Below are 105,015 nucleotides of genomic sequence, written 5' to 3' on the forward strand. Positions count from 1 at the left end.
CAGACACAATCTTTGAAAAACAATGTTGACCGTTATAAAACAATATTTACCATGCCGATATTTACCCTTAGCTTCACAGTGTTTGGAAAAGGGCCTTTTTTTTACATTTCCTTTCAAGTCCTGTGAATCCCACAAAGCGTGCAGAGCCGGATCTGGCAGCAGGGCTCTGGATCGATCGTGGAAGAGCTGCAAGGGGAGGCAGTCCCCCGACAGGAGCTGGATGGCAACAGCCTCTTGGATGCACTCAGTGGTTTGCCAGATCCTTCCAGCACTTGTGAATGCCACGACTGGAAATCTTTAGGCTGAGAAGTTTCCTCGAGGCTCTGCCGAGGGGCAAGGAGGCTCGCAGGCGGTCACCATGGCTGGCAGACACAGGATGCTTCACCTGCAGGATGGCTTTCCTGCCACCAGTGACGACGATGCTGTTTGTGCAGGGAGGTCCCCGGGGTGCCGGAGTTCCCCGGCACGCGGCACGGTTTCTGAGGAAATCAGAAATCCGCTGGGGCCGCCTGACTTTTTGCGGCTGTTTCCTGTGCTGCCCGTTCTGCGGTCATCCACTTTCCTCTCTCCACCTACGCACCGCTAATGATGCCCCACTAAATATGCACCCCCGCTCCGCTTTTCTCCTTACCTTGCAAAAAGTGCCTGCAGTTACCAGGTAGAGTAGAACAGTTCTTTGATACTGGAAATTTAATTAGCCCATTTGGGCCCGTTACATAATTTTCCATCATTCTGTGTTTACTTAGGGCCTTTCCCACATGAGCTCCTCCCCAGCATATGCCGCCGACTGAGAAATTTCTACTGACAGTGCTTTAATGACATTATTAAGATAGGATGGGAAAGCCTTTATTTGAACATCAGTCTTCAAAATGAGACAGTCTGACACTTAGCCCTGATTTACTTTCCACTTCAGAAAAGATCAGCGATGACGAGCTGGAAAGCGTGGGAGAGGCGAGGGGAAAAGGGGCCAGTGTGAGGGAAAGCACAAGGGAAGGCCCTGGGAAGCTGGAGGTTAAATGCACGCAGCCGGAGAGAGCAGGGACACTCGGCACTGGGGAGGCTGCGCACACCGCTCAGCTCAACAGAAGGATGTGTCCGGCCAAGGTCCTTGGAAATTCCTCCATAACTCGGGAACTGGGGCGCTGGCAGAAGTGAGCAGGGTACCCGGTACATAATAAACCTCCTCCGTCCTCCTCAGAGCTCTGCTCTTTGCAGTTTTTCTTGTCTGAAGGAGTAGTCAAAAGCCAGCGTTTTGTAGACCCAAGTAGTGTGGGATTTGGGCTCGAAAGGTCAGCGCTGAACACAGTTGCTGCATTGTGTTGACAGAGCCTTGGTTCTAACATTAGGGAGATTTCTGCTGCCATTTCCAAGAGGTGGAAGCGCTGGCTGTGGGGGCTTTTTTCCAAGAGATTTAGGCACCTGAACACGTACAAAAAAAAAAATAATCCCCCGCAGTCTGTGTGCCACGGTTTTTCTTTGCTGCACCTTCAACAGCTCTAAAAAAAATCCATCTGAGAAGAAATTCCCGGTGCTTAACTTTGCATTGGCGATTTAAACGCTGCACCCTGAGCAGAGCTAAGCCCCGGACGGCGCATGCTCACACGGGCTGAACAGCATGTGGTTGTCGCCCCTGTTTCTTCGAGCAGATCGCTCCCAGCTGGGAGACAGTTGCCTTTGATGAACGTCGCCGGTTTGGCGGTGGCAGATGGGGGAGTCAGCGCTTGGCCTGGCCACGCCGTGACCCAGTTTCCTGTTTTCCAATGCTGAAAGAAAGCCCAGTGTCTGGGCAGAGATGAAGGGTGACTGCTCTTTCATTCGGCCGGCGTGCAGTGCCTGCAGCCCGCTGAACGCGGGCATTCACAGCACGGCCGTGCCCCAGAGGACTGGCGGTGGGGAGGAAGCTTTCACGGCCAGGCAGAGACGCTCCAGCTCAGCTGCCCACACGGAAGGCATTTGTGGCCTCAGGGACAACTATCTCCCCTGTGGAAACTGGCTCTCCACTGTCTTCTCCTCGCCACTGGTTTCCAGGCAGAAAAGCCGCAAGTAGCCACAGCTCTTGGTAGTGCTGCTCAGCCTGGAGAGTCACTTCTGTGCAGCAGCGTTGGTGGGGAAGGCAGTCACAGCACGGACAGGAAATCCGAGGGGTCCAGAAGGGTCTTTGCCTGCTCCTGGGGGTAAACCCAGAGCCCTTTGGCAGTATGAAGTATCTTTCTTTTTTACCGCATCGGGAATAAACGGCAGTGACGGCAGATGGGCCGATGATGCCAAGTTTCAGCCTGATCCACAGCCTGCACCCCGTCCGAGGTGGAAGAGCTCCCCTCCCCCTCTTTCCTAAAACAAGGGGAAAAAAGTGGGTTTTGTTTGTTGTCTAAGGTCAGTGTCTGGAATTCATCCTCCGTTCCCTCCTCGCAGGATGTTTTTGTGTAATGCACTCTGACTCATGAAAGTCAAATGACTTGGACTACAACGCTACAGTGCTTCCAGCCAAAGAGCCTCAGCAGAGGCATTCCGGCTGCCTGCACCTCCAGCACTGGCTCACACTGGACACCGGTTTTCCAGCTCCTCCAGCTGCTGCTGCAGCCGTGGGGCTGCCTCTGCCCCCCATCAGGCACCCCCATCACCAGCAAACCCACAGCGTGGGGGGCCAGCTGCCAGCCGCTGTCTCAGTACAAATGTACGGGGCCCAAGGCAGGTTTGAATGTTGCATTTACATCGAGGTAGGCTGAGGGTACGGCTTCCAGGTGCTAAACATCATCCTTGGCGTAGGTGGGAAGCAGGAGAGAGAGTCTCGCTGCTGCTGGAACGTTTTGCAACGCGTTGCAGGCATGAATCAGAGGGATCACAAGTTAACAGCTGTTTATTTCTTCTTGCTCTCAAAGGAGTTTGGCTTCTCTTCCCTCTTATATCAGCTGGTCTAGTGCGGATATGGTGTCTTCCTCCAGATCTTGCTTCATTTGGACTGTCATGGCTAATGACAACACTATTGCAGCTCCTTCTGGTATGCTGCTAATCCCCCTATTTGACAAAATCACAAGAAAACAATTTTTCTTTGTTCTGTTTTGCCTCAGAAAGTGAGAGAGAAACTTTTGACGAAACTTGTGTGGAATGTATGCAGAGATCCTTCGGCTGCTAGGAAAACAAGCTTAAAAAGTCCTGTTGCCAATACTCTCATTTTTCTTTAATCTGGGGAATGCTGACAATTTAAAAAGTAGCAATGAAAGTCGTTAATGAAATAACATGCCCTTCTTTTTCATCACTGGACAAACGGCTGATGTTGGACTATTCTGCAGCACAGGGGGCAGGGGACAAGTCCCTGACCCCATCAGATCTGGTCTGTGCACTCATGAATCACTTTGTCTCCACAAATATTTTTATTAAAAAGAATTTACGCATCACAGAAATGTAGTTTTTTAAAAGTAAAAAGCAGGATAAAAGCCCTACTGAACCCAACACCGGTGTGAGGGAGCTCAGGGGCCTGTTCCTCCCCACCCCGCTTTCCAGCCCGGGGGGACACACACCGAAACCCCCGCTGTGCCGTGGCCGTTAGAGGCCTCGACGGCTTGTTTGCTTTGGCACAGAAAGGAAGAACGGCAACTCCTGCATCGCACAAGCTGCTGCCAAGACCCAGTTTCTCCCCCTCAGCTCAGCGCCGCCCCGGCCCCGGCCCCGGCCCCGGCCAGGCCACGTCTCCATGGCAACCGCCCTCCCGGCCCCCGTACCCGGTCACGCGACCGGAAGCGGCCGTCCGGGGAGGGGAGCGGAGGCGATGGAGCCGGCCAAGATGGCGTCTCCCAAGAGCGCGCCGAAAGACGCGCAGGTACCGCGGGGCCGGGACGGGCCGGGACGGGGCGGGTGAGGGCGGCGGAACTGAGCGGTGCCTTCTCCGCCTCGCAGGTGATGGCGCAGATCCTGAAGGACATGGGCATCACGGAGTACGAGCCGCGCGTCATCAACCAGATGCTGGAGTTCGCCTACAGTAAGGGGCGGCGGGGCCGGGCCGGGCCGGGGGCTCTGCCGGGGCCTGACAGGGGCAGCGGCGCTGCTCCGGCGGAGGGAAACGCCGAGTGGAGGGGGGCAATGCTGCCTTTAGCCGTGTTTCCTTGGAGGGGTTCCCTTATCAGTCTTCAAAAATATCCTTGGAGGAAGCAGTGTTTTCAGTGACAGTCGGGTGAGATTGGGGGAGAGAAGATTTATTTCTTTTAATCCAGCCTTAATGAGAGGTGCTGTTTTTCAAAGGGTATGTGACAACTATACTGGAAGATGCAAAAATTTACTCGAGCCATGCAAAGAAATCCAGCGTCGATGCAGATGACGTGAGGTTGGCAATTCAGTGTCGAACAGATCAGTCGTTCACATCTCCGCCTCCAAGAGACGTAAGTAAAATTGTGTTGATAACAACACAACATAATAAAAGACCCCAGGTGGGAACGTAACCGTGTCTCTCCAGTTCTTGTTAGATATTGCAAGGCAGAAAAACCAGACGCCGTTGCCATTGATAAAGCCTTATTCTGGACCCAGGCTTCCGCCTGACAGATACTGCTTGACAGCCCCCAACTACAGACTGAAGTCTTTACAGAAGAAGGTAAGGGGTCTGGGTTGGGGACGATTCACCTAATGCCCACGTTGTTTGTCAGGAATGTTGGAATTAAGAGTTTTCCACACCTCTGAAGGATACGTGTGGGCAAATACTGACCTGTGTATGTCAAAAGAGTGTTTGAAACTAGGTCAGTGTTCTTTATCTCCAGGGATTTGCAAGTATTCGTATTGCTAGCTAGTTTCAAATGCAAAGCGTATTAAAAGAATGCATCTGTGAATCTTTTTAGCATTAAAGCAAAATTGTCAAGTTGAGTATCAGATTGTAAAAGGCAAACGTAAGGCATTAGTATCGATATTAAAGGGTATTTTGTACTTATACCACAGTTGTTTTTGCTTTAGAGGAAAGAGAAAATATTTACTTTGCTTGCTGGAAAATACTGAATGTCTCAGTGTGTAGGATTTAGTAATTATTTCCCACATTTTAAAGAAAGAATCTTAGAAGTTGAACGTAAGGTTCCAGGTGTTGACATGGGATGTGCTTTGGTGCTAGGTGTAGAGTTGAATAATAATCGTTGATTAAAATGTCCTGGTTGGCCTTTGCAGTGGAAACTAACTTGATTGAGCAGAGTGCTGTTTGCCAGATGAGCTGCCTGATGATTTTTGGCTTTCTGTCACGTCCAGGAGCTCTCAGCTCACACCAGTGATGTTCACACCATGAAGAGTTTGAGAACTTCTGTGTTGGCATACAGATTGTGTATTGCTGCCGTGAAATAGGCTCTCTGTGGTTTTGTAGGAAGAACTGTTTCTTGTTTTCATGTTAAGAACTGTTAATTTCTAATGGGATGCTAAACTGAGTGTTCTCTCTTGACAGGTCTCCTCCTCTGCAGGGAGAATAACAGTCCCTCGCCTGAGTGTTGGTGCTGTGAGCAGCAGGCCCAGCACTCCTACTTTAGGTAGGAAACAGCTCAGTTGGGGTTTCCCGTGTTGATTTTATGAAGGAAAAAAATAATGAGGAGTAATTTAAAGCGTCCTTCAACCACTGAGGACACATTGAGTGCCACCTGAACTTTGACAGCATCAGAAAAATTAAATTAGTTTTGAAAAGATTATCGTAATCTTTGATACATATATACATTACTGACGTTCTGTATTTTTATTCCTGTATTTGTGATAACTTCTATATGTGAGGAGACTATTCAAGAAACTTACGTAAGCTTGAGGGTTTTTTCCTCAACGTGAGCACTACACTGAACTACAAATGGCACTAACTAAAATCCATTTTTAAAAGGTTCACAAAATTTATGACTGAGCACGTACACTTACGTATTAGCCTAGAATTTTATAGGTCTTGAGTAAATGTGCGATTCTGCCTGAAAATCTGACTCCTGTATAACCAGCATCAGTATGTTCTTGTGTGTTCCCACTACTTTGAAAATAATAGGTTCCACTTTGAAAGTGAACTTATGAGTGCCAGTTTTTTGGTTTTATTTTTATCTTTTGACTGAGATGTTTTAAATATCAGGTACACCTTCAGCACAAACAGTATCCGTCTCAACAAAAGTTGGCACTCCAGTGTCGCTGACTGGTCAGAGGTTCACCGTACAGATCCCGTCTTCTCAGGCAGCAGTCAAGTCAGGTAAAACACAAGCTGTAAAGATCAGCGGCACTTTTTGGTGTTCTTTTGAGCAGAACCAAAATTAATTTCTAGTAATAATGTGGGAAATTACTTCACCTCTTCTGTATTTAAAAATTGCTAGTCTTTTGTGTCTCCTTACGTAAGGCAGGCAGTGTCCCCTCTCTGGTCATTCCAGTGAATTCTAGTTTTGATTCCTGTTTGCAGCACAGTGGTGTCACCCAGAACATACAGTGTTTCAGGCAGATTTCCCTTACACCTTAACTGCCACCTCTGTGCTCGCTTGCTCTTGTGCTCACCCCGCTACCATTGTCCTGTTTTCTCTGCTTCACTTTCAGGATCATTCCAGGGGTTTCAGCCCCAAATGTTCTAGTCCTACGCTGCTTTATTGGGTTGGAAGTTCTGTTTTAGTGCGGGAAAATCAACTGTCGTTTTTTTAAGCGTTTCATTCAACGACATCTTTCTTTTTTTCACAGCCACACCGACTACTCCAACAGTTCAGAATGTTCTAATTAATCCTTCGTTAATTGGACCAAAGAACATTCTTATTACTACAAATATGGTGTCATCACAGAATACATCTAATGAATCGAATCCCTTGAAAAGGAAGCATGAAGATGATGACGACTATGATAACTTGTGAAGAGACTGTCCCGTCCCCTTCCGTTCTTCAGTGATTCATATTGAGTCTGACGGGTTTTGCCAGGAGTTCTTTGTAAGCAACGTGCGAGCGTGTAAATACTCTGTTAAAATGCAGTTGGGTGCGGAGTGAGAGAGAGAGATCATTGCCTGTGGAAAAAGGGAAAAGCAGCTACTCTTTTCCTGTGTCCTGTAATGTCTTTTGAGCTTCAGCAGCAACGGTGAGCACTGTTAGACAGGAGAGCAGGCTTCGCGTCTCTTCTGTCGCCTGATTTCTAACAGACGTGTCCGTGTCTCTGAAGCCTGGTGAGCCAGGTGCTTGTAGTACTGCCCCGTGCCAAGTAAAAATAATTTTTAGAAAACACTGGGTGGCGTCACATAGATATTCATTTCAAATAACATCAAAATCATGAGTCCTGGGTGAGGTGGGATAGAGCTGGGGAATATCAGCTTTTTTTTTTCCCCCCCAAATACATGTTCTGCTTCGAGGTTGTGTTAGTCGTATACGCTGTTCTCCGTGTGCAGTTCCAGTGGGTGCGAAGATTATCTCTTAACAGTAGAAATGCAGACAAAAGGTAGAGGAGGGGATTTCTGGAGAACACTTGCTTAGGGCTGACCGCTGGTATCCATTAATCTGTGGTTTCTGTTGGCCATAACACCTCCACCAGTACCCACATCTCAAAAGTCAGAGAAGAGGTAAAATCCCAGCCAAGATTTGTTCTTTATTTCCAAAGAGCTGCACCTTGTCTTTCCGAGGGCTGCGTGGCTGTTTTTGAGGACTGAACGTGTTCTTTTACCACCTACAGAGAGCATATTGCATTGTCAGATGCATTTACCAGCCCGTCTTCCCCTCTCTGGTTATAGAAACTGATGTTTCTATACAGAGAACCCTCATTAGGGTGAGTTTTAATATTGGGCACCAACCCCCACTTTACCTGGGCTCCCAGGGAGGTCGTTCAGCTCAGAATGAGTCCCGCGCTGCTGCAGCCGATCTGCAAACCATCTTCAAGGCTGCTCGTGTGAGGCTGCTTGCACGACACGACAGCAATAGCCAGGCAATCCTTGCAGCCCCGCTTCTCAGTTTCTGGAATTACTGATTTTCAAAACATCAGTTCTTTAAAAAAACAGTTGCAGGTTTCACCAGAATGAGATCTCAAAGCCCTTGGACACAGAAAAAAACAGTGCACCAAGTATTTTGATGTGTTCAGAGGGCTCTTCCTAAGACTCCAGGAGGGTCTTAGGGCTGTCAGTCGTCACTTGGTTAAGCTCGTGCTTGTATCGAGTAACATATTGCCGTCCCCTTGGCTCGCGGTGGGATCTGGCGATGGGAAAATGGCCTGAGCTCGGCTGCGAGGGTCTGACGTGAAGCCCTGGGTACCTGCAGATGCTTTTGCGGTGCAGCAGGATCCCCGGTATGCTCTACTAAAAGACTGAATAAATTTGATGTGGTTTTATATATCAAACGATAACCAAAGCGGTGTGCTGGTGTAGCCATGTCCTTGGTGCCTTTCCTCGTGCCTCTTCTCGTGCTGAGCTTGACGTGGCTTAGGCTGGGCGAGCTCTTGCTCAAATTCTGGCTCAGCTGCAAATATAAACCCACTATTTCCTACTAAAAGGCCCTTAAAGGGTGACAAGCAATTGAATATACCCTTTTAACGTGGCACAGAAAGAAATGCTCTCTCTTTATGACACTTTTTTCAGGGCTGAAGTTGACTGATGGCCCCCCAGCCCCCTCGCTTTGCCCTGGCTGCCTTCTGCTGCAGGTTCTGAGGCTGCGGTGTCTGGGGGGGGCTTTTTGGAACCCCAGCGTTACTTTCCATTGGTTTTGTTTGAAGAAATGGTGAATAAAACTCGCTTTTCTCGGAGGGAAAAGGAAGAGCGTTCGGGAGACTTCTTAAGGTGAAGGTTGATGTAAAGATTGAAGAAAAACCCCACTTCTCAGCAGTGGATTGGGAAGGAAAAGCGTGTGGTGGGGGCTGCGGGGGTGGCACAGCCCCGGTTGGGGACGGCACAGGCTGGGGGTCCCCGGGGGGAAGAGAGGGGGAGTCCTGGCCCTCCCCTCCCCTGCCAGGCACACCCCCACCCACAGCTGTTCTTAGATATATATATATATAAAGATAAAAAATAGTTTCCAGGGATGGGGCATCTACCACCTCTCTATAGTGCGTGTTTATAGAGAATGTATAGTAATTAATGATGCTGCACATAAATACACTCAGCCACCCTTTATATATAATATAAACACACACTCATGCAGACACTTACTCTTTTCTGTAGCTACATATACGTATTTATATACAGCTTCAGACAGCCTTTTTTCGTATAGCTGCATACCCCATGCATTTGATGATAGTGTGTATAACATCATGTCTTTTTTCTTTTTGTACCGTACACGGCCACACTCTCACAGACACATACACGCTATTCAAATATACTTGTATAAATAAAACTATATGATATCGTCTCACAACCCCCCCTCCCCTTTTTAAAATACTTAATATACATAGTTTTTTCAACATACATATGTATGTAGCTTTAGTTTACACACATGCGCACTCTGTCTCTCCCCTCGCAATTGTAGCTACTCTCCCTATAAATGTGCATGCAGTCTCAGGCACTCTTTCATATATATAAAAAAGTATAAAATAATAATATGTGATAGGAAAAAAACCATAATATATGGCATATTATATATATATGTGATATATATATACTATATATTATATATTATGTATCGTGTAGTCTATTATTCACATTTATAATCGATATTATACATAATTATGCTATTATATATAGAGTCATAGAATGTGTTGGGTTGGAAGGGACCTCTAAAGGACATCTAGTCCAACCCCCCTGCAGGGAGCAGGGACATCTTCAACTAGAGCAGGTTGCTCAGAGCCTCCTCCAGCCTGGCCTTGAATGTCTCCAGGGCTGGGGCCTCCACCCCCTCTCTGGGCAACCTGGGCCAGTGTCTCACCACCCTCAGTGTAAAGAACTTCTTCCTGATGTCTGATCCAAACCTGCCCTGCTCTAGTTTAAGGCCATTGCCCCTCGTCCTGTCGCTACATGCCCTTGCAAACAGGCCCTCCCCAGCTTTCCTGGAGCCCCTTTAGGGACTGGAAGAGGCTCTAAGGTCTCCCCGGAGCCTTCTCTTCTCCAGGCTGAACCCCCCCAGCTCTCTCAGCCTGTCCTCACAGCAGAGGGGCTCCAGCCCTCCCAGCATCTTGGTGGCCCTCCTCTGGCCGTGCTCCAACAGGTCCGTGTCCTTCTTGTGCTGAGGGCTCCAGAGCTGGACACAGCACTGCAGGTGGGGTCTCACAAGAGCAGAGCAGAGGGGGAGAATCCCTTCTCTGGATCTGCTGGCCATGGTTCTTCTGATGCAGCCCAGGATGCGATTGGCCTTCTGGGCTGCAAGCGCACATTGTTGGCTCATGTCCAGCTTTTCATCCACGAATACCCCCAAGGCCTTTTCTGCAGGGCTGCTCTCTATCATGTCATCCCACAGACCGTGTTGATAAGGATTGTCCTGACCCAAGTGCAGGACCTTGCACTTGGCCTTGTTGAACTTCATGAGATTTGCTCGGGCCCACCTCTCCAGCTCGTCCAGGTCCCTCTGGATGGCATCCCGTCACTCAGCTTGGTGTCATCTGCAAATTTGCTGAGGGTGCACTTGATCCCACTGTCTGAATCATTGATGAAGACATTGAACAGCACCAGTCCCAGTACAGCTCCCTGAGGGACATCACTTGTCACCCCTGTCCATGTGGACATTGAGCCATTGACCAACACCGTCTGGATGCAACCATCCAGCCAGTTCCTTATCCACCGAACAGTCCATCCATCAAGAATCTGTATCGCTCCAACTTAGAGAGAAGGCTGTTGTGGGGGACTGTGACAGAGGCCTTGCAGACGTCCAGCTAGATGATAGCCACAGCTCTTCCTTTGGCCACTGATGCAATCACTCCATCGTAGCCAGCCACTAGATTGGTCAGGCAGGACTTGCCCTTGGTGAAGCCACGCTGGCCGTCTTGAATCATAGTTGAGATATATGTGATAGTAATAGCATATAATTAATCTTAGAACATGATATATAATTATATAATATATTGCATATAAATAAAACACACCCTTGCGCAGTCATCTGTTCTTTTATGTACACCTGTGTGTTTGTACTCTACAGTCTCAGATAGATACCCTTCTTTCAGATCTGCAATATCATATATAAAATTTCCTGATAGTACCTACTATATAATGCATCTCGTCTGTATGACTTTGTATACACACCCACCCTCTCTGACAGCCACCTCTTCTTGTACATATTGTAATACTCTAATATATATAGAAAAAAAAAATACTGTCTCTCTGTTTAAACCCCCACGCACACACTCTCCTGCTCTTACACAGACATCTGGTCTTTTATATACACACATATGTTAGTGTTCTCTCCACACACGTCTCAGGGATCCTTTTTATATGTACAATCCATAGCACCTAATACATCATAGTACTATATAATGTATACAATAAAATAATATAGGATACATATTTTCTAACATATATAATACCTATATAGTGTATCTAAAACACATAGACGCCTATGGTTTTATACACATACATATTTTTATACTACATGCATAGCCAGTCTCAGGCACCCTTTTGGGGGTGTGTATGTGTGTGTATATACATATAAAAAAAAATATTCACTATGCAACATATACTATAACATAGAACGTCATAGAGACCATATAACACTATCTTGTGGTGGCCAAGGCGGCCAACAGCATCCTGGCTTGTATCAGGAACAGTGTGGCCAGCAGGACCAGGGCAGTGATGGCCCCCCTGGACTGGGCACTGGTGAGGCCCCACCTCGAGGGCTGTGTCCCGTGTTGGGCCCCTCACGCCAAGAAAGACCTTGAGGTGCTGGAGCGTGTCCAGAGAAGGGCAACGGAGCTGGTGGGGGGTCTGGAGCACAAGCCTTGTGAGGAGCAGCTGAGGGAGCTGGGGGTGTTCAGCCTGGAGAAGAGGAGGCCGAGGGGAGACCTTCTCGCTCTCTGCAGCTGCCTCAAAGGAGCGGGTAGGCAATGGTGTGGGGGGGTTGGGCTCTTCTCCCAAGGAACAAGCGACAAGACAAGAGGAAACGGCAAGATTAGGAAAAATTTTTACACTGCAAGGGTTACCAAGCATTGGAACAGGCTGCCCAGGGAAGCGGTTGAGGCACCGTCCCTGGAGGTGTTTCAAAGCCGGGTAGACACAGAGCTGAGAGATATGGGTTAGTGATGGTTTTGGTCAGAGTTCGGCTGACGGTTGGACTCAATGATCTGAAAGGTTCCTTCCAACCCAGGCGATTCTATGATTCTGTGATCTTATAAAATGCTCATATATCATATGGCTTACATATAAACCACATATTTTTATATAGATATTTGCGTGTGTGCATACTTTAAAAAAACCCCTGGTTGTACTTGATGATCTTAAGGGTCTTTTCCAGCCTCAATGGGTTTAAGATTCAATATTTATACATTCTCTATACACACAGTATCAGACGGACTTTTAGATGTCTAAAACATGTAACTTCTTATATTACATATAACATCATCTATAATATACTGCCTATTGTATATATAAAATATAGACACATAGCCACACCCAATGCTTCAAACACCTATTCTTTTTTATATATAATATTCAAATATATGTATAAATAAATTTATATTCTTACATACATGCACCTACTCTCTTGCTCACACGGGGACACATATCCTTACATACATATGCTCTATAAAGCCACACATGAGACTTCAGGCACATACTAAAAAAAATGTTATATGTTGTTATATATTTAATATGTAACAGGGGGGTGATGTCGGCCATGCCATTGGGGGGGGGGGCGGGTCCCCCCGTGACTCCTGGGGCAGGTCGTCAGCGGCTGTTGGGCTCCTGACACCGCACCAACACAAGCTGAAGATGCTCGTCTTGATGTGAGCCCTGAGCGTGTCCCCGAGCATGTCCTGTGGCACCGGTGTTGGTGTGACTCGTGCCCCAGGGGGGTCCCAGACAGCCACCGCCAGCTCCATGCCTGTTCTGGCTGGCCCAAGCACGGCAGACAGGAGGAGCTGGGCAGTACGAGGGGGATGCAATGCTTCAAAAAAAAAAAAAAAAAACCCAACCTTTTTTTTTCTGATTTTACAGCTAAAGAGGGCAGGGGTCCTGCCCCGTTGCCTCAGAGGTGTGGCTGGGCTTGGGGCACGGGCAGGTGAGCCCCACGCAACTGGGCTTCAGGGCCACAAAACTCATCCTCTTCCAGCAGCGCAGGCTGAACTGAGCCCCGCGGGTCAAAGCAGAGCATCATCCTGAGCAGCTGCTCTTCTCCAATGACTTCCAGAAGCAGCAGCATTTATAGAATCACAGAATGGTTTGGCTTAGAAGGGACCTAAAAGACCACCCAGTGCCACCCCCTGCCCTGGGCAGGGACACCTCCCACCAGCCCAGGTTGCTCCAAGCCCCGTCCAACCTGGCCTTGAACCCCTCCAGGGATGGGGCAGCCACAGCTTCTCTGGGCAACCTGGGCCAGGGGCTCACCCCCCTCACAGCAAAGAATTTCTTCCCAATATCTCATCTAAATCTCCCCTCTTCCAGTTTAAAACCGTCCGCCCTCATCCCATTGCTCCCCTCCCTGATCCAGAGTCCCTCCCCAGCTTTCCTGGAGCCCCTTTAGGGACTGGCAGGGGCTCTAAGGTCTCCCCGGAGCCTTCTCTTCTCCAGGCTGAGCCCCCCCAGCTCTCTCAGCCCGTCCTCACAGCAGAGGGGCTCCAGCCCTCTGAGCATCTTCATAGTCCTCCTCTGGACCGGCTCCAACAGGTCCATGTCATTCCTGTGCTGTGACTCATTTGGGACAGGCAAGGAGAGACAACCACTCCCCAGACACCACCTCAAGCACCCAGCTCCTGACCACACGGGTGGATTATTTCATAGCCCTACCTACAAGTAGGACAAGTTCGCTTAAACCACAGGCATTTGTTCCCCTTTGTTTCACCTGCACAAAGATTTGTTGCCTTTGTGCTGTGCCTTTGTTCTTCAGTTGTGAAATAATCCTGACTCACAGTTTCTGAACTCCCGCATAAAGGCTGGGAAGGTTTGTGGGACGAAACGGACGCCCTTCTGCTGGGTGAAGTCCTCACAGGGTACAAGCTTGTTCAAATGACTTCGAAACAAACATCTTACAACTATCAGGGACTTTTATATGCTTGAAAAGTGAAAAGATGACTGAAGTTGGAAGAGCAGTCACCTAATATTTCCTTATTAAGTGATGCACGTGTGACTACACGGCATTTTCATCTTGGGTAGTTGTCACAGGCAGCACCTGCCTGGTCTCCCAGAGCCCCCAGCGTCATTCCCCCAGCAGAGGCCCTGAGGTACCACGGACCAGCTGAGGCTGCACAGAGCATACCCGAGGAAGAAGTTTGTAATAGAGTGAAGGGAATGGTACCCTGATACCCATTTTATTGAGGAGAAACCATGCAGTTATCCTTTGCCGCTTACTAAAGGCGTGTCTGAACAGCTCCTGCCCAGCTGGCACGTAATCCCTAATATTGCCCCAAGCCCAAGATAAACACAGAGGGTTCTCACAGCTCAGCATCCAGCTGCAAGTCACAGCCTAGCTGCTTTAGAGAGGAGAAAGAGAAGAAAGTACAAGCCTTCCCTTTTCTTCCTCCTGTAGCTCAAAAATTAGGATGTGGTGGCAAGGAGCGGGGAGGGGGGGAAAGGAAAGCAGCGGCAGCTGTTTAGGCTGCCTGGTTTTTGAGTAAGATTTTAGCTAGTCCTAGTGGCAGTCAGCACAGCAACTGCTGGAACAGTTTTGAGACCAATTTTAATTGCAGAGAGGGCAGAAGGCCTGGGTGGTTCATTGCACAAAATGTAAAATTAAGAGTCAGGGGGTTTTGACAATTACTTTATTAAATCTACAAAACCAAGTTAAAATTACTACAGTATTCACATAGGGCTAGCAAGTTTTTAACTTCATTGAACAAGGATAGAGAAACACTGACCATTTCACATCTGCTAGCTAGTTTAAGACTACAGACAGTGCCTCCTCAAGAGCAAGCACCAGTGGATCTCACAGGACAGCTTGGAATGGCTTCTGATGCTCTATTGGACTAGACAGTGCCCAGATTTCCAGTGCAAATACGAGGTTCTTTCAAGATTACAGATTAAATTGTACCCAAGGTATTCACAGCTCAGGATGAGGAAGGCAGCTGGAATGAGGAACCTGGATAAATCACCTCCACTCACTACAGGAATTGCAGAGGAAAGAGTTTCTTACCATCAGGCTCAAGACCCACACACACAAATTTTTACAATAAGGAAGAACTAGTGTTTGACTCCCTTGCTGGTGACGGAAGCTGTCACACATGACAAAGGCTGTCAGGCATGACAGTCATGAGGCTTTTGGTACAGCAAGAGATCCCAACACTTTTTAAAGTCACCAGCAACACGGTCTAAAAGAAGCACGGGGCAGCTCCTGGGCTCATCAGTCAAGGTCCTCTTTGATAGGGGTACAACCTGCAAAGAAGCTGGTGGTGTTATTCAGCAATCTCTTCTTTCTCTTTACTAATGGCACCTGGTTCTCTTGAAGCTCCTCATCTCTCATGAGCAGGGAAGCAGCAGTGCCGGGCTTCTTCAGGAACACATCTTGGCCTGTGATATCTTTCAGGACCTATCAGAAAAGCAAGGAAGACAATTTTGGAGCTGGTCACTGCCCTGAAGCAGCCAGCCAGCTTGCACTGCAGCTTGGAGGTTGTGCATACAGAAGCTGATGGGCCAGTGTCAAGAGTTGCTTAATTTCTTTACTCAACGTCAAAATTCTAAGGACAAAGTCATGGGCTGAGCAGGAAGAGACAGCACTTGGAACAGGGTGCAGAGAGTACACATGAGATAAGTGAATCCATTTAGCCGAGGCAAAGTTACAGCTGCCAAGTCAGAGTACACAATGCCTTAAGAACAGTAAGTTTGGACACAGACAGATACGATTTTGTCCTACGAGCTCCTCAGTTACCAGTCTCTCATTGCTGGAAAGTGCAGCAGGAAAGCGTGACAAACCTGCGTGACAAAGTTTTAGTATGAAAATTAAGAATTCAGCAGACTCAAAATGTAAATACAAGCTGCCTTGACAGCTGTAGTCTGTTCAGAATTTTCCAGCAGCAGTCTATCATCTTGGGTTTGGGTTTTTTCTTCGCCCGCTTCTTTAAGATCTATCACTAGCCATAAACAAGGTACACACACATTCAGAATCGTCGTTCTTTCTTACAACTTTAGACAGTACCTTTGTAGTCTGGGTGACGCACACAGGCTGAAAGAAGGTCCCTCCTGCAGTCAATTCAGTGTAGTCTTTGAGCATGAAGGAACCTTCAGAGTCCTTTGTTTGGTCCTCGCACACCGTGGCATCCTGAGGGGCAGTACTATTTTGAAGCACGTCTACAACATCCATCCCCTTCTTCCCCACCAACAGCTGAAGAAATAGGAGGGGTCCCTAAACAACCTTCTCTCACCTTGCAAAATAATTATTAGTACAGGATGCGAGATGCCTCTGTCAGGCAACAGGTTTCATAAAACAGTCAATGATTAAAGAATTACTATGGCAAGTCTCTGCTCCAAAACTCTTACGATCCAAGAGTAACGCAGACATTTTGAGCAAGAGTTCTAATGAACCTCAGTTGCTGTTGAACCTTTCTGATGCTACAACACCCTCCCCAAGTTATCCCTTCCATTCTTTAAAAAAAAAAAAAAAATCTGAAAATGAGTTAAGTTTTTGTGTCACCTGAAGCCAAAGATACCATTTTTATTTACTAAGTGCACAAGAAAGACTGAAATTGTTTGTTTTCAGATTCACGGCTGACAAGTGGCAGTAGGTAAATCTACGTGACTCGGGACATCATGCAGATTTCTGTATTTAGTGCAAGAGCCTGGTACTGCAGTGGACAACTTTGTACTCAGTTACCACAGATGAACACTGAATTACAGTGACATTTACACGTGTTTCAGAAAGGTGCATATGCTTTGCCTTGACAAACCACGTGTACGCTAACAGCACAACCGCTTATCCCTTCATCCAGCTTTGCTTAAACACACGGTGTAGTCCGGATGTTGGGTGCAGGCCCTTTCACCCCCACAAAGGCAGCGCTACTCACCGGAGAGCCAGGGTCTCTATTTCTGCATTTCGCAGAGTCACAGCTACAGTCTTCAGTGCAGCCCACCCTCTGCTTCCTGCAGCCACACTGCCTGTTTCCACACCGGCCCTTGCAGGAACACTAAGTGAGAGAAAAGCTCTGTGCAGAAAGAGCTTCGGTGTTTTATAGACTTTATCTACATTGCCACAGCTGTCAACACCTGAAGCAATCTAAAGGACAGTAACCATCCCCAAGCTGCCGTGAACCTTTTATTGTTTCACTGTCAGTGCTGCATCCCAGGAAAAGAAACAAGGTCTTTCCACCTACAGAGCCATCTCTTGCTTCAGCATCCCCAAAATAAGTATCTCCAATTCCTCGATCCCTGACTTCAAGCTACCCAAAAAGGATGCCAGTTTCAGTGTCAGTAAAACAAGCTAACGTTTATACACGAGGAGGCAAACCTGAGTCACCACACACTAGGGTCCTCTTGGTGGAGGCAACCCAATTTAGCTACTTCATGGCATGTCAGAGCAATGAATCTCTTTGCTAGTCTGGGTAAGTGAAACGGCAGCAGACTGCACAGAGCAGCTGCTCCACGCTACAGTTCTCAACTGAGCAGTAATTTACACTGGAGCGCCACTGAGCTACACAAATGAGCTCAGAAGAGCCAAGCGTCAAGCACAAACCCTCCTTCCTGAAACATGGCCAAAGAGAACTTCCCAAAAACCAAACCACTAGTAGTACTGCAGTTCAGAATTTATCAGGTTGAAAAGCTGCAGTGAAAGGAACTAAAGTTAGACCTTAAAATTCTTAGTCTTTCTGTGGTAACCGCTGACATTTCCAGCCGCTCCATAGTGAACTATGTAATAATTCAGCCCTTTGTGAAAGGGGAAGAGCACGTCTCACAATGGGGGTCGAGCTTCATAGCTATTCAAGCCCCAAAAGGCACATTGGTTCAGTGACTTGTGTTCAGCACGTTCAAATCATCGCTTCCGTGCCATCAGGAACTAACTGAGCAGCAGACTGACACAAACAGAAGGAGGAAGCTGAGGCTTCTGGCAGGACTAGGAGTCGCAGTACACCACAGCAAGAACAGTACATAGGAATACATGACAGGCCATCCTTTTTTCCCCACTCCCCCCCTAAAATAGGCTCCATGAAGGAATAAAGCTGCTGTTAGGGCTCACTATTTTGCTGCTGTCTGAAACATAGGTCAGTTCAGCCACAGGCAGCAGGACAGAGCATTTATGTCTCTCAGTAGAACATGACTTGTCCAACGAAAAGCTATTTAGGAAGGTATTGCTGACTACAGGCAGCTTTTGCTCTTTCTTTCAGAGCGTGATAAATAACCAAAGCCAGCAGTATTATCATATCAAGGCTGCTGAGAACAGTAGGGGAGACTACAACCTCACTGCTGCTCTGTACACATATTAGATCCTTAGGGATACAGGCAAGTGATTCCCTTCTAGGTAACAAGTCAAAAGTAACTGGATCTTACCCCCATCATGCTTTTCTTTGTTCCTTTAACTGCTTTTACCGGAATCCAGTCTGCATCACTCATCTCCCCTCCAGACTCTCCCGAGTCAGAGAACAGCTCTTCCACATCCATTTGTGGAGTTGGTGCACGGGGTTTTGCTGTCGTTTGCCGGCGAGTCTTTGGCTACACGTAGAAATTACAAAGGTTGAGGCCCCAGAAGCAGTAACAGTGGGTTTACATTTTATTAAGTCCCACCACTGTAGCCCCACTCCTCTCAGACAGCCAAGGCGGCCGTAGGGTTAGGGAGGAGACAAAAGATCAAATTGTCAGGATTAAAAATTTAACCGCTCAATTTAAACTGCTGGAGTTTATAAGAGAAGAAGCTGAAAAATCCTTGGAAAATTAATAGATTTGCGTCACAGCCTTGCCAAAGTAGTTTTGTATCATTTATTCCTCCCAGTGCTAAGATTTTGCTCTTTTGCAAGGCAATAATTAAGTTTTCTATGACAGGTGCCTTGCTCCATGATTCAGAGACTGGAAATGCTACCGAGAAAACAGGTCTGGGGTTTTGTTTGCCTTTTTCTTTCCTCCAAAGATTGAGAACCTCGTGCAAACTAGTTTCAGAAGTATTCTGAAAACAGAAGCCTTAAGGACTGCCTGAGGCAGAGAACAGGCACACTTCAACAAGCCAAACAAAATGCCTTGTAAAAAGCAACTTGGGAGAAAGAAACCAAGATTACTAATAGCCAATGTTAACTTTTGAAGAGAACCCAGGTAGAATACAAGCAAGAAAAATGATATGCAGAATCTTTACTTTTGGTGGAACATAATCAAAAGGAGATTCTGGGGACTCAGATGGCGTTTGCTGAATGTGACGGAGCTTCTGTCCACTGGCAACTTGGAGGAGCAGCATTTTCTGTGAAGAGGGACAAAAGTCAGCTTTGCAAAATACATTAACCCAATTGCCAAGAAGCTCTTATGACGTACATCTGTACAGATCTCTACCTGTTTAAGAATGTCATTTTCCCGGAGAAGTTCTTGGTTCTTCTCACAGATTTCCCTCATTTTCTCCAGCTCTTCCTCCTGTTTGCAAGACAAGATGAAATCTGTAGGCTTATGCAGGGGTAGCACAAATAGTTGTTTGGGACAAGTTTTTCTATTTGGATCTTTCTTGCAAGAGCAGAGGGGTTTCTTTGATCAGCTCTGACTTCCAGATCAGGAAAATCATTAGTACCATTACCTGTTTTATGCATAACATTGCCAATAAAACAGAGAGAATGTGGTCCTTTCAAAGTGACCACTTAAGATCTAAAACTCCCTCTATTTCTAAGGCTTAGCCCCAAATTAAGTGCACCTAGTGCTGATTTTGCTTAGATACAAGCAAAAAGAACACTCTTTCCTTTCCACAAGAGTTTGCTACACCACTCAATTCTCTTAGCAACAAGAAGAGGTGCAGCTTGCTTATATGATCGAGGTAAAGTTCTTCCATTGCTGATAGCATACTGGAGCTGTGATCAATAGAGGATTAGTAGTAGCATGATGAATATCCTAACTAAATATGTTCTGAGCATGGAAGAAGTTGCTTGAGCGGGTTAGGTTGTGGTAGGCCTCATGGCTGCATTTATATTTATTTAATGGAAGAAGATATATAGGAGAAAAAACCACAGGCTTCTTCAAATTTGTGTAGCAACTAACCCCTGCAACTGAGTTGAGTAATCTTAGCTACAAATGGAAGTGCTCTGTGTGTCTGCACCTTCCTCTAAAGCTACTGTTCCAAGTAACAGGTAGCCCTAACGAGCCCCCCCCCAAAGCCACATCCAGACACTCTACCTGGAACTTGAGTCGCTCTTGCAGCTGTTTCTCCTGCTCACCTAGTGAATCTTCCAATTTCTTCTCTGCTGCTTCTTTTTCCTGCAATTGGCTAAGCAGGTACAGAACCTGAAAGCAAGTTAACATTGCGGAGGCAAACAGGTGTGAATTCCTGAAGAGACATCTGGCAGCCCAGTCAAAGGCCTTGACAGTTTCAGAAAGATTCTTTCTGCCACTTCCAACATGTTTCTACTTTAAAAGTTATCTCGTGCTCAGGTGTAGCATCCTCACTTACAGCATTGTGAAAAGTTATTCACTAAAACAGCTTGCATAGGACAGAAGATGAATAGGGAGATTTCTAGGGCTTTTGTCAGCTATACTACAAGAGTCTAGCAAATCTTCATCAGATATACAGCAACGGATTCAGCACAACACTTTGCCTTTATCTCTGAGCAGACCTGGGAATCAGAGTTTTCAGACACAGGAGCTCTCAAGATTTCTATCCACTTACGCTTTACCTTTTCCTGGTGGTGTTGTTCCTGCACCAAAAGCTGATTTTGGAACTCAGCCTCCATCTCCGTTACGTGGTTTCGTTCTTCAATCAGCATCTTTTGAATGTCTGAACAGTTGGCTTTACTCTGCTGAAGGCTGCTCTCCAACTTGCTTTCCTGCACTTTTGAGGAGACCAGCTGAAAGACAAAAGCAAGATGATTGCTGGGTCAATGAGTTCCGCGTTTCGTAATGTCTGTTGGGGCAGACATGCTTCAGTATGAAGGCAAAGCATTTCTGCCTCACTTCCAACCACCCTAAGAATTTGGACTGGCCATCAGCAACAGCTAGATGACACATTCAGAGCTAGAAATCTGACAGCCAGCATGGAAGGGCAAAAGAGATAGCAGGAAGTCTTGTTAACAGTTCTAGATTAATGCCCTTTCCTGCAGCACCTTAAATTCAGGTATTGGGGGGACCTCCAAAATGAATGGGCTCTTATATTATCTCCTTTACTCTTTTCCTTTAATTTCCAAGCACTAGGGACTGATATACAATTCTGCCATTCAGTCGCTTTCCTTGATTCCAAATTAGTCCAATTCCTACTCTCTCCCATCCCCAGTCTTGTTCAAGCTTCTCCCATCCCAACATCCATTCTACTGCTTTTACTCTGACCTCAGAGTGGTCCCCTTGTTTCCCTGCAGATTGACCACTTGTTCTGTAAGTATTTTTAGGTACTCTCTCTTCTTTGGAACTTCTGAAGTTTGCCTCTTCCCTTTTACTGTTCCATGCCAGCCTTCTGTAAGTGCAACTTTAACTGATGTCTCCAGACCTGTGTCTATTCCGTTTCCCTCTTCCCTGTTCTTTTTGGATTTTACTCCCCAAAGTGATCTACAGTACAGACTATTTTAATCAGAAGTCAAGGGAAATAAGCTTCATCTAGCACAGCAGTGCTTCACTTGAGTTCATCTCTGCTATCAGCCTGTTAAGTCACTTCCCTTCATTCCTGGCTAAGCAGACTTAAAGCCTTTGTTTTTAGTGATAAAATAGGAAAATTCAGAATTTACCTCTCCAAGGAGATACTTCAAAGCACATTTAGCCTCTAGAATTGTTGCAATACTGTCCCAACGCTGTTTCACACGATCTCCATTGTCTGCGTCTAAGAGTTTCTGCTGCAGATCCGCTATCTGGGCACTCCTTTGGAAGAATGCATGTATTTGAGGTTACAACACAGGAGAAAGCCTGGACTGTTGTCTGGGATAAAATTACTGTTACCAGAGTATTAGACAAAAATAGTTCAAGTTAGAATTCTGACTGCTCTGTACAGCAGCTGGAGTCTGCAATGCTGTTCCAGGGAGTTTCTCCTCCCCTCCACGCTGCCAAATAAAAGTGCAGTGTTTCCCTCATAGAGGGATGCTCACAAACAGTTAAGAAAAAAAAGCAATCTTAGTGACTGAGTAGTGTCCTCATATCCCCACATCTTGGAAAAAATCAAACCAGGAAAACCACATGGTCTTCTCTCATCATTTTTAGTGTCAGTGTATAAGTTATTTTACTATGAGAGTTCTAGACAGAGATGAGGAAAAAAAAAATGGAGGTAAGGCTGTGCAAAAAAAACTTTGTCATACTGCCTTACCTGAGCCCCATCTCAGTTTCCAGGCTTTCTATCTGCTTCGATATGGAAAGGTCCATCTCTGATGCCTGCAAATCTGCGAGGGAGTAGGTGCGTCTCTAAAAGAATTGCAGTAATGGATAGAAGTGAGCAATAGGTGAAGAAATGCACACAAGACTAGGCTTTCATTTACAAACATTTCAGCAAAGAGAAGCCATACTACTATAAAAGCCTTCAAATCTCTCTCCATTAGTTAAATTCCTTTGTTCCTTCCCAAAAGCATCAAGTCTGTAACAAGAGGTGTAACCCACTCACATTCATTAGGTGCATTGCATTAATTAACAAGTTACTTCAGCAACTCTGTTCCCTGAAATGCCAGAGGACAGTAACAACGTTAACCCTTTCTTCCAGAAAGGGAACCATCTTCATCGCTACCTTCTGAGGGAAAAGGTCAAACAGGAGTCAATAAGTTACGGTACTTGCTGAACAGCCAGAGGTGTGGGACAGGGAAAGTGGCATTTCCCTCTCTCTTACCCGGAGCTTTAGAGGTGGGTTTTCCCCGGCCTCTTTCTTCTCTTTAAGCTGAAGGAGCTCCTGTGCCAAGATCTTTCTGTCCTCCAGGAGGTCTGCAAGGTGCCATCGAGCCTCTTCAGTACTAACAAGTACCTCTACTTCATTTGCAAGCCAGCTCTGGAGGGAAAAAAAACCAACCCAAAAAAACAGTATAGTGGTTCACTGTAGTCTCAACTTCAGGACTGAATCCTTCTCCAAAATGCCTTCACAGACACACTGAATAATCACATTGCCTCCCTTAATATGTAACTCCATGTTCCTCCCCTCTGCTCTCCAGCCACCAACCCCAGCAGCACCTACTGAGTTAACAAAGCTAAGTTTGCCTGTTGTTTGTTGGAATGCCCAACACGTTGTCACCCACCTTTACTCGGGCAGCCACTCCTTCCATTCCCCGATTTTGACTCTCCTTCCGTTTATCTGCAGCCTCCCGTTGTTTCTGCAGAGCATCCTTTAGGCGCTTATTAGCGGCTGCTGCCTGTAAAATATTTTACACAAGAGCTGAACAGTAGTTACTTCACTTTATCTGCAACAGTGGAAAACATGAGGTATTCACGGTGCAAGCCACACCTTGAGACAATGAGAAGAGAGCATAAGCTTAATAAAACTTTAGGATTAATTGAAGACTAGAGTCCCTGACTTAGTTTCCTTTGCTGAGATTCCTGATTTAAAGAGAATCTGCTGCTAGGCCTAAAGGTAGAAGAAAGCATCCAAAATGATAGTCCACCCAAGCTCATTTTACACTTTCTAGCTGGGGTGTCTGTTATAGATTTGCCACAGCAGCCTGATGCTCAAAGGGTAATTTACCCTTTAAGGATCAGGCCTAACTAGAATGCCTTAAAGGCTACAAGACAGATTATTTTTCTACAGAGAGAAAGGCACCTATTTCCAGACATCTAAACTGCTTTCAAGAAGTTTCTGCATATGCTATTATAACCTCCAACCTCCTTTGCAGACCTTTAGGAATTGGTCAGGAGTTTCTAACAGATATTGGCTCCTTACCTCTTCTGTTTTGCGCCGAAGTACATTGGCCTGCTTCTGGAAATCTCGTTCTAGCTTCAGAAGCTCATGTTGTCTCTTGCGATCCTGCAGGGAAACAGTGTTAAGACAGATGGGAAAAAAAAAATTAAAACCAAAATCACATGTCACATTAATACCTATGGCCAGTTTCACACTTCTTGGAACGAAATAATTACATTTTCTGTTCTGCAAGGCAAGTGCTTCATGATAATGATTTCACTGATCATTACAAGATTTAGCCATGTAACGCCTCTGAGAGCAAATGGCTGTTAGGCTTAAAGCGATTAGAAGAGGCTCCGCGCTTTCCATTAAAAAGGTTTAGGAGCCTAAAGGCTATAAGAGATTGCAAACCAAGAGTTTGAGACTCAGCATCCCAAAACACTGAGGAGCATACTTGTTGGAGTAAGAATTCCGGTGAGACCAGAACTCCAGAGGTACAGACGTTTACTGTCCATCACACTTGAATGCTACAAGCAGCAGGATTTCACTACCAATTCTGTTTACCTGCAGATTCAATATTCCTTTGAAAGTTTAAATACCTCCCATTTTGTGGCCAAACCCTACAACTTCAAATACTTAAAAGTATTCAATAATTTTGCCTTCTGCTTTAGAGCTGAATCATGACAACTGTGTTTATAGCTTTAAGATCTCCAGACATAACCAAATGAGTCCATCTACGACAACTGGTGAGAGGTGGCAGCCATATGAACTAATGCTATCTTCAAAGCATTCCCCAGATGCTTTTCAGATGCTTGCTAGTTAAACAAAGCCTTGCAGCAAACACTTTAATGATTTGTTTCACTCTTCAGAGGGAGGTACAGTTTTGGGGGCTTATTGTTTGCTTACCCGTTCTTTCAGCTGGATCACTTCCTTATCCTTCTGTTGTTTCCATTGCCTGAATTTCTCGGCATCTTCTTTTATTTGGCGCATCAGACGTACCCTTTGGGTTTTCATTTCCTGAAAAACAGAAATGGCTGGAAGACTTGTCCAGTACTTGCATTCCAGGTAGTTTCAAACCGCGTTCCCGTAGCGTGTCTGTCAGGGGTAGGGAGTGGCAGATGGGAAATATTACAATGTGCTGCCCACTCAGAGTACACGCCTAAGGACGCTCTCAAAGTGCTAAAACCCAGGAATTTGTCTTTTAAGGCACAAAGGGAAGACAAACACATACATGGTATACACATGGAAATCAAAGAGAAGTCAAGTGATTTGACTGAGGCAATACATTATCAGAATAGCCAGAAGACACTTTGGACTTTTATTCTTTCAAGTTTCAAGAGCCACCCGCCTGTTGTACTACACTGGCAACAGTGGTCATATAGCCAAGGGAGTCTTGCCAAAAACTGGTGTTCTCAGTCTAACAAAACCGAAAGCGAGTGCCTTCTGTCTGGAAGCTGCTTTGTCTACACCAGAACAAGCCTGAGAACTGCATGCTAGGGTTAGTTACCCTGATTTCCTGGTTCAGTTTGGAGACGGTGCGTTCTGTAGATTCCTTCAGCTTTAAGAGCTTTGATTGCTCATTCAGCTTTTTCTTCAGCTCATTAATTTGCCCTTCCAACTCCTGAAGTCTTTTGCGACGCCGTTCACTCAGTCTGTAAAGAAGTCACTCTTTAAAAATAGCCCCCCCAATTATTGTTATTCTCAAACAAGTACTCTCCAACTTTAGAGACACCTTATGAAAAATAAAGCAATTGTGTATTATCGTCTTTCCCACTGATGAAAGCCCACTCTCAGGCTTCTCCACAGTTCATACAACTCACATGGCATGTTAATGGGATGTTCTTGCATCAAAATAAGAGCTTTTACAAATACCAGAAGCAAGCGCAAGACCATGAATTTCCACAGGCACATTAACACAGTTTTCAGTGCTATAAGCCACACAGCTTGCATTGTCACTCTTACTTGGCTTGGTTGACATCCTTCTTTGCCATATGCAGAGCAAGGATGACCTCCTCCTTTTCTTTTTGCAAGTTGCAGACCTCCAATTCCAGATCCTTGATATTTGTCTAGAAAGGACAACAGCAAGCCTCCAAATGAAAACTTTGAAGCTACAAGGAACTTTGAAACTACACTCCAAGACAAAGCTTTAAGACAGTAGGCCTTGAGAAACCACGTTGCTTTCCAACAGGCTCTAAACCTTGTCTAAAAGCAGTATGAGTGTCAAAAGGCCTAGTCCTCCATGCAGTGTGATCTTAGTCGGCCCACAAAAGTCATTGTAAAGCTGAGCAATTTCAGAGATGGGAGATCCCAGCATCGCTAGTGAACAGGGGAAGCCAGGTCAGCTAGCTGTACTGAGAGTTAACAATGAGGTACCTGCATTTTGGCTTGGTGTGGCCAAGCCAACCTCCGAGCAAAAAGCAGAGAAGCTCATTTCATATAGAACAGCTACGGGCTAATAGATTATTTCAGGGAAAAGACCATCTTCTAGTGCTAGAGCTATTTGTAGATAGCTGAGCATGGTCATCCCCCCACCTTCTCTGCTGACACCAGTAGTTGACTGCACCCCTACACGCAAGGGGGCAGGGACCAGCTTAAGGAGAGATAAACCCAATAAGAACATGCTCATGAGAGGACAGATCTCCTCTCTTCCTTCCTCAGCATGCAGTAACCACATTAACTAAGAAAAAGACATTGAAAGTAGTCTTACAGGCACTATTTCAGAAGAGCTTACCTGGTATTGGGACTGGATGGGCTCCAGCTGACTATCATTCTGTGACATTTTTTTGGCAAGTGCCTCTTTCAGAGTCAGGGCTTTATTCAATTCAAGCAGCTCTTTGGACATCTGTGCTTGACGGAGGGCATGTTGAGTGGTGAAGTCATCTGAGGATCTCTTGGTAGCCTGGCCCGTTTCTACTTCCTGAAGGAGACACAGCAACGAGCTGGAGAAGCCAGTCCAAAGCTCTCTAACTATGCGATCACAGTTCTGCAGAACACTTCAAATTCATTTTTGACATAAGAAATTAGATATTCAGAAATGAGAAAAGGTTATTCATCTTGGACACGTTGAGCAAATAGGAGCATAAAAAGGCAGCACATAAAAAAGTGACACATCATTTACCAAATGTTTGGATTAGAAAACTAGCATGAGGATGCAGATAAAAGGAGTGCTGGGATAAAAACATGCCCCTCTTAAGGTCTGCAGTGCTGGACTCCCCTCACTTACAGCTGTAGCATCCTGTTCAGAGTTTGCCATCTCTGCAGCAGCTTCCATTGTAGCAGCATTTTCACTCTATATAGGACAAAGAAAAGAAAATTTTGGTAAAAAGTGAAAGGCAAAGTTAAATGAAGCTGTTGGCCTGTAATGACAAAGCACAATGTTATTCTCCTCTGTCCAGAAAGCTCTCTTTGGAAAGAGGATGCCATTGTCTTCCTCTTTTAGTAAAGTGAGCAAAATCCTCCTCAACTAGCTGGACAAGGCATTCTTTCTAGTCTTCCCTGAACTCCAGCACCGGCAGCCAGCTCCTCACAAGAGTAAGGAGTCTGGGAACCGGGGGAACGTCTAGTGAGGGAAAACAGAGAAGTTCCTCAATTAGACAAAGAGTTGGCAACTTCTATTTAACAATTTCAGGTCTCTGCAATTTGGGTCGCTCATTAAAACTACCAAGTGTATAACTCTCCTTCCAACTTCTGGATTGAAGAAGTAAATGATCCATGCTGTAAATCCATGCTGATCTCCCACTATCACATTCTTTTATGCAGCCACTCAAGCACAAGTGGCCTTTCTGCAGCCTCAAAAGCACAGCAGGACAGCTTGTTTTGAAGTGGATATCAAGAGTCATTTAATACTTGTAGTTTCTGGGCTCCTTAAGCAAGGCTTCTGCAGAGTGGAATCCACTGCTCAGCAGATCGGCAGAAGAACCCTAGGTTTCATTTGTAAACTGGCTTGGCACACACTTTTCTCCCCCTAAATTCAGGCTTACCTGAAACTGAGCCAACACTTGCTGCAGATTGCGAATCACCTCTACATCCTCTTTTAGCTCCTCATCTTCCACAGTCTCTACCAGCTTCTGCAGATCAAGCTTGCATCTGCAATGCAGACATGGGAGTAAGTCCATGAGTATTACATGGCACGTTTGTGTCACACAGGCCAGTAAGGAACAACTCTCCCCACTGAACATATAAATGAGTTCTGGATGAACAAACACAAATTGACTGTATCCAGTTTATCCCAACAAAAACGTTTAATCCTGAAGGACATTTCCTCAGCATGAGTAGGGTGTGGAAATAGACTTACACAGCATGTTGCTGAAGTTGTTCTAGTTTGGCATTCATCTTCTCATTTTCTTGTTCTGTCTAAGAGAAGTCAGAATTATACTGACTTGTAGGAAAAGCCAGATAAGAAGCCAGAAAACAGCTAATTTATTTGTAACAAGAGATATTTGTCAGTCTGCAGCAAATCAATATATTGAAAGATCTTGCACGATCATCCCCATTCATTTATTTAGACTTAACACCCTTTTCTACAGGAATACACAGCACAGTGAATCAAAACAAAGCAGAACCGGGTGGGGAAGAGGGAAGAGAGCGCACATGTGCGCAAATGCTGGTATTTAAAACATAAAAGCCACAGAAAGGCTGAAAGATTCAGGTCTACTTTTCCCACTGAAGTCACCAGATCTATAGGCTCTCACAGGCTCTGGAAGATTTTGTTTCTGATTGAGAGATAAAGATTGGAAATAAACATAAAATTAACATTAAAGAGAGAGATTCCTAACATGCCATTAATCAATAGCAGCTCATGTACTAATCTTCAGCTAAAAGGGGGAAGTCATGCAACTTCAGGAAAAACCCTGGGTTACTGAACCTTACCAGAATGATCCTCTCCAACATCTGCGCTGTCTGACCAGCAGCCTCACTCAGCCCTCGGCTCAGCTTTTGATTCTCCTCCATTAGTGACTGGTTCTTCTCCATCAGGGACTGAAGATTCTCTGAAGGTGCCATACTACTGTAACATTAAGGACCAGTTTGCTTGTGAACATGACTTTGCTAGAGGTTTGCAATAGCACTGAAGCTACCTCCCAGTTCCCTAAGTAACTTACAATAAATATAGGTCGTAGCACATGAAGAGAAATAACTGGAGGAAGTCTAATCTGAATTAAATGTAAGTAATACAGCATGCCAAAAGTAGGCATTTGCAAGAGACAAAAACACCATTTTGAGACAGTAATGCTGCTTAGCCAATGGCAAGTCTGTAAATCGCATGTACTTGGGTTTTGAAACACCGTCAGAAAACAACACTTCCACAATCCAACTCTTCCCTGCATTTTGTGCTTGTAAGAACGACGAAGATGGAGGTGCCCTACATTTCGGGACAGGGAGGTGAGGAATAGAAGAGGGATGGATCGGTCTGAGAAACAGATACTTAGGAGACATTGCCTGGTTCCTCTCATTCCTACAACTGATTTTTGCAATCTTAAGGGGTTTGCTACAAAACTAAACACATACCTACTTGGTATTTCAGTAAACATTACAAAAAGAGCAAAAAGCCAAAAACCTCCTGTCTAGATCCTATTAGAAAGCAATCAGTTTGCTCTACCTTCACTTTAGAGCACTGTGTGGAACACAGGAGATCTAGAAGCTTCACAGGTGTGTGGTGGCCATCAAATACATTGAGCATTAATATTCAAATCTTACTTGATAGACACTGGGAGGGTCCCTCCATGGGCCTGTAGCAATAACACCTGTAGCTGTTGAACCTAGAAAGACAAACAAGTACTGCTTGTAAATCTCTCCCATATAGTAAGTAGATGGCTGAAGGAACACTATTAAGATCCTTATTCCTAATGAATCACCTTTTACCACAACACAATTGTCCTTTTACCACTGCCTGTGGAATCGCATTGCTGTGGTATTTCAAATAATTGACTCCTAAAAAGCTACCTTCTCTTTGTCAGGAATGCATGTTAAGTCACTCACAGCTGACATACTGTTCTTGCTGATCCAAAGGGCAGGTCTCCTAGTTAGCTGAACCAATGCTCTGTTTCTACCTTTCATGTGAGGAAGAGTCAGATCACTTGCCTTCCTAAATATGCAATCTGAATTTACGGTACGTTACTAAACATTCACTAGGCTTGGTGAACACTCCTATTAGATAAGCAAAACTACCTACTTGCTCCATTGTGAAACCAGATTAATGAGTTTTCCTATGGAGAGGTAGCATGAAAGACTATCACATGCATACTGTCAAGTAAGCACAGCAAGCCTGGTTAACTCTCATCAGTAGACAAGCCCTTGGGCACTTCTAGCTTTGAGTTTAACCAATTCTAGTTTAGGCAACTTATTTCCCTCTGAAGCTGACCACATAGGAACACTCTTCACTTCCCACTCTGTGCTGGACATAGACAGATGATGTCAGCAAGGCAACCATCATTCTATTCCTAATTTTGCCTGTAGTCTAATGACACGGCAATGATTTGTTCAGTGGAAGGGAAATGCAAATCACACTAACATTACCATTGTGTTATGGCATTGAATAGTTGCTGTAGAGTTACAAGAAATATTCATGTATTCCCTTTACAGCACTTCCACAGCCATCTCAAGGCACAAAGAAACACATACTAAATATTTTTTCGCATATTTTGTGTAGCTAGGCATCCTGTGTCTTTGCTTGCTGTTTACTGAGGTTAGTACCAAAGGGACAGAGCTACTCCTTTCACATGAAGAAAGCGCCCAGTACCTGCTGCTTTAGATTATGCAACTCAGCCGCCTGGGGATCAATGTTGACAATTGGTTTATTTTTTATTTTTCTTGCTCTGTCAGCATAACGCAGAGTATTTAGAGTTTCTTCTAGATTGGAATCCGCTGGGCTCACACAGGCAATCATGAGAGTGTGGCTGTTACCACCCAGAGAATCTGAGAAGGAAAACAAGGCAAAATCAATGCTTTGAGGGCGAGCAAGAATGACTAGAAAGATATTATCATTAAGATATCTAAGACCACATAAGTGCATCTCCATACTACAGCTAGATATTTTCTAGATGTAGATATAGAAAGTAGAAAATAGCTAGCTGTAGTTGTGTGCCATTGCCATCTACTTTCTCCTCTGCCCCAGTCAGTACTATAGTAAAGAGCTTTTTTACCAAGGCCAAAGTCCCAAAGTTATGTCTCATCTCTAAGCACTGATGATTTCACATCAAAGTGCCCAGTAATCTTGTTGTCCTGTTGAGTAATGTCTGTAATTACTGTAATTTCTGTATGCCATTTCTGGCATAATTCTTTCAGGTTTTCCCCTCCCTTCTTCCACACAGTAATATTCAAGACCTCCATGGGTATCCAGACATCAGAATTCACACTATCTTCCAGTTTAAAGAATTACTGGCTAAGTACATATTTGTTCAGATCATCAAGCTGCATGGCATTTTAGCTTTTGGTTTTATGTTAATACATACTGGCTACATAAAACTTTTGATCAGGAAAAAAACAGGGCCTCGCATCCAGCTCTGCATAATCCAGTTTCTTTTTATTAGGTATCTTCAGACATGAAAAATACTGAAGAGCCTAACTTTATCTACCAAATTATTTAACTATAAAAAAAGTCCCAGTAAATTGCATTACTATAGCTAGGCCCATATTAAAGGCTAATTTAGATAAAATTTATTAGATCATCACAACTACAGAAGAATAAGTACCACAGACTAAATATTCAGACTAAGAAAACAAACCAAACATGACGTGCACAGCGAAGGCACAGACAGCTTGAGATTTGTTCTGGTTGCGATACCCTCCAGTACGTAGCTATAATCAAGGTATAAGAATAGGTCTCTGGTTCCAGACGTAACTTCCCATCCTCCTTGAAGTGCATCTGTGGATTTAGGCTTTATTATCACCTGTCTCTTACCTTGCAGCAGTCTCGTTAACTTTGAGTCTCTGTAGGGGACAAAACCTCCCTTTTTATTTTCGTCACCAAGAGCACTAATTACATTCCCCAGGCAGAGGAGTCCTCTGTTTATGTTGATGCCTGCATACAAACAGATGACAGTGAGTAGAGCTACCTCAACAGCTAGCAATTGGGTCATTTCCTGTCCTTTAAAAAAAAATTAAGATTTAAAAAGCACATTATAAAGGTTAATTAAAGAACTGCTTTGCTTTTCTTGACAAGAACTCAATTTATTAACTCAAAGATGGTAAGAAACCCAAGCTATACCAGTCCTTTCCCTACAGACCTTCTTTTAGTCGGTCTCCCTCAGCCTTGGTCTTCTTTTGTCTCTCAGAGCCAGCAAGATCAACCAGCTGTAGCTTGGAGTGAAAACTGCTGTTCCTATGGCAGAAAGAGACTACTTTACTCTCTCAAGTAAACATGCAGTTCGGGAAGGAGCGGTACAGTGGTTACTACAGTTGAGCTACCAGGCTGAAAAATATAATCCATATCAGAGGCAGCCAAATACAGGAACTGCCTCAAGAGCAGCTCAGCTGAGTTCATCCAAGATCCAGAATGAATGACAAGACTATGAGATTTTGAGTAAGTCTGACTCCTAACAGCTGCTAGGAGTGGCTGCACAATCACACTTACTTGTCATTTTTCTTCTTCTGATCAATGCAAATGGTGAAGATGGCATGCGACCGTGAAGACTGGGAGTTCATCGCTGTGGAGGCCACTGTTCTGGAATTGTTCCCTTGCTCCAGGCAGGATACAGTATCTTGGGCACAGGTGACATTTCTTTCCGTTAGCCCTACAATCTGTATCCAGGAAGAAAGCATTATTTAGCTTCCCCTTCCTCTTCACCCCAGCTTACATTAGAAAAATTATCCTCTGTCTTAGACTACAGTAGATAAAGTGAAGTCTCTGTGTAAATATGCATTCACAAGAATCAGTCTCACTTCAAGCCAGAAGCTTGGTATGGATTCGCCCAGAAAAAGTTTGTTCTGAACTTCATATCAGTAACATTAAGTCACATCAGCTCTCCCTCATCCTACTCCTACATACACACATCGAGTTCCTCTGTGCCTGCTTGAGAACCAGCTGGGTTATGGGATGGAGACAGGACTCGTCAGTACTCTGTGGAGATATCCCTCGGATATCCCTGGTCAAGCTGGAAGCTGAAAGTTGTGCCAGTCACAGGCAGAGGAAGATGAAAACTGACTGATGGGGGTGGGGACTTCTGTGAATAGAGTGGAGGGGAGGCAGGTATTAGGGACATAAAAGACAGAGGGGACTGAGAAGTAGGGGCTGATCATGCTCCTTGGCAAGCTTGCACTTTCCCTGGAGGGCTTCTCTCCCTGGATCACAATGCCACTACTAACACACAGATGAGTCACACCCCAGTACTTCAGAGATGACAGGGAGCAGCACAAGATTACACATATGTTGTGGTTTTGGCCAAATTGGCCAATGGCCGGCAACAGATGCTGCCCCCCAGCCTCTTGTGCACAGAGAGGAGGAGGAGAGGTTTACGAGTTTAGAAGAAACTAAAGTACTTTAATAAAATAAAAAGGAAAATAATGAAATAGATGCAGTATATATAAAACCCTATTAAGGTCCCAGGATGATGTCACTGGCAGGCACCAGGGAAGTCCTAGGCTGGGCTCAGCGACAGGTCGGAACCAGGTTCCAAAGTTGGAGTGAGGAACACACCGATCAGGATCAAAGGCAGACGAACAGACAGGGTCCTCCTCGGATGTCAGCCATTGGAGGAGAAAAGAGCTGACCCTTTGATCCCTCAGCTTTTATACTGAGCATGGGGCAGATGGGATGGAATACCCATGTTGGTCAATTTTTGGTCACCTCTCCTGTCTGCTCCCCCCTGCAGGTGGGACCCCTCTATGCTTTTCCACTTCTGACCCTCTAACAGGGAAATAACGAAATGAGCTGACCTTGGTTGTTAGAGCAATAAGTATAATCAAGAGCCTCTCTGCACGCCATTCCTTGGCACAAACTGTCTTATCACTCTGAACGAACCGTTTCAGACACAACATGCTGTTAGTTTCAGAGAGTTAGAAGAGGCCTAGCTAAGAAGTAAAGTTACTGAACAGAAAGTTGGTTCTGTTTTACCTCAAAGCAGGACAACATAACAAAAAAATTAATGGATCAGAGCTACAGGTGTCTTGCACACCTAAGCTGTGCGTATGAAAAGCTACCCACCACTGCAAACAGAAACCATATGAATGAAGCACAACCAATGGACAGAAGTTTAACTACAAAAGAAGTATAAAGAACAAGCAGTAGCACAAGGTTTTCCTTTTACAGTACACATCTGTATGAAAAAAATAACTTGAGCACTTGAATAGTTTCCCTTCAAGATCCCTTTGTTGCACACTACTTCTGCTAAACTGAAGAGTACAACTGCAACAGAGCTTGAAATTCGGTGAACTGAAATACAACATTCTCAGATATTCACCTAAATCAGCCTTCAGAAAAAAATCAGAATAGGACTTGCAAGTGGCTTTGTCGTGAATGTCTAACCCTATTGGTGTTACCCTCTGAGTAAACTTAAGGATCACCAATAGCTCAATTTTGAGAAGAACGAATAGTTGTGATCATTTCATATGCACTTGCAGTGCTCAAGGAGTCAGACAGCTGTTTCACTGCAACATTCATCCCAAGCCACATCAGCCCCTTATATACCTATACCTAACAGGGCAACAGACCTTTATGCCTTCTTTCGGATCTTCCCGTATGCTGATTTGAGATGACCGTTCTCTTGATGGGCACAGTAGGTCTAGAATATCCTCATTGTAGATCTGAAAGCATGAGAACAGCAGTTCAAATTTAGCGGCCTTGCAAGAGAACAACTCGCATAGAGAAAGAGGTACAGTTATGCTGAAATCATGGCTAAATTTGCACAACATTCTGTTCATTTTACCTTTAGAGAAAGAGACCTAGGACTCAGAACCCAGTTCCTGACAAGACTTTATGTAGTCTTAGGTTTTGATTTAGTAAATACCTATTACTTGAAGGAGGTGGCATCATTAAAGCTCACTTTATCTGCAATTCGTAACTTTACAATAATTTGAAAATCAAAACAACTTTTACCTCTAGATAAGAAACTTTGAGGACGAATTCCCAATCCTGCCTTTGCTCCTTCTCCTTAAATAGCAGTTTGATTACCCGGGGGATGACACCCACATTAGGTTCATGCTCTTGACTGGCAGTGTAGGTACCTCCCATAGAGTACGTTTTTCCAGACCCTGTCTGTCCATAGGCTAAGACGGTAGCATTATACCCTGGAGGAACAAAGGGCACACAGATCAGATGGTCACGTGGGAGCCAGAAGAAACTTTGACGAACAAGGCTGCATTCTAGTAAAGCATCCTTCTAGAAGAGCACTGCCCCTCGCTGTCGGTTTACAGCAGCTCTATGTGTAAAGTCACAGTTTATTTGAGTATGTCTATAAATGTGACTTTATTGTCACAGTTAGCAACATCATGGGAAAAAAAGTCAATTAAAAGCACCCCAAAGCACAGATAAAGTTATTATTCCAGCTCTTCTTTAAGACTACACTGTTGCTCTACTAGAGCTAGTCATAGAAACACAGTGTAGAGTTCTCTGTCATCCCAGCTGTTCTGTAGCATTGGCACAGCTTCTGGCATAGGATGCTTATCAATTCATCCTATTATTCTTTATAAGAGTCTTTTGCCTGACATAAATATCTTCAGGAAGCAAAATGACCCAGTGAACACACAAGTCATTTTGTTAGCCCCGTGCAGTACAACAGGTTGTAAACAAGTAAGATCTGGCATTTCTCACTAGACGATGGAGTCAGCATCTAGACAGCACAGGATTTTATTTTCTGAGAAGGCCAAAGAAGAAACGAGTTAGAATGGAGAACTAAACAGTGCAGCACCTCCTTTCACACAGCAGAGCCCACCAAAACGCCTAGTATTCTAAATGAGAACTTGACCTCGGTTACCACAAACCTTTGAAGATGCCTCGTATGAGAGGGGCGACAGCTGTGTTGAAGACTTCCTCTTGCTCAACAGAAGGGTCGAACACATAATCATATGTGAACGACTTATCATTCCCTACGACCACCTGCGGAGGAGAGGAAAACAGACAGCGCTGACCACGCCGCCCCAGCAGCAAACCCCGGGGCGGAGGGGAGGCGAGGCGAGGCCGACCCCCGGGCGCAGCCCCCCTTACTTGCGGCTCCCCCGGCACGAAGGACAGGCACATCTGACACCCTTCGCTGGTCTCCTTCGGCACCAAGGGACGGCAGCGCAGCGCCACGCGCACCGGGATCACCTTCTCATCTTCCCTCACCATTTTCAGTCACGGCAGGCCGCCCTGCGGAGGAACGAAGCCGGGTAAGGCCTCACCGGAGCTGCGGCCTGCAACCCCCGCCCGGCAGCCGGAAGCCTAGCCCCGTGAGGCGCCCTGCCCCGAAGCGGGGCAGGAGCGGAGGAGGGTGAGGGGAGAGCGGCGGCCACCAGCCCGGCGGCGGCCGCGCCTGAGGGGAGCGGGGAGCGCGGCCCCGGCGGGACTCACCTGGAGCCGCCGCTGCCTGTCGCGATGGCGGCGGCCGCAACCGCCAACATTCAAACCGGGGCCGCGCGCCGCAACAGCCAATGGCGAAGCTGAGCGTCAGGGCGCGCGGCGGGGCGGGGCGGGGCGGTCCCGTCAGGCGGTCCCGTCAGGCGGCGGGGCAGCATGGAGGGCCGGCTGCCCTACGACGACTTCCCGGTGGTTTTCCTGCCGCCCTACGAGAGCCCGCCCGCCTGGGTGCCGCCTCATGAGGTGAGGGGACGGGGACAGGGACGGGGTGGCGGCCGCCCGGGCTGGTGGCAGGCGGGGGGCTACGGCCCGGCCCGGCTCGGCCCGGGGGGGTGCGGCGGGCCCCGCCGCCTGACGGCCGCCGGCGCCTTGCTTTGCAGCGGGTGTATCACCCCGACTACAACAACGAGCTCACCCAGTTCCTGCCACGCACCATCGTCCTGAAGAAGCCGCCCGGGGCGCAGGTGAGACCCCGCTTAACCGCCCCCGCCGCTTTACCCGCGGCCCCGCTCCGGCCCCACAGGCTCCGGACGGAGGGCGGGGGGAGCAGGTCCTGCCCGGTCGTTTCCTCGGCGTGGGGTTAGCCGTGTTTGATTCACGTCCGTCGTTCCCAAGGGCAAAAATCGGTTGATGCAGAGGCCGAGCCGCGGGATTATGATTATCCCCAATGGGCAGCATCCTCGTAGCAAGATAAGGTGGTGGGGTGATGGTGAGGGCAGATTCCTGGTACTTCCCTCATCCAGGGACTTGGTCGGGCAGGTGGGTTAAGGGGAAGCATCACTCCTGCCCTGCTGGGAAGGGCCGTGCTGTAGAGGGAGAGGAAAGCTGTGTGGGTGAAGTCCAACATGTCGTGAAGTGGAGCTGATGAGGGACAGGGAGCAGGGGTCTCCTCAGGTGTTCAGGGCAAGATTGCCACAGAAGTTAGCAGAGAGGGACACTGCAGTGCCAACACCTTTGCTCCGTCTGGAAGAGACATGTTAGCAGTGGGAAGGGTCCTGGGCCAAAGAAGGTGACTGCACTTCACTGCTGGTTTCTCTCACAGCTGGGCTTCAACATCCGGGGAGGAAAAGCCTCGCAGCTGGGAATCTTCATCTCTAAGGTGTGTCTGTCCTTCTGCCATTCCCTCCCTGTGTTCTGTCCCTTTGGGTGTTGCCGAGCCAGCTGGGTGTGCATGGAGACTATCATATGCCTTATATGCATCTCTGAATTCGTAGCTGTAATTTGCTGTGCACCAAGCAGCAATCAGACGGTCCTGCAGCATTTCCTGATCTCTCCCCAGCCCACAGAGTGTTGCTAGTGCCCCACAGTCCCCACTCCCCATCCTCCCCAGTCCCATGTGAGTGGGATGGGCACTGTGGGGAGGCTCTGGGGCTCTGCTGCCTTGGCTGCACGCGAGGGGAGCCGTGGCACTGGCGATGCTGAGAGTCACTGCTGCTATCTCTGCTCTTCCCTTCACAGGTGATCCCTGACTCGGATGCGCACAGAGCTGGGCTGCAGGAAGGGGACCAGGTGCTCTCAGTGAATGATGTGGATTTCCAGGACATTGAGCACAGCAAGGTGAGCACTCCTGCAGCTCAGCTCCTGAAGCAGGGACAGGATGGGGAGTCCGTGCACACACCGTCTCCTTCTGACTCATCCTGCACTAACTCAGCTGGTGGCACCACATAACTATTGCGTTCCTGTTTCCTATTCTCCAGCCCAGTCTAGTCACTGAGCGACTCTTTCTGCTTTCAGGCTGTGGAGATCCTGAAGACAGCCCGTGAAATCACCATGCGTGTGCGTTACTTCCCCTACAGTAAGTGCCTGCGAGCTCCAAGTCCAATCGCCTAGCAGTATTTCTCCTTGGGAAGCAGACTGCCACGTGTCCCTGCCAATTCCACCTGAGCTTAGCAGTTATGAGTCTAAGGTCACAGACAGCCTGCAGATCAGAAAGAACACTGGGCTTTGATTCGGGGATCAGGACAGCTACCAAGTCGAACCAGTAAGGACTGGCTTCAGCTGTCCAGATAGTAAAACCTACAGAGCAGGGCATAGCAACACAGGGATAAAAGGTGGGATGATTCTTGGATGGAAGGGTTAACTTCAGAGCTGTAGAAGATGCTACTTATCCTTGAATAACACAGGAATTGGTTTTGTCACTAGTGGCCCTGTGCCGATGGTAGACACTGCTTGTGGTTTTTATCCTTCCCTAAGGTCGTTTAAATTCTGGGTGAGGGAAAAGATTATATTAACTTGCAGTTTCTTCACCTATAAAGTTTGTAGATATAAGGGGGGAAAAAATAGAGGTCAAGTCAAACAAAGATTCTTCTTAAAATGGAAACTGACTCTTAAGTGAAGAAAGAAGAAAAATATGGAGCAGGGGAAGAGAGGAGTTGAAACAAACTTTTGTTCTAAATGCCCTAAGATAACTTGAAATGAGTGGCTGGGGTGCAAATGTGCAATTTTAAAGCCAGCTGCTACCCAAGAGGGTAGCAAACACTGCCGCTACGTAGTGAGGTATTAACAGAATATATGTTTTCGTATGACATTTTGACTAATTCCCCCTTGCCACCAGCTGCCTCTCCTGCTCTTTCAGCCTTGCCTTCTCTTTCCCTTCCAGATTACCAGAGACAGAAGGAAAGAACCGTTCACTAATAGGTAGCTGTCTGCTGGGTCCCCAGAGTGGCCGTCCTGCAAAAAAACACTACTTTTCCTCAACACGTGAGATGACAAATCAAGTTTCAGCTGTCACTGGAGGTACAACTGTCCTGTTGGCTGCACAGGCATCAGCTCTGCTTCCTGTGTGGAGAGACACCAACAGAGTCTTATTTAGCTGGAAGATGGATGGGGCTTTAGTCTGTACTCTTTGAACTGGGTGTTGAAACAAGCCGATGATGCTGATGTGGAAGTGGATACCGGAGGGCAGCTTCTCCGGCAAGATCTGTGCTTTTCTAGCAGGACTTAAATGAGTGCTCTGCTGGTTCTGGATCCAGCCCTTGTTGCTAGATGTAAAGCCAAGAGGGTCTGAGCGTGCCTGAGCCGAGCATGGCCTTCGTCCTCCAAGAGATCAATCTGCTCCCTTTCTCTTGTGATGTGAAATTCTATTCTTTCCTTCTCCACTGTCCTACCTCTGCTCTACACTGCTGGGTTTGCTTGGGACTCAAGGAACAGGAGTAAAATCCACTCAAACTCAGTGCCCATCTCTAGCGGCACTAGTCTGCCGAGGCATGCTTGTACCTCTTTGCTGCTTAACGACCCCCACCACACAGGACTGAGACACCTGGGGCACGTTTCTGACCTGCTGTGGGCACTTGGCCAGGTTCCCTCAGGCATGGTGCCCGCACGGTTAAGGGTTTCACTCGCTGAACCTGCTTCCATCACTTGGTACAGCCCTGTCCCTGGCATGTGCTTCCATCGTAACTCCCCCGCACTTTGAGGTAAACTTCTCCCTTTCCCTCTTCTCCAGTAAAGGTGCAGAAACCTGCTGTGCCCTGCGCTGGGGAAGCACAGGTGAAAACATGGTAGTTACCAGCAAATCTGGGTGCGGATGCGTGGTAGTATCACATTGTAAATGGTATCAGGACAGCCCTTCTCTGGCCTTCTGTGTGGTGTTTTCTGCTTATCTGTAGTAACGAAAATAATAAAACAAGTACAACAACCAAACTTCATCTTAGTCCCACTCAGGAAGTCTCTGTGGAGGGCTGTTTGTCAGCACCACCCCAAGGAAATGCCGGGCAGAGAGCTGGGACAAGGCTTGGCTCCAGTTGCCCTTGCAGCCTGTAGGAGGAAGGCGTGAGACCCAGGCGAGGTGCAGTGCTGGTTTAAGGGGGTTTTTCCACTGTCCGCGATGAAGTCAGCCCTTGATTAGCCTGGAGCGGTGTGTCAGCGCTGCTGCAGTGGAGGACTTTGTCTGTGGTGGCACAGATACAACTTGCTTGAGACAGCCCCAACGCAACTTCAGCACTGCCCGCCAGGTTGCTCTTAGCTCGAAGGCCGGGCAGAAGGCTGAGGCAGGCTGAAGCAGAGAAAAATACACTAGAAAAGAGACTTTCACTCAGCATTAACAAATTAGCTTTTCTACCAGGGAAATAAGCATCTTGAAAGCCCCACTGTAACGCCCCGAGGTCTTCTATAGAGACAGGCCTCTGTGTCCCATGGGACATTCTCCTCTCCAGTTTCATACCAGTTTCCCAGCATTTATGCTTTCCTTGGGGACTGCTTCAGAGCAGTCCCTCGCAGGAGCGCCAGGAAGATCTCCCCTGCCTTGGGCAGCTTCCTCCCTGCCATTACTCAGAGGTACTCAACTCATGTGCTTTTGCAGCCATTGCGCTGACCCTGTGACTGGCTGTGGGCTAACAGGAAAGGGTGGATTCTTTCCCAAGACACAGTCATCTCTCAGGTATCTTGATTGACAAAGCAGTAACAGGGTTTGTCCTGGCCACCACAGTCCATTTCATCCTCCAGAGCTGAAGGAACAAATGGGTAATTACTGATCCCTGCTGGGAAAACAACAGGTCCAGCAAAATGGGATTTTTTTTTTTTTTTAGCAACTTGCAAAATAAGAGGCCAAGGGTCACGAGCATTGGAGCAGCTTTAGTTTGTCAATGAATAACTCCCTGGCCAGGGAAGCAGGCCGGCAGCGGAATTGCAGGTAACTTGACCTTTTGGAGCACAAGTCCCAGAACGAGCCATGTTGTATTAAGGCACGGCAGGTTACACCTCAGAAATGTACCATCCCGCTCCTCTCCCTGAGTGTAACTCAGCCAGGTCGGCACAGGCCACCTGTGTGCTCCTGGCCCCGCTCCGACCCGGCGCAGGGAGGCTCAGACAGTCACATCGTGAGAGACAAGGCCACGAACCCAGACGTTTGCTTCAAAAGCTGCCCCCACCCTTTATTGTGAACCACTGGATGAGCCTGAGCAGCATCACGTAACGTTCCTCCCTGCAGCAGGGCTAGCAGGGTCAGTTCTCTGAACTGCTGTGGTCACCCCTCTCATCCGTCTCTTCGGACAGGCTGCTTCCATGGACGTTCTCCCGTGAGGCGGCTCACTGGAGAGGGGAAGCTCGTTCTGCTCGGGGTACAGCCAGGGCTACACGTGTGTGTCGTGCTGTGGCTTCCAGGCAGGGCGCTTCACGTGGGCCTTGTGCCGTTTCTTTAACATCTGATCAGGAGCCGGGAAGCCCAGGGGGAAACAACCATGGAAGGTTAGAGAAGGGCTTACCCTTGGGTGGAGGGTGTTCTCTGTGCAGACACAGCAGTCGGATGCTGCCTTCCCTCTTCCTCTCTCAGGTCTGGCATTGAAAATACAGGGCAAGGACCAGGCTAGAGGCACAGAGGAGCTGCCCCAAGCTGAGGAACTCATAAAGGAATTACACAGCTCCATGCCAGGGGCTCTGGGATCCCAGTTTGTCCCAGGCACAGGCAGGATCTTGCTGTCTAGTCAGACTGCTGCACTCCCGTGAGGCTGACACCGATCGGGAGTAGCTCAGCTTTAAGGGAGCCAGTGCTGTACCCTGTTCAAGAGACCATCCTGGACTTTAATTCAGGTGAAGTCGTGCAGCTGGTGACCAGCCCTAGGACAGCATTTTTACCCTTACCAGGACCCTCCAGTCCAGAGGATCACTGTAATGGGAGAGCCTTCTAGCCCAGCCTGCTCTTCACCCACTGGGTGTTTGACAGAGAAGTTGATAATGGTGTGACACCCACCCTCAACCTGCCAGGGTCGCAGTGTCACCGCATCCCTGTTCTCTAAGGGCTTCGGGCACCAAGCTGACCAAGGAGGAAAGAAAGTTGTTTCACCTGCCTAAACAGCACGTGGCGTCCATGTGGACATGCAGCCACTCTAGGGATGCTGCCTGGTCTGAGTGTCCTCCTGCAGGTCACTCGGTGATCTCACCGTCCCCACCAAGCAGCTCCCACCATCCCCTTCAGGCCCCGCTGGTGCGACCTGCCTCTTGTAGTGGAGGTCCCAAGGCGTGTCCTGTCCCCCAGACATCTCTCTCCTGCCAGGCAGCCCGGACAGGCTGGCCCCTCTGTTTTACACAACCCAAGACTTCCGTGGAAATGAGCCAGTCCAGTCCCTGCCCCCCCTCCCCCTTCAGCCCCCTGGCCCCCACTCACAGGAACCGTAGCCCAGGTGATGTCACCCATGTCGATGACATTGGTGTCCCACTTCTGTTGATACTCAATGTCATGCAGCACGTTGTACGCCATCTCTGCCAGTATGTCCAGGATGTCGATGCAGCGCTGTGGGGAGCCCCCATGGCTCAGGACAGACTCTCCCACCCCACACCCTGCATCCCTCCCTGCCGGGTGCCTGTGGCAGGGGGGGCCCTGTGGCCAGCGAGGCTGAGCACTGCCTTTAGGTTCCCGCAATGCCTTGCACCCCAAAGGGAGGAAGGGGCTTGCAAGGGCTCGGGGAGGGGGATCCCATCACGCCTCCTTGAGCAAGAGAGGAGATGGGGCCACCAGTGCTCCAGCAGTGCCTCTGAAACGGTGGCACCCCCCTCGATCCAGCCCCCCCCCCCCCCACCCTCAGGGCCCTCCCGGAGTGGACCCCACCCCCGGGTCTCTTCTCATCCCATTCCCAAAGCCAGGCTTACAGCCGGTAAGCTTGTCCTTCTTCCACCATACCCTACGTGGGACAGAGCTGTTAAACCTAGGAGTAAATAAGCAGAGGCAGCCCAAGGCCCCCCCTCGGGCAGCAGGACAGCGAAGGTGTTGGTGAAATAACTTTATTTAGTGTGATACACGGCTGTGGTCAGACAGTCCATACTCATATTAATAGTCACACTTACTTGGCTAACAGCTAGGAGACAGCAGGGCCAGACACACACTCAATATTATACACATCCATAGAGAAGACAGTGGGAAGTGAACTATTTTATTTCACTAGTTACCCCCCCCCCCGCCCCGTACATAGGGTCTCCCCCCTCCCTCCCCCAGGGCCATGACTCAGAACAACACGACAGCAGAGCAGTGCACACCTGCCCGTGAGAAGGGGACAGCAAAACCTGTTCTACGGCAGACACGGACACACCGACAAACATCAGCAATTCCCACATAACAGGGGTATGTACAGAGGAGGGGGGCCGGCGCTGGGACCCGGCTATGCCAGCTGGGACTGTGGGTAAGGGGGGGACACTCCAGAGTGAAATGGGAAACAACATCCCGGCTTCCTCCTGCAGGCCAGCTCACCCGGAGGGGAAGGGACAGGGCTCTGGGGAACAGAGCGGTCACCGGCAGCGAGGTGACTTGCCGCCAACACGGGGACTACCAGCTCCCTTGCCCTCCCTCGAGGGCCTGCAGGCTTCGAAGTGCACACGCTGTGTCAGTGACTGTCCGGCATCCTGCTAGGGCAGTGTCACTGACCGCCAAACGCCACTGTCCCCACCCGTCACACTGCGGTCAGTCGCTCTCCTGCCTGCTAGTGTCCCCCCTGTCAGCATGACATAGACCGGGCGATGAAAACAGTGAATGGCTTAGAGCCATCCGACTGTTTTGTTCTCCTTGCTGTCAACAAACCTACAGACTTCTGGTTAAGACAGATGGATGAAAAACCCCCAGTAAGAGTCTCTGAAAAGCTCCATTAACGTAATTAAAAACCAGGGCCAGGGGGAAGGGGATGTATTTCCCAACCTCCAAGGCTGAGAGGCGACACCAAAATTCACTTCAGCAGCTTACATCTCTCTACTCCTCTACCCAGGTCTGACAATAAATCCCTGCCCCTGCTCATCTCGGTTTTGGCAATGTTACAGCTTAAGACTATTCTGAAAGTGAAATGGCTACGAGCCCCATCCCCCAGAACTCTACTACAATGGCAGACGCAGCTACATATGATCTCACCAAGCAGCAACCTGGGTATGAGAGCAGAGCAGCTGTCACTGGCCTTCGATCTGCTGGAGCTCTCCTGCTCTGTGCGAAGAAGCTCCCAGTCTATGTGACGATGAACAGGAGAACGGAGATTAGGAAAGGAGCCTGAACACCATCCATGACTCCCAGGGCAGGCATTGCCCTTGCAGTGATGGATTTTGGGTAACTGTTTGCTTTCACTGTTGACAGACAGGACCCAGGTCTCTACAAACCACCCTGAGGATCTTTCCCCATCCAGCCTCATGTTGCAAAGCCTCTGTAACCCTCTTCCTTCCCCACATCTGACAGCCAACACTCACCGAGCGCCAGCATCCTCTGGATGGGAAGATATTCCAACTGAGGAGAGCAGTCTGTGGGATATCTCTGCTACACAAACGGGAGCAACAAGGCCAAAGCTATCAGAGTCTGGGGGTTTCCAGTGCTGTATGTAACACAAGGGGAAAAACTCTGAAGTCGTGAGCAAGAGTTAGCCAAGATCATCCACAGAAAGGAGAAACTGAGGAGCTAATATCGTGTGTGCCCTGCAGGAAGCAAAAGCCTAGAAACAGATAACCTGTATTGTCCAAAAAGGCAAGGCCAAGTCAAACTGACTGGTTTAGAAAGAGCAGCCTTTCAACAGAGGAAGTGGGGATGTGGGACAAAGACAGGGCTGGAGTGGACAGGGAACTAGTTAAGATGCAAGGCAGTAAGGAAGGTGGAAAGCCCACCCCCAAGCTCTATTTTTGTCTTCCCTAACTTGGTGGCTTTTCCATTGCATTCACAAGATACATCTGAGCAGACAGGCTCCAGGTGGGGAAGAAGGGGAGAAGGAGAGGGAGAGAGAGAGAGAGAGAGAGTGTAAAGGGCACCACAGTGCCAAAGTGCAACAACATAAAAAAATAAAATAAAAGACAGGACACTCATTCTGCACTCAGGGCTCATACCATGCAGTAAGAAGGGCGGCCGGGGCTGCTCCCCACCAGTAAAGAGGGAGTTCGCTCGCTTAGTAGATTGGTTTTTCAGCCCACAAAGTAGGGTTGCCTAGCCAATGAGCGGTGATGTTCTTCAGTGAGACTGGCCGGTTGGGGAATGTGCTGCTACAGAACGGGCCTGTTAGCAGGAGCATCCGCTCTCCGTTACTGGCTGCTCAGGGGGTTTCTCTAGTTTGATGTCAATCACTGCAGGAGACAAGTTAAGAAAAATCACCCGGCTGAAGGAAAAACAAGGAGAGAACAGAGAGAGGGATCAGTATCTGAAAGGGTTGTGAGCTGTCTCTTCTTGATAGGGGCAGGTGTTCCAGCAGAGCAGAGCATATCCCGCCTGAACAGCATTAACTGCAAAGCCAGTGGACTTGGTACGTCAAGACCATCTAGAGGATAGAGCCCAATCAGACAGGTCTGTGCACAAGACAGCCCTGTGCAAAAAGAGGAAAGTACTACACGATTTTAAAACTCTGCAAATTTTATCCTAAGCTTAAGTGCAGAAAGCAAAACTTGTGCTTGCTGTTTTAAGTAGTTGTGTACATTTATATACAGACCACAAGCAGGGTCCTCAATTTTTGCCCATAGGTAAGCACCACACTATACCGGCTGTTTCAGCCCTCTCTCTGCAAAACCCCAGTAAGGCCCATCCCCACAACATGCCAAAAAGTCAGTAAGCCCAACCTAACAAAAGATAACTGTCAAATACTGCGAGACCAGGAAAAGTTACTGATGAGAAAGCAAGGATACTGTCTTCTTTGCTCTTCTCTGGTGTGCTGTCCATCCCAGGTAAGGCAGCAGCCACTCGACGGAAAAGCTGAAAAGTAGCAACAGGTAAAGCTGAAGGCTCGTCACAAAGAAAAGCATGTTAAAAAACATTGCTTTCCAGCCGATCTTAAGGTATGAATTGTACAGACTTGTTATGTGGGTACTTTAGCAAGCAAAGCAATGATCAACAAATGCCACAACAATTTTACCTAAGAAATTCAACAGATTTTTATTAAGGAAGTTATTCGATGCCTAAAAAAGTTTTATTTTACCTGTTTCGACTTGAACAGAACATGGTATTAATTAGTAATAGTTCTTCCAGGGACCCGTAGAACAATCCCCTCCTGCACTCAGTAAGCATGTCACCTACCATTTCCAGCCTCAACTGCTTTTGCACCCAGCAATGTTACAGTGCGCAACTCCACCTTCTGATAAGCAACCTCGCAAGAGAGCGAAGGTCTAAGTCGTCTGTGGAATAACTGAGGTTTTACAGCCCATCCTTTCAGTTCAGTCCTGCTGCAAAACAGCCATTTCTGAGCAGAACAGCTGGCTCAAGTGAGCTGCATTTAAGCTACTAAGGATGTGCTAGAGCTGGGAAGGACTACCACATCCCCATAAAAACAAAATGCTTTTGCATAATTTTTCAAGTCATTTCTTAGAGCTCCTCCTGCTGACATTAATGCAGCAGCTAACACAATATAGACACTGCCAGGCAGTCTGGTGAGAAGTGCTGCATAAAGCACTAAAGGAATCATCAGCTAATGAGGACTTTTCTCACAGTGGCTTGGCGAGGGCTTCTCAACCACACCTCCAAATTGTGTTACTCAGAAAATCAAGGCACTGAGGTACTAGCAAGGTGCTGCAGGTAGCATCCTTTAAGTCACAGAAGTTCTCACTGCAAACACCCACTAGACAAATAAAGCAACAGTTAAGTTAGACCCAAAGACTAAAGTGGATTCAATCCAGACTAGCCAAAAGAAAACAAATCCAAAATCTCCTAATCCCGTGGTGAGGTTCTCGTAACCAGCCGGTGTGCAGCAAACTGGTAAGCATGTTTCCCAGCTGACATGAACAGAACGTATGCTCCCTGCAGAGCCCTGGATCTTACGGCTGCCTTACTCCGAGTTCTGTCACGCTTCAGAACGATTCCTGAACTAGGGGAGAGTGGGATCACAAGCTTATTGCAAGAGACAATGGGCACAAACGGAAATGCAAGAAATTCTGTTTAAACATAAGAAAAAAGTTTAAAGGTTTTTTTTACTGTATGGATGGTCAAACACTGCAACAAGTTGCCTGGAGAGATGGGGTCTCTATCCTTTGAGATATTCAAAACTCAACTGGAGTCAGGGCTGGGCAGCCCGCTCTGAGCATGAGGTTTGGACCAGATGATCTCCAGAGATCCTTTCCAACCTCAACTATTCTAAGATTTTCCTCTGCGGCTTGCAAACAGAAGCAGGAACTACTTCTACTCTAGTGCATCAGCATAAGCAATCATCCTGACTGATGTCAACACTGATTTGGGAAAACAGTGCATTAACTGTTAACAAAAGCAAAGGGAATGTACTAAAATTATGTTTGACTGGCTGCACAAAACAGTGCCATTCCTATCCCTCAGCACATTCTGGTTTTAGATTCTCCGTTCGTTCAAGGTAAGTTTGTCTAGCTTTAACAGGGCATCATTGACTTGACAGGAAAGGAGCTTCTGCTAGATAAAGCTGCAGCAGTGATCATTGGGCACGAATCATTTCGGGGGTTGACAGTAAACAATACAAGCAAATATCTGATGAAACATGAACCCCAAGCAGAAGCATACACGTACAGAGCAGTAAAGTAGAGATTTCCTGTCTTTAGAACATAGCATTGATCTACCTGTTTCACATTGTATCCAGTCTTTGCACTGGTCTCAATAAACATCACATTCAGCTCTTTGGCTCTCTGTTCGCCTTCTTCTGTAGTGATTTGCCTGGACAAAGATCCAAACAGAAGCAGAAAGACAGAAAAGAAGAACAGACAGGAAGAGTTAGATGTCTGTGACTGAGACGCTCTTTAGTGGAGGGCCGCTTCACCACCCCGTACGAGGGTGCGTAGCCCACCAATGGAGACCTCAGGACCTCTGAGTCTTTAAGACTCTCCCGTAAGTTACGCAGGAACGCCTGGATTTATGACTGTTAGTAACGGATGATCAGCACGGGATGAAGTTCGTGCAGTACATTTGAGCCTCATTCACAGCATCCTCAAGGGAAGGAAGAATCCCCATACGCTGCACTTGATACAAAAAGCAGTTTCCCAAAAGTCAACAGAAGGGAACTCTGTGAGGTTACAGAAAGATTTCAGAAAGGCTCCAGCAGCAAGGACAGCGCAACGCCAAGTGCCAGGCTGCTGCTTGCAAGCAAGCACCTGCAAACGCATCTCTGATCAATACCCTGTACATACCTGTTTCACATTATATCCTGCTTTAGCACTGGTTTCAATATACATCATATTCAGTTCTCGGGCTTTTCTCTCACCCTCCTCTATAGAAACCTGTCTACAGCAATGAGAACAAATCACAGAAAAGAAAAGCCAAAACAAAGAAAAATAGTCCAAAAATAACAAAAAGAAAACTGCAGAAAAAAACCCCCAGCCACCAACTGAAGCAACATTAGCAGGAAAGAAAAACTTAACAGGCTGCACCAAGTAAGAACGGTGCTATTTTTAGTTCAGCTTTTTGGCCTCAGAACTTAACTTGCATCATCACTTGGTTTTTACCATAGGATTAATGGCTCCCAATATGCTGTATTCTATTTTGAAAAACGTGACAAAGCTCAGACTGACGCTGTGGCTTTGTCCAGCCCTAGAAGGCCCAGTACTTCAACTGAACACAAATCTAGCTTCCCTTTAAAAGGAAGGCAAGGCAGCTTCTTTTACTGATACCTGGAAATATACCATAATTCCAAATTCTAGCCTAGACTGGGACTACTGTCACATTAAACTTCTAAAATAAGAATTTCTAGTGCTACATGAAATTCAAGTGTAGCTGTGTTTCAAACAATTTTCTGGTATTTTTAATTCTTACGACAGCACTGGGCCAGCTGTCCCACACACATGCTCTACTTCACTTATGTACTATCAGGAAATAATCCAGGGCTGAAATTATCCTGTTGGGTTTTCCAGTTCCACATGAAATTGGATTTTGATAGAAACTCAGGTTATTCAGTTAGGGAGCTACAGTTATTTCCAGCTCCCAGGAGGGCATAAGAGATATTAAGCTGTCAACACCCAGAGATGGCTCAAGTAGAATATCTTGGATTATGCTCCGTTGCTTTTGTAAACTGATTTCAGAGACCAGACTGATCCGAGGTCTTGCCACCTGGAATTCTCAATGCAAATCAGCTATACACATTTTTATCATATTTCTGAAGCTCTGAGCACCAAGTTTTACCAACATTTCCAAAGTGCAAGGCACAGGACACTTAGAACGGCCCCCCACTGGAAATGGAAAAAGCCAAATAGTTGTTAAAAGGTGGTCTGTGTGATGGACACAGAACACGTTTCTGTAAGAACCACCCGTACAAAGCCCACACAGCGCCTAGTTAGAGCCTAACTTTATCCTTTTCCCCACTGACCCAAACCACCTGCCAGCATTAGGGCTATCTATGCTTTTCCTGCTAGGAAAAAACTAGCAGCATGACTTGTGCAGGAACAAAGGGCAAAAAGCATCTCCTGACAAGAGTTTGTGCAGCCAGGGATGCTGGCTATTGTCTCACACGAGCATTTGGACAACATCAAAACTACAAGGGGAAAACCACATCACAGTACATTCTGAAGCAATACGTACACTGCAGGAGTAAAGCAAGGTTTAGAATTTAAAACGTGATAGCATCCAACAACGAAACAGGTCCCTATTAGGCCCATCATCCCAAGAAACCGAGCAAACAAACAGGCAGTTCAGATAATAGTGCAAGATTTTTTCTGAGAAAACATTTACGTTCCACCTGTAAGGCCTTTCAAGCTCTTATCTTTCGATCAGAAGCGTCTAGTGAACAGCCAAAGGATAAGGGTTTGATTTTAAGACTTCATTTTGCTGTGAGATCCAGGTGTTTCCCAGTTCTGCCTTTTTGAGATGCCTTCTTTTGCATCAGATAAAAATTCCCTGTCATTTCAATACTTCATATGTCCTCTGACATATGAAGCACACATTTTAGAGTACCCGGTGTACATGAAGATGTTTCGGTTTAAAGTATTGGGACTGTAAGGAACTGCATGGCTTACTCCATCTTCCCTATGCCAACTACTACTGATACCAACTATTAAAATAAAAATCTTTCTTTATCTACACTGTTTCTGATGTCTTCATAAAGAATGAAAATCTCTGAAAACATTAAACAAAAATTTTTGCTAAATCAACAATCAAGAGAAGAATTTGAAATAGAAATGCAAAAGCACAAGCCCTTGGTCTTCTAAGAAGCTACTACATTGGTTATGTTGAAGGGGCATTGTAGGATTAAGAGTTTTAAAATCAAAATGCTTTATGACATGTCCCAAAACATTAAGTTTGTGTGATTTTAAGAGTCTAATTAACTTCTTGTGTCTCTTGGGGAAGTCTGCTTTTGCTAATCTAGTTTCCTCTCCCACATCCACATCATCACAGTTTGTGTTATGTATGACATGAATTCAGGCTCAGAGGGAAACCTTTTAGATTGATACTGTAAAAGCTCACGCTGCATCCTGTAACAATAAGAAATTTTACTATGGACTTACAGGTGCACGTGCAGAAAGAGTCATGTAAATAGGATTATTGAAAAAAGGCAGATTTCCTTGCTTTTGCAAGACATCTTTTTGGCTTTATCTCAGCACGAAAAAGAAAAATGAGACAAAATACACTATTGAGAAACACAGCATTGAGATACTTAAGTAAAAGGAATCTTTTTAGGTGGGCTTGTTTTAACCAAAACTATTTGTAGGATAGCAAAATGTAGTAACTTTGCACATGCTGAAACCATAAATCTGAAATTTCATGACTAGCTATTTACGCTTCATTTAAAATCAACAATTACTTTGAAGACAGACTAGCTGGCCAACTCCTTGCTTTTACTGGTCAGGGCAGCCAGGCTGCCAGCTCCCCTCCATTACCTCTTGTCTGCCAGGTCAGTTTTGTTCCCCACCAACATGATGATGACGTCGCTTCCTCTCTCTGTCCGAACGTCATCAATCCACTTGGAGGTTTGCTGGAAAGAATTCAAGTCTGTAGGGAAGAATCAAACAAGAGTGCTGAGGATAAAACTTCTTTTCAGAAAGGGAGAATGCTATGCTTGTAATCAGGTGCTTCTCCAAATGTCCCCACACCACATATAAGTGACCCATAAATTGTTTTCTGCTCAGACAGAAAAACATGGCAGGGGAAAAAAAGTTTGTAATGTTAATCATCTTTTTGCAGAACTTCTGGTTTTAACTTATCAGTTCTGCTTACATGTAGTATTTCAAATAATGAGACACCAAAGCATCACTCACTTGTAATGTCATAGACTACCACAGCAATAGTGGAGTCGCGGATGTAGCTGGGAATGAGACTGCGGAACCGCTCCTGGCCTGCTGTGTCCCAAAGCTGCAGCCGAACCTGCTGGTACCAGGCCAGGGAGAGCAGAGAGAAAGAGAGAGAGAGAGAGAGAGCAAGAGAGAAAAGAAAGGAGGAAACTGTCCTTTAGAGAAAAGGCCATTTCTAGAATTAACAGTCTGAGAAGCTGAGGTTGACCTTTTAATCTAGCCCCAAATTTCCAAACACCACAGAAGTTGGCTTTTCTGACTCTGTTTATAGATAATGTACTTGCCTAGAGATACTGGTATTCCCAAAGAGCTCTAGGTTATGGCTACTACCTGATTGCTGATAGCAGCAGCAAACACGTAATACAGAGCTGGTCTTCCTGGTCTACCCAGGATCTCCTAGCCTAGAGCATCTCAGATCAAAGCTTCTTGGGCAATTCCCACAAGACAGACATGCAATTCCCTCAGCCCAGACACCACATAGTGAAACAGCATCCACTCTCCAGCATCAAGCATCCAGAAGATGGCAATGGGGATTTTCATGCAAGATTAAGGAAATCAATAACTTAAGTTCCAGCAGAAACAAAAGCAAATGCTATATACTATAAGCTTCATGTGACACAAAGGGCATTGGGTTTTCCCTTTCAGATAAGCACAGGAATCAGAAACAATCACAGATGGTATGAGAGGTACAGTTTGATGTCCAGAACTATGCCCAAGCACAAACTGACCTATTATATGTTAGTTCTAAGGTCTGGCACCTGCTTATTTGAGACAGCAATGGTCAAAACATGCCCAACTACCACCATGAATGCTAAACAAAAGCTTTTCACAATTGGGAGAGATACCATTTCCTTCCAAGTCATTATCCCACAGGGCTAGCCGTACAGCTATCGCTACACTGCCAGAAAACACAATTGCTGTTGGTGTTCTTAACAGACACGAGTTTCATAGGAGGGCAGATACTGGTTCCTGGCTTAATTACACGTATCGGTTAGATGTGCTCACAAAGGCACTTGTTCAGCAATGAGCGAGAGCGGCTGCTTATGCACAGAACAGCAGTTAATAAGGCAGGTTGCAGGAGACTGGCTTCAAGGGAAAAAGCAGTTTCAGAAGGACCAATAATTGGCTTGTTTAGGAGATAAGTAGAAGCTGGACAAAGCACATGTCTGCAAAGTGTCTCGCTACAAGCAGATTCAAAACAACATCGTATCTACATTAGGGTAGGTAGATCTGATGCCCTGGGGCTTAAGGAAGATTAGGGCTTATAGTCAAAGCAATTAGCTCGTGCTTCATTTTGAAGGCAGCCTTGATTACTGTAGCAAAAGTCAGGACTCTTCACCACCCCAGGAAATCCACGCTGAAAAACTCCTGGACAATATTATACCCATGCTGGCAGAGCAGATTGACAATGACAGCTTCACGCTCCTGCTTCTAGCCTTCACAGCAAGCTTCCACATAGTCCCCAAGACATTGCTGCTACACCAGACTATTCACCCAAAAAGTTTACCAAGGTGGTAATTTAAACACTCCAACCTTCGACTCAGCCAAAAAGGCAACTAGAGGAAGTACCACAGAACTAGGGAAGAACTGGGCCTGGTAATCTTGTAGTGAAAGGTAATGCTATTTGAGGGAAGTTCTTCAGCTAGTATGCAGGTACCCCTGAAGTGACCTGAGAAAGTTAGCTGCAGTATTCCTGGGACTTGTCATTTCCACAAGTCAAAGTTTGCGTATGCCCATTTTGGAGGGGAAGAGAAAATATAAATAACCCACTCAAACATGACAGCGTGCTAATGACCCTACCGGTCTGGAAAGATGAAAGGTCCTCAACCATCAGGAGACCATCAATCAAGGAGAGTTAACCCTTTCCTACAAACAAGGCAACTTGTTCAGAAAGGGGGCAGAATTGCAATATGGACTTTCACCATGGATCTCTCCGCAGGCCACTTGCATGTCAAGATGCCCAGCAGAATAACAATAACTAAGCGATTTATCTTTTTTTTTTTTTTTTTTTTTTTTTTAAATCAGCTCCCCACATGCTAGCTAATGGTTTTTCCCTACTGGTTAAGAGGATCTTGGTTGGCACTTAGGGACTGTCCCATAGGACATACTTATTTTACACTACCATGACCAGTATTGACTTACAGAAGACTATTTGAGGTTCCCAAATACAGTTACCACTAAAGACAATGCAGAGTGTTAAAGAAACTATTTTCCTAATCGCGCTAATGCTCACCATCATCATGCCCTCAGAAGTAAATGAGCACGTTCCTTCAATAACACAAGAAAACTAAAAGCCTCTCAGTCACTAAGAACAGAACAAAGAGCAGTAACAAGAAAAAAATGAAATTATCTGGAAAGATCAGACCATTACCGAAGTATGATGAGATCAGCTATCACTTAATTATTTTTGACGTGTCTGGAAGCTATTAAGAACACCCTAGACTGGCAAGATTTTTCCACCTGCCTGGATAAACAGCATCCTGTACCCATCACAACAGCAGGGAGAAAAGATGCCAACCTATGCAGCCTGCCACACTGCCTCACCTAGACGAGTTCCCAGCGTAAGTCATTACGTGCACAACTCAGCACTCCTCAAACCCCAAACAGATCACTTCAGTTTTACATCAGTTTGTACCAAACCATTCGTTTGTACCAAACCAGAAATCCTCCTGGAGTCTATAGGATTGGGAGCAAGACCATGTAATTATTTGCCTTCAATATACAAGATAAATCATAACAGAAATGTATTATTTGTTAATCACTTCTGTTAACCAAAACAAACTCCCGGTCCATAAAGCCTCACTATAATTTGGAGTTAGTGACAGAATAAAGATGGGCCAGTGGTTTTTCACCTGCACTACATTCTTAGACTTCGTTCACATGGTGTTGGCTCAGTGGTATAAATCCTGCTTAGATCTTTACACTGATCCTGTAGCTTAACCAAAAAAACCCAGATCAGGTGGAATCAATAACAAGGAGTTATAATGAAATAATTGTATTCCTATCTCCATATCCTATACTAAAAAACTGATGCCAAGAGTTACAGAGAATTTCCCTTTAAGCTTGTTTATTTTTTAGAAATAACAGTAGATATATCTTGTCTTTCAAAAGCTCTCTAGTTACTCATGTAAATCACCACCTCTCTTCAATGAAATGGGAGTCTTGAATCCTCTTAAGTCGCTACATAGCTTTTATGTAAATGGGTGTGGCATTGTTTTACCTACTTTGACAGTATTCCATTCCTTCAGTATCTAAAGTCGTTACTTGTATCACCTCTCTAGTTATCCGGGGGGGGTGCGTTGGGGGATCATTCTGAGGTTTAAAAAAAACCAAAACATCCCCAAACCAGAAAAAGCTTTCCAAGGGCTATTAATCACCTTTCATTCCAATCAGCACAGACACACGGGAAGTCACAATCCCTATTCACCTACCTGCCAATCCTCTGTGTATCACTTTCATCGTTTGTGCTTTAAGCATACCAGGGTTAAACAATTGCCCAGTTTCTGTATTATGGGATGGAGTTACCATTGTTTGTGGGGGAAGATGCTCAGCTACTTCCCCTCAGCCCATGAAACACCTACAGTCCTGGGGCCATCGGCCTACCTTAGCTCCTTTCAGATAACACCACCACTTCCAATGCATAAAAGGTACATGTTAAAAGCAAGGTCCCTGAAGACACTCCGGCTCAATACCTACTTGTAATGTCAAAGACAATGACAGCCACAGCAGAGTCACGGATGTAGCTGGGAATGAGGCTGCGGAACCTCTCCTGGCCGGCTGTATCCCACAGCTGCAGCCTGATCTGGGAAATGGAAAAGTGTAGGGAAAGGGGGAAAGGGAAGAGCAGGAAAAATGGAAAACAAAACCAAAACTCAAGTGAAATAAAAAGAAAAAAATTGCAAGGCAAAAATAATGCAACAAAAGGAAAGTTAAAACGGAACAGAAATGTGAAAAAAGCCAACGGCACTTCTAACTGCATTCTCGCAGCAGCCTCAGCCTAGCACGCCTGAGAAACCTCCCTCCCTCCACAGACCCATTAATAACTCACACATATGAGTTCTTCCATTTAATCATAAAACCAAGATATCCCTAAAAAATACCTTCTCGCACCATCTGCTAACGACAGAAATAAGCATACATACCTCAGTGCGTCCTGCCATGTCAGGACTCTGTCTGTAACAGCCACACAAGCAAACCGCAGCCCATGGCTAACTAGATACGGTCACTCCTAACCATAACGACTACATCACCCCACTACGGATGAATCCACTGGAAAGCCTGAAACATAGTAGTGGGGTACAAGCCAGGATAGCAAACACCCTCTAGACTGGCTTATCTTGTGCTTAAATCCAACAAGTCTGGGAAGACATCAAGACTCAGAAAAGGAACTACTACTCAGTCTTTCAAAAATGAGGTTGTAGCTGTAACATGGAACTGGCAGCCTGACAGTGGGGAGTGAGGACGGGGCTTCTTGTGGCACCAGTTCACTTAGTGCCACAGCTCCCAGTGCACTGGCAATGTGCTGGAAACGGTACACTTAGAGTTGCCCTCTGTGGGAGGCTACTGGAGATGAAGATCCCAACTCCACATATATTTGTCCCTTCTGCTAGCTAGTAGATGCTACCCAGGCCATATTTAGAGCTGAGTGATGCAGAACAGGTATAATTTCAAGATACATTATTTGGTGTAAGGACGTATCAAATATGCCAAAGCATACACCACAGTTAGAGGCTTAGCATTCTTCATTTCAAGCCCAGCAGTCAAAGCCTATTGCAAAATACAGTACTAGCCCCATCTGAGAAATTATTTCAATGTCTGAATTTTCCTAGCTGGCGTGCTAGTACTTCTCCTTCCTCCTATCTACACTCAACACCTCTCTGTTATTTGAACAGGATTCATGGGCTCTGTGGACCACTTAGATAATCAGGAAAGCTAACAGTATATCCAACATCGGAAAGAAAATGGTATTTTCTGGATAGTGGGCCAGTGGGTGAATGACATCCTGACCTACACAACCACAAGAAATCAGGACTACACTGCTGAAAACAGCACACAGGCATGCCAGCTTGCCTTCACAGGTGGCAAGCAGCATTCCCAAGATCCTTTTCTTCTTCTGCCACCACCAGAACCATTGAAGAATATTATCCAAGTAGTTTCTCCCCAACAAATATTAAGCAAGGTCTCTTCTAACAGTGAGTCACTGGTAAGATGGCAGAGAAGCACTTGGGAAACTCACCACACGCACTAGGCTGAGACTTCTTCAGAAGTAACAGACCCAAAGCAACACAAAGGACTTCCACTGCACCACTGGTCCCTTCCTCCCCCAACAGTTTCATACTTCTCAGCCAGTAGTAAAACCAGCAAAAAGGCAAGTACTAGCAAAACATGAACTAATGAAAAACAAATAGAAAGACAGGAGAGGGATGTGAGGGGTCTCTTTATGCAAAAAGGAATCTTATGAAAGCTAAATCCAAAATTACCTTGTTAACAGTTAGTGAGAACAGGGAGGAACTATGCCACCATTGGTAATCCCTAATGACCTCAAGGCTTGGAACTGCCTGGGGTCTGCTCAGACACATTTATACTGACAATCCCTGAGGCAGAGCTGCAAATTCCAGGAGCAAACTACACCTAAGGTAGACTGCCCATGGCAGACAGCCCATTGCCCGGGATATAGATATTAGCTTGCCCCAATTTTGCATGAAAGATTTTGACTTCATTCTAGAGGTATCAGATATTAACAAGTATCAGAAACAGGAGAGTGGGTCAGTGATTTGATTCAACAAAGGCTGTCCCTCTGAAGGCCACTGTGGGATTTCAGCAGCCACTGGAGGAACGGCCAGGCGGAACAGCACGCACAGCAACTGCTGCTCCCCTGACTGCAGTTGCCATGCTATCACACAGATGCCTCACTTACCGTGCGATCTTCAAGATACATTGTTTTTGACAGGAAATCAATTCCAATGGTTGCCTGAAAAGAAGAAAAGCATTGGTAACTGATGCTTGCCTTCCAGCATCTGCAAATCAGATCTTTCTATACAAACTCTCAGAAATGTTCACAAACTTGTAATTAAGCTGTTGAAGTCGTTTGCCATCAATATAGTTGATAAAAACAAAGCAATCTGGATATCTGCACCATCTTCATTTCACATCATTCTTCCAACACTTCTCAACTGCACAAGAACCCCTGAGTCTGGATTTTAGCCTCAGACATTCTTACATCTTAACACATATCATATCTGAACTAGCATCTCTTTCTGCTCTACCACAATTCAGTCTGGTAAGAATTATTTTCTTAGAAATAACCAAAAGGTGGAGCAAATTACATATATAAATTGCGGGCAACAGGGCTGAAAGCTAAAAAGCAACGTTTATTCAGGGCTTTCCATTTCAGAATGCGCTTCCTTTCTAGTGAAATTCAGAAGCTTCATTTCCCAGGCAATTCTTTCTGGAAGTCTCCTTCCATTCACATTTCCACTGCTGTACAGCAATTCCAGTACAAAGACGCTTAATTTACTAAGTTAGATGTGCTCCCAGGCACTTAAATCAAGCAGATGTCCTAGGCCATCATAACCCCACGAAACAGGAGACAGGCTACTGATGTAACAGATTTGAGCATTTCAGACAGATTATCTGTCTTAACAAACACGAGCAGCATAACATGTTCTGGAAGGTCTCCATCAGAACGTGAAGCATTTAACATTAGAAAAGACCACAACAGTCAATGACTGTAGTTAGTACTTGTTTCTGGGAGTCCTATTTTCTGTAGGCAGGACACAGTTACAACCACAACTAGCAGATAAATCTACGATAGCACCTTACAAAAATGAGGAAAAGAAATACAGAAAGCACAAGAGGATCCAGTTCCAGTGAATGACTTGTCCTCAAGAAAACAATCTTCTCCTTTTCCAACTTAAAATTACCCCAATCTAAACCAGTAACCCTTTCTGATCTGAATTAAAAGATAACAACCTAGTCTAATCTTCCTTAAAGACATTTGGCATTCCCTTGAAATACCACTAAGTGCTTTTGACGCAACTAACTCTTCCTGAAATCTTCAGGCCTCTTACACATCTTCAGCTTTTCATCTGCAGCCTCTTCCTCCCTACCCTACTCTTTCCCTGCCAACATTTCCCTGCCTTTTCTATCTATAGTCTTTTAGTTAAAAAAAAAAAAAAGTAATAATAATAAAAAAAACGAGAGAGAGAACATATCATGGTGACTTCTTGCAGATCTATCTATGCACTCTGAACTCAGATGCTAGAGAACAATCATAAGCGTATTATTCTTTCTCTCTGTTTCCTGAGACTTCCATACCCATCATCACGCATCCCAACCACTGTCTTCTCTGTTAGACAACCCCATAAAAAAAATGTTTCTCCCTGTTTCCTCAAGGCTTCTCACATATCCAGACAGGATCTAAATCTTGCTTCTTTTTTGTACGCTGTAATCCCTGACATCATACTAGATGCTTGGGCTTAATCAAGAAGTCTCATCTCCATTTCAAGGAACACTACAACCTTACATATGATACTGAACTGACATTTCATGGGGAAACATGCTTGCTCCTAACAGTTCTTACAGGCATACATTTTAATAGCAGGGAATAGATTTACTCATAATGTATATATTAAAAAAACCCAACACAAACCAATAAAACTACCACATACCTGGTAAGTATTGTCAAAACTGTCATACATAAACCTGGTGATCAGAGAGGTCTTCCCAACTACAAAAGAACAGAAAAAATTACCTTCAAGCAGCGGTGGAAAAAATAACCACTGCTTTGGGAGTGACATGCTGGTAGCACTGATCATCAGAATAAACTTTCCAACCTAAGGCTATTTCCCAGCAACACCCTCCTGCAAAATAACCAGCTAAAAAAATCATTCACAAAATGACAGAAGTATGTTAAGGCAAATCAATCTACGTAGGTCAAAAATTAATCATAATGAAAACTTGGTCCTCAAATTAGGTATGTTGTGATACATATGGCAAAGAATTATTTGTTTTCTTTAAGCAAGCAATAAATCTGCTGTGTTATTCACATTTTGCTACTTATGTAATCACCAAGTCTTGGACTTCTGGACACAAACATCAAAACAAGACATGGTGATGGTCTGGACAGTCTTCAGCTGCCTCTGGCTGGACAGAAAAGCCACATTCAAGACATATCCTTTCTTCATAACAAGATTCTAGATACAGAGTAAACTTTCATGGCTTATTTAAAAACTTTAAATTTATGTTTCCAAATATTATCAAGAGACAAAGTGCAGAACTGACAAGAAACGGGACCCAAAGATAAGATCTCTAATTCTCTCTCAGGAAGCTGGAGGAAGCCAAGAAAAATTCAAAGGACATGGAAGGAAGAGAAGAGGGGAAAGGAATAAACTGCCCAGAAAGGTTATGAAATCGTGAACATTGGAGAGGGTTAAAAACAGGTTAGACAAATATCTGTCAGCAGCAGTCAATCCCGCCTTGGCAAGGCAGTGATATCGGACAACTTCTAGAAATTCCTCCAAGACCTACAGTTCTGGGACTGAGGTGGGGGTAAGCAGCAAGAGATCTAAAGAAAGTAATACAGCAAAGAATACCACAACTTCAAGAAAAAGACACAACTCATCCATTTATTATGAGGAAAGGGTCCAAAAGGCAGGCAAATTCCAGGTAAAACAAAAAATATGAAGATGGAAGGGAGGCAACGGCCACGCTATACAAACAGCACCGCTTTGCCATTCATCTTCTCTTCGGTACACGCCACACGCTCGGTGCGGACACGGCCAGAGACACAACATACGGGGCGGAGCAGCGCCCTGAGAGACACCGCATCTCTCCCAGACGCCAGCAAAGCCCGGCCGCCCGCCCTGCCCAACGGCTCCGGGCCAGCCCCGCGAGAAGGCCCAACCCCGGCAGGGGGGCAGCCAGGCGGTGGAAAAGCGGACTCGGGCGCTCGCCAGGCCGGCGGAGGGACAAGGCCGGACCACGGCGGGGCCGCCCCTCCCTCGGGCGGAAGCCCCGGACGGCTCATTACCGCCTCCCCTCCGGGCAGAGAAAGGCCCTTCACGGTTGCTCATCGCCCCTCGCGGCTCCTCACCACCCGCCCGCAGCGTCAGGCCCCCGGCGGCTCCTCATTCCCCCTCCCCCGCGGCGCCAGGCCGCTGAGGCCCCCCGCGGCCTGCTCCCCCCGCTCGCCGCCGCCGCCCCGCTCACCGCTCTGCTCGCCCAGGAAGACGAGCTTGAACTTCCTCAGCGGGTTCCCGAACTCGCCGCCGCTGCCGGGGGCGGACATGGCGGCGCGGGGAGGCCGAGCCGGAGCCGTGACTGAGGAGAAGAAGACACCGCCGAGCGCACACCGGCACCGCCACCGCCCCGCCCGCCGCGCTGCGCTGCGCGTCACTTCCGCCGCCGTCACCGACGCGTCACTCCGCACCACCCCCGGGGCGGGCGGTTGCCACGGCGACGGGCCGGCCTCCAGGGGCCTGGCCCAGAGCGGCCGCCGCTGTGGCCTGTAGAGGGGGGCCCGCCTTCTACCGGGGGGACCGGTCGGGAGCGGCCGCCCTCGGCTTCCCTAGCGCCTGGCCCTCCCGCAGCCTGAGGCACTGGCTGCCCGCTTCGAGCTCTCCCCACGTCCCCCGGGGTGGGCCCCGCGCCCCGTCACCACGACACGGAGCCTGCACCGGGCCACTGGGGCGGGTTTATTTATAACGGTGTCACAGAGTATTGCATAACGCAGGCAAACGACAAACACGCTGGTGATGGTGCTTGGCCGGGCTCCGCTGCACCCTCCCAGTCCCTGCCCCCTCACAGGCAGCCATGGGTGCAAGGAGGTGGGAGCACCGTCCTGCACACAGTCGGGCTTTCCAGTGTGGCTGTACCGGGAGGAGATGGAGTGGCTTCCACCATTGGAACCAGGGCTTGGAGTCAGAGTGAGGAGCCCGGGGGGAGGAAGGTGTACCTAGAGGAATACATCGCACCGTGCGTAGAGGGCCGAGGTGTCCGCACTATGTGCGGTGCAGTGGGGAACGTGCTACGGGCATCTACGTCCCAAAGTGGGGCGTGTGGGACCGGTGGCCGTCCGTGCGAGCAGGCAGCAGGTTAGCTTTCCTCTTTGTCAGCCTCCTCCTTCTCATCTTCATCGTCTTTCTCCCCCTTGAGTTTATGACGAGCGAATTCCTCGATGACAATGTCCTCCTCGCTGGAAGGGAGAGCAGAGCGTGGTGAGCCCATGGTCTGGCTGCCTGACATGCATCTCAGCAAACTGGGTGAAATCCCTGCTGACACCTAAACCCTGCTTTTACTAGGGGACAGTGTACAAATCCTGCTGATGCTCGCCCCGGCCCTGCCACCCCACACGCTTCAGGGAACAGTCAGGTCACTGTGAGCCATGGCCTAACCCGAGCACACAAATCCAAGACAGATCGCTGTCTCGGCTACGAGCATGCGTGACCGGAGGAGCTGGGCGAGAGCAACTGCAACTTTCGGCATTTTTTAAGACAATATTTTGCATTGCCAAGGGAAAAAAGGGAAGGAAAAGAAATTAAAGTGGAGACAAAGATATTAGGTACCTCCTTGCAAAAGGCAAGCAGCAGATGACATCAAGGGAGAGCCACAAAATGAAAAGCGGGGAAAGAAAACGGAAAAAAAGAGTCAGCAAAACTGATTCCAAAAGCCTGCAAATGTGAAACGACTTGGCAAAATCTACAGGGAGCGATGGTGGGGACAGGCCAAGAGATTTCCTGCTCTGGAAGTTTAAATATCCTCGCTGAGCTGAGAAACTGATAGGCTTTGGTGTGAAAGCTCTGCAGTTGCAGCCCGAGTTTCCAGGCTCCAAATCCCAGTGCTCGTGTCCCATTGCAGGGTGTAACCAGACAGAAAAACAGCCTTTTGGGCCTCTGTAAGCCAGGGCCGTCTGTGGGGCTGGTTGGCGGCTGTGGTTGCCAGGCATGGCTGCCAGGAATGGGTTTGGCACGCTGCAGCTTCCCGGAGGGAAGCAACCCCAGCTGTGGCTTCAGCTGGAATAAGCTCATGTCGTGGGAGGAGAAGAGGGCTCTGGCACTGGGGAGCATGCGGGGGCACGAGACTGTGAGCAGCACCGCGTCCAGCAGTCGAGGGACCTCAGCATGCGGGGACAAAAACTGTAGTGGATGTTATGTCCAGTGGTGGCAGTTGTGACTGTGACGTTGTAAAATAAGCCCTGGAATTTGCAGAACGTGTGCTGAGCCCAGCATTTGAATCCTCCCAGCCCGTGACAATGCCCCACTGCCTGTGCTACCGCAGAGGGTGTCATGCTGTCTGCTGTGACTAAGGGGCTCAGGACTTTGAGGCCTGGATGATTAATCCAAAGATGTAACCTCAAGCTGGGCATCACATCCATCTGTGATGGATCTGTATGGTTTATGTGCTAGAGGAAATACTGGTTTGAGGTATAAGGGAACATCTCTTTACCTTGGTTTATCTGTAGTCCATTGATAAGCACAGCACAGGGAGGAAAGGATTGGAAGAGAGATACACATGCAGGTTAATACAGAAAGGACATTTCAACTAACATCTCTTCTTAATGCTCAGGTGTTTTTCTGGAAAGAGAGACATTGAGATGGGTGGCAGCCAGGGTGCTGCAGGCAGGAGAGCTGCTCCCAACAGCTGGTCCCAGACAGAGGGACCAGCTTTTCCTGTCCCACAGCCAGCGACACTGGGGCAGAGCACAGCCCTTTGCATGGAGGTGGCTGCATCAGCGTGGCTTTTACCAGTTCCCAACTGAACAGTTCCTCCCCTGTGTTTCAGCAGTATCCCAGGCATTACTTACTGTCCACAGGCTTCGGGTGCATCAGGATGACAGGCAGCTCGACACCAACATCGCTGGAAGAAAAAGCAATTCTTTCAATAAACCTGTCCAGCACTACACCGTGCTCGGCCCTATAGGCAGCTTCCCCCTTACCTGGAAGTGAGATCCCCCAGGATGCTGCGGCAGCGGGAGAGAAGGGACAGAAATCAGTCAAGGCAGAAGAGCAGAGGCGTTAGACTTTGATTCATAATAAGGTAGAAGAAGATTTATAATGGGAGTAAAGGGCAGAGGGGATTGGGCTGGAGGGGTGGGAGTCAGAGAGCAGTCCAGTGCCCAGCTGCCCCACAGCCCGGGGCAGTGGGACAGGGACAAGGGGGCCCATGGCACGAGTCCCTTCATCGTCTGCCCAGTGGTACAAGATCCCACAGCACGGCCCAAGCAGATGGTCCCTACTCCTGCGCCCGCAGAGTCTCTCACCCTCCTCGGGACACCACGAGGTTGACCTTCACTTTGTAGGACACCAGGATACCCAGCACCTCCTTGTCCATGCCGGGTCTCAGGCTAGGAGAAAGGCAGAGCAGAGTGGTGAGGTGGGCAGTGCTGCTTGTAGACCCCGTCCGCTCCCCCACAGCAGCTCTCGGGGCTGTCTCCATGCCCCATTTCGTGTGGGGTACACTGGGTGTAGCAGGCGAGGACAATACAATGTGGCAGTAAAAAGAGGGGAGGACAGGTCACTTGGCTGAGGCCACAGAGCAGTTTCTGGAGGCCACCTGAGCTGCCTGAGCTGGGATTTACTCCCAAGACAAGACCCAATGCAGCTTGGCAGAGGGATACAGGGGCTTTTCGTTGGAACTGGGAGGCTACGTCTCTCCTATGAGATGGAGAGGTGGGTCTGTGGCCATGTGACAAAATCCCTACATTTTCCAGCTGGATGGGGTGGGCTTAGGCACCAGCAGTGTGAGAGACCCTTGGTGGGAGCCCAGAGCATCCAGAGCAGCAGGAAGCTGTTGGAGTGGGGCGAAGGCAAGGGTCTGACTGTGGCAGGGAACAGGGGGAGCCCGCCCAGCGCTTACATGGTGGTGGAGGCCAGGTTGGTGTCCTCATGCTTGAGTTTGCCATCAAGAGCGAGGCCTCGCTTCTCACGGTTGGCTGAGAGTGTGGGGGTGACGGAGTACGTTTTGGAGAAGGTGGAGTTGGCCGCCACGTTCTCACTGGAAGGAGTGGGAGAGGAGAGCTCAGAGCCAGCACCAGCCTGGTGGGTGCTCAGCACCCACTGGGGATGTTCAGCATCACACCAGGCACCTGGGCAGAGCCAGACCCCCCTGCCCTGCCCTCCTCATGCAGCTGCCTGGTTCTGTTTCCTCCTTTTGTTCCCTTATACAACCACTTCTTTTTTCTACCCTCCGCCTTTGCTGCAGCCCTCCTCGTTCTCAGAGGCGCAGCGGCTGTGTCTGGCCTCAGAGATGCAAAGCGAGGAGAGGAAGCAGCCCAGGGCAGCTGTGCACCTTCCCCCCAGGGACATCCCCAGCCAACACTGGCTTGTGCTGGGGGAGGCACGGTGTCCACAGCCTTCCCTCTCCTCTGCTTCCTCTGCATCTGCTCTTCTAACCCTGATATTTTTGCTGTCTGGTGTAAAACCGTCTTCCCCACACCCTCTCCCCATCACTCTCCCCTCATCCTCCTCTCTCTTCCTCCCCCTGGCCACCCCCTGCCCCTTTTTACTTACTTTATCTCCTCATTGCACACAGTCTTCGTGTATTTATCCAGCGAATAGAGGACCACGTCTGTGATCTGATCAACTGAGGAGACACAAGAGGGTGCAGCGTTGGTGACATGGCAGAGGCACAGGCACACAGTCCTCATCTCTGACAGGGAGACTGGGATGAGGTGCGTGCCAGGATGTGCCCCTCCTGCTCCCTCTCACCGGAAATCTTAATTTTTTTCACAATCTTGTTAGTGGTGTTGTTGACATTGACAGTCACGTTGATGGGCTCTCCATGGTAGTAGATCTGCGGTGGGAAGAGGCTCAGTTACACGACTGGACATCCCAGTCCCTGTCTCTAGGGACACGTGGTGGCACGAGCCAGGGGACAGCCTCTGTACTGACCTCCTTATCCAGGGAGGCTTCGAGGTGCAGGGGCTTGTCAGACATCATGAACTGCCGGGTGGTCTCCGACTTTGGGGCTGGCCCTGTCTTCACGGGTGCAAACTGGATCTTGCGGATGATGAGGCGCACCGAGTTCCTGCGGGGTGAGAAGCCGTCAACCCCGGTCCCCCCAGCTGGGACGTGGTGACGCAGCCTTCAAGGGGGACACGTCGGCTGCCTTCGAGGACATCACAGTGTCCCTAGCCAAAGGATGCAAGCTGCAGCCTTCTCTTTAGGATGTGGTGGCCCACTGCCCCTCCTTCAGGCAAAGGACCCGAACTAAGTGGGGCACAGGCTGACAGCAGGTCCTCGGCCAGACCCCTAAGCTGGCCACCCCAAAACCATCCGGTGGTTTGGTTTTAGTGCCACGGGGCAGGAAAGGGATCCCCCTACAAATACCTCTTGTGAATTTTCTCCTCCAGATTTTCAGCACAAAATCCTTTGACCTCGAAGTCCACGCCACAGGCCTGGGGGGACACGTACAGTCACTAAGCAGGAGGGGCTCAGAGCTGCCTGAGCTTTAGGTTCATTCGCTTCCTTCCTCCACTGCATCCCCAGAGATCCTGGTCCCAATTCCAGCCATCCTTCCTCCCCAACCCTCACCCCATGGGCCATGTCCCCACAAAAAAGAAGCAGCTTTCATTTTTGGCACCCCATAACTTAATGCCCTGCCAGGGAGAAGGGGTCCAGGGGACACAGGTTGGGGACAGCAGCTCACCTTTCCCACATCGTCTGGTCCTGGCTGCAGGGTGACTGAGCAGGGCAGGTTGGTGGCAATCTAGGCAGAACAAGGAAAGAGAGAAAAAAGTAAATAAAGGCCATGCCCAGAGATGATTCCTGGTGCACACTATGGAGGTGTGCAATCAGGAAGGGCTGAGCAGCCCCTACCTCGAAGGTGAAGGGGTAGGCATTCTCCCCGAGCTTCTTCATCAGCTTGTCCTGCAAAGGAGTGAGGGTTTTGGGTGCCTGGTCCGGTACCGGTGGAAAGATCTGGGTGGTCAGGACATAGAGGTCCTTCCTGAAGGTCAAGCCGATAACGTCGAGGTCATCTCGGCCGTAGCGAAAGGCGCAAGTCAGTGTCACATACACTGAAGCCAGATGGAAATGGAGAGGAGTGGGGTTAGGGGAAGGGTGAGGTAAAGGGAAGGCACAGGGGGAAAAGGGGTTGAGAAAAGAACAAAGAAAGAAAAACTACTTTAATAACTTTAGGAGAAATATGACCCTGTTATCAGGACCCAGACCTCAAACACCAAGTTAACAAGATGTATCACATCTTTCTGCAAGGCACGGGTAGCTTCAGAGCCAATGCCCCAGGCAGAAAAGACAAGAAGAAAGAGGCAGTTTTCCTTGCCAGGTCAGCCACCGTCGCCCAGATGTATGACGAGCTGTAGACGACCCATTGCAGATTTAACTTGACTACAGTCCCAGGCTGCTTGTGAACTTTGAACTGGTTTCCAACCCTCCCCCTTATAACAGGGGGGTTTGTGTCTTAATACCTTTTCTGTCCTTTAGGTACTCCGGGTCGATCAGGCAGACGCCATCTGCAAACAAGCAGAGAAGAAGGGCCAGTGAGCTCAGTCACCTAGGAAGATCCTCACAAAAAACCAGTGTTTTTAAAAGTTAAATCATCTGCTCATTGGCTGGGAAGGTGACTGAGGGGAGCTGCTAGTCAGGGGGATGGCGATGCCTCCTTCAGCGTCAACACCAGTGGCGTGACCGAGTTGTTTGGCAAAGGGACTTCATCCCTTTCCCCACCATCTTTCTGTAAGGGTATTTGCAGGAAAATGGGACGTTTGATCCTCCAGAGCTGCCCTTGCTCCTCCTGCTCCGGCGGGAAGCAGAGGTGAGCAGCCACCAGCACAGGGACTGGTTTCCCCACACTGCTTTCTGCCCATGCTTCCCCCTCCGTGGCGGGCATGGCCACACTCACCTACAGAGTCCACCGACTCCACGTGATCCACAAAGTCTCTCTTCCCCAGGTAGATGGATAGCTGGAGGCAGCGTGCAAAGGGAAGAGGTAAACAGGTTAGTGTTTGCCATTGAACTGGCCAAAATTTTCAAGCCCTGGGTTGTGTCGTGGGGCTCGTTAACCCTGCTGTTAGCATGTTGGACCAGAGGTTGCATTTAAGGATCCATATAGATTTTTTTTTTTTTTATTTCTGTTTTGAAAAGCGAGCCCTGTGGTGGCATCGTGGCAGGATTAGCAGGAATCAATCAGGGAAGGGAAATTCAGCCTGCATCCCGTCCCATGGGCAGAGCCACCCCAGAGGAGCCCCAGCACAGCCTGCCCCTTGAGCTGACCCGCACCCAGGGACGGGGCACACGGTCCCATCTCTGTGTGCATGGACTCACCTTGCCATTGGGGCTGGTCTTCTTGAACACCCTGTGGAGGAAACACAGACAGATGGGTTGGGAACGCCCTGGATGAGGCTGGATGCAGCACAGCCCACTCCGGGGGCAGGGAGGGAGGGGGCAGCCATTGGTGTCCCTGGGGCAGGGAGGGCGAGGGCTTCCCTGCAAGCATGGTGCATCTCCAAGAGCTACGCCAGAGTGTGCACAGTGTGTCCTGGCCATGGGGAGTTCAGTGTCCTGCAAATTCAGAGCCAAACCTGCCCCGAGGGATATCATGCTCCTGAGCTGAGTGTGTGACCATCGAGGAGGGGTTGCATTAGCTGGCTGTGTCTTAAAGGGACGTGAAAAAGCACCAACATGCAGAAGAACAGAGAAGGTGCTTTGTTGGCTCCATGACGGCTCGCTCCATCTCTCTACAGCCAGCACAGGTACCAGCCTGTGGGGTCAGTGGGTGCGGGGAGCCGGGGGGGCTCACTTTTTCCCTCTGCTCCTGTCCTGCAGTGCCCTCTTCCATCCCAATTTTAAAAAAAAAATAAAAAAAGGAAAAAAAAGACACTTACTTTGCTCCGTCTGCCATTTTAAGTCAGCAGCCACACAGGCGGGGGATCTGTAGGGAGAGATGGATAGGAAGTGCTGCGTGAGGCGGTGGGGAAGGGGCAGCCGCTGGCCATCGCCAGCCAACGGGACGAAATCATTCGTCTCCCAACAAACTTGAACTCCAGAGCCCTCAGGCTACGGTGCTGCTGGGCCTTTTGCCTTGGCAGAGCTGGGATGCTCCAGGTTCAGCTGGAGCTGCCCAGCTTCAGGGCACACACAAAGCACACAGGAGCAGGTGGAGACCCGGTGGGGCGGCTGAGCCCAACAAACCCCTTGTCCCTGGCCAAAAAGGCAGTGAAGAGGAGGTGGAAGAGAAAAAGGGAGAGCAATGCCCCATGCAGGCTTCAGAAAATAGGAAGCACAGGGGTGACTCCCAAGAGAGTGAGTTCAAGGCTGGGAAAGGCAAGAAAATGAACAAAAGGGCTTACGGAGTCTCAACTTTATGAATTTTTCTTGTCTGCAGGAAATTGGCTGTCATGGCTTAGCGGCAGGAACAGGCTTGTTCTGTCCCGTCACTCACAGAAAAGTGAGGAAACCACAGACAGAAAGGTCGAGGGCAGCTTAACCGCCCCGTGGGCAGGGGGGTCTTGGGGCGCATGTCCCCAACCCATGGCCCCTTTGTCCCCATCGCCGGCCAGGAGCGCCAGAGCTGGCTCTGGGAGGGCAGTGCCCAGCCCTGCCCGACTGTGCTGCCTGAGTTTTGCTTGTTCAAGCCTGGCATCCAGAATTAAACTGTAAATACTGCACTGATCACCAGCTGATTCGCTGGGAGATTAGATAGGATGAGCTCAGCTTCTTAAAGTTAGGCAGCTCTGACATTAGCAGAGCTTAAGTCCAGGCAGGATTTTAAGCCCCAGGGGCACGTGGGCAGTGTTGCCTCTTTACGCAACCACAGGGATGCTGGAGAGAAAGAAGAAATTGATATGGGAGGAGGAGATGATCCTCTTCCCCACGGGAAAACAAGGGATTAGTCCCAAACTCAGGATCTTTGATGCCCTCAGGTGCTGGGGGATGTGAAGCTTGGGCATCCTTGCCTGCAGGGTTTCTTGGGCAGCAGCAAGAGAAGGTGCAAAGGGAGCAGGAGCAAAACGGTGCCATGGCCTCAGCCCTCTCCAGAGCCTGGGAACTGGGGATGAGGCAATGAAAAGTGGAGGAGAGAAGACCTGAACTACTTACTGCAGGGGGGTTGGACTAGATGGCCTTTAAAGGTCCCTTCCAACCCAATGCATTCTATGATTCTATGATCTCCCAAGCCCAGAGAGGGGACCCGGACCCCTCCTGGCTCAGTTAAACTCTCCCATGCTGCTACCCAACCCCTCCACCCATGCCCTCTGGCTCAGCCACACTGAAATCCTGGTGGCCACATATGTTCCCTTCTAGCCCTAAACCACCCTCCTTCCAGCCATGGTCAGGCACCAAAGTCCCTGCCCCCAAGGGTTTTAGAAAACAGCAGAATCCATGCCCCAAAACACTGGCAGGGCCCAGGCAGCAGAGCAGGCAGCACTTACCTGGGGGGTAGATGGACAGACAGATGCTCTCCTCTTCCTCTCCCAGCACGTCCCACTGCCACCCAGTCACTATGGGCTGCTCCTAGACCTGCAGCTTCTTATACCCCGCTGGCAGTCCCTCCCCTGGCGTCTGATCTCACCCACTTGGCTTTGGCTGGAGCTGCGGGGGGTGTGTGTGTGTCCGTACCGTGGGAGAGGTGCTTTTGTGAAGAATCCTATTAGTTTATTAACTGGGGAGACGCTTCGTGAGTAAGAGTGGGCTATAAATACGGCTGCTGCCGGAGCCCTGAGAAAGCAGCTTATGGAGATTGGCAAAGTGGGCTTAGGAGGAAGGTGATGGTAATTGAGGTGGAAGCTCTGCTCCCGGTGGGCAGGGGTGAAGGCAGGGGCACAGATTCCCATGGGGGCTCTCTACAACTGCTCCCGTGGCAAGTGGAGCTGGACCAGCCCTGAGCATGAAGGTTGGAGGGAGATGGTAGAGGGCAAAGAGGAGCCTGCCAGGTTTTATCCCTCCCTTACGCGCTTTGCTGGATGGCTAACAGATGGACAGAAGGTGCACAGGCAGCTTCTTGCCTAGCCAATATGCCTATCATCTGGCTCGTCACCTAGAGGTGACCTGCTGTGGCCCAGGGCACATGGGCCACCCTTGCCATGGGGACGCTCATGTACAAGACGATGGGGCAATAGCACATGCAAGGCTTGAGGCTGCACTGGCGACTCCAATGCCAGGCTTCACTCCTCCTGAAGCAGCAGGGAAGGGCCAGCCACCCCTTGGTGGTGCGACGTGGACCTGCCACCATCCCCCAGCACCGCCTGGGCAATCTGCTCAGCCCCGCATCATTTCATAACGCGGCGGGCTGACCTCGCCTGACCCAATTAGCACATCATTAATTCAAGGCTTGCTGCTGCAAATAGAAAACTGTTGAAAGCGCAGAGTGGATTTGCCTTACGGCCGCCCGGGAGGGAAGCACTCCACACTACCCTCCTTCCTCAGCTGCAGCTGGTGCACAGGATCCCCCTCCCGCAGGGGTGGCTGTGGGATGCTCGTGGGGATGCTACCCCTGTGTTGGCCCTGGGGACAGGGCGCAGATCACAAGAATAGCCCAGGGCAGCCTGCAAGTTGCTCCAGAAAGGCCCCACTCATCTTCCTTACCTCCAGCATCTCTCAAGCCCTTGTTTCCTTGACCAGGCCCTTTGCTTTGAGCACATGCTTGGTTTTGGCTCAGCCCCCAGAGCACAGCACTGAGGTCAGGATGTCTCTGCTCACCGGTGCATCCCAGAGCTGCCAACAGCCTCCTCCCTGCACCCTGGATCAGCTCAATGACCTTCATCACCTGGGTACCAACCCATCCCAAATGCAGCCCACCTGTGCCTCTGGCCCTGTGGGCCACCAGGAGCCACTGGGAGACACCACCAGCCACCACAGCGTGCCAGCCCCACTGCCCAGGGCTTTAGCTGTCAGCACACGTTGCCTGGGGCCGGGACTTGTGATTTCTTTAATTGCACACACGAGAGCTGCTTAGTTTGAAGATTAGTGGGTGCTATTTCTGCCAAGGTCGGGGGGACACGTGAACTGTGACCTTCCTGCTGGTGGGTGGAAGAGGAGGAGGAGGAGGCAGCCCCACCTGGATGCCTGTTGCCTGGCTCGGGGGGGCAGGGAATGGCGGAGTGGCCGCCCCCAGCATCTAATCCTGAGCTCTGTTTGTGGCTCTTCGTTAGGCTCTTAATAAGGCCCCTGAGACCAGTGCTGTTCACAAGGGCCATAGGCTCTGCGGAGCATGGTGAGGATGGTGAGCAAATATCATTTTGGGCAGCTTCAGCTCGGGTTAATCTTGACTGCATGGATTCAGCCAGGGGTACCTTGCCCAGGTGGGGTGGCAGATATTCCCCTGCCCCCCCGACCCCGAAAACTGTGGTGAGGCGGACAGACCACATCCCTTCCCGTGCTCATGCTATGCTCTGAACCAAGCACCGGGAAAGGAAGCTGGGGGATGCAGTGTGGTGTTAAAAATAATAGGGAAATGAGATAGGGCTTCTTCCTTTTTCCTGTTTAATAAATGGCCAAAGGCTCCTCTCATCTGCCTCATCCCACATGTCCCTCCGGGTCCATGCACTGTGTGAAGCACAGCTCAACCAGCCACTTCCAGCAGGGGCAGGAGGCCGGTGGACATGGGGCTGGTGGAGTGCGTGGGAGCCCGGCTTCATCCCTGGCTCCCGATGGAGAGTGCCCTGCAGTGTCCTGCCTCCTTGAGGGCTTCCCGAATCTCCCACTTTGGTGCCCTCGCTCGCAGGGTCTGCCCTCCGAAGGGAGCCCTGGTGGGGTTGGAGCCACGCAGCAAGCTGGCACCGGTGAAGTCCATGTTGCCTTCCAAAATACAGCTGTCCCCAGGTGCTGGCAGAGCTCCCTGCGTGCTGGTGCCAGTGCATCTGGCAATGTCCCGGCTCAGCCTCCGGCACCGTGCATCGCAGCAGCCTTACGTAAAAGCCCGCAGCCAGCACTGCTGATTTCTCAAAGCCCCTCAGAGCTCCCAGTCTTCCTCCTCTGATCTGGATTAAGTGGCGTGGATGGCATTAATCCGAAGCCAGGCGCCTCCGCAGCCATGGGGAATTATTGCTGCGCTGTTAAGTAACAGGATGGAGCCGCGCTGGTGGGTCTCCAGCAGAACGGGGGTCTCCAGCTGCTGTCCCTGCACAGACCCGCCATCACTGTGTTTCCCCATGTTGGGCGCTGGTGAGAAATGCAACCACTGCCATGTGGCCCACAGCTGACAGCCCAAAATCGACCGGGCTGCACAACTTCTTGGTGGTCTTGGCCACAGGTTCCTCTCGAGGCTGGGAGCCCAGGAGGAACCCATGGCAGGGGCTTTTCGCACATCCACACCAGTGGGCTTGGGCAGATGGTGGTGGGGTTAGTCCCTTTGCATTGGGTTCATGGCTGCAGGGGTCAGCTCGTGATGCCAAGAGTGGCAGACAGCCAAGAGCATGGCTCAGCACGGAACTCCATCCTCATCCTCATCCTCATCATCCTCCTCCTCCTCTGTCAGGAACCTGCTGTCCCACCTTCCCCCAGAGAAGCCCTGGTGCTCCCAAGCACTCTGGCAGCAGATGGTGGCTGCTGCTCATCTGTAGTTAATTGGTGCTAATCACCCTAGTGCAGCTCAAGCCAGCCACTTGCCCAGGCGACCGCTGGCACGTGCACGGCCCACTCGCTGCTAGCCACGAGGAGCAAAACCTCTGGGTCTGTGCCTGGGAGCTGCAGGAACCCTGGTGCTGTTTGCAGCCCCATCCTGCTGTGAAAAGCCTTCTGCCTTCCTGACCCTTTCCCGGGATCCCCTGAACCCCGCTTCCCTTCTGCCCAGAGGCAGGGCACCCACAGATGGGGTGACATGAGTGGCATCGCGGGTGCTGAGCTCGCTTGGCTGCCTGATGCCCACAGCGTCTCCATCTCCATGTGGCCGGCAGCGAACAGCAGAGCTCAGCCCCAGCGCGGGCAGTGAGGTCCCCAGGAGTGGGCAGCTCAGTCACTGCCCAGAGGCTGCCTGCCACCCCAAACACATTTCACATGTGTGCTACACTTCTGGCAGTCCCCTCTCCCAGGGTCCTGTCCGAGGGATGGGGTTTTCTCCTCTCCATTGCCCCTCGCCCCCGGGGAAGATGAGCAGCGGGGAGCGGGGGGGAAGCAGAGCCCCAGCTCCAGGACTGCTGCTGCCTGCACCCACAGAATCACAGAATCAGAGAATGGCAGGGGTTGGAAGGGGCCTCTGGAGATCACCCAGTCCAACCCCCTGCCAGAGCAGGGTCACCCAGAGCAGGTGGCACAGGAACGCCTCCAGGTGGGTTTGGAATGTCTCCAGAGACGGAGACTCCACCACCTCTCTGGGCAGCCTGAGCCAGGGCTCTGCCACCCTCAAAGGAAAGAAGTTCCTCCTCGTGTTGAGGTGGAACTTCCTATGGTCAAGTTTGTGCCCGTTACCTCTTGTCCTGTCACTGGGCACCACTGAAAAGAGCCTGGCCCCATCCTCCTGACACCCACCCTTTCAGTATTTATAAGTGTTGATAAGATCCCCCCTCAGCCGTCTTTTTTGCAGACTGAAAAGACCCAAATCCCTCAGCCTTTCTTCATAAGAGAGGTGTTCCAGTCCCCTCAGCACCTTGGTAGCCCTTTGCTGTCCCCTCTCCAGCAGTTCCCTGTCCTTCACCCTGCCGTGCTCAGCCCCGCATGGCCGCAGGCTTCCCCCTGTAGCGGGGCTGGAGTGGGAGGAGGAGCGAGGAGGCTGGTCCTGGCGTGGGGCGAGCAGAGCGCAGAGAAGGAGGAAGAGCTCGGCGGCTGCCGTGGTGCCGAGGGAGCGGCACGGGGCACCGAGCGGGTGGGCCTGGCCGGTGGGGCTGGGGAGCGGGCGCAGCGGGGTGGGTGCTGAGCCCGTACGGCCGCCCCGACGGGCAGCGTGTGCCGGGCAGGGCTGCCGGCGGCCCCCGTGGAAGGAAGCACAGGGCGGACGGTGCAGCATCGCAGCTCCGGTCCTGCTTGGCTGCACTCCGAAAGCTCCGCTCACTGCTCCCAGCACCCTGCAAGAGCCCACAGGAGCCCCACAGCGCATCTGCAAGGGACGGTGAGTGTGTCCGGCAAGGTCTGAGCCTCCGTGTGCCACCAGGATGCCAGCATGGCCTGTCCTTGCCACGCACCGGGGCAGGATGGTGGCCTCCAGGCTGGGGCGGGAGCATGGGGTGATTCCCCCCTGCAGGAAAGATGCGATTGCTGATCTGCCCCTCTCTGCCCCCGTGCACCCCACAGGCTGGAACCCCCCGTGATGAGGAGCATCTGGACCCCCAGCCTCCCCCAGCTGCCCCCCCGATCCTGCTCCTGCTACGCTGCCTTGCCATGGGACACCCCGTTCCCATGAGCATCACCTGGGTGGCTGCACATCACCCTCTGGGACCTCCAGCCACCTGCTTGTTCGGGTACCAGGGGGCTGGTCCCCCCACGCCGCCCCCACCTTCACCTTCCCCAACCGACCCCATGGGCCAGCCGATGGCCAGCATCCGCTGCTGAGCCCCAATGCGGGGCTGGGATGGGGACACGCGCAGCTGGTGTCCCACTGCTTTGGAGGATGGCGGCAGCAAGCTGGTACCACCGGGACATCAGCCGGGTGGTGGCGGAGGAGCTGCTGGCCAAGGCCGGGCGGGACGGCTGCTTCCTGGTGCGGGACAGCGAGTCGGTCTCGGGGGCGTATGCCCTCTGCCTCCTGTGAGTCACCTGCCTGGCTTCTGCTCGTGTCTTCTCGCTCTTGTCCCTTGCCGGGGTCCCTCTGTCCCTCTCCCCACTCCGGGCTTCAGGCACAGCAATTCCTGGTACTGCCCCTCAGGCTGGCGCTGCCAAAACCTCGTTGAAAAGGCTTCTACAGGGATGCCGGCGGGGTGAGCGGGGTGCCAGGTCTTTAGCACAGGGGTTTTTGAGTGATCCCCGGGTCAGACCAGTGGAGAACCCCGTGTCGTTGGGAGCAGGCAGCCTGGGCCAGCAGCCCTGCCTGGCACTGGGGTTGCTGAAGGGAGAACCCGAAATCCAGGGCACGCTGAGCCATTTCGGGCTGCCCGCCATCCCGGCCCCGTGCGTGGGAGAGGGAGAGGCTGACTCGCATCGCCCTCCCTCTGCGAACACAAACATCCCCTCTCCCTCCAACCCCCAACGCGGCCGCATCCGGACCGCGACGCCTGCTGTTAACATCTCAGATGCCGGGACTTGGGGGGCCGCATCCCCCCCACACCTCGCCATCTCTGTGCCTGGGACCGGGCTCGCAGCCCCTGAGAGCGCTGCTGCGGGAGCTGCCTGCACCCTGCCTTGCTGCCTGCACCCGTCCTGCAGCCCAGCGACACGTCTGCAGCGGGGACCGCGTGGGGCGGCGCCTCGGCGGCTTTGGCGGGGTGCCACCCCCCTTTTCCCTGGGCTGGCCTGGCCCAGCGCACGGGACAAATTGCAAACACATGGTGCCGAGGGGCGCGGGGGGTGTGGGGCATGCCGGGGGCTCAGCCGGCAGCCGCCCCGGCTCTGCCAGCGTCCCAGCACCGAGTTGGAGGTCAGGCTGATGCCAGACGGGATGGCATGGGCAGGGGTGCTGTGGTGGCCTTGGAGGGAGTAGTCACAGTCACGGGGAGCACAGCGCCCGGCTCCAGCTGGCTGAAAACCCTCACTGCTGCATGAGGTGCTCCAGCGAACGCTGACGGGGACATGGCCGTGCCGTGGCTGCTGCAGGCAGGGTGCTGTTTGAAGGTGGCGCACCCTCCCCTGCAAATGGGTGCAGACCCAGAGCCGAGGGTGATGCTTTTATTTCCAGAAATGAGAGCTCAGTTCCTCTCTCTGCACAGGGGATGGGGGTGTTTGCATCAGGGCTGGGTGCCAGGTACTCCCCAACGCTGCCACGTGCCCACGGTGTTGTGGGGGGTGCGATGGGGGATCCTCATCTGCTCTCTCCCAGGTTCCAGCGGCATGTCCACACCTACCGCATCCTCCCTGATGACGAGGGGCTGCTCTCCGTCCAGGTGGGTGCAGCGGTGGATGCCCAGAGGCTGAATGCTGCTGGGGTGCACTCCCTGCCCGGACTAATGCCACCAGGCGCCATGCCAGGGGGGTCACCGGCTACGAGCTGGGACGTGGGCAGGATGCAGGTGCGAAGGGGCTGGGGTGTCTGCCCTCCCCGGCGTGCCGGTGCTGTGAGCGAGCGGTGCGGTTTGGTTTTTGCATGAGCTGCCTGCAACGCCCGGCACGACAGGATGCGAGCGCTTTGCAGCCACCCCTTCGTCACGGGGCCGCCTGGGAAGGCTGCCTCCCTGACAGCCCCATGGCTGCCACCAGCCCACCAGGGGTGGCACAGCAAAATGCTTGTCCGCTTCCTGCCACCATCCCCTGCCCCAGCCTGGCCACGCAGCCCCGATCCCTGCAACATCTGTCCCTGTGCTGTCTGTCCTGGCCACCGGCTTAGCCTCACTTCCCCTCTTTGGTGTCACTTCACGTTTCTCCTGGTACCCAGCTCCTTCCGACACCCTAAAAAAAGCATCCTGAGGGTCCCTAGGGAGCATCCCCATCTGATGCTCGAGGCACATGTCTCCGCACTCCTCTCCTCGCTCTGCTGCTCTGCCAGGGGCTGGGGTGAGCTCAGCATCCAGCTGGCACTTAAAGCTCGCCATGACCACATTTTGGGAGACAGTCCTGCCCGACACGGCAGGCTGGTCCGCAGCCTGGTGGGGGTCTGCCCCTGCACGTGGAGCCGGTGGAGGCAGGTACGTGATGGCATTCCCGCCCTCTCTGCCTCCCCAGACCATCCAGGGCATCCAGGCCAAGTGTTTCCGCACCCTCCCCGACCTGATCGGCGCCTACCAGCAGCCCAACAACGGGCTGGTGACGCCCCTGCTCTACCCCGTGCACCGGGCCAGGCAGGCGGCCGACGAGGACTCAGGTGAGCTGGCGAGGGGGCGGCGGGGGCCGCGTGGGGCTGCGAGTGGGAAGGGGGTCCCACTGAGCTGGCTGTCCCCTGCCCGCAGACGGGGAGGACGGCCGAGGCAGTGGGCACACGGCGAGCGCGGTCCCGACCTGGGGAGCCGGGACGGGCGCGTGGCTCAGCGCTCCCATCGCCGGCCGGACCCACATCTCGCAGCAGCTGCACCAGAGGCTGCAGGAGCAGGTCCACAGCAGGTAACGCGCCCCTGCCCACCCCAGGGTGACGGAGGCAATGGGGTGGGCACGGCCACCCCTCTCTGGAGATGGTGGCTTGCCCCAGGGGAAGGAGATCTTTCCAAAGATGCCCACCTGCCCTCGCAGCCCGGCCAGTGACTTCATGGGCTTCATGGCCGAGTACCTGAACCACCACCTGCAGCTGGACCTGGAGGCTCTGCGCCATGGGCACCCGCAGCTGCGCCATCTCAGCACCGCGCTCGTCACCGCCTGCCGGGCGCTGCACAGGCGAGTGGCCCGGGGGGGCCACCCCCTGGGGCCACCCACCTTGTTCCCATCCCCTTCGTGGTGGCCGAACATCACCACCGAGGCTTGGAAGATGCCTGTGCTGGCTCTCACCTGCTCCTCTCCTCTGCAGTGAGATTGACTTCACGCTGGCGGGACTGGAGACACTGGCCAGGGTGTTTGACCCCCCCGCGTCCCCTCGCAGCCCGGCCAGGGAGCAGGTGAGCCCCTCTCGGGCCACCACAGCCCCCAGTTGCCTGCAGGTGCCTTGTTGCATGTGGCCAGGGGCAGCTGGTCTGCAGGGGAGGGGGTCAGAGTGATTTTGGTGCCTGTTGGCACCCAAAGGTGCCGCACGCCCCGTGGCACTGCTGGTGGTCCCCGGGTGGTGTGTGTGCCGGGTTCCTGCAGCTGCCAGGGGGCACCTGGATCCCTGTGGGCTGGGGACAAGCAGGGACTCATTTCTGTGCCCACTCCAGGACGTGGTAGGGGGAGAAGCTGCATCCCCTGACACGCCCCGGGGATCCCCATGTCTCGGAGCGCAGCTCAGACCTGCCGGGAGGAATCCACTCATTACCCCCAAAAATGTCCGTCCTTCCCCTCAGGGCCTCCTCACCAGCGATCCAGACCTTGAGCTGCTCCTCAACAAGATATCTACTGTCAACCATCTCCTCTCTTCGCTGGAGAAGAAGGTGCCTACACCCCCACACCAGCTCCCCGTGACACCAGGCTGGGGAAGCCCAGCTGGGTGCAGGGGGACCATGGCCACTGTGAATGGCAGCCACTGCCTGGTTCCACTGCCACCCTGGGCTGGGGAACCTCACTCTGCTCCAGCAAACCCCTCACCTAAATTGAACCCTCCAGCAAAGCAAGCTACGGGGGGTGGCACAGCCCCGGGATGCCCCCTGGGGCAGGACGGGCTGGCGCAGGGTGCCCAGGGCTCCCAGTCAGCCCAGTCCCCCCAGACCAGTGCCCGTCTCTCTGGCAGGTGCTGAAGTCGCTGCAGGAGACGGTGTCGAGACACAACCTGGCGCTGCCCTGCGTGGCAGCGGTCCCCCCGCCGACCGCCAAGCCCCTGGCCGTGCAGAGCTTCGAGGTGAGGGCGGGGGGCACAGAGGGTCCCTGGTGTCACTGCTCGGGCAGGGCAGGCACGGGCCCAACCCGGGAACCGCGTCCCCATCTGCAGGTGAAGGTGGGCAAGCTGCAGCGGGCGGCCCTGACGGTGGACGTGGAGTCGGGCACGGTGGCCATCACCAAGAAGGGCAGCGGGTCCCCAGAGGAGACCATCCCGCAGGACAAAAGTAAGGGGCTGCTGACCACCTCGCCGGCTGCCGACGTGGTGCCGCAGGGCTGTGGGATTCCCTGGCACAGGCCTGATGCCAGGGTGATGGACTGCAGACCCAGTTGCGTCCTGAGCCCCCATCCCACTCTGCCTGCTGGCCCCCACGGCAGGAGGTGGGTACCACTATTACCCCCCTCATGCCCGGCATTCAGTCCTGCAGCTGATCAAATACCAGAGCGTGCAGAGCAAGGTGAGGCTGGTGTACGACCGGGAGCCGCAGAGGAGCCTGAGCAGAGACTTTGTCTTCCCCAATGCACGGGTAAGCGGCACTGGGAGTCCGGGGGCAATACAGAGCCGTTACGTAGGGATGCAGCAAATGGATGGTCTCGGGGTTCAGACCAGCCCTGCAAGCTGGTTCCTATGCGTGGAGGTGATGTCCCCCTGATCCAGCTGCCACTGGCACCTTCTGGGATGCTGTGGCTCCCAGCTCCGCTTTGGGGACCCTAAGACACCCGTATCATCCTGCAGAAGCGAGAGGCCTTTTGCCAGCTGCTGCAGCTGATGAAGATCCAGCACTCCAACCTGGATGAGCCTGACCTCATCTCGGTCTATGTTGGGACATGGAACATGGGTAAGGGGCTAGGATGGGGTCATGTTGTCCTGGGAGGCTGTCACAGCTCGTTGTGAGCCCAGGTGGGTTTTGGGAGGCGAAGGAGCTGCCCCAGGAAAGCTGAGGTCCAAGCTGGTCCTCAGTGGGAGCAGGAGGCTGAAGACCCTGACCTGGCCACTTCTGGGTTTGTCCGTCCCATCGGGATCCACTCACCTGGTGGCTGCCAGGGAAACAGAGATGCTGGGGTACTGGGAGGGTTTTGGGTGGTAGCAGTAAATCCCAGCCCCAGTCTGGGATGTGGGTGGGTAGACCATGATACTTCCCATCCCCAGCAGCTCCTGGAGATGCGCAGGGTGTGAGGGCGGAGAGGGGCTCAAGGAGCCTGGAATCAGCCCTGTGTTGTCCCCTCTGGTGACCTGCTGTCCCCTGCCCGCAGGCAGCACCCCACCACCCCGCTCCCTCGCCTCCTGGCTGACCTCAAGGGGCTTGGGGCGCACGCAGGACGAGACCACTGCCTGCATCCCCCACGACATCTACGTTATCGGCACCCAGGAGAACTCCCTGGGTGACCGCGAGTGGGTCGAGTTCCTCCGCGCATCTCTGAAGACCCTGATGGCCATCGACTACCGCGTGGTAATGGTGGGGTGCAGCCTGGACCCCTCCGGCTGTGTCTGGGGGGGCACCCTGTGCTAGGCAAGCTACAGCCATTCCTTGGCAGTCTCAAGGAGCTAGTTACCAGTAGCCATTGCCCCAGGGCTCTTACCCCCAAACGCAGGGTCCTATCCCACCCCAAACGCAGCCCAGGGAACCTCCTATGCCCAGTGGACCCCATGCAGGGAGTGCCCTCCCCAGAAGCCACCTTTGAGGGATGGGTTGGCTCACCTTGCTTCTTCTCTGTCCCCACCGCCCTCAGCCATGGGGTGATGTGGGGGGAGCAGGCAGGCTCACCCCCCGCCCCCCCGCAGGTCGCCCTGCAATGCCTCTGGAGCATCAAGATCGTGGTGCTGGTGAAGCCCGAGCACGAACGGCGCATCAGCCACGTCCACACCTCCAGCGTGAAAACCGGGATCGCCAACACGCTGGGTAGGGATGGGGACGGGGTGGAGGGGATGCCCCAGAGCGAGGGGGCAGCCTGGGGGCCATCTCAGGACCTCCGAGACCCACCCCAGAGCTCAGTGCCCAGCACATCCCTGCAGGGAACAAGGGAGCTGTGGGCGTCTCCTTCCTCTTCAATGGGACCTCCTTTGGTTTCATCAACTGCCACCTGGCCTCTGGCAGCGAGAAGACCCACAGGTGATGGAGGGATGTGGGGGGATGGGTCTGCCCCTGGGCAGGCAGCTGTCTCAAGGGGCTGGAGGAGCCCCAGGGGCTGTGGGGTTGTCCATGTCCCCCTCCTGTCCCCACCTGGCAGGGGCAGGATGAGGTTGAGGTGTCCTGGGGAGGTTCATGCGGTGCTGCTGTCCCCTCTGCAGGCGTAACCAGAACTACAGTGACATCCTGCGCTCCCTGGTTCTGGGTGACAAGCGTCTCAGCGCCTTCGACCTCACCCTGCGCTTCACCCACCTCTTCTGGTTCGGGGACCTCAACTACCGCCTGGACATGGATGTGCAGGTGGGACCCTGCAGGCACCACGGCTGGGGACGGTGGCACGCTGGTGATGGCACCAGTGCAGCCGCAGGGGTGAGAAGAGCCAGGGCTCACCACACCATCCTCCCCTGGCGCAGGACATCCTTGCCCACGTAACCAAGAAGGAGTTTGAAACCCTCCTGGCTGTTGACCAGCTCAACCTGGAGCGGGAGAAGAACAAGGTGTTCCTGCGATTCAGTGAGTGTCGGGGCAGAGGGAAGGGCTCCCCCACCAAGGGGGGTGGCTGGGGGGATGCCTGCCCCTGCGCTTGTCCCTGCGTCCCGCTCCCTGTGCCACCTCCGGCACGCTGCGGTGCCCTGTCCCAGGATGCTGAAATCCTCGGGGACCTTGATGTGCACCAAGCAAAATGCCTGGGCTCTGTGTCCTGAGAGCGTGCAAGCACAGGGACAGTCACAGCCTGTCCCTGCCGGGCTGCCTGGGGTGTGAGTCCTGGATGGGGACCATGACACCCCGTGGGGACTCTCCTCAGCTGGTTGCAGCTAGGGGGACAGGCAGGGACGTTGGACCCCATGCCATCTCCGTGTCTTGGTTCCCAGGTGAGGGTGACATCTCCTTCCCGCCCACGTACCGGTATGAGCGGGGCTCCCGGGACAGCTACATGTGGCAGAAGTTCAAGCCCACGGGGGTGAGTTCCTGGAGCCTCCTGCTGAGCCGCAGGACATCACCGGGGTACAGGGACACCAGGCTGGGATGGTGCCGGGGGAAGCTGTGCAGCGGTGCTCAGCCTCCATGCCTCTGCCAGCTTGTTCCCCCCGCCCAGTGTGGGTCTGGTCAGGAGGTAGCTCACTTTTTGGGGTGCTGGGGTGCTTTTCTGGGCTGGGGGGGAGCCAGACCCGAGGGGGCACTGAAGCCAGATGCTTTCTCCATTTTTAGGTGAGGATCAATGTCCCCTCCTGGTGTGACCGCATCCTGTGGAAGTCACACCCAGAGACCCATGTAGTCTGTAAATCCTATGGTGAGTGAGACCCCAGGGCTGGGGGGAGCCCGGCATGGCGAGCACTGCCCGGGACCCCACGGCTCGGGGCCTGTCACCCAGCTGCCCCCTCCCGCCATCCAGGCTGCACCGATGACATCGTGACCAGTGACCACTCGCCCGTCTTTGCCACCTTCGAGGTGGGAGTAACGTCGCAGTTTGTGCCAAAGAAGGGTAAGGGGTTGGGGTCTGTCACCTCCTGTGCCCAGTTTGGGGTAAGCCCTGGCTGCGGGTGCTCGGCCGGCGCACGCCGACCTGCCGGTACCTGCCTGCAGCCCCCGGATCCGACCCCGAGCCCCTGGCCTGCATCGAGTGGGAGAGCATCGAGGTGATCGTGAAAACCGCCAGCCGCAGCAAGTGCTACATCGAGTTTCACTCGTACTGCCTGGAGGGTGAGGTGGCCCCTGGGTGCCGGGGGTGTGCCGCGGGGGAGAGCCGGCCCCCGCTGGAGCTGTGTCCCCTTCTCTCCCCCCGTCAGAAGCCCAGCGGAGTGGGGAGAACACCTCCCAGAGCTGCGACATCCCCGGCTTCCTCAAGTTGGCCTGGTCCGCAAAGAGTCTGCCTATGGTATGCACTGGGTAGGGGGGGGACAAACACTGGCCCCCCCAGCCCTTGAGCATCCTCCTCCTTCCTCTTCCCCATCCGTCCCACTGGCTCTGTACCCTGAACCCCAAGGGGTGCCAGGGGGCTGTCACCGTCCCCCCCAGGACAGAGCCACCCCAGTGCCATCCTGCCCTGCAGCAGCCCCCCCGAGTACCCCTCTCTCCATGTGCAGCTGCACCCCATCCTGCCGGACCTGGAGTACCTGGGGGACCAGCACCTGCTCCTCAGCATCAAGGGGGTGGAGAGCTGCGAGTCCTACGGTGCGTGCGGGATGGTGGCCTGGGGGCCACTGTGGTGGCATGGGGGGATGCCAAGCGTATCCCCAGCAGGGCACAGGTAACAGCCTGCTGGGTGTAAGGTTTTGCAGCTAGAGCTTGGCAGGAGGGACTCTGGCACCCACCCGGCTCCAGGGTGCTGCTGCATACGAGGGTCTCGCCTGCCCCCCAAGCTGCATGGGGTGGTAGGGGGGTAACGCAGGTGTGCGCTGTGCCTGCAGGCGAGTGCTGCATCGCCATGAAGTCGATGATCGGCAGCATGGCCCAGCAGTTTGAGACCTTTCTCTTCCACCGCGGCGAGGAGACGGGCTCCATGCGCGGCTGGATGAAGGTCCGGGTCCCCAAGGACAGGCGCAGCACCCGCGAGAGGCTCTACGGTAATGGGGCTGTGTGACAGCCCCCTCGCCCTGGGGCCACACTCAGGCACGGCGTGGCTGTGCCCAGTGGGGAGAGATCGAACCACGGTGCCTTTACAGAGTGGATCAGCTTTGAAGAGGACGACGCCGAGCCGGCAGCAGATGCCCCGACGTGCCCCAAGCCACCCCTGCAGCGCCTCAGGTATCCCAGCCAGGCTCTGCGCCTCCATGACCCCTGACCGTGGGGTGATGCTGAGCCCTCGCCCACCTTGCTTTGCAGGAGCCGGCCCCGCAGCCTTCCGGAGGCAGCCGCTGGCTACACCAACCCAGCCTACTTCATCTTCGAGGGGGTCCCCAACACGTGGGTGCCAGCCCCCGGTGCCAGCGAAGCCCACGACAAGCAGATGGAGAGCCCGGCCAGGGGCCAGCAGTGCCAGAGTCCCCCTGGGCCACGAATACCTTTGCCATCAGAGGAAGAGCGATGGGGCAGCCGGCACCTCTGTGTGCCAGGGGGGCTGTCCCATGGACACCCACGCAGCCCCCCTGGCGTGGGCCGGCAGAAGAGACCCAAATCGGCCGTCCTGGCGAGGGACACACCGGGGCTGGGCGACTGCTCGCTGACAGCGCTGCACATGGCCACCTGCCTGAGCCAGCTGGACTGGGCGTCCTCTGAACACGGAGGGGACAGCCAGAAGACCCTGCTGCGCCAGACCCACAACACCCTGAAGCCGCCCCCACGGCCCTGCCGGGAGGTGCCGAGGTGCACGCCGGATACTCGCCAGCACGGCCACCTAGGAGAGGTACCGCTGTGGTCTCCGTGGGGATCTGGAGCTCAGCTGAGGGATTTGGGGGGCTCAAGGAACGGGGGACCTGCTTTTGGCGGTGGGGCCACCAGCAGATGTGAGGTCCCATCCCCGTGGCAGTGCTCTGCCTGGTGAAGCCACCACGGCACAGGCAGTGGGATACAGTGGAAAGGGGAGGAGCAGCAATGTGCCTGGTTCATGCGGGGTGAGGACGTGAAGGTGGGGACGTCGTGGTCCTGGTGTGACGCTGCTGGTGTGTGTCCTTGTTCTTTCCCCAGTGGCCCTGCAACAGGGAGGAGTGGTCCGGTGGCGTTGGCAGGTGCCTGGGTCACCTCGGCTTGCAGCAGGACAAGGAAAGGCTGCAGGAACATGGCTGGAACCACTTGGACTCCTACAGGTACCCCCAGGCACTGGAGATTGGAAAGGGGGGCACCGTGCGAGCCAGCTCCTGTGGCCCTGGGGTCCCTGGCAGAGCCCCGCACCCCGGGGGGGAGGAGAGGTGAGCCTTGGGGTAGGGATGCAGCAGGGCAGGGGCAGGAGGATGCCAAGTCCCCACATCTGCATGGATGCCCCAGGGCCATGCAGGCTCCCTGCTCCCTCTCGGGGGCTCCCCTTGCCCTTGCTCCCCCGTGCACAGAGGTGTCACAGAGCGGGACCTGCTGGAGGCTGTGGGGTGCTCAGCCCAACCCCTCCCCAGCTTGGCCATGGCAAGCTCGGTGAGGGCACCGCGGTGAGCCTGCCACGGAGACCCGACCTCAGACCCAGCACCTAGAGCACCAATCCTCACCCCAGCACCCATGTGTGCTCTCCTCTGTGGAGCTCCTGCGGCAGACAGAGAGCAGCCGAGGAGGACGGGGCAGGCAGGCACCCAGGGCTGGACCTATTGGCCATGTTCCCAACTTGTCTGGCCTCACCAGCAAGCAGTTGGAAAGTCTCAGGCAGTTCCTGTGGCCATCGGGATGGACGCTTTCCAGGTCTCGCTGCCTGTCTCCGTCCTCCCTCCCCAAAGCCGTGGAAGGACCATGCTGAGCCCCACCAGCAAGGAGGGATGGGGGACACGGGAGATGTTCAGGCCACTTGGAAAGTGAGGACCTCTGGGTGCTTTGGACCTCGAGGCTCAGCCTCTTCAGGCAGCTGACTTGCAGCCTGCAAGGGCACAGCGCTATCTGTGGCCAGCCCAGCCCTGTGGATCCTCGTGCCTTCGGCCTCGGCAGCTGCTCCCTCCTCGCTGGGCTCTGCCCTGGTCAGACAGAGTTCCCAGAGGACTTCTCCTACAGCAGCCGCTCCTGAGGCTGAAGCTCCATTTCCTTACGAGATGCCCCTTGCTGTCTCCATCCAGAATAAAGTCTCAGGGACACTGGGGGTGCGTGTGTGCGATGCCTGGCTCTGTGCAAGAGCAAGGAGGGAGCGTGCCGTGCCGTGCCATGCCGAGCCGTGCCGAGCCCAGCCAGGCAAGCTTTGGGGGGGAGAGCGCTGGTTCCCAGTGCCTCGGCTGCTCCAGGAGCATTGCCCCCAGCCTTCCCCCTGTTTAACCAGGAACATGCAAACCCTGACCCTCGAGGCTGCCCTTGCCGATGTCCCGTGTGGCTCCCGCACAGGGCTGGGCTGGCTCTGCCCTCGGCAGATGCTTGTGGTGGCACGGGTCCCCTCCGAACACGCCGGCTCTGCCTGCTCAGCCCTGCCACCCGCAGTCCCCTGTGCTGTCCCTCTCTAGCCAAACATCCCCTTGCTGCCACCGTACTGCCCCCCGCTCTCGTCCGCGGTCTCCCACATCTCAAGGTGCGCCCGTTTGCCCCCCGGTGCTCCCCGATCATTGCAACGCCGACATGTTTGCACAGCACCCACCCTCCGCCCACCCGGGCGCTCGCAAAGGAGTTAAATCCCCTGGACCAGGCACAGCTCTGCATTCGGTGGGGGGACGCACTCCCCCCCAAACACAGCACTCAGCAGGGCCCTAACTGCTGCGACACACGCAGTGGCCCCCGTTTTGGGGACACTATGCCCAGGCTGGCCTCAAGGTGGCAGTGGCCACCTTTGTCCCCAGGATTGCCCCGCAGAGCTGGGGTGCCAGCAGGGCAGCACCCCGGGGTGGGGGCACTGCCGGGACCCGCACGGTCCCAGTGGGGCAGGGAGGCTGCCCTGGGGTGGGAGAGGGGCAGTGGTCCCCATGGGCAGGGGGCTGCTGTCCCCATGGATGAGGGGCTCTGGCCCCCGTGGTAGAGGGACCGTGGTCCCCATAAGTGAGCGACCATGGTCCCTATGAGCGAGGGACTGTGGTCCCCATGGCCAAGGGTCCTTGGCCCCCACGGGGAGAGGGCTGCAACCCGAGGGTGAGGCCCACACGTCCCTTGTCTGGGGGGCTGCTGGGGGGGCTGCAGGTGGCCCAAAACCTGTGAGGGCGATGGGCAGGATGGGCAGGCAGCGGGGCTAAGCCCCGCAGGCAGCCCGTGGGGCAGGCAGGGACACGGGCAGGGACACTGCAGGCTCCTGCCCCCGCCTCTGCCCGCCTCCAGCCCTGCCTCTCCCGGGCACTTTGCTCCCAGCGTTGGGAGAGCGGGAGCGGGCACAGACGGCGCAGCACGACCAAGGACAGCCCGCAGCACCGCCAGCATGGCCCCCAGCCCCACGGAGGACAGGGGCTCCCCGGGGGTGCCCCGCTCCTGAGAGCTGCCCCAGCCCGGGACCACAGGTGAGCCGGGGCAGCCCATGCCTGGTGGAGGGCAGCGGCCAGGGTGGCCATGCCATGGCCGTGCCACAGCCGTGCAAACCCAGCTGGGCTCCAGGGGGGCCTGTGGGGAGCAGCTTTGGCCCCTCAAGGGATGGAGGTGGGACGCCCAGGGCTGGATGGCTGTGGGGTGGGGGTCAGCCACTTCTTCCTATACGTCCACCCTCCCCAAATCCCTCTGTGCATCCTCCTCCCTAACACGCCACTGCCTTCCTCCATCACCAAGGGCCTTCATCCTTCCCAGTGTGACCACCTCCTCTCCATCCCCCAAAGCTCTGCCTCCTCACAGGGCAAAGTTGCCCTCGGGCTGCTGTGGCTTAGCCCCACGCTGTGGGCTCCTGCCCTTCCCTGGGGAGGCGAAGGCACAGGGACAGCCCACCCAAGGGCAAAAGGAAACCCTCACCTCCCACCCCACCGAGAAAGGGGTTCACCTCGGAGCAGGGGACGTGGTGGGCAGCGAGGGAAGCGCCTGACCCCGCTGGTGTCCCTGGGGAGGAGGCACCGGCACCCAGGCAGCGCAGGCAGATCGTGCTTTGGCTGCTCTTGCAGCCGAAGGGAAGGATGGAAAAGAAATTAGGTCACGCTCCCCTTGTGCCGGGGCTTTGGCTGCAAAAACCACGTGGCGATTAGGGACAAGGGTCCTTCTGCAGGATGTTTTGCATAATTTCCCCTTGTTTTGCAATTTCTGAGAGCTTAGGCGAGAAGAAAAGCCCTGTTTTTCCTGTGCTCCAGCAGCAACCAGTCCCAGGCTCACCCCTTGTGCCTCGGTGGCTGCTCGCTCCCCTCCAAAATCTGCTCTCGCGTCCCCTCTCTGAAGCTCCTGCCCACTACACCGCAGTCCCCGACCCCCAGTGCCATCCTTCCAAGTGAGCAGGACTTCAGCTCCGGGGCAGAGTCTGCCTTTGTCACTGACCCGCTCATTCATTCCATCGATGCCGTTCCAACGCCCCCAGGGCCATTTCCAAAGCCCCAGGGCCAGCAGCCTCAGCTAGCTGCTGGGCCACCCCAGGCTGGGGGTGGCCATCAGCTCCCGGTGTGGCCGGTGCTGCCCGGGGGCCGAAGGACTGGTTCAGGCTGGGCACAGCGGTGGGGCTGGGAGCCAGGGCAGAGCTCCCGTTCCTGCGGCAAAGGGCAGCACGTGCCTCCCGATGCACGGCCCCGTGGCCACCCCCTGCCCCTTTCCGCTGGCGGATGGATGCATGGGTGTTTTGCAGGACCCCTGGCTGCTTCCCAGGGCACGTGCGAGGACCAGCCTGCAGGAACCATCCCAGGCGGATGTGCTTGCCATGGGCAAGGGATTCCCCAGCATCGCAGCCCTCGTGCATCCACAGAACGGGCAGGACAGGAGCGGGAATCACCTCCCCAGCTCCATGGCCTTTCCTGCAATGCCTTCCATCTTCCGCTCCAGCAGTGAGCCCAAACGGAGCCCAAACGCTTGGCTTAGCCCTCACTGTGGCTACAGTTGGTCCCTTCTTGAAAAAGTCCGTGCTGGAGAAGCCATGGCCACGGAGGGCCTTGCTGGGGACGTCGGCGAGAAGTAGGAACGGGCCTGGCGGTGACGTGTCCTCAGGGTGGACTGATGTGAATCAGTAATTTAAAGCACTGATTTTGATCGTGACTAAGATGAGGAAGCAGGAAACCTGTTGAGATAAAGCTTGCCAAATGTCATCTTCTTTTGCATTTTTATTTTTCGGTAGTTGTCCCCAAAGGAAGCTTGCTTAGGAACGGTTAAATCACGCTGCTGAGCACTGACTGTGCCAGAAGCCCTGTACCTGCGCTCTCCTCTGAACAGCCCGGTACCATGCAGCTGCTCAGGTTTTTTCCTTCTGCCTTTCTCACACCGGATTATTATTTTTTTATTTGCTGGCTTCTTCATATCTTAGTTGTTTGCTGACCTATGTCATGGGTATCGGCTTTGGTCACTGAACCCTGCAGCACCTATAGTCCGGTCAGGCTCAAGGCTTCACGCTCACTTGCACTCAGGGGTTAGAAAAGGAAAATAAATCTCCTGGTGCCTTGTGTCCTTGGCAGCGTCGCAGCTTTGGGAGACGCAGCCTCTGGGCTGGGACCAGCACGACCAGCACAGTGTTCCCAGTGGCACAGCCAGCCCCACGGGACCACCGCTGGCACCAGTGCCTGGAGGATTGGGGTTTCCTACCAGTTGTTTTTCCCTCCTGGTTCTGGGAAAACAGGGCAAGTTCTTCCCACTGTTAATGTTTGATCAGGACCTGCCTGCTGCTCTCTGAACTCATCCCTGTAATAAAGGAGGCGGCTGCCCGCGCTGGCCGCAGCGGGAAGGAAGCTGCAGGGTGTTCGATGTGAGCCTGATGCTGCGGCTCAGCCCACAACTCAAACAGACAGTGCCAAGGTGCGTGTGACACAGAGGGGCCAGTCCCGTGGCCACCCGCTTGCCCATCTGCCTGCTGATTCATTTATGATCATCTCTGTAAACACTGGGATGTCTCTCCAGGCGAGGCTTTGGAGGGAGAGGATGGATTGCAGCTCAGATGACCCCATGGATACACCCTACAGGATATTCCTGCCAACGGCGCCTGCCACAGGAGGCCAGCAGGCTGATCATCTCCATGGCAAAGGCAAGGGATTAACAGGAGGGGGATGATGAGGGAGCCAAGGGATGGAGGAGCCTGAGAGGACACTGCCTTCCACCTCGTACCACCACCACCAGCATCCCAGGAACACACATCATCTCCCCGAGCCCCAAGTCCTCCTCCGTCCTGGCACCCATCGCCTCCTGGGTGAGCTCTGGGCCGACAGAAATTGGAGACACACCAGCACTCCCTCTGTCAGATATGGCTTTCGGCTGCACCCTCATTTCTGCCAGCAGCATGGTAGATTCTCCTGCTCCCAGGTTACTCATCCAAGCACCCATCCTCGTCTGGCAGAAGCAGCTACTCTTAAATCGCTTCACCAGGGGTGGTGGTAGCCATGGAGGGGCCAAGGCGTGGGCAGCCTTCACCAGTCCTTTGCTGGACACCACGATGGTGGCAGAAGCTCCTTCTTCCCTCTGGAGGAGCGGACTCTGAACTTCTGAGGGGCGAACACAACTCTTTGACAGTTCGCCCTCGTCCCTCAGCCCCGGGGCCTGATTTGCCAGGAGGACGTGGATCCCAGCTTTTGATCCTAACGCTGCGCGGGGGGAAGCGTCCTGCCTGCCTTGTGAACTTGCACTGTCTTGGGCTGGGACTTGGCTCTGGCGCAGCTCCTCTCCGCAGGGCTTAGATCATCACTCTCCTACGGAGAATACCCAGCAGCTGGAGGCCCCTCGCCGTCCAGGGACGCTCTCTCCCAAAGGCTTCTTTAACAGCCCCCCAAGGATTTCTCCGGGCCACAATATTCCCCCAGACAAGCCTTTCTTCTCCTCCCGCCTTTCTTCTGTCAAGGAGCCCTCTGGGACGAGCAGCATTGTCAGGATGGTGCCAATTAGGCTGAGCCGGCTTCCAAGAGGCTGCGCTGGCACCGGCTGGGGGCTGCTGTTGCTCATAAAGGTCTCATTGTTCGGCGCGCCGTGGGGCTGCTGGCCGGCGGGGCCGGCGCGGTCCTCTGTCTCAGGCACGCTTCCTGGCTCCACGCGGCGCTGGTGTCACTGCGCGCTGCTCAAAGGGATGATTAACGGGTGTCATTGCGGGGGCTGCGAAGGGGAGGATTTGTCAAGCCTCCCTCGGCTCCCCGCGAGGCCCGAACGCGCGAGCTGAGAAAAACCAGAGAACCATCAAAGTGGCCGGAGCTCCTGGAGGGGGGGAAAATCTGGCATCTTTGGCTCCCTTCCACGCTTTGTGCCTGACAATGGTCGAGATCAACGACTAATGCGCTTTTATTAACTGCTCCCCTAGATCTGGCTTGGAAAACATGGCCACTTCAGTGAGGACATTCCCAGTTGCCCTGTGGACACCGACGCCGGCTCCCTGGCCGGGAGAAAACACCACCGCGGTGTCGGAGGCAAAGTGCGTCTTCAACGAGGAGTTCAAGTTCATCCTGCTGCCCGTCTCCTACAGCATCGTCTTCGTGGTGGGTCTGCCCCTCAACTCCTGGGCCCTGTGGATGTTCATCTCCAGGATGAGGCCCTGGAACGCCACCACCACCTACATGTTCAACTTGGCCGTCTCCGACACACTCTACGTCCTCTCCCTCCCTACGCTGGTCTACTATTACGCCGACCGCAACAACTGGCCCTTTGGGAAAGGGCTCTGCAAGATCGTCCGCTTCCTCTTCTACGCTAATCTCTACAGCAGCATCCTCTTCCTGACGTGTATCAGCGTCCACCGTTACATGGGCATCTGCCACCCCATCCGCTCCCTGAAGTGGGTGAAGACCAAGCACGCCCGCATCATTTGTGTGGGCGCCTGGCTTGTCGTCACCATCTGCCTCATCCCCAACCTCATCTTTGTCACCACCAGCTCCAGGGGCAACAGCACCCTGTGCCATGACACCACCAGGCCCGAGGAGTTCGACCATTACGTGCACTACAGTTCCTCCGTCATGGCCCTCCTCTTCGGGGTCCCCTTCCTGGTGATCGTCCTGTGCTACTGCCTGATGGCCAAGAGACTCGGCAAGTCCAACTTCTCCAGCCCCAGCCCCCGAATGCCCTCCTACAAGAAGCGCTCCATCAGGATGATCATCATTGTGCTCGCTGTCTTTGCCATCTGCTTTGTGCCCTTCCACATCACCCGGACCCTCTACTACACCTCCCGCTACTTCCAAGCCGACTGCCGGACCCTCAACATCATCAACTTCACCTACAAGATCACGCGGCCCCTGGCCAGCATCAATAGCTGCCTTGACCCCATCTTGTACTTCATGGTTGGGGACAAGTACCGGGGGCGGCTGCGCCGGGGTCCAGGCCAGCGGCTCCGGCCTGTGCCCACATGCAACCTGGCCCTGGTGTCCCCCTCCATGGACAACCTCACAGGTGGTAGCCACGCTGACAATGACACCCAAGGGACAGGGACAGCACGGAGCAGAGGCAGGTGCCAAGGGGACAATGGGGGGTTACAGTAGCCTCATCCCTGGTCGCCACAAGTCACAGCCCCTCTGGGCTCTGTGTGGGTGCCTGGGCACCCCCAGGTCCCCAAACTTGCCTCTGCTGAAGGCTGAGGATAGGTGGCCATGGGACTTGTCCCAGCACTGCCCCGAGATGCCAAGGGAGGAGGGTGCCAGTACTGCTCAGGGCAGGACAGACACCTTCCTGCGGGAAGGGGAAGGCTGCTGAGAAAGCCACTTTGGGATGGCACATGCCCCATCCTGGGATGCTTCCGAGGACATGTGGGGGCTGACAGGTCAATAAAGGGAAGGGACACTGGTCCCTCCCTTGGGATGCACGGCCCTTCTGGTCTGAGTGGCAGCAACGTGCAGGGACCGGACTGAACCTGGGGATGGCGTCAACGCTGGATGCCCCGTGTGCCTGGCAGAGGCTCTCTGAGATGCCCCTGTCACACTGTTGACCTTCAGACAGGTGGGGAGGGATGTGGCATGGGGCACTTAATGCCCATCATCCCCCAATAAAGCTCCTTCACTTTTCTCTACGCTGAGACCTCTTCCTCCTCGTAGCAGAAGGAAGAGGGACGAGATGCCCACCCTTGCCCCAGAAAGCATTTGAGAGCAAAGAAAAGCCACCCGCTGCCTCAGCGCTGGGGCAGGTTCGGAGCGAGGGGCTGGAGTGGTGACACCCATGGTGATGGGAAAGTCCTCGGAAATCTGCCTTTATGGGTGTTTGCTTTCCAAATGTTTACTCAGCCCTTGTGTTTGACCAAGTGCCTGCGCAGAGAGGAGCAGACCAGAGATGGCTATCAGCGCTGTCGACTCTCCCACGTCAGCCCAGGCAGGGATGGGACAGGGCTGTCCCCGCCATGGGGAGCCCTGGGGGGGGCTGCCCCTCCATCACCCCCCAGGAGTCCTCCCAGCACATGCCTGGAGAAGGAAAGCCCATAGCGTCATCGGGGTGTCACCCCCCAGCCATGGCACCGGCCACACACAGCCACATCCCACCAGGGGCTGCCCAGGTCACCCAGGGAGGGAGAGGGCTCCATGGATGCCACATCCCATCCCCGCATCCCCATCCCACTGGACCCCCAGAGACCCCCCTCAACTCACCGCTGAGCTGAAAGCAGAGAGAGAAGCAGATGTCCCTCCTAAGCCCAGTCAGCCCAGTAAGAGCAGCTGTAGGACCTCCCCTTCCCTTATAGCCAATGTGCCCCAGGTGGGCCTGGAGCTGCTTGGTTGCACCTGAGTGGTGCAAGGGTCCCCTCCAAGCACATCCCCATCCCCAGAGATGGGACTGCCAGGGAGGGGACACGGGTGGGTGGCATGTCCACATACACGGGGAGCACGGGAGTATGGCCATGTGCTGCTGATCCTGCCCCCCCCCAGCACACACAGGCAGCGTTGGGGGGGTTGGAAATCTGTATTGGGTACAGAGGCGGCGGAAAGGGCTCATCTGGGGCCAGGGCAGCGCCCTCCCCTCGCCCAGGGCTCCATGGTCCCAGCTGAGGCCACTTCCACGGGTCCCCAAGTCCAGGAGTGTCCCCCCCACCCTGAAGGGATATCTCCCCAGCCCAGTCTTTCTCACTATTGGGATGCCAGCCCGAAGAGTCCATCTCATTCCCTCCCCCCATGACACCTCCTCCCTCAGCTCATGGTGCCCTGGTTATCCTGGGGGGACCGTGCCCATCGCTGGACCCCAGCCTCACGCCAGGCCCCCCCACATCATCCCCGTGTCCTTGGGGCCAGCTGTGTCACCTGCAGCCCCTTCGAACCCCTTTCAAGGGGGACCCTTTCCCAATCTCCCTCTCCCCTTGCTTCTTCCTTTCCTCCCACCTCCCGCTCAGGTTTTTCAGCTGGAGGAGCAGAGGGCTGGAGCGGGGACCGTCCCCCGTGTTTCCCCCATGCCGGGCCGGCTGAAATCCCCACCCGCAAGAGCCGGCTGCCCTTGTGAGTCAGGATCTGGCCGCCGGCGCCGGCCGTGCTCAGAGGATGTGCAGCTCGTCCGTCTCTGACAGCCCATACTTGGTCTTGTTCTCGTTGAAGAGCTTGAGCAGGGAGCGGATGTACATCTCATGGTACATGTCCACTATCTCAGAGCTTGGGTCCTCGATCTTGGGCACCATCACTGGCTCCCCCACTGCCAAGAGGGGAGGAAGGTCAGGCTGGTGGGCATGGGGGCATGCTCGGCTCATCAGGGACATGAGCTAAGTATTGCCTTCCAATGCCACCCATCACAGGATGTCCTCCTCTGCCCCTCCACCTTCTGGGGGTCCCCTCCGCCCCAACGGGCGATGCTCACCCACAGTGGTGATGGGTCTGGCGTAGGGGAGGAAGCCCCAGGAGTGGACGGAGGTGAGACCCCGGCCATAGAAGACGCAGGGAGCGAAGCCCATCATCTTCTGGAAGCGCTGCTGGATGCTCCTCATCCAGCTGCCCTCCTCAAAGACCACCTGGCGGAAAAGGTCATTCTCCCCAAAGGAGAAGGAGGGGACGAGGTAGGCCCTGTGGAGGGGACATAGTGGGTGGTGATGGGGTGCCGGAGCCCCCAGACCCCCACGGTGGCGGTGCCTGTGACCCACCCGTGCTGCAGGGCCATGCGGACGAAGCCCTTGCGTTTCTTCAGGACGAGCGTGGTGACGCCGGGACGGCAGGAGAGCGACTCGGCCGCGCCGCCGATGACGATGGCCACCGCGTTGCCGGTGCCATTCTTGGACAGCAGGTACCCGATGGCACGACGTGTCACCGGGCACAGGCCTGCGGCAGAACGGACACCACCGGTGCTGTGGGACACCACTCGGGGGACGGGGACCCCGCGAGGGACCTCACACGGCACCGTGCCCGGAGGAACCACGCAAGGACGATGTGCAAGGCACCATGCGAGCGACCATGCGAGGGACGGCGCAAGGGCTCCCCCTGCTGCGGGAGAGCTCACGGGGGAGGGAGGGGTCCCCCCCCGGGCAGGGTGCGGGCAGGGTGCGGGCAGGGTGCAAGCACTGCGAGGTTCAGACAGGGTGCGGGCAGGACACCACCCCTGCCCTGCGTCCTTCTGGGGAGCACAGAGGCCATCGGTCCCACAGATGGGACTGGGGACACACACACACACACCCCCAGAGCCCCCCCTGCCCATGGGCATTGCCCCCTCCGTGCTCTGGCCCACGCGTGGCCGCAGGCAGAGTTGGGCAGGAGCGGGGGCAGGCAGGGGGTGCATCCCCAGGGCACCCACTCAGCGCGAGGCAGCATGACCGGCCCACGAGGGTGACAGTCCCCCTGCCCGCGGATGCTCACCCCCGCTCATCAGGTACTCCCTGAAGACGGGCAGGCGGAAGTTGCCGGCCAGGGTGGTGAGGAAGGGCCGGATGCCCGGGAACATCTCCCCGAAGCCCGTCGAGCCCGTGATGAAGTTGCAGAAGGCGCCGACGCAGAGGATGCCGTGGGGGTGGGAGCCGATGATGTAGTTGTGGCTGGGGGACAGGTCGTGTGTCTTCACCAGCTGCGGGGACAAAACAGTGTCGGGGGGACATAACGGTGGTGTGTCCTTCTGGGTGGTACCACTGCTTGCGGGAATGTCCCGTCCTGGCACCCCCGCTCCCTGCACTGTACCTTCACGGGGAAATAATCCCGAAAGTGCCTCCACACAGGCCATCGCCGCAGGCACGGCAGCCTCCTGCCACCTGCAAAATGGGGAGGCACCACAGATGACGCATGGCAGCAGGGCCCGCGGGAAACACTCCCCGTGGACCTGCCATATCCCTCTTCCCGCCATGAAGATGATGGGGGAAAAGGAAGAAAGAACAGGTGGGACATGGTGCTCCCCATTTACTGTGCCAGGAAGGACCCAGAGAAAATGAGACCCGACATCCCATCCTGCTGCAAAGCTGGAGGAAGGGGGGGCTCTGCCCATCCCCACCTTTCTCCGGCGTGTCCCAGTCGAAGATGATCCAAGCCAGGTAGAGCGCCGAGATGGGCCAGAAGCTGGTGAACACCAGGTAGATGAGGATCAGCAGGCTGACGGTTCCTGTGGGAGCCGGGGAGGGGTGTGAGCGGGTGTGTGCCCACCCCACCGGGACCCCCCACAGCCCCCTACTCACCCAGCAGCAGAAAGCTGAGCACCCACTGCAGGACAGAGAGGAGCTGGAGCCAGGAGCGGACGTCCCGCTGCGAGGGCCAGCGTGCTGCGAGCAGGGTGCGCAGGGCGGTCTGGATGCTGGCGCGGCTACCTGCAGGGAGGGACATGGCAGCTGGCCCAAAACAGCATGGCTTGCACAAATGCTGTCCCAGCTAGCCGGGGGGATCCCAGTCCGGTGGTACCCTTGGCTGCCAAGGTTGGGGTACGGGGAGAGGTAGGATGGGAAGGGTGAAGCAGTTGGGCAAAGAGGGATGGGATGGGGTGAAGGATGCTCATCCCCAGAGAGCTCTGGACCATGCCAGGAGGTGGCCCTGGGCAACTTGAGGCTGCTCTGGGGACAGCCCTGCTCCAAGCGGGGGGCATCTGGCAGGCTGGGCACCCCTTAGCCCAAACATGTGCGTGAGCATGGGTGCACCAGCAGAGCTGAGCACAGCGGCAGGTCCTGCACCATGCCAAGGTCCCTGAAGGCCAGGACCTTACCCCTGCCCTCCTTGGCGTGTTCAGGCTCAGAGAGAATTCGGGGATTTCTCAGCTGGCGCAGCAGGGAGGCATGGGGCAGCATACACCCCCCAGCAGGCGCCAAGGACAGTGGCCAGGGTCCAAGCCAGGGTGGCCGAGGTTGGCTGTCCCCACTGAGCCTTGCCTCCCACGAGGGACAGTCCAGCAGCCACGGCTGCTCCACTCCCCTCGCCACCCCCTTCCCTCCAGCCAACCTTGGTGAACCATTAACCGCCCCGGGCTGGGTGCCAGGATCCAAACTCCACGCATGGCCCCATCCCTCCTCCCCGAAACAGGCCCAAGGCACCGGTCCCACCAGCGCACTGCTCCTGGCCAAAGGTCCACCGTGGCCGAGACCACCTGGCACGGCCACCACTGACCACAGCAAGCTACCTCTTGTATTACAAAATCCTTGTTTTCTTGGGAAAACAACCCAAAATCAGCATGCTGGCCACATAGAGAGATGCTCAGGGTGAGACCGGAGCAGACCTGTCCCCACGGCTCCCTGGGCTGGGGACGCTTATGTCCCCAGAGGGACCCCTGGGTCACAGGAGAACCACCAAACCCCACTTTGGGTGGCTGGTGCACGTTCAACTCTTCCCGGCTCAATCCAAACCGTGACTGGGACAACTGAAATTAATTAAACACTGGACCCATCACCAGCACTGAAGAATTGTTTCCCCTCTCCTCCCCCGAGCAGCGTACGGTGCTTTACGCCATCCCTCCCGCCCGTCCCCGCACGCCCAGCGAGGTGTCCCCAGAAGCCCAGCGCCTGCACAGCCCCTGCCGTTCTCAACTTCCCAAAGCCCCATTTTTTTTCCAAGGAAGACGCAGAGCTCTGCCTAGCAAATTCGTGTCTACCAAACAGTTGCTTTTTTTAGTTCCTTTTTCTAGCTCCCCCTCCCCGCCCCCCCAAGCACTCCATGAATGTCCAGACCGCAGATATAAAAAATGGAGAATTCCCAGGGGCTCGGCTGCCAGCCCCATCCACGGCGACAGGAGCCTCTTCAAACCCAGAAATGCGGACTCCGCGTCCCGGGGCAGCAAGGAAAGACGAAAGGGAATTGGGAATTCACATCGCTCTGGAGCATCTTGCAGGAGTAACGTTACTGAATGCACTGTCAGAAATTTCATTCCTGTTGAGCAACCGTATGTTTTCCTCTGGTGCTGCTAACCCCAAATTGCTCCCAACACCTCCCTTTCCCCTAAGCAGACTAAAGCAAATAGACAATAGTGACAACAAACGCTAATTGCCTGACCAGCTCCTCGCATCGCCAGAGCATCAGAAACCATTCAAACACGCTTTGGAAATATCTTACCGCTAAGATTTTGGGAACAGGCTGCAATAATTGTTTTCATGGTGGCAAGGAGTTGCGCGCCAGACCCCGGTTCAGCAGGTTAAGAGGCGAGTTTGGAAATACCAGAGAGCAATTGATTGTGTATCCAGCTGCTTTAACCAGCTGACCCAAGGTAAACTGTCCGCTGCGGAGGGGAGCAGACCCGCTCCGGCCCCGGCTTGCAGAGCAAGGAGAAGAGCTGATGGTCCTTGGGAGGATGAGGAGTCGTGCCGAGTGGTGAGGAGCTGCCGTCGAGAAGGGCAGCCACCGCTCCTCTGAAAGGCACTGCTGGCAGCACCGATGGTGGCTCGGTGGTGGCTGCCTTCCCCTGGGGAATGGTACCGTCCGGCTTTGGGTATTTCACAAACTGCTGTCATGCTCTGCCAGCGTGACTCCCCTCCAGAGCCGCCCAAAAACGTCATCCCCAAACTCCTGCTCCACGGTATGGGAACACAGCCTGCCAGACAGGCCCTGACCCTCAGCCCCACCGTCCAGCACTGTCGCCTCCTCTTCCACCACTACGAGGGCCACTGGGGTCTGCTAGCCCTGCCGGCTCGCCTAGGAAGACCAGAGTACTGCCTGGAGACGACCAGGGGGAAAAAAAAGTAAGAAAAGTAAAATAAAAAAAAAAAGGCAGCAGAAGCAGCCCCAAGGCGGAGCTTCAGGCCAACAGCCAAAGAAAGAGCAAAAATCCATAGCATCTGATTCACTAGAGCTACTTCTCAGGCTCTACCTCTCCAGAAGTACTCGCTAGGAAGAGCTGGCTAACATCAAACGTAGGAAGGGGATAAATACGTGCAGAGAATTGCATGTGTTGTTAAAGTTAAAAACATTTTTCACAGGAGAGGTCTGGAACCCACAAAAACTTGTAATCTGCTTTTGTAGACTGCAGAGTCTCAGTCTCTGGAAAAAAGGGTGCAACAGCATTCACTGCTACAACTTCACAGGGAGAGATTAGTTAAGAAGAGCCCAAATTGCTATGCATAAAATGTCTTAAGCTCTCCTGAAGCCTACTTGGACCCTCGGGTGTGCTTGAATCATGCTAACAGAAAGGAAAAACCCCAAATTCTTTCAGAATCCCACTGTCCCCAGAGGTAAGGGAGTGCTCTGCTGATGAACCTGACTGCACCAAATCAAAGACAGTAGATGCCTTGTGGCCTGCTCCAGGTAACACGCTGCCACAAAGGCAAGCAGCAGTGATGCTTTGTTTGGTTTTTCATTCTGACATTTGTACCAGGTTTACAAAAAACCGCAGTCGCAGCTGCCAGCACACGCTGGGCACCTCCAGAGCTTCCAGCCGTAATTCCTCACTTTCTTGCCCAGGAACGCAGTGGCCACGCTCCGGGTCAGCACCAGCTATGGCAAACCAGTCATATCCTCTCTTTTCACTCAGTGCAGGATTAGCACCAGCAGCTATTTAAACTGCCTTTGGAGGAATCCAGACAAGGTTTTCACCCCTTCACGGTTATTCTGTAAATAGATTTCCGAGCACACTAACAACCAGTGCGCTAGTTTGCTTTTGAGTACGGCACCATTTGTCCCAGCGCTGGCCCCTGTGCATCTCCATAAAAGCGTCCCAAGTACACACATTTGTACATTACATTATGTACGCTATAGCCACGCAGACCCCACATTACACTAAACAAAAGGACAAACATCCCTCAAAAAGGCATTTGTACTATGTGTAGTATCAGCACTTCGACTTTACCCTCGAAATACTTGATCTACTTAACACAAAAAAAAAATCCCAAACATTTCAGGTCTGCCCGCTCACGGAGGAACAGCGGGACGAGCCTGCGGCAAGGCCACCGAAGAGCTGGCTGCATACAGGCTTCCCTGCCGAGGTGAACGCTGCACTGCAAGGTGGTGTGTTCAGAAGCCTTGGCCATGTAACATTGCCTATTTCCCATCCCCAAGTCCCTTGGTTGCTGGAAACCCGCCTTACAGGCTTGCTCTGGAATGCCTAGGACAAAGAGCAAGGGATTTTCACAGCGAGAGCTAGGCAGCACAAGAGATTTTATTTTGCTTAAAATATAGAGGAAAAAAAATAAATACATCCACCCACAATACAAAGAGCCGTTTCCAAATTCATGTACTTTTCTTTCAAGGACTTCCTCTGACTGGGAGAACAGAGGCAGTCTGACCCCTCGGAAAGAGCTCCGCCTGACAGGAGTTCTGTGGTATCACTGTACATGACCAGTGCACTCAGTCTGACATCTAACGTAAACCAAAGCAAACTGTCATGTTTACTCTGCTGACTCCAGTGCCTCCCAGAGAAGCCACGGATACCTCCGCATATGTACAGTGTATTTATTCCTATATCTCCAGGACACAGGCAATTCTTACAGGATTTCCAGGCCCTGCTCCCTCTGCAGCGAGAGCATCAGCCCACATTCTGCCGGTTGCCGTAGCCTCTTGGGTGTGTATCTTTCCAGTCATCCCAGTTCCGAGCTTTTTGAAGAGCTTCCTCATCGTCTTCCTCCTCTTTTTTCTCCTGCTGCTGCTTCTGCAACTCTTCATCAGTTATACCTGCTGAAGGTCAAGAACAGGAGTGAGGGGCAGTGGAAGATCCCTAGTCAAGTCCTCAAAACAGAAGCCCTGCCAGGAGATGGTTTAGACAGAAAGCTGGAATTTGCAAAGAGCAGTCTATCAATCCAGTTATTCTCACAGCCTAATAAAGTCAGGTCTTCCTCAGTCAGTGGGTGTTTTACACCCTGAACACATCCCTGTTCACCCTCCTCAAGAGACTTCACAAATTCTCTACTCCAGTTTTCGCTTTGCAATTCCCTACCTGGTGCTCTCTGAGGGGCACTCTGACCAGACACGACTCCTTGCCTTCTGCGCTGCTCATACCAGTCGTCCACGGTCATAGTAGGCAGGCCAGGATATCCAGCACCAAACACTCTGCAGGAAGAGAGAGACAAGTCAAAGAAGGCACTTTACGTTGCTACAAATGAGCAGAAACATAGACAACCGTGCACAGAACTGCTCCGTACTCCAACTGATACTAACAATATAAGATGTGTTATCAAGGAGGGCTTGAGAACAAACGTATTTCTACAGCCTGGGCCACCAGCAACAGACTTGCCAGTAACCCAGCCCTAACAGCGTTTAAAGACTTCATCCTGACAGTTTAGAAAGGTGAGGACTGTTCTAGTCCAAAGACCCCGAATGACTTCTCCAGCCCAAAGGAGAACACTCTGTGCTAGCACAGCTTGCCAAGGAGGTCCCTGGGAATTAAATTAGGCACAGCTTGGCTAAATAAATATATGGAAGGGCAAATAAAGTCAAAAGCATGACAAGAAATCTGGTTTCTAACCCATTTTGTGTCTTTGCTGCCATATTCCTTGCAAGAATCTCACAGTGCCACAGTTAAGATTTTTATTCCCCTAGAGAAAGCCTTACAGTTAAAACCTGTATTATCGTCACTGATGATTCTCTGGTAGCTATCACATCTTTCCAGCCCCTACGATCACTCATTTGAATTCATTGAAATCTTCTAGAGTTTACATTAGAGACCACACACACAGCGAAGAACAATCCTGTTAAATCACAGAGGTCAGATGGGCAGATGAGCCTTGCCTCTCCACAGCAAGCATGTGGCCTATAAACTAACACACCAATATTTGCTTAATACAGTCTTCTCTTCTGCCATCCCAATAGGAGGAAAACAGCGTTAGCCAAAAAGCTGTGGCATGCTGGCAATGGAAAAACATTAGAGAAAGTGGAAGAAATGCATTAGATGTTCTCCCATCCCTTGCCCAGATGCACAGCATATGCCGTCTTGATGCGACACACTGCCTGAAGGTAACAACTGGTTTTCTGAAAGGGTATCTTAGGCTGGATGTGAGTACAGAGCACTGCATCATACTGCGTCTAAATGATCAGAAAACAACATACTTAGCCTGAGCAGCATCCCGGGTAAGAATGAAAGGCTTCATTGGAGTCCTGACTTGCCGAGAAGTACCGTGTGGTGGTGCTGAAGACTGAAGATACAAAAAATGGTCGCAAGATAACCGTGTAGATGAGAATCCCCTTCTCTGCTTCCCACCCCAAACAAGTTATTAAAAGTCTTGTAGCAGAGAAATGCCTCTGCTGTCAGAGCAACATCCCAAGATGGACAATTCAGGCCTTAATCCAGTTTAAATCATGAACTCCATCTGTGAGCTTCTATAAATCACTTCCCTTTGTGCCTTTGTTACACCCGCTCTGATCAAAGCGGAAAAGCTGACAGAGCTAAACCAGATCAGCTCAGATCAAAGCATGAAATATAGCTTATTTTTCCCAGGGATCAAACACAGCACATTCTGAAGCAAATAGAGCTCACCATTCCTGTATCACCCAGGGCACTACAGAAGAACAGAGTCCTGCAATGCCAGTAATGAACTGCACAAACCAGCTGCGCCAACAAAGCTGGACTGTGGTCTGTGTCAGCACATTATGATTTTTTTATTTCTAGACAGACATTTCAGGTGAGTAACATAAAGCCCAGGACGACTATTCTACACAGGAACTGCAGGTCTATGAGAAGCTTCCAGCATTCAGAATGGGCATTTCTTTCTGTAATGTCTGCACACTTTGTAGACCAGAAGCGCAGGCCTGAAAGAAATCACACGGGTCTTCCTTTAATTTACAAATGTACTTAGTTCTTTAGAGTTAAGGGTCTGGCAAAGTGGAGAAAAGCCTCTTCATGCAGACTGGTTCGGCTCTGATACTCAATGGTCTAGCATTTCACAAGATGCGACTGTCTAGAACATGTGGACAGTCACTGGACAGTGACTAATCCAAAAATCAGACCACTGCCCGTTCAGGATCAAACCAAACTCTATCTGCCTGTGCTGTGATTGAGGTAAATTTCAATCAAGAATTCACAGAATGAAACTTACGAAACTCTGCTATTGAATTCTTCTGAAGTTCCTTTACCCGCAACAGTGTCTACCATCAAGTCTAGCTATCCACAGTCCAAAGGACCTGCAGTGCAAGAGAGGTCTCATACCTGTTTCGCTGTACCTCTGCTCCTCAGGATGACCATTTCTTGGTCAATACTCTCAATTTCCTCAAGGCTAGTGTTGATCCACTTCTGGGTTTGTAGTATGTAAAATTCCCGTATCTGATCCTCATCTGCTTGCCCACTCTCCACAGAGGTTTTCATAGAGGCCAACCTGTTCTCCAGTTCCTTCTTCTGCTTATATCTGTCTCAAAGAGAACAAAATGAGATCATTAAATAACCTTTCTCTAGCCAAGCCCAGACACAGCGTTTTCTAAAGTAAACCATTTCCTATTTCTTGAAATTCAATCAAATGTAGTTAGAGAGCCACAGCCCTCCCCCAATCCCTTTTCAGCTGCTTTTCACAGAGGTGCCAGTTGCTGACTAGTGCTCATTAGGGTAAGCAAATCCCAGATATTCATAAAGCTCCTCATGTCTTTGACAAATTTCCTTGTGCGAGGAGGACCCACCCATTTAACAGCTGAGGAAGGGTCCCGTAGAAGCAAAGCAGAGACTTACAGGAATGTACCTGCTAAGAAGAGGAGGAGCACTGGCAGCACCAGTTCATACTGGTTGTCATTTACTGATGACCTCTCACGACGCGTAAGCAAGAGGCAAAATGTGAAGCAGGGGGATCCATCTCCCCACCTCGTCTGACTGACTACAGAAGGTTTTTGACAAATGAAAACTACAGAACTCAGGAGAGTTCCAGTCTGCTTAAAAAAGGCTTTGAAAATGCATGGTTGTATACACACATGCAGGACCAAAATCTCTTCCTCCCATCTTCCCCATCATTTCCATCTGTCAACTCAAATTTAGACTTTACATAGGATCTTTACTATTCTTTGTAAGTGGTTTAACATGACTTCATGTATTTAAAAAGAAAATTGTACACAAAAAGAGAGGTTCTGATGGTTTACTGTTGTAATTTAAGTATCTCCTGTCTGTTAAAAGCAGCTTTAAGATGACAGTTTTAATTCAGAGGCGCCTCTCTCAATTATTTTTTTTTTCTCCAAAAAGTTGAGTAATCCTTGAAATTTAAGCCTCCCAGGTAAAATTGGGCAAGCCTGGCAAATTAATCTACTAGAGAAAACAGGACTCATCGGCTCCTTCACTGAGAAAACCAATGTAATAGCTATTTTAAGTTGCTTCCATACGACACAAAGATATCAAGAAGCTGTTTATAAGGCAGATAAAAACAATTTTCCGATTTCTGTCTCACATGATTTTGTGTGTGCAGGTTGTTTTTTAATGTAATTTTGGCTTTCCGGATTTTTTGCCCTTTTCAGGAATTAGATATTAAAGGGGGGAACTACCTATATAATACACTTCCAGGCTAAACCCTTGTGTCCCGCTCCCATCAGTGTCCCTGCCACCCGAAGAACAAACAGCAAGCACCAAGGATTAGAGGAGCTGAAAGGACACGGAGCATAAAAGAGTTGTTCTCAAAAGCAAACCCACCCAAAAGTGTTCCACAGGAACCCTGAAAACAACATCTTAAGTGGCTGAGCTCCTGACTGCCCAGCCCTGCCCTTATCCTGCAAGGAAGCAAAGCAAATTGCTCCATTCCTGTTTGTCTTTACACTCTGCAGTGGGATAAATTCTGTTCAGTTGGCTGTTGCAATCCCAACCTGCTCCCTGGGACGCCACGGGATGTGCTCATTCAGAGAACGCGGCTAAAGGCAGCTAGGATGAGACAGGTCTGGAGCTGGTGCGGTGATACAGGCCTCCTTTGGAATATTTTGTTCATGCAGTCTATGTGTTTTACTGAAAGCAAATATAACTGCAATGTCTCACCCTGATCAAGTACTAACCTGCTTGTGACAGAACTCACACTGCAGGCACCTCCCGTTTGTCTTCAAGCAGGAGTCACAGCACAGACAGACACAAGCCCTCAGTGAGAGGGGAGTTCAGGCGTAACCAAAGCCCTACCTGAGCACCGACAAAACTCACTCACGCTCAGGAGGCAATGCGCAGCTCTGAGACCG

At 51.7% G+C, this 105,015-nt stretch overlaps 9 protein-coding genes across 19 annotated transcripts in view; 4 read left to right on the forward strand and 5 right to left on the reverse strand.

Annotated features, from left to right (window-relative positions):
• Positions 1 to 3,735: 3,735 nt before the first annotated feature.
• On the forward strand, positions 3,736 to 7,172 carry TAF9B (TATA-box binding protein associated factor 9b). Of its 3 annotated transcripts, none has more exons than XM_063346881.1 (7): positions 3,736 to 3,817; positions 3,895 to 3,976; positions 4,237 to 4,373; positions 4,448 to 4,582; positions 5,408 to 5,489; positions 6,059 to 6,172; positions 6,646 to 7,172. In XM_063346881.1, exons 1-7 carry the CDS (start codon positions 3,767 to 3,769, stop codon positions 6,810 to 6,812), a joined length of 768 nt encoding a protein of 255 aa, XP_063202951.1. In that variant the 5' UTR covers positions 3,736 to 3,766; the 3' UTR covers positions 6,813 to 7,172. The 3 variants fall into 3 exon arrangements, with proteins under 3 accessions (XP_063202951.1, XP_063202952.1, XP_063202953.1); XM_063346882.1 differs by having other exon boundaries at positions 3,745 to 3,813; XM_063346883.1 differs by lacking the exon at positions 6,059 to 6,172 and having other exon boundaries at positions 3,745 to 3,817.
• A 7,637-nt stretch (positions 7,173 to 14,809) lies between these two features.
• Positions 14,810 to 36,414, reverse strand: KIF4A (kinesin family member 4A). The gene is made up of 31 exons (XM_063346102.1): positions 36,370 to 36,414; positions 36,025 to 36,168; positions 35,802 to 35,916; positions 34,918 to 35,108; positions 34,533 to 34,625; positions 32,458 to 32,624; positions 32,111 to 32,205; positions 31,786 to 31,905; positions 30,625 to 30,800; positions 29,583 to 29,644; positions 28,758 to 28,893; positions 28,183 to 28,241; positions 27,869 to 27,974; positions 27,112 to 27,177; positions 26,620 to 26,805; positions 25,851 to 25,954; positions 25,396 to 25,540; positions 24,795 to 24,905; positions 23,931 to 24,014; positions 23,293 to 23,406; positions 22,893 to 23,048; positions 22,383 to 22,477; positions 21,814 to 21,943; positions 20,776 to 20,946; positions 20,279 to 20,386; positions 19,454 to 19,531; positions 19,263 to 19,364; positions 18,470 to 18,631; positions 16,993 to 17,112; positions 16,128 to 16,250; positions 14,810 to 15,521 (listed from the first exon to the last, which is right to left on the reverse strand). Exons 2-31 carry the CDS (start codon positions 36,145 to 36,147, stop codon positions 15,336 to 15,338), a joined length of 3,684 nt encoding a protein of 1,227 aa, XP_063202172.1. The 5' UTR covers positions 36,148 to 36,168; positions 36,370 to 36,414; the 3' UTR covers positions 14,810 to 15,335.
• Positions 36,415 to 36,487: 73 nt separating this feature from the next.
• Positions 36,488 to 40,011, forward strand: PDZD11 (PDZ domain containing 11). Of its 2 annotated transcripts, XM_063346113.1 has the most exons (6): positions 36,488 to 36,618; positions 36,756 to 36,839; positions 37,418 to 37,474; positions 37,834 to 37,932; positions 38,110 to 38,170; positions 38,975 to 40,011. In XM_063346113.1, the coding sequence occupies exons 1-6, from the start codon at positions 36,532 to 36,534 to the stop codon at positions 39,007 to 39,009; spliced, it is 423 nt and encodes a 140-aa protein (XP_063202183.1). In that variant the 5' UTR covers positions 36,488 to 36,531; the 3' UTR covers positions 39,010 to 40,011. The 2 variants fall into 2 exon arrangements, with proteins under 2 accessions (XP_063202183.1, XP_063202184.1); XM_063346114.1 differs by lacking the exon at positions 36,756 to 36,839 and having other exon boundaries at positions 36,494 to 36,618.
• A 3,062-nt stretch (positions 40,012 to 43,073) lies between these two features.
• RAB41 (RAB41, member RAS oncogene family) lies at positions 43,074 to 60,900 on the reverse strand. 5 transcript variants are annotated; one of them, XM_063345693.1, is made up of 9 exons: positions 60,688 to 60,846; positions 59,148 to 59,206; positions 57,395 to 57,448; positions 55,174 to 55,279; positions 51,445 to 51,553; positions 51,067 to 51,178; positions 47,824 to 47,917; positions 45,937 to 46,003; positions 43,074 to 45,384 (listed from the first exon to the last, which is right to left on the reverse strand). In XM_063345693.1, the coding sequence occupies exons 2-9, from the start codon at positions 59,171 to 59,173 to the stop codon at positions 45,320 to 45,322; spliced, it is 633 nt and encodes a 210-aa protein (XP_063201763.1). In that variant the 5' UTR covers positions 59,174 to 59,206; positions 60,688 to 60,846; the 3' UTR covers positions 43,074 to 45,319. The 5 variants fall into 5 exon arrangements, with proteins under 5 accessions (XP_063201763.1, XP_063201767.1, XP_063201765.1 ...); XM_063345697.1 differs by lacking the exons at positions 47,824 to 47,917; positions 55,174 to 55,279 and adding an exon at positions 48,388 to 48,481 and having other exon boundaries at positions 51,445 to 51,550; positions 60,688 to 60,896; XM_063345695.1 differs by lacking the exon at positions 55,174 to 55,279 and having other exon boundaries at positions 60,688 to 60,893.
• A 672-nt stretch (positions 60,901 to 61,572) lies between these two features.
• Positions 61,573 to 68,334, reverse strand: ARR3 (arrestin 3). The gene is made up of 16 exons (XM_063346400.1): positions 68,318 to 68,334; positions 67,758 to 67,788; positions 67,336 to 67,396; positions 66,902 to 66,946; positions 66,294 to 66,493; positions 66,124 to 66,183; positions 65,805 to 65,872; positions 65,367 to 65,502; positions 65,184 to 65,268; positions 64,986 to 65,058; positions 64,333 to 64,470; positions 63,737 to 63,820; positions 63,413 to 63,436; positions 63,277 to 63,333; positions 62,359 to 62,367; positions 61,573 to 61,672 (listed from the first exon to the last, which is right to left on the reverse strand). The coding sequence occupies exons 1-16, from the start codon at positions 68,332 to 68,334 to the stop codon at positions 61,573 to 61,575; spliced, it is 1,188 nt and encodes a 395-aa protein (XP_063202470.1).
• Positions 68,335 to 74,162: 5,828 nt separating this feature from the next.
• Positions 74,163 to 85,591, forward strand: LOC134521056 (phosphatidylinositol 3,4,5-trisphosphate 5-phosphatase 2-like). Its single transcript, XM_063347118.1, has 28 exons — positions 74,163 to 74,472; positions 74,655 to 75,107; positions 76,333 to 76,396; positions 77,172 to 77,310; positions 77,396 to 77,546; positions 77,673 to 77,813; positions 77,944 to 78,031; positions 78,413 to 78,499; positions 78,796 to 78,903; positions 78,994 to 79,108; positions 79,302 to 79,408; positions 79,618 to 79,720; positions 80,136 to 80,332; positions 80,665 to 80,782; positions 80,896 to 80,992; positions 81,172 to 81,310; positions 81,424 to 81,523; positions 81,883 to 81,971; positions 82,220 to 82,301; positions 82,404 to 82,493; positions 82,595 to 82,711; positions 82,798 to 82,886; positions 83,095 to 83,182; positions 83,419 to 83,574; positions 83,674 to 83,755; positions 83,834 to 84,353; positions 84,635 to 84,855; positions 85,331 to 85,591. Exons 2-28 carry the CDS (start codon positions 74,932 to 74,934, stop codon positions 85,383 to 85,385), a joined length of 3,519 nt encoding a protein of 1,172 aa, XP_063203188.1. The 5' UTR covers positions 74,163 to 74,472; positions 74,655 to 74,931; the 3' UTR covers positions 85,386 to 85,591.
• A 1,302-nt stretch (positions 85,592 to 86,893) lies between these two features.
• P2RY4 (pyrimidinergic receptor P2Y4) lies at positions 86,894 to 93,173 on the forward strand. Of its 3 annotated transcripts, none has more exons than XR_010072580.1 (2): positions 86,894 to 87,045; positions 88,296 to 88,498. XR_010072580.1 is itself a non-coding variant. In XM_063346777.1 (2 exons), exon 2 carries the CDS (start codon positions 90,949 to 90,951, stop codon positions 92,095 to 92,097), a length of 1,149 nt encoding a protein of 382 aa, XP_063202847.1. In that variant the 5' UTR covers positions 86,894 to 87,045; positions 90,933 to 90,948; the 3' UTR covers positions 92,098 to 93,173. The 3 variants fall into 3 exon arrangements, 2 of the variants coding, with proteins under 2 accessions (XP_063202847.1, XP_063202848.1); XM_063346777.1 differs by lacking the exon at positions 88,296 to 88,498 and adding an exon at positions 90,933 to 93,173; XM_063346778.1 differs by lacking the exons at positions 86,894 to 87,045; positions 88,296 to 88,498 and adding exons at positions 88,511 to 89,449; positions 89,552 to 93,173.
• A 557-nt stretch (positions 93,174 to 93,730) lies between these two features.
• On the reverse strand, positions 93,731 to 98,397 carry LOC134520905 (diacylglycerol O-acyltransferase 2-like). Its single transcript, XM_063346779.1, has 8 exons — positions 98,023 to 98,397; positions 96,168 to 96,296; positions 95,987 to 96,094; positions 95,680 to 95,750; positions 95,365 to 95,569; positions 94,659 to 94,833; positions 94,379 to 94,581; positions 93,731 to 94,216 (listed from the first exon to the last, which is right to left on the reverse strand). Exons 1-8 carry the CDS (start codon positions 98,060 to 98,062, stop codon positions 94,062 to 94,064), a joined length of 1,086 nt encoding a protein of 361 aa, XP_063202849.1. The 5' UTR covers positions 98,063 to 98,397; the 3' UTR covers positions 93,731 to 94,061.
• A 1,622-nt stretch (positions 98,398 to 100,019) lies between these two features.
• IGBP1 (immunoglobulin binding protein 1) overlaps positions 100,020 to 105,015 on the reverse strand; it is a 6,716-nt gene continuing 1,720 nt past the window's right edge. Inside the window, exons 3-6 of one of the 2 annotated variants that reach the window (XM_063347104.1) lie at positions 103,037 to 103,232; positions 101,941 to 102,026; positions 100,832 to 100,944; positions 100,020 to 100,569 (exon numbers count right to left, since the gene is read on the reverse strand). In XM_063347104.1, coding sequence (XP_063203174.1) covers positions 100,424 to 100,569; positions 100,832 to 100,944; positions 101,941 to 102,026; positions 103,037 to 103,232 — 541 coding nt within the window. In that variant the 3' untranslated portion in view covers positions 100,020 to 100,423. Of the gene's footprint in view, positions 100,573 to 100,831; positions 100,945 to 101,940; positions 102,027 to 103,036; positions 103,233 to 105,015 lie in introns of both variants that reach the window. The other variant, XM_063347103.1, reaches the window with a different exon arrangement.

Source organism: Chroicocephalus ridibundus, chromosome 9 (assembly GCF_963924245.1).
Source record: "Chroicocephalus ridibundus chromosome 9, bChrRid1.1, whole genome shotgun sequence".
Taxonomy (NCBI): Eukaryota; Metazoa; Chordata; class Aves; order Charadriiformes; family Laridae; genus Chroicocephalus; species Chroicocephalus ridibundus.

Coding starts and splice junctions, on each gene's coding strand:
- LOC134521056 (XM_063347118.1), top strand. CDS start 74,932: ATGGGGACACGCGCAGCTGGTGTCCCACTGCTTTGGAGGATGGCGGCA. Junction 80,333..80,664: donor TGGCCATCGACTACCGCGTG/GTAATGGTGGGG, acceptor GCCCCCCCGCAG/GTCGCCCTGCAATGCCTCTG. Junction 84,856..85,330: donor CACCCCGGGGGGGAGGAGAG/GTGAGCCTTGGG, acceptor GACGCTTTCCAG/GTCTCGCTGCCTGTCTCCGT.
- P2RY4 (XM_063346777.1), top strand. CDS start 90,949: ATGGCCACTTCAGTGAGGACATTCCCAGTTGCCCTGTGGACACCGACG.
- LOC134520905 (XM_063346779.1), bottom strand. CDS start 98,062: ATGAAAACAATTATTGCAGCCTGTTCCCAAAATCTTAGCG. Junction 95,751..95,986: donor CTGGGACACGCCGGAGAAAG/GTGGGGATGGGC, acceptor CCCATTTTGCAG/GTGGCAGGAGGCTGCCGTGC. Junction 94,217..94,378: donor CAGACCCATCACCACTGTGG/GTGAGCATCGCC, acceptor CCCTCTTGGCAG/TGGGGGAGCCAGTGATGGTG.
- ARR3 (XM_063346400.1), bottom strand. Junction 67,397..67,757: donor AGACCAGCCCCAATGGCAAG/GTGAGTCCATGC, acceptor CGCTGCCTCCAG/CTATCCATCTACCTGGGGAA. Junction 65,059..65,183: donor GAAAAAAATTAAGATTTCCG/GTGAGAGGGAGC, acceptor GTGTCTCCTCAG/TTGATCAGATCACAGACGTG.
- TAF9B (XM_063346881.1), top strand. CDS start 3,767: ATGGAGCCGGCCAAGATGGCGTCTCCCAAGAGCGCGCCGAAAGACGCG. Junction 3,977..4,236: donor GATGCTGGAGTTCGCCTACA/GTAAGGGGCGGC, acceptor TGTTTTTCAAAG/GGTATGTGACAACTATACTG. Junction 4,374..4,447: donor CATCTCCGCCTCCAAGAGAC/GTAAGTAAAATT, acceptor GTGTCTCTCCAG/TTCTTGTTAGATATTGCAAG.
- PDZD11 (XM_063346113.1), top strand. CDS start 36,532: ATGGAGGGCCGGCTGCCCTACGACGACTTCCCGGTGGTTTTCCTGCCG. Junction 36,619..36,755: donor CCTGGGTGCCGCCTCATGAG/GTGAGGGGACGG, acceptor CTTGCTTTGCAG/CGGGTGTATCACCCCGACTA. Junction 37,475..37,833: donor TGGGAATCTTCATCTCTAAG/GTGTGTCTGTCC, acceptor TTCCCTTCACAG/GTGATCCCTGACTCGGATGC.
- KIF4A (XM_063346102.1), bottom strand. CDS start 36,147: ATGGTGAGGGAAGATGAGAAGGTGATCCCGGTGCGCGTGGCGCTGCGC. Junction 28,894..29,582: donor ACCCTCCCAGTGTCTATCAA/GTAAGATTTGAA, acceptor TTAATGTTACAG/TAGTATGGCACCTTCAGAGA. Junction 18,632..19,262: donor TTGATTATGTTCCACCAAAA/GTAAAGATTCTG, acceptor TTCTACGTGTAG/CCAAAGACTCGCCGGCAAAC.
- RAB41 (XM_063345695.1), bottom strand. CDS start 60,766: ATGTCCGCCCCCGGCAGCGGCGGCGAGTTCGGGAACCCGCTGAGGAAG. Junction 59,207..60,687: donor CTTCCTGGGCGAGCAGAGCG/GTGAGCGGGGCG, acceptor GTTCTTTTGTAG/TTGGGAAGACCTCTCTGATC. Junction 45,385..45,936: donor AGAGAAGAGCAAAGAAGACA/GTATCCTTGCTT, acceptor TGTCTCCTGCAG/TGATTGACATCAAACTAGAG.